This window comes from Varroa jacobsoni, unplaced genomic scaffold (genome assembly GCF_002532875.2).
Source record: "Varroa jacobsoni isolate VJ856 unplaced genomic scaffold, vjacob_1.0 scaffold_1159, whole genome shotgun sequence".
NCBI classification, from domain to species: domain Eukaryota; kingdom Metazoa; phylum Arthropoda; class Arachnida; order Mesostigmata; family Varroidae; genus Varroa; species Varroa jacobsoni.
This window is the reverse complement of record NW_019214061.1, coordinates 1-128,166: the sequence shown is the minus strand read 5'-3', so window position 1 is coordinate 128,166 and position 128,166 is coordinate 1. Positions and strand designations below refer to the sequence as shown.

Below are 128,166 nucleotides of genomic sequence, written 5' to 3'. Positions count from 1 at the left end.
GTTTAACTATAACCTATATGGCTGATAATGCATTTCAGTTGACGGAACGAAGATTGAGGAACATCGATCCTAATCAAAATGAAGTTAGACAGTAGCGAAGCTAATTCACGCCATGTATGTACCGTTCTTCCAAGCTAAAAGCTTAAGTGAGCAGAGGCTGTACCAGACGACGTTTGACTGCACGTCATCACGACTCTGCACGCAACAATCGCTCTACATGTTTCAAAGATGTCATTCTGCAAAAGAAAATTTAGCCAACAAAAAAATTAGTTTGATTGACTTCACCGGAATAGATTCAAAATGGTTCACGGTTGTTTTGTCTCATCAATGTATAAAGCTATAAATGGATGTCTGATGATCTATTTGTTGATATGACAACAATGGCCATCGAGAGTTCAAGGAACGTGCCAGAAAGCCAGCCGTGGACGACAACCTATTGCAGCCACTAAAAAATAAACTTTACTGCGACATTCTTCCCGAAGGGTTTCACGACGATAGCAGAAACGAAAAATTTTACACAAGAAAATCGATGAGCCGACGTTAGTAAAACTTTAGTAGTTGGACGAGATCTAAAAGCAGGGATGGCTTTCTTTATTCATAGAAATTCATAGAAATAGTATTTATGTGTTGCTGGAAAAGAAAACAGCAACCCGATTTTTGTTTAACCACAGGTCTAGTTGTCTAAGCCACCGGGTTAACTTGATCTAGATCTGTTAACTCTTAGTGCTTGGCTTAGACAATAGGTTTTAGCGAAACATCTGATAAACCTATAAACGATGATCATAGGGAGATCACGTCTGCAATTTGTAATTAATAACAAGACAAATTCACAGATCGAAAACGTCAAAAGCTATATAAGTAAATTACCTTGCGTGCACAATCATCCAGTGTGAGAGGAATATCTTCTAATTAAAGTCTCTGGTTTTAGTTGGATATAGAAGTGCCTACTTTTCAATCCTTTGGTCACACAATTGACAATGATGCATTCTTTAATAGGCCCCCATGATTCGTTACGGGTTAAAGATCCTTATAACTCTAAAGTGAAGAAAAAACCGTAGGATATCGTGTGTCAAATGATCTGCAAAAAAGTTTCCAGCTAATATTATGAACGGATTATTATCATCATAGAAGAAGCATTTCCTAAAATGATACTGATTCCGCCGTATAAAGTATCAGTTTCTGTCATAAATCGGGACAACTTCGCTTCGGAAATAAATCGACGGAAAGAAAATAGTACGGGAAGTGCTCGAAACTAAGACCTAAAGTATTTGCTATATTGTGTTTATCAAAATCATATGTACGGTCTAGTAGTCAATAAGCAATCGGCCGAATAGTTAGATTAGGTAGAAGCCAAATTCATCGTATATGAAGATCCTATAAACGTAAAACATCTCTAACGATTTGGCGATGCAATTGTGGTTTCTCGACCTGATTACAGAGTGCCTTCATGAACGTGGATTTCGTGCTTTCAATCATGCCCAGGAATCTCTTGTACGAACTCAAGAACAAGAATCGACTGGATATAACCTCATAGAACAGTTTAGTCATTCCTCATGCACTCAAGCTGTTTTTACGTTCATATGGGTTGAAGTGAGTGATCATTTTGTCACTGGTACTGGGATGTGGGCTCTGCACGGGGAAAGAGGTTGTACTTCGATCAGTCGTCTGAACAAGATTTGCCCCAATGAGAGGCAGAACTTGAAATGTCAGATAGTAGATCGTCTATTGCTACCATGTCTTTACTCATGCCAGAGCATTATCTATGGTTTCGTAAAAGAAGGGCTTGTCGCCCTACCACAGGAGGTATTGAAAAAAATCCTACGCTATCTGCCGGCGTCATCACTGTGTTCTGTGGCTGCCGTACATTGTGTACTTTACTCGGCGTCGAATGACAGTACTCTTTGGAAAAGCCTTTACAGCAGAGACTTTCCAATAAACTCTCTTAGTTATTCTTTGCGCGAAGTTAGCAACGGTCTACATGCCAATTGGAGGGAGCGATATAAAACAGCGTATTTAGCTAGACAACGAGAACATTTTAAAAGAGATCGCATATTGCAAGTAGTCTCAGTCTCTGATCTGTCACAGTTAAAACGTTCTTCACTTATTTAATCATTAGTTGTCAGAGATGCCATTAGTCGGTTTGTTTTCTGGTATCGACTGAAATAAAAAAAACTGATCAATACACTGGCTTTATTAATTATTACTAATTAATGTATTTTAGTTATGTAAAAATTAATTTGTATGTTTAGTAATAAGTATTGAGCAACAACAATGTCGAGAGTGAGAGAGGGACATATATATAGGGAGAGATCACGCGCAAAACTGCGCGCGCAACATATAGCGCATCATGCCCAACTAGTTCTACAACAATGTGCTGTAACAGGTAGCATTTTAAGAAAGAAGACACGATATATATACGTTTAAGCAGGCGCATCGTTGACGGCCCGAGCAGGCGCTTAATTCAGTAATAACTGTGTCTGGTACAGACATACCCTTCTGGAGCGGTAGACTCGAGACAACGGCTGACTCGATATAGTTTAATGACAGAAATTCTGAGAAAACTTCGCAGTTCTTTATAGTTTTCATACTACTGGAGAAAACTAGTTCAGTGAGCTCACTGCGACATTCGTTTTGATAGACAATTTAATTTTGATAGACTTAGCATTTTTTTACCGGTCCCATATTATTGTAGCACCTCCAGGAACCGCTTTTAAATACAGAGTGAACGTGCTCATTTTTGTCTCTTTATCGATAACAGTCATCGCTAAAGCACCGCAGCGCAATGAGTCATTTTTTATATATTCAGTTGTTGCGAGTACCACACCCTGAGTTCAGGGTAAGATCAGGCTTGCATTCTGTTCAAAATATCTGATACATTATTTTGGTTACGGGTCCTTCTGGCGGGCCTGTTTTTGTGTGAACTTCATTTGTTCATTTTTAGACTTTGACACCTCTTAACGGTTAACTTTGTGGCGCTGACGGGGGTGGGCCTGGGGGGGGGGGGTTGCTGTTTAAAATACTGCCAATACCGAATACTGCCAATACCAAATACTGCATGATAGGCGTGACTAAATAAATAAACATTGTATACTATTGTTTTTACTGCTTAACTTTGAATAATTCGCTAGATATGTACTGACAAAACTCCGCACGCACAGCAATGTCAAAAATCGTTTGCGAATTGTGGGAATTATTTAAAAACGAAATATTCTGAATGTACGCCCCGAAGCATTTTTATGATAGTAGTTACGAACGAGTGCATAAGCTTAGTGAATTAGAAAATATTTTCGTGTGGACTGCGGGCTACTTGAATATAAATTGTTCATAAAATGTAAATATACTTTATTTAAGCTTTACTACCATGATAACGACAAACAACTTTCAAGGCCCTGCTAATCTATGAACTATACTTTGGGAACAGACCCAGGACACTCGAGCTCTGTTTTTCGTCCAAACGGTTGCTGGACGCTTTGTGTAACGGCTTCTTTGCCTAAGGTGCCGTCCGTTGCAACTCTGAAATTTGTTAAACCAATGTTACTGTGGCTTAAATGTCTAATCGGTGTATCTTCTCATATTTATTTAGAATTTCATTCGCCAAGCATGATTTGGCGCGTATGCGAACCAATACTTAGTAACGGTTTTAAAAAAATGTACAATAAAATCTGTATCGTTCGATTCATTCATGAACGCTTTTTTTATTCGGGTTAGAACCAAAAACAGGGGGCAAGCGAAACCACAACAGGTTTGCAACAGTTACGTGGGGATCCATTTTTTCGGGTCACGCTTTATTTACTATTGAACGGTGAACGCACGACCACACGGGGTATTCTGCAGGCTATTTTATGCTCCAAAATGACCATAACTAACTCAGTGTGGAACATTGATACTATAACAAATCCTTTCGTTGAAGACGGTAGACTTTCCCACGGTGCTGAGAAAGCCACAAACATCTGCTACTTTTGAATAGAATCTTAACTGCCTAAGAAGCAACAAACAACAGTTGGTACTTCCCTTTCTCAATTTAGCTGTTTTCATCTGCCCGTAGGAGAGTGGCGTCTGCTCGCTTCAAGGTCATTTCATTTTAAGTTCTCGGTGAGTAACGTTGGTGGCTGGATTCGGGCCGTCCACACTTTATAGTCGCTCATTAGATTATGCACTACGCTTTAACACGAGTTAAGCTGGCGTTATACTGCTTAAGTCATTCTAGTGATGAATTACCTTACGATATAGCAATTTAAGATCACCGTGATGACTAATTACGCATGTGCTAAACGTCGTGAGACAAACATAATATTACCCTTCACAGTACTTTTACTTACAAACAGAACATTTTTCCACGGTGTAATGATTTGCTAGCTGTCTCTACGCTTTCATCAGGTACATTTATCCTTTGTTCACCGCTCCGTACGTAGAATTACAACGCAGCGTGTGCGCATACAGAAACATGGCATTGATTCACTGGCTTATCAGCGGCCACTGATATAAGTTTCAACAATGAAACTGTTTCAAACTCGCTATTGTCCTCATTAAGTTTTTTTTTAACATCAACGACCACGCTCAAAAGGTGAGTTAGTGCGATACACTGTTTCTGCATGCAAAGCTGACTACGGTTATTGATCGATACAAAAAAATGTATATGATGAAATATGTTATGACGCAACAATTTATGATTTTTGTGATTACTCACGCATCTGAACTACCTTACACAGTGTGTAGACCATAACATGAAAGTTGGCGTCTTCTAACGCATGGAAAATGATTACGTTTTCAGAACGCACGGGGCCGCCAATGGTATTACTTTGCGAACTAGTTTACGGATGAGCCAACGAGTCGGCTGTAAGCAACAGTAACTTGAAGTAATTCATAAATTTAATTTCGCAGCTTACTTTTATCACTGTAATTCTGACAAAACCGTAAATCTGCTTTAGTGGTGTTTTAAAGCAGTCAAATGTGTAAAATATCTATCGCAGTTCATGTATATGCGATATAAATGTTGATTATGTTAAAGCAATTTGTAGACTATTCATTAACCGTGTACTAGTACAAAGGTTTTAAAACTGAGGCTTCCGTACCTCCCCATTAGGACCGCTGGTTCTAAGAGTACAGTGGTAACTATAAAGCATAGATAATGTTTATTTTCAAATTTGTAAAAATAAACATTCCAGTTGTTTTATATATATATATATATATATATATATGTTTTATTAGCTTTTCTTTGGGCCGATGATCGTGAAATTGATGATACAAAATTAATAAGACATACGAAAATATATTGCTTTACGTGCCCGTAGTATTTTATAGTTTAGTGAAGGAAAATGTTAGAAAATTCACAAGTAGAGGTCAATGTTATAGTGGAGTTTCTATTCGCCGCAACATGTGACAGAGCCACATAAATACTTCACAAGTACGAAAGAAATGTGGATCTAAAGAAAAAATAAATTATGTATGCAGTATCGCTGAATGTGTGAGACGTTGCCGTCGTCAAAGTTTAAGGTAACAGATTAGGCTAGGGTTTAGTAATAGGAATTGGCTCCGAGGCTTAAACATTTGTAACAGAACATAGTGGCTTTCTTTTGGTGGGGATATTTGCGCTGATGCTAACAGTCACAACATAATACGTTTGATTATTAGGTATTTGGTACAAACGAAAAACAATTATTAAATTTAATTATTTATTAAAATAATAATTAAAGAATGCTATGAAACCTCTTGCTGAGTTGAGCTCCTCCGACAGGCCACATGTCCCACATTGGAATTGAATGTAAAGAGATTGTGCCCTTTTGTAAATATTTGTACGGGGACAGAGAGCAAACCTATTAAAGCTCTTAGTAGATTTATACCAGCGTACAGGAACTGACTGCACCTGTATAGCCACTTCTTAAGTTTTTCATACGATGATATGAGTTTTACCAATAAAAATAGGAGCCCCCAGCGGGTATTAGAAATCAACGAAAGCAAACCTATTTGAAGATTCAGATAAATAAAATGTGAAGTAGTTATTTGAGGCAAATGAGGTCGTTCGTGAACTTCACGTTATTGATATCTGTAATAGTAGAAATGGGATCTGCTGCGCGCCATAATTTTTATCTTACTATTACTTGAAGCCTTCTTTCACAGACCGAAAGAAGTAGATTCCAATTACATTTGTCTACCGCTAGAAAAGTAGCCGAACAGGATCAGATCTAGCATATTCCGGAGGTCTTTTTTTTTGTTACAGTGGGTAAGGTTTCGTTTCTTACAACCCAGATTAGTCATATTTTCGGATATATTGCGATGGATCCAGTTTGTATTCGCCTAGCTTAGTTAGTATTCGTAGAAGCAAACGTTTCTGCCTAACAATACTAAAATCGGTTCTTGGTCGTCATGAAGATGGTATATTTTCAGTTAGGTGGAACTTCTTACCATAAAGAAGACGCCACTGTTAATTTCAGTTGCCTGTTTTGGTCTCAGTAGCTGAATGGTGGAAAGAGAAACTATTTAATGGGTCACGGTCGACATTTCGACAACTTTGCCTTCGCACTAACTTAGCTTCGGCTCGGATAGAGCTCAAACACATCTAGTGTACCGGTATCCATTTTCTGTAGCAGAAAGTGTACATATGGGAATTATAAAAGTATTTAATTATTGTCGAGGCAAGTTCTGAATAGTAAATGAAGTACGCTTACGTTTTCTGTAGAACTTGCCTCGAGAATAATTAAACACTTATAATTCCCATATATACATTTAACATCTACTACATACGTTTATATATCGAGGATGAATCGATCATTTACTATTTGTATCCATCATCACCAGACCATCCATGGTGCACTTAGAAGGCGGCTGAATGCAATTTTATACAGAGTTCTACAGAAATACTAGGTTACTTTCGATTAGAGATTATCCAGAACGTTTGTTTACCAATAAGTTGGTTGTAACTGATACCATACCATATTGGAAATTGCAAAATGTAAGTGATCTCAGCTCATAGGTCCTTCCTAGTCATCGTATTTTTCAACAGTGTCTTATATAGAAAATTATGGATAAATATAAGGCAGTGCTAGAGACATAATAAAAGGATAGCGGTTTTTATGATTACTCTGCTAGAAATGTTTGCACCAGGCGCACAACTTCAGCGGCAAGAAGCTCAGCGTTCTCTTTCCCATTGGTTTCTCCTGCAGCCTCAGCATAGACCCTAACGATGTCCTCTGTTCCCGATGGCCTAAAATACGGTAAATATAACCGTTCAGAAAGTTAGCATTAAGCAGAAACTGAAAGAAACGTTTACATATTGTCAATAAAAAAATTAAGATTGTAACGCAGTAAGTTATTGAATAACATTTCATAATTATATGTATATATAAATAAAATATAAAATAAAATAAATAATATAATAAATATTATAAAATATAATATGTACGTTTTTTAATTAAAAAACGATATCAGGTCGTCACAAACGAATCCAGCGGATTGGTTAGGCTAGAATTATATTTTTTAGTACGTATTTGAAAACTCTAACACGTACTAAAAAATCGGTCCCTGCGTTCTGACAACTCCTGGGCGATCGTACACTTGCCATTCGTATTCGCGTACGCAAACCCTCTACTCATGAAAATAAATCAATAGTAGGATATGCTTGCTGATTTTTTGTCCTTTCTGGGGCAGGGAAAGCTCTTTAGAGCATGGATAATTGAAACATGGCGATGAAGTCTGGTATCGTCAGCAAGTAACCAGGTAGCGAGCTTGCGATTGCCATGTTAGAGGTCCGTAAGTCTTTCAAGAGACTCGAGACAGCGGGCGCAGTCATTGTTTGATTCTTGACGAATATTATATTGTAGCAGATGTCCTGATGCTCATTGCAAATACTGTCATCGTCTTGCGTCCGAACCTATTTGACTGCCACCGAACTTCAGTTCCCTGCGATTCTCGCTTGGTCCCTGTCCTAATCATACTTTGTCTATAGCTACCGTATGTTCCAGGCGCGCTTTTCGTTGATTAAACTGCAATACACGTGGAATACACTATACGCATTTTTAACTAGCGTAGAATCAATTCACGAATGGTCCCATTTTCTTACCCGATTTCCGCAGTCTCGATATTTGGGTTATAATTCTGTAACACGTTATATGTAAAATGCCAGTTTTAGCCGACAGAACCCTTCGGCTCTAAGTTCTGGTTTTATGAAAAAGCTCTTTAGTTATGGCGATGGTTTCCGACTCTTAATAATTTCATATTTCGTCGCCAATACTCCAATCTCCGTTCTTGAAGCGTTTGCATTATTCACACGCTATCCTTCGCCTTCTTGCCTAATGTCTTCGTGAATCTTCGATGAATTTTCGAGGCACTGTGGTCTTCAAGGAACAAACATTTTTTCGAAACCTACTCCGGTTAGCTCGTCACAACCTAATGCTATATTTCTAAGGAAAGTACAACTGAACTTTTTTCTTTCTCTATTATTTAACTCGTTGATACTATATCAAGGGTCATTTCAGATGAAAAACTATATACAAACCTTACAAAGGATCGTCCCTTCGGGTACCTGGCCACGGCTGTATCAATAGCAGCTTGGAGTCCCTCTGGAGCCGTGCATTTCGTTTCCGCATTTGTTGTTTTAATCGCTGTACGATCTGGAACCTTGGCGCAAATTCAATATATCGCAGAAATTTAGACTTTCTAATGTTAACTAAAAACTCAAATGACCTAAAGAGCTTATTGAACTATAAATACACGGGAGGTCAATTCTTATTATCTAACAATTTCAAAGTTTTTCATTATTAATGCTACTTGGGTTATTCAACGTAGAAATATCGCTTGTCTCCCCCTACTGCATCCATTCCGTCGAGAATCAGATACAGATATTCTGGACCATGGCCCTTCTTGGGAAAATAATTACTTTATAATTGAAACTGTCCCTGAAACAGATAGCTCAGTTTGTACGCATCGAAAGGTAAGCAAAGCTTAGTTTAATAGAAAAGTCAACAACAGTTACTTACTGTAACTTTGATCTGTCGGCTGGGGAGATCTTCGTACTCACTGAGCCAGTCAGCGACATCCAAGTCCAAATCCCTATGTAAGAATCCAATTACAAGAGTAAGTGCTTCAGTCTAACAAATGTCATTTGTACTATTAAAATCGAAAACTTCTAAAACGTTACCATATAGTTTGCCAAGCAATCTTGCACAGGTTACAGCAGTTCCATTTAACTTTAAACGGCTGGCCACAACTTAGGTCTGCCTATTGCTATATTCAATCTGTCATTCTTCGCTCACGTTCTATTTTATGCATATGATGACGCTAGCAGGTAAAGCCGATGTATGTCCAACCGGTTCATTGACTTATATTGTAGATATTTATATTGTAGATCAGCTATAATAGAGTTATTATGCTGGAGTCTCCGTATAATATAAAATACAGGGCTGGGTATATCTATTCAGTCCATATAGTTTGCTGATATAATAAATTACTTGTTGGTGATCTTTTAGGTAACTCATTTTTACCTCAGAACAGCCTCAACGAGGAGCAAATCAGAGAGTGCGTCGCCTACAGTCTCGTTTGTCATATCGATGAAATCCAAAAGTTTGCGGGAAGCGACTGCATTAGAAGAAGCTATTAGCTGTTTGGCACGAGCGCTGAAGCAAATCTGAAATGATTTCCAAATAAATGAATGTATCAGATGCTGTAGTGGCTTTTTGCCCTTGTAATTTACTTCGATTCGTTACTACATAACACGCCTCCATTTTAGCATAGTCAGTATGCTATTCCAAGTCCAAATTTCTATCTTCTAAATTAAATAGAGTATAAAAACGTACTTTTGCATTAGAGCTATCTGAAAATCTGAATGCTCGAATAAGAGCAGCGGTTGTAGAATGATTGCTTTATCCACGTTTGCTTATGTGTTCCCATTAACTTAAAATCTAACACTAGTGCATTCTATTATATATTATACGCTTTATATCCTTATACATTTCTCTCTCTACCACAATATTTTGATTTTATTAGCCATATACACACCGTTCCGTGTCCGTTGGCTTCAAAGTAAATACCGACACCGGCCTTAAGGGCCTCATGATGAAGATGCTTTACTCCAGTAGGTACACATGTCACTGAAACGTTCTGAAAATACAAAACGGAAAATTGTTTATAGAAAGTAGCCATCACAAACAACATCTATTAATCTAAATAATTATAGTATACGATAATGAGTATATAGCTGTTGTAGATATTGTAAGGTATTATGTTTAGTGATTTGAATTTTTTACTATCAAAGTAGTGACGCTAGAACATTTTAATTAGCTGCGTCCCTCGCGCTCCTTTGTTTTCTTTGAAATTTTGCGCTGCAGATTCATTTAAGATGTTCAAGAATACTAAAGCAGGCCACTAATTTGCCCTGTTCGAGATATTCAAACCTTGCATTAGCTATATGACCCTTTCGATTTAATTAGTCTTTAACTTATCCATCCCTACCCCACTGCAGTTTTCTTTAGTTTAGGTTTGTTCACCAACTTCGATCAAAGCCAAGCGGTTAACAATGATCTTAACTTTTACCGTCTATTTGCAACTTGAACCTTTTCTTCTACTGGCTTAACTACGATATACATATTGATGTTTTTTATTATGTGAAAGCCACTAGAGCATAATTTCTATGGTTCTGACGCTGTTCGGTTAACTTTGTGTTAATTAGTTTTAAATCTGTTATCAACCGATGGAAAATACAATGATTTAATTGTTAAAGTTTGCCTTTGTTTTAACACTTCTTTCTGTATACAATTTCTTCCAGTACACGGGCAGTGGAAGGTCTGGATGCAAGATTTAAATATTATGAGAGATATGAACTTCCTGTTTAGCCTTTTAGTTCTACAATAAATAGTATAATCCCCAATTATAGGTTTTGCAAGGAATGTAGCTTCGATTGTAAACGGTTGTTTGTTTGGAACAGTGTGCCTAAACCTTCTAAAGAGATTATTTGTAACCGACTGCATCTGTGTCTCGAGTTCTATGTCCGGTACCGTCACTAGGCATTCCATCAGACGGCTGGCTCCGAAACGAAGTCTGTCTATGCCCGGGTTCTAAAACCACAACGTGCCCCTAAGATTAGCACGCAAACCCCTAAGATTAGTTACCCCGGGAACTACTTACCCACCTACCTACCTTCTAAAAATAGAGTCATTAAAAAAAGGTCATTAACAATTACCAATTTCTGATTAATGGTTTATACTTCTGTATTGTTATTTGTCTGCTCTGCTTGACACCTTGTCAAAATAATCACCTTATTCTATATCAATACATATTAAGCGTAACACACCGAGTTTAGATCCGAAACTAAAGAACCTACATTTTATTAATAAAAATAAATGAACAAATAAAAAAGGGTCAATTCTAATAATCCTGATTGGTGAATAGAACCAAACTCGAAGATTCAATTGCAGACAGTTGCAGTTCTTGTTTAATATTCTCCAGAATAAACATTTCAACCCAATTTTCGTTAGGAGTTTGATACTCATTCAAAAGTAAATGTACCAGCTTATTTCTGATGTATTCGGTAGAACTTCCATTTGCATAGGCCGTCTGAATGATAGCCAGATCTAGGTCTTTCACTTGAGCTTCATCTAGAAGTTTCTTGAGGTAACGGGTGAGAAGTGTAGCTATGCGATCCCCATCAAGCAACCTGTTACCAACAAAGTATAAGGATTAATATAAACATACGTAAAGCATAGCGCATTACTATAAGCATCTATAAAGTGAATATCTAAAAGAACGTCGCGTTTTATAATCTACCCTGTAGATTATCTCGGTATATCAGTAGCGCTAAATTAACTGTAAAACTATATCATAGAAATGCTTCTCAACCAACCTGAACTTCCCTTCAGAATCGGCAAAGTAGTAAACAAGTCTGTCCGCGTCACCGTCGAGTGAAGCATACCGCGCCAATGGACTCAACGTTAAGCCTGAAACAGGTTAATGTGACTACTAAGTACCAACATACACTCGAATATGCTGTGTCCTCATTGGATAGACGTAAAATTTAGTACAGAAGAAACGGTAAATAACTACTACTTCGTCGGCTGTATGCATTATTATATATTGCAGGTGTCCCTCGTAATATATATATATATATATATATACACGTAAAGGACATACAGAACATAAGCTAGGCGGAAAGAGCCTCGAATTTTTGCTTCAAGCCTCACTATGCGACGAAAACGCTGCATAATTTGTAAAAAATAAGGAACAAGAATAAGTGGATCATTTTAACGTTACAAAAACAAACGCCAGCACGGATTTGTAGTATGATACGATGTCCGTAACCTCTATATTTAGAGTGCGATGTCCGGTATCGCCGTTAGGCATTCCATGAAACAACAGAGTCACTATTTGAAACGCGGAAGTATTTCTATTTGATCTGTTAGGTTTTAGAGGGTATAGTTGATTTAAAATAGAACCAAATTAAAAATAAAATTCACTGTACCGGCGGGTGCTTTCTGGCCGGTTTTGACGTAGTCGGCCCCGCATTCGTGGTTCAATATCCCGTCCCCATCATTGACAATTGTCACCTAAAACTCAGGTTAAAATGTTTATTTTAATAATATCATAACAACTAAATGAAGCAATAGTATCAAACAAGATTAATAATGTAACAGCTAAATAAATAACTTTGTTAAAAAACTACGAGTTCAGACAAATTTGTTTGGTGCCAAATCAAAGAACCATACACTCAAAGGAAACTCCGTGTCGTTGTTGTGGCGGCATGTTCTAGATTACTATTTAATTCGTCCTTCATTTAACTATGGCCATAAAAATGTAAGTGGTTCTCAAACTTATCAAACTTTACCTAGAACTAATTCGATCTGATTCATTCTCGCAGCGTGGCATACTCGAGTGAGATAAAATCTATGTACTAATCAGGACACTTCATCAGTGTGATGTATCTAAGACTTGTTGTAAAAAGATTTACCTGGACGGATCCTCCAAGGTGTCCAGCGAGCACTCGTAACTTTTCAGACCCCACTCCATTGGCAGCGTCCACCGTCAGCTTTGGATTGTAGTGCGTCGGGTTGCTAGCCGTCTTGGGTTATATTAAAAGATATTAAGCCTTTATAATTAGTTAATAAATTAGGCGTGAAACAGGACTACCAGGATAGGAAACTTTTCGACTGAGACATAAAATTTGACGCGAAGCTGCCTCGTAATTAGGCTAACCTACAATGGGATTCTGAATTTCGCTGTGTTTTATAACTTAGAAATTGACAAAATTGAAACAGACAATAAAGTTTTATTGAGGAGTGAGGGAAAGCAGATTTGCTATGCTAAAAACATACTTGTAATTCATGTATAAATAAACTGTACACTAAAGAATTCAACGAATCGTACTGAAAATACCCGTACACATCTGTTATAATTAATATACTCTATTCACTTCACGATATTTCAGATGTAGCAACAATTGTACCTACCGTTGAGACAACCCGATTAAAGGCAGCGCTTAATTTCCCGTAGTATCCGTCAAGCGAGGCCGTTCCGTACTTTGGGTCATTACGGCACCTGTAATCAAGTTTTTACCGTTCATTATTTGCTAGGAACATTCGATCCCCTATGAGATTTTTGAGGCTATTTTTTTATGTTAGAAACAACTCCTGAATTCATCCGCTCGATACTGAGTAGATTACAGCTGCCACAATTACGCTTTAGGCCGTCCTGAGCATTTTACGTGTACACAACTAATCTGTATATAAGGACGCGTTGCACTTCAAATAACTTTCAAACTTGTAAAAATGTTCCAATTTCGTCTATTTTTAGGGCTGCACAAAAAGTCACTGTTGTTTATCCTCCATTGACGTAATTCAAGTAATAAACATTCTTGGACTGTTCTTGATTTTCGTTATGTTACGGAGCAGTCATTCATTGAAATTACTTTCAAAAACTACCTCGAGTTCTTCTCAGTTAAGAAGTAAAATCGAAAGCTTACCGTCAATTTCCGCACAAGTGAGTCTATCCTGAACTTTTATTACCTAACAATGAAGTGCAGCTGAGGTGTGGTCACCGTTCCAACGTCCTGAACCATGCATGAGGCAACGCTCCCAGCGCCATCAATTACAGCCTGCAATAAGCCGGGAGAGCTCTTTCGGGTATCGCAGCCTACAACCTAAACACAAAAAAGCGTACTGCTACAGACAAAGGAACGTAATTGCTCAAATCAGTAGACAGCGTTAGATACTGTACTTCCGATTAAGTAAAAGCATGCATGAATTAACCTATATCTCAGTGCCCCAAAATCTGCACAAAGGACCACTTGGAGAAAACAACATCTATTTTGGAATCTATTTTGTTAGATGAAAATATTATTGACTGTAATGCTATTACTCACCACATTGGAGTATCCCTCAGGAATTGCAAGTTCAGTAACAATTTTCTCCAGTTTCTCAAGGAGTTCGTTATCAGCCGCATTGACAACCTCTTAAACAAGAACATCAAAGACATTTCGTTGAAATCTACTTATTACAAACCCGCCACCAAACTCAAGCTTGATAGCCACATCGACCCCACGTATCATTGTACAATCAACACTGCAGTGTATACGTACTAAGCCAGCTTTAGAGATTTAAACTACGATATATATAATACATGAGTATAATCATTACCGCCAGCGGAAGTAGGCCCGCTGCATCTGCGCTGCAGGTAATAACTTCATTATATAGAAACTACGAATAGTTTAAAAACACGTCATTTCCATTTGTCCTATCGATGCAGAACAGATGCTACCACACAGATAAACCGGCAAACTCAAATCATTGCTACCAGTTGTACGAGCTTCCCAGCTGATTTCCATCATCTCCCCTAATGGGTCAATCAGTTTGGCTCCATTGTCACATTCGGGATTATGCGATGCTGTAACCTGAAAGTGAGCATTGCATTAGAATGTCCCATACAGTTGCTCGTCAGACATTTCTCCATGCAGTAATGTGTTCCTTTTTTTTTTCGAAACAGTATTGTACTGCGCATGGGCTAGATATATTGTTTTTAGGTAATTTTTAATGAACTTCAAACAAATAGTGGAAAGATGTTCGACCAAAAATCGATCAGACAGGAAATAAAGTTATCGTGACAAAAGAACAGCAAAATCACTATGTCGCTATTTTGCTTTGTTGCATTGTTAATGTAAATGTGATTTATGCTATTAGAGACAAAGTGACCAGCTTTATTGAAGTCGTACCATGCATCCGATAGTGGCACCACCCACGGAACGCGAACGAAGTGCTGCGATTACTCCAAGCCGAAACATCGCCCCAGAAAGCGTGTCTGCCCTAAACGAGCCAAAAAAAATATTTAAATACGAGTTGTACTTTGTGCAGTCTCGTTCAAAAGTTTACTTGATACTTTCCCCACCTTTGCAGCATCTTTCAAACTGACTGTGGCAATTAAAACTGAATCGTGTAACACAAATGTCTCACTCAGGTCCATGAACTCAATTCTCCAGCAAGATAACTTGTAACCAATCGAACTGTCATTAGTTAATTAGAATCTTGCAAGTTATTTTGCTTTTTGTTAATTATGGTTATGGTAAATGAATATTTCTCAACTACGTTTTTCAGAACGTTCAAGAACTTGCTTTTCTACAAAGGGGTCTCATATAAGGCCTATAACATTATTTGTCGATTGACTAGCAGTGTTCGTATGTTGTACTTCAGCACGGTTGTACATGCTTCTAAAAAAAAAAGATACTGTATTCAGTAAAAGACTTACATGTCTTTTGAGTAATTGCAAGTAATTCTGTTCTAAATATAAATCATCCTTTAAGAAGAATAACGGAGGTTCGTCTCAAAGCAGAAATTAGAAGTCAGGGTTAGCTTGGATAGATAGCACAACTAACACTTCCCACCCAAACAGTGGATGATTTACCATTGTTCTAAATATTGCCGGATTATTTTTAGATGTAAAGGTTGCAAATTATTGATATATGATTTAGATAATTCACTTGTTTCTTTTGTTTCCATTACAGAGGTATTTGGCTAACTCTAGTTTAACTATATTCCATCATACAATATTTTTTCGAAGCCTAGGTGCTATTGAAACGAGAAGCAAGGCGCCACTCTGGTTTTCACATACGCAGCGATAATTGCAGCTGATATTGTACCACCGATAGAAATAGATTGAATTCTAATCAATTCTTATCAAGTTCCAATACGCTTTCATTGATACCATTGCTTAGTAATTCACGTTTCTTTTAGCACACGTTTGTATTTGTTGCCCTGAAATAGCGAGCAAACACATCGCATCAATAATTTCCTTTCAGATTAGGATTAGAAGAGCTGCTTGCTAGCAGATAATTCGCAATAGGCCAAAGGTAACATAGACGCACAAACACACATTATTTTATTAGCGTTTAAAACCGGATTAAAAACAACGTTGTCACCTTAAAACTGTCTGATCAAAATTGAGGCGAAATGTACACTTTTAGCATGGCACCGTGTTCAGGAAATGTAAGAATTAAAAAATGGCTTAAAAGGTCATACGCAGGAATGAGGATGGTGGTGGCCATTATCATGTAGAGGTTACCGTCTTATACAGAGTCTAATATCACAACTTCATAGTACGACACAGCATATAATAACTATTAATTGAAATGCAGAACGTTCGCTTGATAGGTCGATTTTACCTTCTATGTGCTTTGTTGAAATATGTCAAGGACAAGAGTATCTCAATCTTACGGCACTTACATCGCGGAAGGCGGGTCGCTCAAAATACTTAGCAGAATGCCGTTATTATATCCAACAGGGATAAAGTAATCAGCTTACTTTATCTTACCCCTGATAGGAGCATCGTTTAATCTATAGCTGAATTATTTATTTTGTAACATTGGCTATTTATTCTCCACTTTTATTTATACTTTCCTAAAGTAGATTTAGGCTCATATAATGCTACATATACTTTCTAGAGGCAAACGACGAAAAATAGGAACTAATTTGCAATTATGTTACCCGATTTGTCAATACAGGTTACTAGTTAACTAATTAATTTCAATAGGTCACCTGAAAGCGCGTAATTTGTAAAATAACTTAGGTATAGAATCGATACTCTAAAACTAATAGATCACAATGGCCTTATTTTTTGTATTATTCTGCAGAACGAACGAAACAAGGGACGTATTTGTGTAACATCACTAAAGCTTCATCGAAAATGGTGTGGCTGATTTTTCCTGTTTCCCAGTTGTTTAATATCGGGTCGGGATGAACGGCCTGGCGAACGGTAACAACAAAACGGGGCACCGACGCTGTTCTATTGAAAGTCCACACAAACTGCGCATTCAGTGAACAATACATCTGCGAATACACTGACAGATGTTTCTATCATTGAGAGAAAGTATAAGTGAAATATTTGAAATAACAGTGCGATCATTTCCGAAGAAACTATTGATACGCTCATGAATCCTTATGTCTGCTATAGAAGAAACAAAACCTTATGGCACAAGCCTTACGACCTGTGTCAAAATCAAGCAATTTGCACATGTCCATCGATATTATCCTTCCTCGAATGTATGCAACGATCAAATTCAAACGTCTGTTACTTTTGACACACAGATACTCAAAATCACATTGGTAACCTATTCGAAAGGTTTTGTTCACTAAAAAATGAGAGAAAAATGATACCTGACAAATGGCCTTATCTGAATTGTCTTTCCTCGGAAAATACAAAAACTAACAATAGTTCGCCCTCCTTCATGTCCAAATGTTACAAAGTTTTCATCTATTTGCGTAAAAGTCAAATGGCATTCGTTACATTTAAGGTGATGAGTGACCACTAAAGTTCGTGTCTATTGCTCATTAACATTAAATATAAACGTAATTTATTTTCAGCAAGCTAATTAATAGTTCCTTAATAAATAGCAAGATAATACTAGTAGAAGTAGCTATAATTGGCTTGTAGCAAAATTAGTTTAAAAAGTTTGAACTGCGGTGCCCTCTCAGTCACCGAATCATGGAAAACTAAAAATATGCTATATTTCTGAAAACCAGAGATATATCACAAAGGCTGTAAAAATAAATATATTGCTTTTGCGGATACACTATTACTAGATAACTTTAATTTTACTAGTAATAATAATTTAATGTTTAGTCAATTAAAGAACATGTATCGATTAGCAATTGTTGTTATCACACATTAGAATCAGCCAAGTGAATGCCCTTATACATTTTAGCATATACATACGAAGCGTTGCAATATTCCACTGTACTCCATACATTGCCCCTTCAAGTACCGGCAACAACTACGACCTCTCTATCAGTCTCATTCGTTGATCGGTTTGAGTAAGCAGCGCGTAACGTCCATTGTTGCAAACATTTATTTAGAAATTTTATTTAGGAAACTTATCCGAACGCATGATTCGTATGGTGATAACAATAGTGCCATTATGCTTACTTAATTCCTAGAATCTCGCGGGCTTTATAACTAACATGATATTTTTTCAGAGCATAAGTAGATTGGCCCTTAAACAATTCGGGTGCCTAAAATAGATCCTTCACGCACGACGACCCACATTAGTTGTAGAGACTTATCAGCTCTGACGGCATGAAATTCATGAATTTTCAAAAAGCCCGCCCTCGATATACGATTTTTGTGTGAATGGTTCGCAACGTGTAACAATAGTCGGGCCACAAAAACATTTTTCGGCGAACTAAATGTACAAAGATGATGTAGCAGAACTCTCTAGTCGAAGACTTTGAACCACTAAGAAACTTTGAAGAAGTTATTTGTGTTGCCGTAGAACGATCACATCAAGACAAATTCAGTTTGTTTACATAACCGGCGCATTTATTGAGTTTGTTTGAATGCTCTATGCAGAAAACATGTGAGAGTTCTACATGAATTGAGCTGACGCCATTTTGACAATCGGTCATGCTTACTTGGTTCGAATGCCTGAGGTCCCGTAGGCGAATTGTATGCCGGTCAATCGCGGGTATTTTGCACTATTAAGTTTAAGTGTTGTAGCAAAAGACGACATTGTTTCGCGTTTTAGTGGCTGATTCACAGTAAAACAAAGTCCTATATAATTTCACAAATCAGCTGTTTCGCACTTTCAATGTTTTATTGGTAACGACGAATCGACCACTGTATCCTCGAGTAATGTCGGCTGAGTGCAGGTCGCCTTCGGTAATCGACGCGATCCAACAACTTGCACTAGAGGGATTACAGAAGATCAATCTAGTAACTTTGCGATAAGAAGTAATAACGTTGCACAAAAGGCCGTTGGGGAGAGAGCACGTTCTGTTGGCTGAGAGAGGCTGGTGCGGGGGACGTGTCAAATTTTGAATTTGGGCGCCAAGAGCAACCCGTAGGACTGAAATTGAAAAAAATCGCATGGAAATATGTGCATTTCACCCTGATGAAAATTATTTTGGAGAGCTCTAGTTGCTCATAGAAAAAAGAGGATCATGAAAAAACTAGTCAAAACGATACCTAAAAGAAGAATTATTTGAGCAACACAAGCTTACAGGCGCCACACAGACGTAACAAAGAACGAGCCATCGGCCCGATAGAATTTATAAAAGACTAAATGAACAAATATGGACTAAAAGGGTCCGTTATTTATGTTCGTATAAAATCAATTAGGAATAACTTATTACGAATATTCTTCTGTTCAGAAAGAGCTGAAGTTTAACAACAGGTTGTCCAACTCCAAAAATGGTTGCAAAGGGTCTCGGGGATTCAAGTCGGTCAGTAAATACAGAGTCACGTAAGAATCAAGATGAACGACCTTGTTGAGCTGGATTACATGTTGAGTCAGCTCTGTGGCCTGCAATAAAACAGATTTTTCATGTTAAATACAGTCAGAGCAGGGAATTCTTTTTACGTTTCTGTTACAGGTTGGTGTAGACGACACGTGAAAGCGCTCATCTGTATGGGAAACCTAACAGGCGTTTTCTGTAAACGGTGAGCCAACATCTTGGCTACTTCTTGTCATATTATTTTACACCCAAATGTATTCAAACTAAAAGCCCAATTAGAAGAGGACAAAATCTTTAGATTTAATAATATAAACTCTATTGTTAAATTATACTGTTAGAAAAGGTCATAACAAGCCTGTTTCAGTTCGGCCGTGCCCCTATGGACTCAGACCTATACGAGCACAGCGTGAAGACCCTCTTTGAAAATGATAATGTATGACGAGGCAGCACCTGCCCTTAGGCCTAATTCCAGCTACGGTGTACATATCTATGGCAATTTAACAAATTTTCATTTGACAATCGACTTGACTAAGTGTGGTAAATTTGCAATTCGTGGACAGTGTTGCAAGGTGAACCTCAAATTTAACTAAATAAAATTTTAAATCTTTAAAATGCATAAAGAAGCTTACCCACTATTCTTGGCTAGTAGTGGCCTTCGAAACGTTACATGTAAAATCATTCGTCTCTGTCAGAGGCAAAGACTCGTGCTTGAACTTTCTATCGCCCTCGTGGAAGTCTGATACAATGTCACCGCTCCCTGTCAGTAGAAGGCAAGAGAAAAGATCTAGGTTTAACTATTTGTCTGACTCAATTTTTGCTATCTGAATGGCTTGATTCTTTAACAAATTACCCACAATAAAGTCGTTTGTGTTACTAATCCTCATATTCAAGGGCATCGTAAGGTAAAAGGTATGGTCAGAGATTTCTATGTTTGATGCTAAGCTAGTATAACGGGTTAGCTTATAAACGGCATATATAAGCAGTACCTCTGAGTTGCCATTTTGTTGTAAGGAGACCATCTAGGCCAACCGGACCACGCGCGTGAATACGTCCAGTCGAGATACCCACCTAAGAAGCAGTTATTATCTTTGATGACTTCTCTACAAGTTTAATTTCGTGCATTTTAATTGTAATGTGTTTTACTACTTAAATCTACCCTAATAGCTCATTTTATTTTTAAGAGATATTGTTTTTACTAAAGTTACTGGGTTTCCGTGTTCGCTCTAGATGATTTGGATAGAACTTTACGTTTGAGCAGCGTTCGAATATACATATATATTTCTTATGTGCACTGCTAGCAACAACGAATTTTCTCATGAATCCCAGCCACCATTATATAACATATTTGCCTGCTAATTTTAGGAAAACGCTGTGGTCTAGGTTCGAACCTGGGCATAGAACGACAGACTTCGTTTCGCGCTGGCAGGAGCCAGCCATCTGACGGAGTGCTTAACGGCGATACCGGACGTGAAACTCGAAACACATCTACCCTTACGAAAATAACTGAACTAATAAGCTCTTCTAGTAGCTGGCAAAAGTCCTAGTGCCATTAAAAGTTGTATGTACGGAAAACAAATGTACCTCGGCTCCAAGACCGAATCGGTATCCATCGGCGAAACGAGTGGATGCATTGCGGAAGACGCAAGCTGAATCTACAGAACTCAAGAATTTTTCGGCTGTTTCGTCTACAAGGAAAAAAAGATAGATTATATATTACAAATGACATTCAGCTTTTAGATTCAGGCATTAAAACAAAGTTCTCTTTTAATTATACTTTATACTGAATCAGTCCTAGTCTGAACCGTGTGGTAGGTCGTCCAAAGCGAGGGGCACCAAAACCCACAAAGGGTTTTATAAACTGTGAAGTACTATAGGCCACGTTTCGTTCCATCGGTTATTAGTTAGCCACTTTATTGCACTAGTGAAACAGGGACTCGAAATCTTAACGCCCCTACCAACGAACAAATGTGCAAGATGGACTGGTGGAAGCTGCAGTGATCACAGTTACAGCCACTACCATCCAAGATACTCTTGGATTGCCCCAACTAATGCGGATCGGGCGGAGCACTCAGGTAATCGCTCTATACAGGATATGTATTAATTAGATAAGCCACTGAATTTTCCAGTTTCTCAGTAGACCTTATAGTAACTTTTCGAACGATTTTCACCGCAGTGAACGAAATCAGACTTGATTGACGTTGAGGGGAAGTACTCGAATGTAGTCTGTTTCTTATCCGTACCATTGTGAAAGTCTTGAAGAAACCAAACGAACATTGTTACTTACGATTTTCGGTGACGATGGCGTCTGTGTGTCCACTGCCAAATGCATTAATATGATCAATGGCCGCTTCCACACTGTCGACTACTTCGAGCGCGCATTCGAGTCTCGAATATTCGACTTTTAGTGAACGAACCTCAGGGGGACCGAATGTCAGTGTGTGGGATAAACGAGGTCCAGCATTTAGTAAAACCTATAATTACCGAACGAAAAATGCGTAATAAAATCATTTGAGGTCTATATTTCTTTTTCTTTTTATCGCAATTTCTCTAAACGTAATTTTTGACATGGCTTTCAGTAGCCCTGTGAGGTTCAAATGTTACTTTAAAAACATCTGTACTCAAACTACAATACAATCCATTCAGAGGCATTTAATATACGTAGTTAAACGATGACTGAAGTTATGAACAGTTTCCTTTCCGGCACTAAAAATACAATTGAATATTCGGGATTCGGTCGAATGACCTATGCAGTGAAACTCTAACCTTTAACAGCTAGAATATCTTTATTGAAATAGGCAAAATACAAGCGTGAAGTGCATGCGTGACAACGTTAAACAAACCTCTGATTATCATTTTGTATATGGACCGAATCCATAATATGTCCCCTACCGGTTGTATTTAGCTATCCATAGCATGATTTGCTATAATAAGATATAGCAGTGGGTATTTGCAAACAAGGGAGACATTTGTAGAACATTGGAGTGTTTAATGTCATTGTGACTTTTAATGGTTTGTGGGCAGAGATCCTGGATTACGATTTTTTAATGCGCGCATTATGATGCTATACATTTATTATTTAGCACAGCGCGCAAAAGAATACGTACAACTAACATATACTTTCATCTGGACAAAAATTCTTGAACTGAACAGTTTACTAGTTGTGGGTCATCATCACTATCGGTCACTGGCTGACCCAGAAATTTTATCGAATGAGTCATCAAATAGTCAATACGCATGTCGGTTGAGCTGGCCAGAACAGCGCACTCACGTTATCTTTTTTGAGAATTGTGCACATGTTGCTGAAAAATTCAGAGTTGATGAGATCTCGATGTATAAGAAGCGTTTCCATCGAATTGCAGGCTGCAGGATAGTCACATTTAGAATCTCGGACTGCAATCAAAGGCGAATTTAAGAAGCTTTAGAATACAGCAGGCCTCCTTTTCAACGATTAGCTAGGCACTGAGGATGCGGATCCCCTGTGCTCAAGAGAACTCTTGCAGGGTCCTACTCTTGTTTTATTGTTAGCATACTCCTGTGATGCACGCACGACTAAAATATTAGTAACTTAGTCATAATAACATAACAAACTGACCGATTTGATATGCTTGGCGAAGATCTGCATCCTTATCAACATAAACGTGACACACGCCTTCAGAGTGGCCAAGCACTGGTATGCCTTTGGCTCGTGCCTGTATTGAACGGACCAGATCAGAGGAACCTCGAGGAATGATCAGATCAATATATTGTTCCATCTGAAGATTCCACATTTTGCGACCGTTAATGTCGTGCAAAACAAACTATTATGGCTCATTTTAGCGCAAACTAGCGTTTCAGCGTTGTTCTACCGTGTAGTTCTTTGAGGCAGACTATGATCATTTGTGCAGTTTACTACTTTCGTCACCGTGGTGAGCTTCACTGTATTTATAGCTGAGATCAATCAGTAATATGTAGACGATTCTATTAATGGATATTCGTACTTACGTGAAGTAATTCATCAACATCCTCTCGCTCGGATACAAGTGCAACGGCGCCCTGAGCAGATATCGAAGCTAAAGCCTCTTGAACTAAGACGAAAAGGGCACGATTGGAATTAAGTGCTTCCTTGCCACCTTTCAATAACAGGCCATTTCCTGTGGCTATGGCTAACGAGGCAATCTGGAATGAGTTACGCGATTTTGAGTCAAAACCGGAAGCCAACTTTGAGAACGCAGAGGAAATTATGGTGATGTTAGTTACGGCTGAGTATGCGAATGGCTTCTCTCTTGATATAAAGTGTGGCTAGTTTCAAAGCGGAAATTGACTAATAGCATAATAATATTTGGTTGCTGAAAATGTATAGACCCCTTTGAGTAAAAATTAAAGCAAATATATTTTATAAATTGTAATGCGACTGAACTAAATGCTTTTTGCCATTTTGATGGATTGATTTCTGTTGTCCATCTTCTGCTAAGGCCATAGTTCCACAGTTGCAAAGCCTCACAACTATGGTTCCTGGGCGAAAAATTGTGACCAGTGATTTTTGCATTCTTCTTTGTCACCATTGAGTTAACAGCATTAAGTATCTTCTGTAGAAACCGAATTAGATGATGGCCTAAGGGTAATGGTATGTAATTGGGCAGCGTCTTGGTAAAACACCTTTTCTGTTCACAAATCCTGGTCTATTTTTTCAGGTGGCTTGCTGTAATATTGCTAGCTTTTGACGCTAAAGGTTCGAGTCAATCGCCATGTGGCAGCAACTTATAAGCCATAATTGCTATCCAATCCCAACAAACATATGCCGGCATCAGTCTGAACTTTGCCACGGATTGTGAAGCACATCTTTTTTATTCGCACATTATTATCATTTTTAATCACACGTGACCGACCGCTCTAGAATAGTTCGATCCTATTACGTTTTTTAGAATTTCACAGATAAAAATACGGTCGAGTCAATCGGTCGATTGCGTCAATTCGGGTAGCACCTTTCTTTCGTAATCGGCTTTAGTTCCTCGACGGTTTCACGACCACTCATGCCGTGTTGGTCTTGCTCATGGCGTCCATTTGTTTATAAGCCTGGACAGCGTTTGCGCCTTTTGCGTAACAAAAATAGTAAAAACATTACGAATTTTTCGAAAATGTGTCACTTTTCTTCGATCCGCTCTACTGTCAAAGTAATTTCCGCGATTTTAGCACTATCGCCAAGTTTCAGCTTTTAAATCCTACGAAGGCGATACATGACTTTAAAGTCATCTAGCTAGAAAAATGGTCAGTTTTTTTTTCTACACCCCTATATAAAAGTTCCAAACAAAATATTGCTAAGCTTACCTGGGGAAGACAGTCAGGTCGGGACTCAAAAATAACTAGAAGAACCCCGATAGGGACAGTGATTTGTTGAAGCTCAAGTCCATCAGCTAACAGGGTACGTCGAAGAGTCTGGTATAACAATGTAAAAATAGGAACCGTTACACGTACGCTAGGGCGTCTCTTCACCCATTTCGCAAAACATAACCGCAAGAAGTAGCAATCAAAAATCTTGCGGAAGAATACGCAAGGCACTTAACGGCCTTTAAAGGTCTCACGAGAAAGTTGCATGCCTACAAAGATTAAGTATAACTGGATTCAATTAGTATTCAGGATTGAATCGACGAATTCGGCAATTTCTTATTTGCGCCGCAGTTTTTTTTTTGCGATGAGAGTGTCGTTTACATCGTCTAGAAGAATGATAGTTCCACCTGAATACGATTGAATCACGTTGAAAGTACGCATTGATTTCAAGCGGTTTTGGCAAAGTCAAGTGGCACTAACCTTTCCTAGAATACCTTTTTCTTCGCATTGAATCGCGATCGACCGCAGGCCGTCAGCAAGGTTTTCTAACTTCGAGAGGGTCAGAACTGAAGACAACGCTTTGTTAGGCATATTAGCCATATTCCAGTTACATGATTATATTTGCCTCACGATCATTTTGACGTCACAAGGCCACGAGCGAAACTTTTTACTTAATGAGGCAGTTGAAGAACTACCTCATTAGGCAAAAAGTTTGTTAAAAATTAAAAGTTTGCCTGGTATACACAGATACGTACGTGTATCACTTGATATAGCGCACCTAACAATAACCGGTGGTTCCATTGATTGGGTTTGCCTCAATTTGATTACATTTTTGAGCTTAGATTTTGCAGATCAAACGCTAAATCGTTACTACAAATGTTTATCACTATTTTGTATTTCTATTCTGTTTAGCTAAATTTCACATTATTCATTCGTCATCCCCCATAAAAATCCCATTCAGTCTATCATCGTATACCGAGTCTGCTGAGAAGCGACTTTTCCAGCCCCGACGATTCGGCCTCCCGGATGTCCTTTACGTTAGCACAAATCACCTCATCCGCTCGCTCCACAAGAAGGTCAGCAAGTCGACGAATCACAGCTCCGCGTTGGCGGCCCGACAGAGCCTCGAGCGTCCCAGAATCTGTAACGGGTTAACTAGCTCGCATCCTTAATTTCATATATTCCCAGATCTGAATGGGGTGGACTGCCGCGCCGATCGCGAGCGATAAGTTACATATCCGCTTCATGGACGAGACTACATAAATAAAACTGTTTACCTCAATTTTGCTAGCACGTGCCCACATTGCGTTTGATTCATATTACACACGTAAAGGCAAGCATTATACATAATTTATTCTGTTTTTAAGGGGAGTGGTAAGATTTGTTTTTGTAAAGACATCGGGTATATTTTCGTAAATTGGTTAGTTAATGATTATATATTCATCAGTAGAATTGATTGTATCCGAGTAAATGTTTCAACCCTAACAAGAGCATCTTTGAAAAAAGCTTTTTTTTCGTGACGATATTTTACAAAACTTATAGCAGAGCGGTAGACCGTATTAGGTCTAAATGTACGGTGTTGTTCGTTCTTTCTGTAACCCATATCGTCCCCTCAATAGTACATCATGTCCATGTGTTTTTGGATTGCCAATCTCACGTAATTGTCTCTGACCTTTTTTGGCGTTTGCGGCCAGCGACTCAACGGAGAACACTTTAGTTTGATGGTTAGTGAAGAAAGTGCCGACCTTCTTCCCACCTACAATACGAGAGATTGCATCTTCTTGGAAGCCATTACATATTACCACCGAGACGCCTGCAGACAATTAGTAGAAAATCACTGGCTTAAGTCATTCGTTCTGAGCAAGGCCAGTCGCAGATTCAAAGCTCAGTCCGAGATTATTCATTAATTTTAACAAATCGTAGAAACTGAAAGTAGTTTTAATTGCATTGAACAACCTGTACACGTAGTATTCCAGATTATTTATAGAAATTAGCAGATGACGAACCTAATAATAATGCATTGCGTCTCACCTCTTTCGAGCGCCCACAAAGCAGCAGAAATCTTACTTTCCATACCACCCATGCCAACCTTTGATTTTTCGCCGTAAACAACACTTTCACTGTAGAGTGGCGAGTAAGTATAGAGAAGCTTAGAACCATCCTGACCTGCAAAAACAGTACAAAATTAGTAGTGCCATGCATTAAGTTGTTCTTATTTGAGCTAAAGTAAACTTTTTAAGTTCCCTTATGGACTTGGCCTATAGTTGACTAAATATCAAACTAATTTGGCGTCATCGTTTCGACCTTAGTTAATCGTGATTAGCAGTTGTTTCATCGTGTTGACAATCCTATGTAACCCTCAAAAAAAAAACTCCTGCTTTACTAGTTCATATTTATTATCGTAATTTTGGACCATCTCGGCCCATAAGGCGAATACGCTCTGGTCTACCTAAGGTGTCCACCTAAACACTAGCATTGAATTTTCTATCAAATAGAATGAGTGATCGATAACTTGAGGAAACAAACCTGAGCGAAGTTGATGAGGCCGTCGGATTGTCTAAATCTCTTGATGTTTATGTCGAACTGAATATTATTGAAACGCCGTCTCGGCGACAAAGATCTAAAAACGTACCTACCTAATTTTAGTAAAGTCTAGGAGTAAATTCAATTACATTTTCCACGACTCGGAGTATTTTTTCAAAAGCAGGTAGAAGTTGAAGAAGGCCGGAGAGGATTAAAGTACCGTTACATATATCTCACCTGGCGGTTGCGTATAAAGGCCATCAACGTTACTCATTATAACCATGAGATCAGCGTCGGCTTCCACTGCCAAATGGGCCGCTAAGGAGTCATTATCGGTGATCGGCTGGACATGCGGACTATACAACGAATACGCAAAACACATGTAAATCTCGTACCTGCTCTTTGTGCAAACATGGGGGGCTCTTTAAAGGAAAAACTATAGTCTTCGAATAACTAGTCTGATTTTACTGCCTTATAGTCGATACTGCAGAAGACGCACACAATAAGTGAAAAGTGGAAAATAGACTAAGGCTAGTGGTAACAGGATATGGAATCATCTTAAAGTTCTCACTTGAGCTCCCCTTCGTCATAAAGCGCTGTTGCTGAAGATACGGCATCGTTCGTGTTAATAATCGGCAAAATGTTCAGCGACAGGAGCTCAAGAAGAATTTGACGGAGCCAGTGACGCGACTCGGGATTGTAGAAATCTGGTTTCGTTACCAGAACCTGGATTAAAACAACCGGGTAAGTATCATCAGTTAATCGAAGGGATTTATGTCCTATTGGGTTCTGAGGATCTAACGCTGTTAGACTGTCTGATACAAAAAGAAGTTTCACAAAAATACATTCATTTGAACACCCGAAATTACCTGGGCAATGTTGACGCCATATTGATTAAACATGGCGTCGTATAAAGCCATTAGGCCGCTTTGGCCAACAGCTGCGCTGCAGTCATCCCACGCCGATGATCGCCGCCAGTTGTCAAGAAACGCATTCCACATGAGTGCAATGAGAAACAATGGATCATGTTATTGGATTTTAGCACATTGTAAAACAGGCAATATTATTATTCAGGTCGATATGCACTGTAAAAAGTGGTTTATTTCGGTATATTTTACAAAAAATAATTACATTTCTGATATCTACCTGGTTCCGTAGGAGCTTTTCTTTGTTTTCGCGGGAATAGCTGAATCTCTAGCAGATAGAGTCTCCCTCATTGACATTGAGAGACGCAGCTCTTTGGATAACTTTAATTTGCCGAAAGCCACAGCTCCTGAGGTGACAACCAACAACTCCTATTTCATACGAAAGACGGAAAGAAATCTCAAGGTACTACTTTAAGCATAGCATTATGATTTTACTTGCTGCCCACTGTACAGTCACTCCAATCATCAAGCACTCCATTTAACATCCGAAGTAAGTTTAAAAGTGTTATATACTGTAACTTAATAATGACTTTGCTAATTTCGATATCAAAATAAAACCACTTTAAATGATAACTTGTGAGTTGATCTTCGATCATTTTATACATTTGTGCACCTTTCCATTATTGTGTAGCTGAGAAATCTGCTCGACGATCGAAGCGACCCTTCCAAGAGCCAAACCACAGCCATCCTCGCGAGTTAACACCGCACTTCCCAATTTGACCACCACTCGTTTCGAGTTTACCAAGTCACTCCTGTATTGTATGTCTATTTTCTGTTAGTATTACTAACTAATACATTGAAGAGAAGGTATTGCCAAAAAAATATCAAGGATAAACCAAAATATAGCAATATAAAGTATTATATTTCCGCTTATGTTCTCTGTTATCCCAACTAGAGTCTGTGGAATAAGCTATTCTTCGTTAACAGAGGTCAAGAAAGTTCCATTTACAAGACCTGTACAAGTAGGGCTGTCTAGCAGATGTGTTGATTAGTTGTAGCTCTCTGTTGAGCTTTCCTCGTTTGCTCGCAAGACCTTTGCCAGACTGGATCTTTCGAATGGCCCATCGACATAATTCTACTCCTTTGAATCGTCCAGCAATTGCAATCCCGCTTTGTACTCGGGCTCGCGTTTCGCCGACGTAACGCAGCATTTTAATTCACGTCGCCGCGATTGACTCAGTAGAACCAGCGAAGTGTCCTGATTGGAAAAGAGCATGTTCCTCTAATAAAGGGAAGAAGGTGTAATCTAGGCTCCCTGATAACTGACATATAGATAATTTTCCATTCACTTGTTAATTCAAAGTAGATATAAATATACTATGCTCAGCATTAATCTGGGTGTACTACCGAAGTTCTCCTACAATGCATCACTGTACTATATATGAGTATATAGAAATGACTGTGGACGCTACACTTATGCTACAAAATATAGCCCAAGAATTATCGTTTCGAATTTTACGCCCGGTGCAACCATCACGTATTGAGTCAGCCAGCTGGGTTCCAAGCATGGAAGAACGTGTACCATACCTCGTTTCCAACCTAGATTACCACGTATTTCTAAGCTTAGCAGATAATCACCCTACCACCGCATCATCACATAGGTACATAATCAGGTTTTCCCCATATGAATCGTCCTGTATTTAAATGCAAGTATGAGTAAATGCAGGCACAATTAGGTCGATGATGTTTTTTGTTGGCCACGCATTGACCCAATGAAGCGCTCTGAGTAATTTCTAACTGCATAATGATCCTCTAGTTGCGATCTGGATGTTTAGCCCATTGACCTCTCTTGAAATATTTCCACAAATACTGAGCTTACGTAACATTTTGACACTACTTGAACGGCATTCTATTTTTGAAGAGGTATCTTCGCGGCGTAGGGTAAGATTACTTCTGGCTCAATCTTCCTCAAACAAAGATAGAATGTATGAAATGAACGTAGGCGTTTTATCTTTTCGTCGGCTCACCCGGTGACTGACCCACTTGCAACTTTCCGAACGGACGACGCACTGCCAGTAGCCTGCCGCTTTCCGGTCGATTGGCTTTATGATGTGTCGCACACCTGAGAATGATAAAAGCGGACTTTTCCCCGCTTTTCCCTCGTTCCACTAATGCAAGAACAACAGGGCAGCAGGGACGCATACGCACACTGCAAATACAGACGAGTGTAGAAACGAGCGCTTGATGTATTAAGAAAATAGAACATTTTAACGTAGTCAGACAAATCAGTTATTCCATTGTGTCGTACGATCGACATAATCTCGTCAGTGCAGGGTGCACGAGCCGCAGTATCAACCGTTTCTATATGCACTTCATGTTAAATTGATCAAATATCGTGTCTCGAAAAAAAGAAGCGGTTGAATTTGCAAGATGCACCCGCCTTTACTGGACACCGCCCGAAGATAAAGGCTACTCAAAGACAGAACCTTGAATAGATTTTATGGGTTTTCTATGCGTATTGATATACCAGCAATTCACCTATCATCCCTTGGGGACAACATTGCATACGAATACATACTCGCATGGTCGAACGAAATCCGGCCTACAGTGTTTCTATTGTTTACTGCACTATAAGAAGTTTGTAGGGTGATTATGCTTTATTTTGCCTCTCTCTGTAGTTATACTAGCTATGCTTTTAAATTTCTTAGTACTTTAGCAGTGTGACAAACCAATGCATGTTTCAGTAGCAGAAATAACATACACGATTTGTAATGTCATAAGTCCGTACTGGACTACGACTTTGATTTCATATAATCTAATAATAAAGTAGCGTAAAATAATTATATACAGGCTCCTATCAATTTATTTTGGATCGCTTTTAATGGCCGTTCATGCTAGCATAGTATATAAAGGCCGGTACGATATCGGCCTAACCGGTCCCGGGTGCAACACTCGAAACTCTTGGTTTTTAAGCATAATAAGGGTATAACAACCCTTATGAGCTATGCTGCTGGCTATATTACTGCTGTTTCTGCAATAAATTATTTATTTAATGTCTCGATGTATCTATACAAATTAGAAAAATGTTTTCGTGCACCATTCTCTGGTGCTGGAGCTGCCCAAGTAGAAATTGGTCTAGAAAGGCCTAAAGTAAAGCAAACAATAACCGTTTATCCACGGATAGATATTGCTACGCGCATAATACGCAGAGTCGTATCTACGTAGTGTACACGGTGTAGACAAAGTCATCGCCGAAAAGTGGGCCTCCAGTAAGTGGATTCAAAAGAATATGCCGGTTGCTAGACTGGAAGTATGGAGACTTGGCCATGGCAGGATAGCCTCAAGACATTTTCTCGATGCGAATTTTGGAAGCCATGAAAGCTATGTTATAAAACTATATATGATTTGTCCTCTATTACCTAGCTTGACTTGACGCAATTAATTGTTGCTATGCACGCAGATATTTCCGTGACACAGAATGCACACGCAGAGGGCAATCAACTTCTTCTCCAAGTATCTTAGACTTTTAGGCACTCGATCACAAACATCATCCAAACTAAACTGACACAGTCTTTCACATGAGGTGGAAACTAGATTTACCTATGATAGATTACAGCTTCTATTAATAAAGTCCATTTCTCTCGTGTTTATTGAAACTTCTTCAAAAGGGCAATGTAAAAAGCAACTTACGTCTGAGGTGCAACAACTCCTTTTTGAACTTACCACTTCCCAGTGTAAACTTAGCAATCAACCTTCAATCCAGCACGAAGTGGTGTTCTGTTCTTTATAGAGCTTAACTCGCAGGAAGTCCTCGCAGGTCTCCCTATTAAAAAGTTTTGCGTCATCCCATACCCCTCGTCTTATTTAACGCCTTCTATTCTAATATAGGCAACATACCCGCCTCTAGAGACTGTTGAAAAAGTGCCTCTTTCTTTACGACGGGTTGCCTCTTTCACCTACTCTCGCGCGGGTCGTCCATATCAATGGGGGAAATTGCTTGTGTTTCCTTTAGTCCGAGGATGCCGTCGGGTTGAACTTGGTAGAACAACGAAAACTTTGCCGCAAATCCGTAGACATCTTTCCATTCTATAAGCGCTTTCTGACCTCATCGCTATTATCGACTATGTTCGCCAGAGGAAGCAGTGTGGTAACAATGACAATTGTCACATTCAAGTGTTGCTCAAAGGTTTCAAGTTGCACATAATATGAAGTTCATAGACTTGTGGCCTAACGAAAGGACCATTATGTTTGTATTTGATGTATGCCTTATGAGATGCAGTTTATAATGCCTGTTACGGAACCATTCTGTGAGTCAAATAGACTTACTCTCAGAACAGAAGTTTTCGGAGGTCCAAGACCTTGTCGGCGAATTTAGAGTTTTTAGAACTCAAACCGCAGGAATGGTCACTTGACAATTTTTGCACTTTTTTACGTGAATTTTATAATGCGTCCCACACGTAAAGACGCGTGCACCTAGATCAAATCTCAGTCAGTTATATTCCTTTCCAATAATTAATTATTTTTCATAAGAACATGTTAGAGGAATTTCGTTATGCACTGAGATGTTCTCTGCTGCGACAGTCAACGGGCAAATCACCGGATGATTTCGCGCCTTCTGCGCAATTATGTTCGCTCATTCGCAAACCTACCCGTCAGAAATACGAACCTCACCAAAACGACGTCCATACTTTAAACAAGTATATGTGTGAGGGACAGTCGAACAGCATCTGTAAACACTCAGATATAGATACAGATAAGGAGGTTATCACCTCAGCACTTTTAATCCATTTCTTGAAAATGGATTTATGTAAATTTTATGTCGATATATTAAAGGAAATAAACTGCTGCTGAAAGCAAGTTATTAATCTAGATTTGTGTGGGATATATTACATTTGGCAGTTTGGAAGTTTTTTAAGCATGGTCATCCCGGCAAACTAACATAATGCAAACATGTAGTTAGTTCTTCTTTTGTATGATTCGGTGTGTCAAATTTAGAAAAAAGCTGCAGAACAAAATTGTCCATAATTTCATATATAAAACTGCTCTCAGTTAAGTTCTAAGTTGTTTTTCTGAAGTTAATTTCAGTCTTTACTAGGCATTACCATTCTGCTCGGACAAACCTAACTTGAATAACTTGACGCAAAAGTTCATGTAATCTTCCTTTTTGAGGGAAAACCATGTCGACGCCGCCTTAAAAGATGCGTTTTAGTTGTCTTGGGTGATGTTAGACACTTTGAAAGGTAAATTATTTATTAAATTAAAGCCCAAGGTCAGCGGGGCTTGTCATAGTATTTAATATTCCCAGTTAGTTCTTTGTCTTCCTTTTGGGCAACGGTTGGTCGGGGGTCACAAGTGCTTTTATCCTCAAATGAGCCTAAACTATGACAATCGCTTTTATCCTCCTCAGACATTACTCTATCACTAAGCACTAACCGGTGATTATTTCTCTAGTTCGCACAATTCGTAAAGGTACACGAGTACGACCCTGCGTTTTTTAGAAACCCAAGTTCCTTGTCTCGAAGTGAAATTCTTTTATCGACCAGCTGGTTGAGGATATCAGTTACCTTTTTTGTTCAATCATTGCTAGTTATTACCTTGCTAGCGGCAGGGAAACCCACTACCGAAGCTTCTGTCTTATGTTTTGTGACAATTATTATATACGTTCATTTCTCTGCGCGTACCTTCTTTGCAGCTTTCCGAATTAGTCTTCAAATCCAACACTGTTGCAGTGTGCATTGTATAATTGAACCGTCTTCATGTTCATTGCGATTGTGAGACATGAAAGGACAGATTCAAACAAATGGAAGCTAATTTAAAGGACAAGGTAGCAAAGCTGTGTCCGGCACGGATCAGTATCGCAAAGCTAGTGTTTCGTTCCGATCGCTTTGTCTAAGAATAGGATTCGTTTGTGCGCGCATCGGCCCGGCCCATAGTCGCATATAGACAAAGTCTTCTTTAGCGTACCAGCGCCATCATAAGCATGAGCATTACGTTCGTCCATCTTCCCGTTCCCTTCCCATTTTGACCGCAATGCCAACAACAGCGAGATACAGTGCGTACGAAGGCAGCTGCTGGCAAGTCTGGCAGACGGTGAAGCCTGCCAGGACGGCTCCAGCACAGCAATACGAGGAGAGAAGGTGGAAAAAGCAGACACGCTGTCAGTCGGTAGGCTGCTGGTTATTATTCTGGTGACAGCAGCGGCGCCTGTCCCGCTGTTCTTACCAGCGCCACCATCAATATCTCGACTGTGTATATACGTTTATATGGTAGTGGTCGCTACTTCTGCACCGCGCTCTTTCCGCCAACAGTAACGTTACGCTAAAATGCCATGCAGTGGTCTGTTGACGGCGGCGCTGGCACTAACAGTTTGCCTGCCGGAGCGATGGCGCTGTAGGGAGTTGTCAGGCTGGATCCGTCTGCCACTGACTATGCCAGCCAGTTCGTCGGTGTGCGTTCGGACGAACGAACGGACGGACGGCGACGGTGCCTGCATACGCACATTGTACGACGCAAACCACAACAGTGATAGTAGCAGGCGACGACGACGACGACGGCGCCAGGATCAGCACGGAGTGAGTGAGTAGCCGGCTGGCTGGCTGGCTGGCTGGCTGGCTAGCTTGGTGGCTGGGAGAGCGGGCTGCCACCGACGGAGCGCAACAGCATCACGGAAGGGTCTATTGCCGTTCCGTACCGTTGTGCTGGCCGCTAGTTGAGCTGACAGCCAGCTAATATCAATACTGCTTGCAGGCAGACGGACGGCAGACACAGAAACGGAGATACACACGCACACCTGCTGCAGCTGACGGCTGGCATTTTGCTTAGCTGAAATTTTGTTGTTGATCAATTTGACTCTGTTCGTTGGCAAACCAAATAGGGTAAATCACGTAATGCGGTAACGAGCCGCGGCCCTCCTGTCCGCCTCATGTGTGCTTCACCAACCGTTCGAGTCTGCATGTGCGAGTACGATTTCGAGTAGTAGCTGCAGTGATAGAGGCGGTACTTGGCGGCCTGCATGTGCGTGTATCATGTGTAAGATGTTGTTGCAAAGTCAAGTGGTAACGGCGGCGGCAGCGGCGACGACGGCGGCAGCGGCGGCGGCGGCTTGAGCGACATGTGCTGTTAGTTTTCGGCTGCGAGCTGTCGTTGCTTGACACAGGCACTCGTACAAGCGATCGTGCTTTCTTCAGTGCACGGCGCTGCTGATGCTGATTCGACCCTGATCTGGTAGTAGCGACAGCGGTGGCCAAAAGGGACGACCACGACGGTACGATGCCGTCGTCGAAGTGGGGGCAAGTGGCAGAAACAACAACGACGACGACGATAACAACAACAACAGATGGACCACGGCCACGAGCAGCGCTCCGTGGGGCCGTAGTGGAAGAACGGGTTCATGTGAACGACGATAACAGCTGGATGTAGAGGAAAACAGTCATTTCGGCAGGTCATGTCATGATGCCGAATATACTAGGACGGGGGGAGGGAAGCACACAAATTACAACAAAACCAGCATCAGCTTCTGTCTCGGTATTCAACAGGTGGTCTGACTGATTAGCAGTGATACAGATGTGTTCGTTGTGCACAATGAAGAACACAGCGTTACGGGTTAACTAAGACATCAACAATGAAAACGATGACAACTATAACTATGGCAACAATAGCGGCAATGTGACGACATTCATATAAATATTAATCACTGCTATTATTATTTTTATTGAAAAATATTGGCTGGACCGGTAACGGCTACGACGGGGGTGTGACTGATCATGTTTCTGACTCGAGCGTCAGATGTGTTTGCCAGTGAATGGTAGGCCAGATCCAAAAAGTAGATACAATTAACACAGAACGAACGACTGCAGGATCAGTGCATTGGATACGATGGTGAGTACAATCAGTGCCTGTTATGAGTGAGTGTCTTCGATGAAGTGTGGATGATTGTTGGTGTACCACAGTGTCTAAGTGCTTAAGGTAAACACTACTCAGTTTCCAAAGTACATCTTTGTGAAAATAATCGATGCATTTCAGTTTCGAGAAAGTGTTACGTAAAAGAAAGGCTGACTACCAGCATTATTTGTAGCTATACTCGTGATATTGATACGGTGCAACTTGTATGCTTGCATCGTTGAAACTGTATGTCTTTATTTTTCCTTGCTGGAAGTAGTCGTCGTAACCGATGAGTAGACAGATCTACAGCTATATCTGGGGAGATTCGCGTTTGTAACACAAACTTATCGGGGATTATTAATTAGGTACGGGCTCTTCCAAAACGGGTGCTTTGTTGCATGACCATATTAAGTATCAACTGTTTGCCTCCCAGGGCTTTCACAATTGTCGATGATTATATAGATAGATAGCATATCGCATTGGTAGCGACGCGGTGCCCAGCTATATTATAAGGGCTCAAATCTAAGGCAGTTGCTGAGCGAACCTATCATCTAGCAAATTAAGAGATTATCTGCCAGACTGCCTTTTTCAACAAATGGCTTGCCTAAGAGATGTACTATGGGTTCAAATGACTCCTGACAAAATGTTGCTACGGCAGCGAAAATGCTTAACAGTACCGAAGTCTGATTCTGTTGTACTCGGACTTTATGGCACGATGATGGAATTTTCCTAGCCAGATTAGGGTTATCTTCTATTGATTAAATAGCTGATACTGGCTTGGTTTCTCAATAGGTTCACACATTAAACTCCTTGAGAAAACATTGGACCTGTAGCGCGACCTACGGCTAGCAGTGAAGCTCTTGGACAACGACATAATAACAAATGACCCCAAAATGCACGTTATTTTTATGCACACCGAAACCCATTTTCAATCTCACTAAAATAAAAAATATTTATTTACTTTACGTGATATTCTCCTCTGAAGACGTTCTATAATATTCTTGGGCTGCGTGCTAACTTATTGCTTTTGTGAAGGCCAACTCTATCTGTGGACACAATTTGGACACATTAACGTTATCATAATCGTGTAATGCATTGTAGTAGTTCAGTCGAGGCTTCAGTTCACTAGAGCATCGTTTGCTATGCGTGAGGTGCTTCCATTAATTCAAAAGAAGCGAATTTTAATGCGTTCGAAGCTTATTTAGACTTACGATATTTTTGGGACAAAAGTACATATTATAAAGGAAGAGATCTATGTAAAGATTCATGTATAGCGTCTGTAATAATTTCTCAAGATGTTCTCTCTAACCATGCAGACGAGCGAGTGTCTACATATAGAGGTGCGGACGCCTCGGAACACTAGGTATTCTTATACTTCGAAAGGCGTACAAGAAAGAGTCAACATATCTGTTAAATGCTAAGACTTTTTTCCTTCTAAATAGAAAGCCTTTGTTGCTTTGAAACTTATATTGATTGCTAATTATTTACCTATACTATATATTTTTAACCAATTAGGGATAAAATGCAACCGCGATCAGATTCATATGAAACCTAATTGAAGAGTAATATTGCTAAGTTGCTTGCTGTTGTTATTGTTGTTGCTATCAGTTAATAGAAAAGGAATGGGGTAGAACATATATATATATATAGTGTAGATTAAAATTTAATAATTTTGATAAAACTGTTTAGTGCCCGCAGACAACAAAATTATGAACTTTGAATTTCTAGGAAGGCACCGTTTTCCCTCTAAGTACGATTAAGGACAGTGCATACGTCCTCAACGAAGATTTTAATCCTACAGTTCAATTTACGACATCTTTATATATTTATATTAAAGTTTTCCACGCAGTATTATCAGGGCTGTATGTCTTAAATGAGTGGTCATGGTGTTTTTCATAGCTGAACAAATGTTAGGATTTTATTGAGGAGACCCACCTATGGTTTATGTCGGTTGGAGCTTCCAGCGCCATTTTCTCTTATATAAGCTAAAACTAAAGTCAGATTGTCGGAGGCTCATAGAGAATCGCTAAGTTTTCTGCAACCAATGGTTTTATAAGACAAACAGAGTAAAATTATGTTTGATATGGCCTTTTTTCATGTAGCCCATCATTATCGAAACCTAACAATCCGGTATAAATAGGCCTGACTCGATATGAGGCCGACTGCCTACGTTATTTTTTCTTCATCAATTCAACTACAGCAGTATCTATTCGCTTTTCCTCTTTGCGGTTTTTTTCTCATTTACGCACCCTACAATCAGAGTAGGATAATTCACTAATTACTAATACTCTATGTGCGCCCATATAGTACAAGGATTAACACATTTATCAAATTCCAAATGAACCATGTCTTCTGCTAGCTCGGACGCAGACGCAAAACGGATTGGTTAGGGTTTGACCTATCGCCTAGCGCAAAGGCAAATTATCGCCAATAAGAGACTAGCTTAGCGTCTCAGTAGAGCAGATAGTAATAAATAGTATCTAGGCATTTATTAATACTATATCTTTATAGCAACAATTGATTCCATAGCGCATATAGGCTAGATCGATAAACTTGAACGAGGAACATCGTTAGAGAATAGAACCATAACCGAAACACGGTTCAGCGTGCGGAAAAACTCTCTACCGTGATCATGCAGCTTCATAAGGAAAATTTTATGTCTTTCTTAATTATTGAAAAAATCATCTCATCAAAAATAATTGGAAATCCCTCAAAAAACGTTAGCATTGCTCGAGAGCCGACGTAGGATTTCGAGTCGTATTCGTTTCTACGTGGACATAGATTAGCAAGATTAATGGACACAAAGCGGCTATGCATTATCAGTAGAGCGTATAAATGTACCGTATAAATGCCTAATAGGTCTCGAATCGCATAGTGCTGGATAACCATTTTAGATACAAACGTCATTTCAGTACATGTTGTTAGGACACATCTATAAATGATGTAGCGAGAGCCTCGTTCGATCAATATCTATTAGTTGTCGAATAGTGGACCTAGTAAGGCGCAGGAAACTGTTTTCGCCATAATATGTGACTTCGTAAGATATTAAAGGTATGCATCGAACTAAAAATATATATTCATACATATTAGTGAAATTAAACGAACTTTTGTCAAATTCGAGCTGTTACCGTATTGTATTTTAGGACAGATACAGCGATGTTGAAACGTAAAAAATATTGAGCCTTACTAAGTGAGTCCGTTCGATTGCTCCCGCCAGTGGAAAAGAAGTTGAAGGAAGATCGTTATGATTCGCCTACCTAACATGATTTGCGATAGATGCCAATACTAACATTGGCTAAAAGATCTAAGTTAATAACACATATTCTGAAATGTTTGGAAGTTACTGCGTACACTTGGATAAAAGCTATTATTTCTATCTTTTTTTTTTTCGAGTTGAAACTCCAATACACGCGGTGCAGAGGCATGGTTCGCGAGTCGATGGAGGATAATTTGAGTATAGTCATAATAATGATGGGCGATGATAATCACAGTGGCAAAACGTAACTGTGCACGATACTAATTAAGGTAATTTCTAGGCTTTTGCAAAACAAAACTTCTCGTTAACTGTAACTCGTTTTCGTTAACGGCACCATTAAATTTTTGCGGTCCACCGAACGCTATCGCTTGAATGTGGCCTCATGGTCGTATTGACACGCCTACGAGACAATTAATGATCGAGTCACTCGCATAAATTAACGAGCAGTTTCTCATTCGATATCTGAGAGACTTAACAATCCGAGTATATCCAACAATGTGAGTGAGGAAAAAATTATCTCAGGGGAACATTTTTTGTGTGAGTTTGTGTACCGGGTACCGGAAAACATAGAGAACGTGAATTCAGTAGGTATTATTCGTTTCAATGACCGTTTCGTTGTCCTTCGTCTTACTTAAAGGCGCGCCCGTCTCTATGGGAACCTTTACAGCTTCCGCCAAAACTTTTGTCCGCGGTCTTGACTGTTTTTATCGTTATCGTTGTTGTTGAGTAGTTCACGTCCGCCGAACTCCTCCTGCATGTAAATGTTGCAGGTATTTGCCCCGACCTCCGTTACGATTATCGCTGTCATCACTGGGGCTGTTTCTGTCGCGGCATGCGTGCTATTCGTAAAAGTGACTCAGTCATCGTAGAGGTCGCCGAAAACGCTCACTTGAGCTCCAATAAATCTCTGACTCAGATGTAAACTGTTACAAGCAGACTAGCCAGTGTGGAGGTTGGTTAGCCTATTTTTAGTCAACATAGCGGCCGGATAGACGGCGAGGATGACCACGACAGCGAACCTGTAAACGGACGCGTACCTGAGCTATTCACACAAGGCTGTGATTGTAAATCAAAAGAGCAGTAGTAACGAGACGCCTCAGCTAGCTTTCTCTTAATCGATGCAACGAGCCACAGCCGATGCGACCTGCGATATTTGATCGCTTATGCAGAGCGCAAACCTATTCAATCGAGAATCAAATGATTAACAAAGTCAATTTGCTACAGGTAAATTAAATACGCAACTCTTATAATTGACATTGCTGTTTAAAGTTACACTTGGTTACACCAAGTAGGAGCTCTCTTCTTAGTAGTTAACTGCCAGGCATCAATCACCCTGCGAGACCAGTAACTTATTAAGTTTTGATTTTGAACTCAGAATTGACGGTTTTTAGTTATGAACCAATTTCATAACGTAATTGCGACAAATTGCATATCTCTAGAAATTATTTGTCCCTGAAAGTAGGACAATGGCCTTGGTAGCCTTATGAGGTTAACGATTAATAACTAAATACGTTTTAAAATATCTTAATGTGGTTCGAGGGATGCGTATAAGTAAATAGAAAGAGAGAGCTTTAACTGATGTACTGACTTCTCATAAAAATGATTGGCTCAAAAGTTCCAAGATGTCCGTTCGTAAGCTTCTTCACTTTCAATCGATTACTGAGTAAACAAATCACACACATTGCCGTATTGCTAGATTCAATTGGTATGGGTCGATTGCATTGATGTAATTACGCCCTAACTAATAAGGGCCATATATTTTCGACTTGCTGTTATGCCTCTCTTTAGGCCGGTGACTACCAGACAAAACTAATCATGTTTGTGATATAGCACGATGCCAAAAAAATCTTTAACTAGTGTCATTTGAAAGACCTTAGCGACTTATCGGTATGTCTCGAAGAAGCGATTGCACGCTAATATGCGCTAGACACAGACCCGCTACGGTTGTTTTTTTCGCTTGTGATTACGCGCGCCATCTGTGATTCGCCGGTTGCAACGGTCATGGGAGTCGGGTTGGGGGGTAAACTGTTTTGTTGCAACGCGCGTAAGAACGCGAAACTTAAACGTCGTCGTTACTGCCGCTGCGAAATGCTGAATGATTGGTGCCGATGGTGAAAATGATGCCACCACTCGCGTCCGCATGACTCCTGGCTGGTAGGAAAGAAATGGGAACAAGCGCGAAACGTATTGTTCAGATCAGCTCTCATTAATGATTAGACACCGGCCCCCTACTTAGCCCGTGGCTGCCCGTGATAGAGGTGGGAGAAACCGAGACACAGTCACGAAAAAGGAGCAAGTGTCGCTATTCGTCAAGGAGTAAATATGGCTAATGTTTTTCGGTACGGCAACTGGTGGGCTAGATTCCATTACAACTTTGCTAACAGTGAGATTGGCACACTTCTCGTATTTAGGGTATATAATGAAAAAAATTATACCATAACAATATTTTACTAATTTCGAATTTAGTTTATAGTTACAGTATGTTTATTTTGTTCTGTTAACGAATTTCAATGCTTTCCGCGTTACTACGGATCCCCTCTGTTTATTTCTCCGTGCTCAAGCGAGCCTGTTATCTGTCTTCTTCGGTCAAGGTTGGCAAAAGGTGAAGGTCGAAGTAGTGCATTCACCATCAAGTCATCCTTCTTCCCCCTGAGGGGAACGGGTAGGACAACCATTTTATTAATTATATTTTATTTATAATTATGAACAGAACATCTTGTCCAGTGCGTATTGATCCTTTACGTCTGTTTAACTCAGTATAATTGAATAGTCTCCCAACACTGGCCTACCAGAACAATTTATGAATAACACAGCGGGTCACACTAACGTGGTTTGTTGAGATTATGCTTGATGGGTGGAGCTCAATAGGTTTGACATATCAACACAATGCGACGACTAGCGAAGAAGGACTCGCTCCCCTTTGATAGGAGGAGTCGCACCAACTTTTCTTTCTTCTCTCCTGATCACCGCGCCCCTTTGTCCGAAACGATGCTGGTGATGAGAGCTAGCACTTACTTACGTACATATTGACGTTTTATGTAGCTTGCGCACGTGTTCGCTTCTTCGCAAGGAGCTCTCTCAGTATTTTGCCCTACTCGAGCCACTGAGTGTTGTCCTAAGCGCAGCCGACCGCTTGACCAGGCCAAAGCAATTCAGAAATGCACAGTTAGAGATATTTTTGGTAACTGTCGTCTCGCATGAGTTGGCGTTCATGGTGATAGACATTTATCATCTACGTAGGAAAGATAAAGTTGAACATAACAAAGCTGTGTGAATAAGCACTGCCACTGTTAATTCAATACCAGCCTCCGTGTGCATGGTTATCAAGTTGTTTTAGATAGAAGTGATCTCGTGCAGAAACAACACGTCCAGAACTAGAGACAAACAGGCACTTTCAGCATAAGAAAATTTCGTTCACTCGAAATTATAATAGAACCGTGCTTTGCTTCTATTCTTCATTGAAAGCGGTGTAGTGCGGGATATATCTACACTATATACGGGATGACGTCCTCAGTATGTGTAATACTTGCCACCGTGGATTCACGAAGACGATCTGTCAGGAGTATTCGGTTTATCAATATTAATGACTGTGTAAGTTCTGGGTTTTGTAATTGTTGATTTATCGATACATTTTTTTTCAAAGACACCATTTGGGGGAACATAAGGTCGTCATCATCGGGTTCAGACAGACAAAGGTTATTAGCGTATAATGTCGCACACCGATAGCAGTCGATTATTCGAGGGCTGAACCCTTCTTTTAAATTCTGTAAAAAATATCTATTTTTTTAGGGGAGAGCGAGTCAAGTCGAGAGAGAGAGAGAGAGAGAGAGAGAGAGAGAGCTAAATCAGCGTTAGTTAATATGACTCGTTTGCAAATTTTTACCTACCGTTAAATACAGCAGATTGTCTTCAACAGTTAAATAATTTCGAAGAGCGGAAAGCACCAGTAGTCTCTTGAATAGATGTTGTACTGATTTTTTCTGTTTAGATTCACTAGAAAAGTAAAAGCTAGAATACTCAAACTTTTACGTACCGATTTATTTTTTTATATCTCCTCATAATATTTGCAGCGATTGGAGAGACAAGCCTTTTGTTCACTGAACTGAAATCACGATAAGGCTTTCGCAGAGGAGGGTTTACTCATACGTGTATCAGGTGCATCATTTGAAGCCATTGTCATTGCGATCTCGCCACTTACGATAAATATTTTCTCCATTGAGACATCCATACAAAGATAATTTGTGAAGCGAGCGTATACGTCGAAAAAAAACTATATGTGAAGATGGTTAGCGATGATAGCTTTGCAGATATTGCGAGACTCTTTAATTGTTTGTTTATGCCTGAAATTTCCTATCGTCCGCAGCTTCGTGAACCAAATTTCTTGATCCAGTTTTTGAGCGTAAAATCTATTTTTTTGGTTCGAGCAATTTGACCTAACAGGCCACTAATAACTGGTAACGTCTTTTTCATAGAATCATTGAGATAGATGACGTCCGACAAGAGTGAATTTCGTGAGGTTTTATGAGCCATGAATAAAGCAACCATTCAATAAAGCCGTAGAAAATGTCTGTGTAGTGTTTTTAAAAAGCTATCATCTTGCTTAAAGGGATAATGTATAATATGAATTTAGCACTAAGTTAACTAAGATTAAAATTATAATTTGCCTGTCGTAGGTTTTCATGAAACTTTGCTGTAAGGTACGCAGCTGAACTTTAAATAGCTCAGATGTTGTGTATGTAAAAATGAGTTCCATTTTGTTGAAGAAATGAGCGCATCGCTTCCCGTATCCAACTTGGCCCTACCGAAGTCTATATACCTGCCGTGAATATATGTCTAGATTCAGTTATAAAAGATCTATGATTAGTAATGAATCTATAATCGTAATTATTTAAGATATGAGAAATCTGTCAGCTATACCGTTTAATCTAATTCGTGCGCTGCAGTTAAATGTGGCAACAGGTAAATAACAGCGACAAGGAAGCTCAAAATACAGTAATCCGTATAAACCCTTAACTCCAAAATCCAATGTGATTCAACATAATGGTTTTAGTAGAAATTGAATATAACGATTTTCTTTGAATTGGCTTTGGAAAATGTCACTCGATAACAGGCAAAACCGCAGTGGAAAAAAATTACCTTATTACTAATTTATAGCCCACAAGCGTTCGAATAGGCGAAGAAATACTTGGCTGGGCTAGATGCCTAGCCTTTTTTCTATATTAGGTTGAACAAGAATTAAGTGCGCATCAAACTTTACCACATCTATGGTATTTTTTTCATTTATGGTATTTATGTATGCGTCTAAAAGACGCTGAAAAATCAACAAAAGCGAAGCGGTCTGTTCTTTAAGTTCCTTGAGGATGCAACCGAATCTACTGCAGCTTAAAAATAATAAGTATCAGGAGAAGCTATTTAAATTTTTTACTATTATTAATACATTAAGTAAAATTGACCTATTGCCTCTCAATACATAGTACTTAGTCGATCAAATCCACTTATTTTTCTTTATTAATTGGCACTCAAAGGCATAGGTACAGTCACAGCAACTTTGTATAATAAACTTATTATACAATACGTATAAAGGGCATGTTAGGTATCACAAAAATGGCTGTATCTAGCTCGGACAAAACACTCACCAGGTTCATGGGACTCCTGTACTTTGCATGAGTGATAATGGAAACCGTGCATTGCATAATGGGCTATTACATATCTGCTAAGCCAATCAAACTTTACCAAATCTCGCCCGAATTCGAAATCGAAGTTTGGTCGCATTTTCCCAGGCTCTTTGCTATGTAGAAGTTAATGATAGATTAAAACGACGGCGGAGGTCCTTGGGAAACAGTGGCGTCGCTGACGATAAATAGAAAGGTCTGTTGCAGGTTGTTCGGCGCAATTCTAAGAGGAACGAGGTTGAGTTGATCGAAAATTTGCACAGTGAGGTTGTAAAAGATTATATTCACCCCCGGATGCGGCGACCAGCGCAGCTTTGAGGACTGAAAGATGCAGAGCAGTCAAGTGGAACAGCCGTTGGGGATTAAGATGAAACTAGCAAAGCTTTTTTTGTGTCTTTTTGTAAGCGAGAACATCGGCCCTAGGTAGGTAGCATATATTGGCGATCGCCCATCTATAGCCGCAATTTTGTCCGCTCTTTTGAATTTAATTGCTTCCGTTTTGGGTGGGCTGATAGGTACACAAATTCGTACACGACAGAATGCAACCTAACTAGAATATGAAAACGACTTCTCATGTAAATAACTAAGTTGTCTTCGTAGAGAAAAGCCGACAGTATATTTCTGGGCTCATGTCTCTTGTTCGGTAAACCTTTCAATAGGGCTGAGAAAGCTTAAGTTATCACTCTGAGCTACTCTGGGCTATACACATGTGTAATCTGGGTGAAAGCCGGCAACCGGTGGAACCCATCGCCGATTTTCACGCTGTTAAGCACGTTCGCGAGAGCGCCGACATCGGTTGGAGTGCTTAAGGCTACATTTCTTGAGGCGGACTCGAAAAGTATTTCGAAATCCATAAACACGGCGTAGGTATTCAGCTGAGGACTACCTTAAGTTTGCTTGATATCGGCAAGTAACATCTTGCGTGCCGGATTGGTCGACTTATCTCTTCTGAGTCCGTGTTGCTTCTAAAATATTGCATTTTATATCTCAAAAACACGTCTAGCCTTCTTGCCCTGAGAGGAGTTTAGACAGGAGAGAAGTTTACTGGCGGCTGGTTTGGGTCCTTTTGGAAATAACGAGAAGCATTGTATCCTGCCGTTAAGGAAGAAACTGTCCGGAACGAAGACATTTGTTAAACAAAGTTACCCATCATGACATCAGCCCTAAAACGGACTTGAGGCGTTTATTTCAAATTATGTCCGATTTAAATGTCATTTTCGAGCTTCCGAGTGCCTGAGTTACTTACAGGACAGAGAATTTCGGATCCAGCAATTCGCATTTGCCTGTGGTCTGTTCATCTCATGCTGCTCTGAGAAGTGAGAATGCGGTGTTTTTAGACAAACACGTTCTGGCAATGAGTTCGACGAGTACTGACCAACCAATGGGATACGATGTAGATCTGCAGGAATTAAGCCGTTTGTATGACTGACATTCGGTCTCTTCTTGCTGTTCCAGGTCTTTCTTGCTTTTGGTGGTATACAGGCAGTGGAGTAAACAAATCATAAATTGCAGGATGTGGATGAAGTGACGCCTATAGACCTCAACACCCATTCAGTTTAACACTAACGAAACCGAACGAGTGCGTCCCAAGAGCATTCCTCGGTAGAGATTTGCTTCCTCTGGTGAACAATACTCGGAAACGGATTTGAGAAGTCTAATTCGACAGAAATGTGTTTTGAACTTATTTACTAAAAGAGATTTACTAAGAGAGAAAGACTACCTTTCTCCAACGAATTTGATTATATCCCTGCTTGCGATCATTGCAAAAATATCTATGACGAAGCTTCCTGCAAGATTGACAAAAGTTGGTACCACGCTATGGCTGACTACCTCGCAATGGTGCTGCATAAATGTGTATTGAAGCTCTGACGTACGATTCAGGGTAGGCTGGTCCAGGCGCGCATTTAAAATTCTTGCCACGATAATAGGAGCGCCAGAAAAATGGTTAGCCACGGTCTGCAAACCGCCGACAAGCTTTTCTGTGGCAGTCAGTATGCACTCTTTGTCACTTGAACACACGTAGCAAGCCGTATACTTGGGCCACAGAGGAAAATGAAGTTAACACAAGGCGTGAGGTTAGCTTCCCAACTCTATCTAAAATTTTTAATTTAAAACACTGAGACTCCACCTGTGGGGAGACCAAGGCCGTTTCCCTTCTGAGCCAGGCAGTGGACGGACTAAAATCTCGGTAAATCGAATTTCAAGGAAAAGAGCTTTGGTAATTTCATCGTAGGTGATAAGTACATCGTAAAATCGATTCGGATAATGAGGGTGTTAATTTAAATTCTAGAGCAGCGACGATCCCCTGGTAAATTCCTTATGAAACTCACAGACATTTCGAGTTTTTGCACTCAGGCCGGCAGCCTGTACTGTCGAGCCTCATCGTGGTCGGTCACCGACACCATGATTCGATTGCACTCTTCCTTTCTGAGTCTTCTCGACCGTCAGCCCAAAAAATATTCGATACGCCTAGAGATGTTATACGCTATTTTCATTAACTGTCTCAGTCATTCTCACAACTGGATGCTGTGTGATCAAGAGACGCACAGTAGTGAAAAGCGTATTCTCCTGAACTGCCTCCTTGGCAGTTACCACATTAGCGGCCTCATAAATTAATTCGGACGAAAGGATAGGTAGGACATGCAGCGGATTCAAGATGCAAAGCGATCAATTTCGTAACAAGCGACTCAACTGTTGCTGGGAATCCCTTTTCTCGGTCCTTATGCATTCATGATAACCTCTCTGTACGAAGACAGCTAGCAATTCAATTAAAATCTTGAGGTACTTCGTCCATCACACTATTTGCGTCCACTTCTGTGGCTGCACGATGGTGCCGTCGCCCGTAACCAACATCGCCCTTGTCGACGGAGTCATTACACGGGTGATTTCCTGCTGGGTGGATATATTTATCGCTTCATCCTTTAGGGTCGCTGTTCAAAGGCACATTTGTATTTCCAATTCACTTTCTTATGCTTTATGACGGAGCATTAGGAAGGTGATTGAATGCTATGATTTGGCTTTCCAGCGGCGTGCTCTGTATACATTTTACAAATTACTTGGTTGGTGAGGACGCTGCAGGCCAACTTTTTGGCCTGCAGCGTCCTCACCAACCACGAACAAGTTGGCAGTTCCTCACTGGCTCCGCCCGTGCGTCTATATCTTTAGCTGTGCAGCATAATGCAGCACGGAACACTCTGTTGCCTCTGTCACATCACAGGTTTAAGACTTTGCGATCTAAACACTCAACACTTAATAATAGTTTTGTTGCAGTATATATTCAAATTAAAATATAATGATGCTTCTTTCAATAAACAAAATTAAAAACGGGGTATTGTGTAGAGTGCAGTTCTCTGAACGCCTTTTCTCTAATATCTGTTTCTAGGATCCTCGAGATGGCTCTCGTCGACCTCGAGCATCCAGAATGTCTAAACCCAGATATGTGCTTCAGGTAGGTTTTCGGCGGTCATAGTTATGCATTTGTTTGAGGTTATTGTCGGCTAAAGCCCTTTTAATTTATACTGAAATTGATCTTGGGACAGTCCTTTTTGAAGAAACATTAAGCAGACATAATAATTCTATTGCACCTTGCTTACTTTTCTACTGACTCTAATACGTTATCTTTCCACAATGCAGGAGCAATTCAGGTAGAAAGAGATTTCTCTTGCTTTATACTGCGGTTTCGCTACATTTCAGAAGCACGAAAGACCAAGGGAACGGCCACTGACTCATTTTGCCACTTGGTGGTCTGTGTGTACGTTAGTGAGTCATAATCAAACAAAACGTGCCTTGTTTGTTGATTCGTTGCGAATGGAAGCCTTTCTCTTTGACCGTTGCGCGACCCAGTGGGGAAGGATACGATCTCTTTATACCATTGCAAAAAGATAGCGTGATTTTCCATGTCACATATCGCTCTTTGCAGACTCCGTAGAGGCAATTTTAAAATACCTATGGCAAGTAAAAGGCCGTTTTTCGCCTTTCTTTCCACCTTATTTGAAACTGGCTCCTTCGCGATAAGGCCTTCCTTGAGCTTGGTTACTTTTTGTCGCTAAATTCTGGCCATAAATCAATGTGTGCAGAAGAATAGGCCTTAGCAAACTGGAACGATTTACAATATCCTCTGGTCGAAGCACGTCGAGTAAGAAACTCACCCCAAATAACGCAGAAATCGCCCAATTAATAGTAGACACAGGATGCTGCCAGGGAAAACAGCTTTCGAGGTATCGATAATGCGAGTACTCAGCTAATTTATAAATCGTTGAATAATCCCATGACTAGTGCATTCTTATTTTCTAATTGTCTCTATCTTTTTTACTAGGTGCATGTAGGTGGGTTCAGCCCGCTGTACGAAGCACTGTCTATCGAAGCATCAAAACAGACAACCTCGGCAGACATACTTCAGTGTATCTCCAATAAACTGGGGCTCACTGCCCAGCAGTGGAATGATCTTGAGCTTGCGGAGGTAAGCCCAACGGTGTAGTTGTACAACACAAAAAATCAACATTTACTGTACCACGAACTTAAATTGCTTTAAATGCATCCTGCCCTTTGGGCCTGTTTTAAGCTGTTGTCAACGCTATAAAGTGTTTTTTTTTTATAATGCCAAATTAAATCAAACTGTGTCAGTACAATGGTTGCCTGTTGCTAATTTGTTATTAATTATTTTATTGACAGGTGGTTACTAACGCTTCGGGTCAGGAGTGCAAAGAACGCCGTTTGTCGCCTGCAGAATGCCCCGTAGCTCTTCAGCTTCTATGGCCACAAGGGCCACATTCATTTGATGGACCGCGGTATCGATTTGTACTCAAAGAAAAAATTGGTAAAAAAAAATGCTCCACTTTATTGACGTCATTTTTTAATTCATTGTGTTAGAAATAATACTTCTATAGAATTTGAAACAAGCTCTTTTTCCAATCCAGTTGGAAGTTTAGCACCTGATAGATATTTAGTACGCCGCTCGTACAGAGAAGTTCTAACAGAGGAACACACATAAGTATTCAATGTTTATGTGTTAATTGTGACTCAAACAAAGCTCACCATATGTATATATATATATCTATCTGAATTGAACTCAGCTTCACAAAACTGCCATAGTTCTCGGACGCGGCCTCTCCCTAGTAATTTTCACATACATATTTCTATAACCATTATAGGTAGAGTTAAAACACCATTTATCGATTGATACTAAGTTTTATTTCAACATGTTGGTATTATTTGTATCGTCTACTGGCGCATAATACAGGATCGAACCGTTTGGTGAGTCTTTCTTGGAAACCGACTGAACCGACAGATACGCAGCTGATCCGGGACTATTTTCTCCGATTTCTATGTCAACCGTCCGATAAGGTATTCTATTAAGTGGCTAGCAGCCTGTTGCTTTTTATTTCTCTTTTCTTCCTTTAGGCTTGCAACGTAGGGGAAAAAATACTTACACAGAGGATACAAGACTATCTGTTACTTTGAGTTTTTTGAAGATTGATCCCTTAGATACGAAAAGTATGTAATAAAGCATGAGCGTCCTGGGTTTTTCATCATTTTTTTGATGTATTTAACAACCCTGTGCTGATAATCTGTAAGAACATTACAAGTCGGTGACGAATTTGTATTGTTACCATGTTTGGTACCATATAGACCTACGCTAATACGATTATTGTCTGCGTTTCCGGTGTTTTAGGAGTATGCCGATCTGTGCCAGCTTCCAGATCTGACAGAACAAACACTGCTCGATAATCTTAAAGCAAGATTCCTAAAAGGTTGGTTATGAGAACGTTATATATTTATATATTATTGAAACTTTAATACATTACTATAACGAAAGTACGTGTCCCACTATGGAAAGCTTTAGCAAAATCAGTAAGTGCTTAGTTGTCGACTAATAATGATTTATAATTCTGTGATACTGTGTCGTTGCAATTATACAAGGACATATATACACTTACGTGGGCTCGATCCTGATTGCGGTGAATCCGTTCAAATATTATCCTGTCTACAATCCTAAATATGTCGGTTTATATCAGAATCGGCGGCTGGGAGACCTACCCCCGCACATATTTGCAATCGCGGACGCAGCGTATCATACCATGCTCCATGAACGAAGGTACGTTGTCCTGATTTCGGCCGAGTGCATCAGAAAGGTTTCACTAATTGCAGAGAATGGTGTGTCTTTTTTTAATTTTTTTTTTTTTCATTTATCTATATCATGTATATAAAAACTAACAGCGATAATTTAAAAGTAACTGATGATATTTTGTTGCAGAAATCAGTGCATTGTCATATCGGGTGAGAGCGGTAGCGGAAAAACAGAGTCAACTAATTTTTTACTACATCATCTGACCTCGCTTTCACAAAAGGTACGACAACCATACATCACAGAAATCTTATACGATAGGACTATCTTTAGCAAATAGCTAGACATCTATTGCGATGCCATGTAGTCTACCGTATGTACATAATTTATGAAGGCAAGATGTAAGCACCTGTGACAACAACGAGGTTGGGTTCATTTAAGAACAATCTAAAAGATGCGTTTTAATGACTGTATACTGCAGCTGAGGGTATGTAAACCATAGTGCGTTCAGAGGGCGCCCGAAAAAGCTATGTCTTAACAGCATAACTTAAAAGTTATAACAATAACTTTTGGATTATTGTAGCATTACTTGCTATTCACATATGAGGAATACCTACTGCCAAAAAATCTAGATTTTTTTGCAAAAATCTAGAAAATATCGCACCTACCGCAGGTTTTCAAAATTACTACCGTTCTGGTCAATACGTTGCTGGCCACGGAAACCTAATGAAGCAGAAACTTTAGCAAATATTGGGTTTCTGTTGTGGCGCATTATTGCGTAATTAAAGGCTTTATAATGCTTCAGTGTCGTCAACTTTCTGGCGAAGACCATATTTTTGAGGTAAAAAAAGTTCATTAGCTTCAGGTTTAGGAAAGGGAAACCTCCATACGGTTCGTTTCGTAATGGCTGGGAACCAGGCAATTGCTTATATGATGGAATGCCTAAGGAGGACACCGGACGTAGAACTCGTAACACAGAGGTCTTTGTGCGGGCTTCTCTAATTTCTTCTTTGCCCTTTAGCCCTGTTTATCATTACGAGGTGCTTCTGCATTACGATGACAGTATGCGGATATTCCCTTTTACTGGAGATTGAACTCGTCAACTTGACTCAAGTAAAATGGTTCAATCGTTCTTTGGCTTGAAACTTACATGATGTTCCTACGTAACATATGAATCTGTCGAGTAGGTGTGTTGTTGTGCAATAAATACTTGTACTATTTAACTTAGACATAGTTTCGTCGCTTCCAACAATCTTCTCCAAATGCTGTACAACTCGTTCAAATTATCTCAGATATCTTCCCCAAATTTTTCTTTTCGATCCCTTTTATTCCCATAGGTAGCATGTAGCATGGCCGGAATGTAATTACTAGCGATTTATAAAATCTTAAAATTCGGTGCTTCGAAATTTGGTGCCAGGCTCGATGACTTAATTATGTTATAAATTTTTAATACGTTTCGCAAGTTCCCAGCACTCTTTCTCGGCTTTTGGAACGTTTACTACGATCAACTTGTGTTCAACTTATTTTCTATCCGATTCAGTGTAAGTTATGGCGACCGAACCTGCCTGAAATTTCGTGAGACACAATACTGTTGTCGAGTAAATTTTCTACAATTCTGCTCCACTTATAATTGCAATTGAACTATTGCACTATGTGATATTATACATACATTCAGGAGGTTTCAAAAGGAACGATCAGCAAGTCATGATCCGTAAAACAATGGGCACATTTATTTAGTTACACTGCATAGCCTACGCCGCCTGCAAACATAACTTTCGCATTCTATTCTATCCTCTTTTCTGTGTCAGGGCTCATATGGACGTGGGGTAGAGCAGACGATCCTGTCTGCAGGACCAGTGCTTGAAGCGTTCGGCAACGCTAAAACGAAGCATAATGATAATTCGTCTCGATTCGGGAAGTTTATTCAAGTAAACTATCGAGAAAATGGAATGGTGCACGGAGCAGTCGTGCAAAAATATCTCCTGGAAAAGTCTCGTATCATTTCACAGGGCGACAAGGAGCGAAATTACCACATCTTCTACTATCTGCTCCTTGGTAAGCGCTTGAACCGTATGTGGTCAAGTTTTTTTTTTGTTATGTAAACCTCGATAAAAAGCACATATACATTACATTTAGCTTTAGGTTCGCACCTATCGATACTTTGCAGCACAAAAAGGTGCTTTATTCGTAAAGATGAATGCTTCGTAGTAACTATCTTCGATGATTTTAGGTGCTTCGGCGGAAGAAAAAGCGGAACTGCGTCTTTCGGATCCTTCCCGATATCGATACCTCGGTGGCAGTGCTGCAGGTTCTCCTGGAAGCGTATCCGGTGCAAGCGGAGATAACGAACAGTTTGAGTATGCGCGTCTCATGCAATCCATGGAAATGGTCGGCTTTAGCCGAGACAAAATGAGCAAGTCAACTCGAGTGCTAAGCGCTGTGCTGCACCTTGGAAACCTGGACTTTAGTCGAAGGTGGGCAATGACATTTCAAATAGGGCATTTTTTGCTGATAACAGAAGACAAGTTTGCCTGCATCACGTATATTGTGAAATGGTATTGATCGCTGCCGCATGTTGACAGCTCTATAAAACTGACGTTACATTTTTCACCATTTTGTGTTTATCACTAATGGATAGTCGTAGTGAAATTTCCAGTTCGCGGTTTGGTGATAGCATACATTGTATACAACATAAGAGGCTCACTAACGGCATACTCGTTACCGAATCGCAGGTCCGGATACCACAGTGATGAATCAGTGTGCGTCCTAAACCGGGACACTCTGGTAATAATTTCGAATCTACTAGGAGTCCGAGTGGAAACCCTTCATGACGCTCTTGTTACGAAACGAGCGAAGGTATCTGTATCAGACGAACACAATGCTGTTTTTTCGTTAACATAAACATAATACTGCAGTAGGCTGTTCCTAGTCATCGAAGGTCGACAGGAAGAACCGAACCTATGATTAAGTTTTTCCAAGTTCCCAGCTTGTCTATTCAAGGAAAATGGCTTTTATTTTTGCAACTGTTATTTATACCTAGACTACTTTGTGTTACGATAAAAATCTATTGACATTTAGGCTCCGGGCGAAACAGTAGTGATGAATCATCGCTTATCGGAAGCGGTCGCTGCGCGCGATGCTATTGCCAAGTGCCTCTATGGAGCGTTATTCGACTGGATTGTTATGCAGGTATAACAATATTAACGGATTATTGCGTCCTGCCTTTGCAACTAGACCACGTAGCGCCGAGTTTTCCTCAGTAGATATGGCCATAGACAAGCGAAAGGAAACATCAGGACCGACAGCGATAGTAACAAAAGAAAAATATTCACAATTTAGAAATTTATGCAACAGAAAAAACATAAATGTAAACTAAATCTAGGAAAATATTGCAAAAAAAATAACAATATGTTGCGTATTAAATGCCGAACGAGCAAATCTAGCGTTTTTCATGTTACTTTGGGTAAATGATGCCTGTAACCGCCGATATTTTCAATAGAAAATACATTGAATTATAGAAACAGCGATGTGAGGCGATCAACTTTGTCATTTGCTTGTTTAGGTGAACTACGCTCTGCTGTCTAAAAAGGATCTAGCTGGACAACATCGCGGTTATTCAATAGGAGTCCTTGATATCTTTGGCTTTGAGGATTTCGGTAAGCCAGTTGTGCAGTACGTAACAAACAAAAAGCCATATCAAATGGTCTATGTGTCTTGTTCGTGTCTGTTAACACTTTGTCTGACCTCTATACGCTTTTGTCTTTAGGCAACCATAACACCTTCGAGCAGTTTTGCATCAATTGGGCTAACGAACATCTCCAGCATTACTTTAACCAACATGTCTTCAACTATGAACAAGAAGAGTATCTAAAAGAAGGCATACACTGGAAAAATATTGAATTCGAGGACAACAAGGTAAGTTAATGGTCATCGAATCGTTGTCTAGCCCCTAAGAATCAGCAACGGATAACCTCTAAATTTCTGATCACCGTGAGCAGGTCGCTTACGTTTCTATAACCACTCTAATTCGCCGGTAAAATCTCGATGATGCATCACATCAGTCTAAGCCGGCGTGAACTAAAACACTTAGCAGATTGAAGCTCTTGTCCGTACAGCATTTGCTATTTAGGTAGCATATCGTCGAAAACCTGTCGCATAAAAGCATAGCATACTGAAGGTACGATTCTTTTTTTTTGCTGTGTTTGTTGACGTTAATCCAGGAGTGCTTGGCACTGATAGAGGGTCGTCCACACGGACTGGTTTGCCTTCTTAATGATCAGTGTAACTTCGGCGGATCAACGGACCAGCAGTTGCTGCAAAAATTCAAAGATTTTCATGGTCAAGGCAGAGGACAATCAAATGGTTTTTATGACGAACCTCAGAAAAAAGAGAGCGCTTTCTTTGTCAAACACTATGCCGGGAAGGTGCGAACGCCAACTTTGAAGTGGCTTCTTAAAAACAACAGTAATCAAGAAACGTTTGAAGCATGAGTTACACTCGCGTTGAGAGTATTGATCTGCTTTTGAATTACCTATTTCACAATGTTTTATGACCAACTTAATCGAAAATATTATGTTTTTTCTTTTTACTAAAATCAGCCCATAATTACGTGTATTATTGGCGGTTACGGTGTCTACATTCCTGAACGAATGCTGTCGGAAACGCGTTACGTATAACTGCGTAATTCTGCATTACAGGTTAAGTACCAGATTCACGATTTCAAGGAGAAAAATCTCGATCAAATGAAACCCGATGTTGTCGCAGTTCTTAAAAGTTCACAGATCAGTTTCGTCCGTGAGCTCGTTGGGGGTGACCCAGTGGCCCTATATCGGTAAGCCATAAACAACACTTCAGTATCAAACTAGTTCTAAAGGTATGACGATGACGACAAATGGCACTATGTTCAAGGGCAGCCTTGCGAAGACACCGCTCGCTCGAGGTGACGTGTGCACATAGTGAGCTGGAAGGGTACGTGAAGACGTGCCGCTTCGCGTCCATCTACTTTGAACGATTCGTTCAACTGGACGACGCCAAAAATAACCCCAACAAATAGAATATTTGAATCACAAATTAGCTACGTCATTTTTTACAGTCAAATATTTTTCTAGAAAATTTGATTTGCGCCATGATCCACGTCGATAGTGAAATTGAAGTGAAGATATATGGTATCATGACAGGTGGCGGGTGATCCGTGCGTTCTTCAAGTGCTTTGCCGTATTTGTGCGTCTACGCAAAAAATACGCCCACAAAAACCCGACTGCGAGTACCGGAGCCACAGGTCAGCTAGGAAGATTCGGCCGGCCACGTGAAGGCAGTATTCCCGCCGATAGCCTCTACTACGATAACTGGACGTATAACAGTGCTAACGTAAATAACAATAATAATAAGGTAATTCACAAACTGAAGAAATTATGATTTCTTCCAGTCATAATAGAATAGCGTAGTGTTCGTCCAACTTGTTGCTTCTTGTTGTTCCAAAGTGCGGTGTATGTAAAGAGGCGGTTTTCGAAACTCCCGTAGAATAGGGCTCGAAAAATCTATAAAATTACGGGCACTATTCGATTCTAATCGGGCGTAATAGTACTTTCTTGTGTTGATAATGTAGTTTTATTTTTCACACATGTAGCTAGGTTTCTTTGATTAATAAAAAGTAATACCGATTTAATAGTCATAATTAATGTTAACACAATAACTAGAAACGAGTAAAAGACTTCGAGGGGCTTTTCATGAACCCAGAAGCGGTTTGACGTGACCTAGAAGATATTGTCTTGGATACATTTTTAGGGTCTTGGTGGCCTTGAGTATATCCTTGGCGCGTCAGAAGCAAAAGTTCTCCAAAAGGCCAACCAGATCATTCAGAAGAACAAATCATCTCGTACGCGGATTCGCCATGCCCGAGGCGTATACACTCTACAGAATATCAAAATGGCTCATTCCAATACACAGGTATTGTACGCTTTGGTAAATTTAACGGTAGAATTACTTAGGTAAACCACTCGAAAATTATTTAATCATTAAGTGAAATAAACAAATATTAAAAGTATGTTGACATAATATTGAACTTCTCCGAGGCGAGACCCATATATAAACGCTCGTATTATCATAAAGCATAATTTTTTTGGTATACCAACAGAAAATGAGATTCTACGAAAAAAGAAGCAGAATACGTCTCTTGTTTGATAGATTTGGCGCAAATATGCCATATCTGCCTTAAGTACTTCGAGAGAAAGAATACAGTTTCTAGGTGCCTCATCCTTGTAAATGATTCGTTTGTTAAAGAACTTCATTATGAATGATATAACACGTCTAATAGGGTGAATTAACGCCGTCCAAGTCATCTGGAGCAAAGCAAAATTTCCGTAAAAGCAATTCAACGGTAACTTCGCAGTTCGGGGCTAGTCTTGCGAAACTTATGGACACACTCAACCAGGCGAACCCGTTCTTCGTGAGGTGCATTAAAAGCAATGTCGGCAAGGTAAGGCACTCTTCAGATGAAGTAAAAAAAAAAAAGAACACATCTAGGTTTATCCAGTAACTTTAATTACGTAAACGAAAACGACTCTTTTCTCATTGTCGCATACATGGATAAACGTGTGTAAATTGGCAAAAACAAACTAGTATAAAAAAAAAAAGCACAAAGTATACAAATAAAAATCACGGTGAACAAAATGAACGAAAATTTAAAAAAAAATAAAATATGCAATTCGTATGGACGATATATCGTAGCGGTCTATCATAAGAACTTTTCTGCACGTCGTCCGTTAACTAGGTGCCATGCATGTTCGACGAAGCGGTCATCTTGCAACAGCTTCGCTACACAGGAATGCTTGAAACCGTCCGTATCCGTCAGTCGGGCTACTCAGTTCGCCTCACGTTCGAGGAGTTTATTCAGAGGTATCGGATATTGCTACCGAATGGATTACTTAGCTCCCAGAGTGATATTCAAATCTTTCTGGAACGAATGAAGCTCGACACAACCAAGTATCAGATGGGCAGAAGCAAGGTATTCTTGCGCGAGTCTGAAAAGCTTAAGCTCGATGAACAATTGCATCAACATATCTTGAGGAGGATTGTCACCTTGCAGAGGCTGATCAGAGCGTGGCTGCTTCGAAGGCATTTTCAACATCTGCGAACCTCGATCGTCCCCCTACAGGTTAGTCAATGAGCATCGTGAGAGCATCCATTGTGATGATTGTGTCTAGTACCAGTGGCATTGGCATTTCTATTTGCTGCCAGGTTAGAGCTAATAAAGGATGACAACCTTAATTAAGGCTTCAGGCCACCCTGTAAAAACTAAGAATGAACAACCTATATACGTGCATTCGTGGCGCCTATTTAACGTGCTGCATGCATGTATAATTAATGCTGCAGGCCTATTGCCGGGGTTATCTGGTTAGGCAACGAGTTGCCCGTATGAGGACGGAACAGCGGGCGGCGATCATTATTCAGCACGCGTGGTTACGCTATCAGCGCAATAAAGCATACCTTCAGATCGAACGAGTGATTGTCAATTTTCAGGTGAGTCTAATAGTTAGAAGATTCCTATTTATGTGTATGTTTGGCTCCAACTAGTATAATAATCTGTTCCGGAAATTCGTTTGGACTTCTACATGACCCAAGCCAAGCTTGCAGTTTTGTGACAGTTCGCCATTGATTTATAAAGATATCCGCTTAAATTTCGATAAGATTAAGGAAATAAATCCGGTTAACGTGATGTCACGAGTAGACGAATTTTAACATACCGAAGTGTCCTCCGCAAGAACCTATTGGCTTTTGTATTCAAGCGAACTAACGGATAAGTTCCGATCTTGGTGTCCTCGATATCCGAACATCGCTGATTGGATTGTTTGTGCGTTTTCTCTTCTAGGCTGCTTGTAGGGGTTATCTGGCCCGACTACGATATCAAGAGTACATGGCAGCACATAAATTTCACGCGATTGTTGCTTATGGCACCCTGCCGTTAGAGCCTTCAAAAACAGCTGTCGTTCTACCCCAAAGAAGGCATCATCCTCCTCTCAGGCTAGTTCAAAATTCAACAATTTTCCTTATCTTATTCTAGCTACCAATTCTAAAGCAGCTGTTGACTATGCAATGTTATCGCATCAAGATTCTGATGTCTTCTAGACTGGTACGACACATGCAAATATTTATACTATTGGAAGATTATTAAAAAAAAACAACATTTCCAGGAGGACTTCAAGGTCAATGGAACGAGCACCCCAGCAGGGATCTCTTGGGGGAATAACACCAGACACGGTTCCGTCGCGAGACAGTCTGACCCGAAACCAGAGCCACCACGCACTTCCGACCAGTCCATACCGCACCGTTGATACGACTGCTCTTCATGCTCAAACGAGTCCACTTCACTCTTCAATATCGCAACTAACCGAGCGGATTGTCGATAATAGCAGCGCTAATCAGCAACCCTCCACGCATCTTCAACAACAGCCTCAAGAACCGCATCTGGAAGACCACGGCAGGGATGTGCTTCAATTACGGTCAGTCAATAAAACACAGACACATATTTGTTCTGATGTCTGTATTCTAGTGATTGTGCTTGTGATCACTTTGTTCTTGTAAAGCAAAAACAGACAAAGAAAAACGAAATTCCTTAATATTTTCGATATTAGAAGTAAGTTTTTACGTTAATCTTTAACAGACTTGAATGACGGGTAATAATTCCTATCTTAATATTGTTCGCAGGAATCATCAACACCATGAGCGGCACGAAAGCTCGGAGGGCCATCCAGGTTTCCCATCTTCATCATCCCCAGAGAGGAGGCCACCAAGATCCGTTAAAAAAAAGGTAATTCGAGAAAACTTCATCTATACAGGCAATGAAAGGTATATCAAGAACAGATGCATAATTTCTAACGATATCTTTTGCATCATTTATTCAAACTACTTCTGAGAACTGGTCAAAGTTTGTGATATATTCATCACTGTGATGAATGTCGACGCCTTATTTGCTTCTACGGATTTTCGAAAAGAGTTTTTTCATTCCTATAAAAGGCACCTCTTCGTCCGTGTGTAAGCGAAACTGCTATTGGAGTAGGCAGTGTTCGCGGCCACGGAGGCTTTCGACGAGCCAACGTTCATCTACTGCAAAGGGTGAAGGTGCATCCGGGCCAGGTGTGCGCATCTTGTAAAGGACTTGGATACGCCCACATGGGGCAGTGTACAAGTATGTATCATACTCTAAGATTGTTATTATATGGAACAAAACAAGGAGTGGACTTTCTATCATAATAAAAATAGTCGTTTCATGCAGAAAACCCCGATTCACAGTGTGTTTTCTATAATATTGTCGTACGGTGTCAAAACTAAACGTGCAATTGTTTTTTAGGTTGCAAGCGCCTGTTTCATTCAGATTGTTCTGCTGGTTCTGTGCCATGCTCCCCCGTGAAAGATTCAATCTCATCGTTCCATCCTACAAGCCACTCTATAAATTCGTTGACTGATCGACCCGCCTCGCAGCGACACTCATCCCCCTTACATACTAGCACCGGAGAGTCAGGTCCAGGAGCGTTACTTCGCGATCATCGCGGAACCTCGCGTGACCGGTCACTTTTTGCCGTTCATAATAGGTACCATCTATAATTTAAAAATTATGCTCAGAGGAATTCCTAATAAATTAGAACTTCACACCTGACCATGTGCCATTTATGACTTGAAGAAGTTGAGGTTAAAGGTAAAAATGTAGTTTTTGGTATTTTATCTTTGAGGAATTACAAGTGCTTTTGTTGTGCTATTACAGACACCTTCCGGTATCTCAGCAAAACTCAACTGGCGTGTCCGGAAGTCCCGTCAAGAGCTGGAATCTTACGAGGACGACTCAATTTAAAGATCCCGGGGACGTAATTATCTCAGACCCCGCCGTGCTCAAAGTACGACTCGCCAACTGGTTCCCGGGAAAAAAAGTTTAAAACTCCTTATTTTGTAGACAGATGTAACACGAAAGTTGCCAGCGATCATTTTTAGCAGAACAGCCGACCACCGTATAAACCCGCGACGCATAAAAAATATTCCGAATATTATTTTAAAGCGTATGGGAAACCTTTTGCAACAGTTTTTTCTATTGTACTAACGTGAATATTACACGAGTCAGATTAAAACATAATACTTAACCAGAGTTTGTTACATTGTACATAATACACACACTTATATATACTTGAATTCAATATGATGAATGTTTATTTATTTTTTCGTTTTGACTGTAGAATCTAGAGGCGTTCCTTCTGAGGAAGTTGTGTACCCTTTCCGAAGGAAAATACACGGCCAAAGATTGTGAAGTCGATCGAGTTTTCGCCTTGGCGCTGCGCGAATTCAAATGCAATCTCATTTCCACCTATTCCACTGCCCCACAGGATACGCAACAGTTATGCCTTCGGTAAGCTCGATAATTACTATTCGAGTTCAACTAATTACTAGATAGTTCTATTTTTAAGATGCACACCAATCGTGTCTTTCATGACGTTTGTTGCTTGCAAACCTACTCACAATACAGTAAACGAGCTAGTTACGAACACGTTCCATTTTGGAATATGTGCTGTCTCTGATATGGTAGTGCTATAAGAGAATAGGCGAGCTAGTAAACTTTACGGATGTTTATTTAACTCAGGGTCACTCCTGCAGAATTATGAGCGACACTTCTAGTATATACTTTTCGTCATTTCAATGTTCAGTACGCGCCACTTTCATTAAAACGGGTGCTAAGTCATGAAAACTTGTACTTGTAAATTTAGGTACAAGGATCTGACGGACCATTACGCACAGGTGGTGCGATCCGTACTCAAAACACAAACAGCCGACGTGAAACGAAACTTTCCCACAACGATGGCCGTAAATGCATTCCGAGGCTTTATTGATGAATTCCGAAACAATAACTGTCGAGCGCCACCACAGGAGCCAAACAAGGAGGTTCGTTACTCAGGATTACTCAGGCACGAACTCGATGTCTTGTGAAATCAAAATCCACTAACACTTCTCCCAACATGGATATGCAGACACGCGTGCAACTGCTCACGTTCATTCAACACGCTTCTTTACCCTTTTTTTGGAGCAAATAGTGCAGTTTTTTTTATGTCTTCAGGTAAAGGACAAGTCTGGTGACAAGAAGGCAAAGAAGAAGGCCGCGAAAAAGCGCAAAGATATCATTGAGCATCGTGAGCATCTGTTTCACACCCAACTGGTTCATATCACCACCGCTTGTGAAGTGTGCAATCATCCAATCAGGTATTTGTGGCTAAAAATAATTCGTTCCGTACGCTCGAGATCGACGTTATGAGGTATTACGTCAGGTGGCTGCTGGTGATGAGGGAATCATTTGGCGTGGGTCACAAATGTGACTAGATCGAGGAAAAACGCTTGTGGCGGGTCTTCTCACCGTACTGCATATGTTTGAACCATGCTTTTAATAATGCCACATACGCAGCACTTTCCAGGCCGCACATACGGCCTAGCGCTAGTCAAGATACCTGCAGCTTGGCGTAATGCAAGGGTGCTAACTAATATCTGTTGTTTTCTATTTTTACCTATTAGGCTAATGCTCGAAAAAGGTCTGATTTGTTCAGGTTGTAAACTGATGTGCCACAAAAAGTGCTACACGCAAATAAGCGCTTCATGTCGAAATATGATCTACCCGCATCGTCATCATTTTGGCGTTCCTCTGGAGATCCTTGTAGAAGAGGGCGAAGGACAGGTAATTGGCCTTAAGTCATTCATCTTTAAAACTGATTGTAAAATTGTAATTTAGCACTGTTAAAAACGTACGCACTCATATGTAGTCTTGCAGTTTCCTTGTAGGTAGGTTAATAAAGAAAATCAGTCCGATAAAGATACGGCAGTCAGCGGCCGGGCGTTGTCTCGCGTCGACTTGTATTCCCCGTTGCGCTCTTTCACTTGACCTCATCAGGTGCTCATCCTTCAAGATTTCTTCGTAACAGCTAACTGAGTTCTGTTGTTCTTTTGTTATTACTTCAGGGTGCCTTTCTGCTTAGCACCTTTATCTCTGCAGAAACATTTAACAAGCATAAACAGCACGTTCTAACAAGCGACCTTGACTGTGCACTCTGCGGCTTTTCTGCCATTGCATATTTATATTGTATTATACACTCTACTTAAGCCCGTTTGTTCGTTCAAATCTTCGCTTGACATCATCCACATCATGCAGACAAACTAGTATCATCGTCATAGGCATCAACTAGTTAGGACATGTTCTATGTGTTTCAAGTATACATACCTATATCATAGTGATTCTTCAGGCGAAGTATAATTATAAAAAGATCATGAAAATCACTAAAGCCGTTCTTACGTTGCCGGCACATCGAAGAATACAAGCAAATACATTTAGCTCACTTTAGATCATAAAATAGAATGGTAAGTAAAAATAGAATTGTGAAGTAGTTGTGTACCGGGCCAAAGTGAGTGTCGTCATTCGATCAGTTTTCACGAAGCGCATCCGCCCGAACCTAGATTTACATAGCGAATAACCCATTTGAGCGTGCGGATTGGTTACTGTGGGACAGTAAATCTCGGCACACGAGTACGATAAATTCACAGGGCAGTCTTTTTTTTTGTTGTTTTTTTATTATGAATACGAATCTGCTTTTATTCTTGTGTTTTATCTTTGAGCTCAGGTCAAGTGGCACAGGGTCAATAGAATTGTCTCACACTAAATGCTACGCTACCAGACAACTTACGTTTTAGTTTGCTTTAATTCAAACAGATTTGTACTTTATTAAAGAAAAACAAATATAAGAGTATCCGTGCTAACAAAGAGTTTTGCCATGTCTTTTTAGCTATCGTTTAGATGAATACGTACTAACAGATGGTAATTTATGATGTACACTTCCGTTTCTGTTATAGGTTCCAGTTGTGGTTGATATGCTGATCAATCAGATTGAGCTGCGGGGCCTCTATAGTGAGGGTCTTTATCGTAAGGGAGGGCGTAAAGCAGAGATAGATCAATTAAGGCTCATTATGGACGAAGATCCGCACAGGTAAATTGTGCCTAGTAATGTTTAGGCCACTGCATACGGTGTTTGTATTTGATCGCTGGCGTTTATTTGACTGAGTTAAATTCAACGGTATAATAGTGTGAATTCGAGTATCTGTCGTTTACCTTCAGCATAAATATTACGCAAGCTAATCAAGAAGATCATATAATAACCAACGTTGATTGACTACTAAATTGCTTCGTTTGGCCTCATAAAAACAGACGTATTCTTTCTATCGTTTTACACGTAATCAACTTTGTGACCGGTTTTGTCTGTCGTCCGTAATAGTGTAACGTTGGACAACTATGGAATCCACGTGCTGAGCTCCGTATTGAAGGCATTTTTCAGAGATCTGCCTGAGCCGTTGATGACGGCTGATCTTTATTCGAACTTTGTTTGGGCGGCATCGATAGTCGACAGACAAGAACGCTTACAGGTATGTAGATGTAGTCACATCCACCCAGACAGTGCCGCCAAATATGCCCACTAATTTAAGATAGAAGGCTATATAAACGGGATATTCACAAAATGCGTTTACTATTAAGTGATTAGATCAAAAAGCGATCGATGTTTCTACGCATACGCATTGCCAAAAAGTAAAATAACCTCATTCAGTTTATCGAAGAACAAAGTGAAATATATATATATATATATATATATATATATATATATCCAGAAAACCTTCAAAGATGATGGTTTTAATGGCATATTTTAATTATCTTCCTAGTTTTAACGTTTTTACCTTACCAACGATAATTTTTTTAATCATTTGAACGGCTCGTACAACGAACAGTTGTCTTTCGCTCATTAATACGCTATTTGTGTAGGCGATCTTCCATCAATTGGCCCGTCTTCCTCGGCGAAACTATGAGTTGTTCGGGCGACTAATGTTCCATCTAGCCCGCGTAGCTCAACACGAAGACTCAAATCGGATGAAATCGGAAAATCTCGCTATTATATTTACACCGTGCATCTTCCGTTCGAACAATAAAAAAGAAAAGGCTCAAGATTCATTGGCTTCGGTGGCAAAGCAGACCGAATGTATTACCTTACTCATCGAAGACCAATTGCAGAGGTTAACTACAACACTGGCAGAGATTGATACACTGGACACAGCATGTCATACAGCTTCTACAAGACTATCGTCTTTAAGGTAAAATTGTTTGATGTTGTGTCAGGACAAGCAGGTCTAATAAATCACTATATTTTTTTTTCCTGTAATATGTTTAACTGCTCCATCGGGCAGCGAGTCATATTTACAACGAGAAAGTAACCAGAAATCGTCATTTTATGTTGTTTGTCACTACTAATCTGTAATTCATACTTCTATTCCAGATCATCACGCATGTTTTTGGCAGAGGAAAAGAATCGCGCTGGTCCCGAAGATCAGTTCGAAGAAACCATCCTTACAAATCACATCGAAAATCTACAGAAAGAGAAGTAAGTAACAGTGATAGCAGTATTTCGAATGGCTTGTTTGCTCGAATTAAATCACCTTATGCACTATGTGTACTTTTAGTACGAAACTTCTAGTAAAGTTTCGAACTCTTCTCCGCGTTGTAGCGCCGCATCAGTACTATGTGGATCTTTACTATTAAAAACGCTCAATGAAAATTGTGGCTGGTGACCTGGTATAGCTCAAGCTTATAACACGTGATTGTAGAGCGAAGATAGTTCACAAATGGGTAATGAAGCACTCCTGTTCGCTGGTAGGTATAAGGCTGTGACCTACTCGAAGAGCTGATACAATCGCATAAACATGTACCTGCGAGCTTTTTTTTTGGTTTTTCTTTTTCACTAGGGCATTGCTGACCTCGGATCTACCGACACTACAACCGTCGCAGTCTGGTCAAGGCTCCGATGACGATCAGCTTTCAACAACAGATGTTGACGAGTCGGCCGCCGGAAGCCTTGACGATCTTCACGAAAGAGAAGCTGCTGCTGCTACTACAGTATCACTGGGAACAGTCAGTGCTACAGGTGGACTAACCACTGAAGGTAATAACACCCCGATGATCTTCTCTAGATTTTCATTTAGAGAATTACACATATTACATGTACTGACAATCGAGAACAACGTAGCTGGCTAGCCTGTAGCAATAGGTTCTATCGCACCTTCATCGGTTTATTTATACGCTAGATAAAAAGTATCAGTCTATAAATCACATAGCAGCAGCTTATTTCTCCTAAATTATTACTGATATATTTACGAGTTTGATTGCCTCAATAGGATCTCTCACAACAAAAACATCGAGCGTCACATCACCGCCGTCCTTGGCTGCAACATGCTCTTCAATGGATAACACAGGCCACAAGCTTAGCAGTAAGAGCCGTGTATCGACTCCAATCAGGCGATTACCGCACTCGTCGTCCGGAAGTCCATCCATATCAGTGCAGGTATAGATGTAGAATACAACTCATAGTTTGATTAACTAGTACTGAAACTATTTATTTTTGCTAGTCCCGCCTGCAACATCTTGGATCGTAAAAAAGAGAGTACGTTTAAGACGACTTCGGAGCAGAATGGTCTTTGTCAACATACTGCGCTCAGACATGGGCGTATGAGCCTTCAATGGTCCGACACAGTCGGAGCAATCGCCTCACCAGAGCACGCGAAGATGATAGCTTTTAGCACTTTTACGAAAAAAAAAAAAGTTACAGCTGTTCTTTACAATTACAGAAAAGCTCCTTTGAGACAGTGACAGACAACGAACGTTAAAGGCATTTTTACGTACACGTTACAGGGGAGCAGTGAAAACCTAGACGCGTCAGATGACTCAACGATTTTGGTTTAGAGCCGTTCTAAGGAAGAAGGATATATTCCAAAAGGCAATGTCGATACGAATCATAACCAGTAGTAATGTCCATCTGGATAGAAGAGGCGGAAGGCGGCACCAGCAATTTAAGTGACACCTGCCACCAGTGAAGTAATTGCCATATAAACAATGCAGATGTATACTGTTTTTGACTTTATCATCATTATCAAATCTTAAGAGACGCAGTTTTGTCATCACGAAGACTGATAAGCTGTTGTTAGTTGACAAAGGAACCCATGTTACGCGGTCAGAAAACGGGACATAAATATACTAACGGTTAGCTGCTGCTGGGACAAATACTTTGGTTAAATGAAATCCATAACTTAATACTATATTATGATATTTTTGTAATCTTCTTGCGCAAGACTTGGTGGACAAAAGATGAAGAAGAGTCTGAATGGCAGTTTCTATCATTGTTTACGACGACTTATCCATATAATACAACCATTACAGCTCTAGACATTCAATAGCCAGTTTGATGCGGCGGCGGTCAGGGGGCGCAGCGATCGCATCATTTCTATTTAGGTTAGGTGACCGCACAGGTATTTTTCAACAGCTGAAGTCGCACGTCAAGTACAAAACGACACGAGCGCTCTATAATTTTATTATAGATAAAGACCTTACTTGCGCTCCATTTCAAGCCTTAATAGGTATAGGTAAAAAATTAATGCACATAATAATAGAGTTGAGTGATAAAATGCGCCATACTTGATGAAGTATAGTGGCTTTGAAAGACTTTAAAACCCGCCGTAGAAGAACCCGTCATCGTCAACCTGCAAACACCATATCAGCGCATCTAACATGGCGCGAAGTGCACAGATTCTTTAACGTCACGAGAGTAGACTTCAGATATTCTAGACCACCTTTGTAGTCAAAAGGTTCACATCGTATAACAGTATTAGTGGCCTAGTATATAAATTGCTCTTGCTACTGCAAAGGTTGCAATTAGAAAGCTCTCTACCTTCCTGCCAGAGTCTACCTAAGATTCTGGAGAAAGGATATAGAGGATGTAGGATTGATCGTCGCGGAACCCGGAGCCCAACTCAAGTTTCCAGCCATATTCTGTTAGACAAGCTAGAATAGTTCAGTTCCTGCTGGCTAAAATTATGTCCCATCGTGACACGTCATTGAGACTTTCAGGTGGGTCAAGTTCATGCATGATCCCGAGGATGGGTGAGCTTACTAAGTATGTCACTGAACAGGGTTCCCAGAAAGTAATATCCTGTGCGCAGCGAAGCACTTCGGAGACGAAGACTTCGGAATAATAATACTAATAATCAAATATCGAAGTTAATTTTTGCTTTTTACAAGCAAAGTTACCAGGCTCAATTGTTCTTCACCGCGGTAGAAACGCATCAGAAACCGCCAATGAGGTCGGGTTTCCCGGAGTATGGCGTCACGTCGCTCGAAACGTGACTGTGACGACTGCTCGCGGGTTAACAAAACACAGTTAGACGAATACGTACATGATTGATGACAACTGCATACATCTACTTCACTAAAGACGCCGAAAGTGATTGGAGATTATACGATTCAGTAATATAAACTGTCTGTTGAACGACAAAGATGTATAAATCCTTGTAAATGTATAGATTTCTAATGTAACGTCCATTCTATTCGAGTAGGTTGAAACATCTGTGGTTCAGGTACGCAGCAAAAAAAAGGTTTATGTTTTGGACAAGACGTGGAACGTTTTCCTTGCAACAGTTGTCTTGTGAAAGCCGATGTTATGTAAGGACATAACTGCAGTAATAACTTTCCAGGTAAATCTATATTTTTCAACAGAAGAATCGATTAATCACCCAACTATAAACCCTGATTATGGCTAAAAAAAAAAAAAAAAAAAAAAAAAAAAAGTTGATCTTATTCCACTAAAACTTACGCAGCAATTAAATCCTTGTCATACACACATATCTCTGGCCAATTCAATCAAATCAATACACTCTAATTGAAAATGTACGAGCAGTGCGAGCTATCGTTATAATTACTGTGCACAATTTTTACATCTGATTGTTCTTTGTCTTCTCTGGGGGATGCGCTTTCCCCGATGAAATTAATATAGATGTAGTCCTTGGAAAAACACTAGACGACTGCCGTTGTTGTTTGTCAGAAACAGATTGTTTGAAAAGATACAGAGTGATTTGTTGTTAACTTTTTTTTGTTCAAGTATATAATTCCACCTGTGGTGCACATGATGCTCAAGCGACGCCAAGCGTGTTTCACTGAAGATCAAACTTAAGGTCTTCCCCCCACACACACACTATTGATTACGTCCACTCGTGGCTGATTCATAGTATTTGACAGCTTTCTCTAATCTAATTTCAGCTAACCAATTGTCTCCGTATATCAATATAGAGATTATGAAACGGTAATCGTTAGATTTATTTGGTTCGATGCTCAAGTGTAAATAGAAGTCCTTAGTCGTTAACACAGCAGAGTCCATACGTGCGTTTATGTCCCTGACGAACGGCCAATGACATCGAAGTAATAAATAACACAATATCATATTCAGCGGCAATACCCCTGTGGAAAAGATTTTCTGTTTCGTTTACCCGTCAATAAAAACGATCCCTTTTCACTCTAAGGAGGAAAAGCAAATTTAAGTATATGTCATGTTGAATTTTAATGACATTATATGGCGTACCCTGTGAACGGATGTATAGGCCTATGTTTGAAGTGTTACCGACAAAGTCCATAGCTTTTGGGGACGGGTATTCCTAAGCCATCCATTGTACATACGCGGACCCTCATATAAACTCGTATAAGTGTAGCGCTCAAGATGGCGTAAGGTTATTTTGAACTAAAATAAAGCTAAAAATATGCGTCCAAATCAATGTGATTTTGTATTTGCTGTCATTAAGGATATAGGCAAATGGAAACGAGCGACATCCCGCTAAGTAAACGTACGGAATATGCTGCCGGTAGATCTGGACTGGATTGTAACAGGACGTACTTGTTATTGCCTTCTCGACTATAACGCAATATAAATAGTAATTATTTACGTTTTGACTCCAGCAGGGTCCCGCTCTACTGCAGAGGGTCCTGTCAAAATGAAAAAGAGACCATTGTATAAGCTAGCTGGTACTTTATTTCAGGCGAACTCTGAGAGTTAATTTTTTTCATTCATTAAAGATGTATAGATGCAAATTGAAAATCTTGTTTTTTTTTTTTTTTTTTTTTAACAATATAGCATTACTACGATCAAAATTTGAAGAGATATAGCGCGATTAAAGTTGTTCAAGTTTCTAGACCTCAAGTTATGATTCCGCACTTTGTAACTCTATTTGAGCTTTAATCTTAACAGTTGATCAAATCAATTAATGCTGGTCGCGTGCTAAGATTATAACATCCGTACGTGTATATGTTTATAATTCCCATAACACGATGTTACTGGTTGTCCTACACGATACCGTGTGTTGCCCAGTGACAGCGTGTGTTGAGACGATATTTTTTTTTGCCAAGATGTCTACCATTCCGTGACTCGATATATAATATCATCTTTTTTTTTCCTTTCTAGTATGTAAATGAAAATGTAACGTTAGCATGATCGCAGACACAACACGTCCAAATACAATAGCTTTCAATTTAAAAACTCCCTGAAACGATGTTCTCTAGAAAACTGGATAGCCGAACAGTATTTAATAGTATTCACGTTACATATTACCGAACTGTAATTTATATGAGCTGAGTAAATGTACAGATACGCCAAATTGGAAACTCGTACTAAAGAAGATGAATAATATTCCATTGGCGTCAGTAGCCATCTGTTTCATAAATCTACCTTACGCTGTTTTGCTGAATTTGTCGAAATACCCACTTTTATGTGCTGAATCAGTAGCGTATCCGACTACGTAACTGCCTACAAAATCAGCGTCGTGCCGACGCTGCCGTTGTACTTTAAAAGCCATGTTTATTATGGGCCCCAGTAGACGGCCCCCGAAATCCGTCATATAATGCGTGAAAATGTCTTAATTAGATACATACAATTGTGTCGATCGGTTGCTACGGGTCGTATTGAATTCACGCTTGCGTTACGGGGTGTGTCACATTCGAAATGCATAGTATGTGCCAACCATCGATTCAATTGAGTATATAAAGAAATTCGTCATTTGTTTGCAGTACGGGTGCCGGAATCTTATCTACCTTTTAGCGGTATCAATACGAAATAGTCCGTTTTAACAAAATCAAGGCCGATATAAGTCTAGACAGCTTCAAGGGTTTCTTCTATTCTAATAGACAACTGCTACGTCGATAATTTCAGGCCATTAAACGAATAAATTGTTTTTACGTATATGACGTAAAATAAGCTTCCGTGTTCTAGAGATGGACACCCACAATTTATAACAGAATCCTGGGTAGAGAGGCACTTAAGGGTGTACGCACGCGGCGTTGTCATCTGTTGTCCAGAATCCATAACCAGTACGCGGTAGTCCTCTCCATTTTACATGCCTTCCGTTGTATCGCAAACGTTGGGTATTCCTGTTCCTGTATTTTTCTGCCTTCGTGCACCTTAATAAGTAAGTAGATCCTATTTGGTTTCAGCGCACGGGCTGTGGCGAATACCAAAACTGAAACGTGGTGCAGACAATTTGTTCACGAACACCTACAATTGAATTTAAATATATAAAGTTCAATTAAAAAATGGTACAGGAACATAGAATAATCAGTAAACAGGCTTACTCCAGACAAACACATTAGTTAGATATCCAACATGTCACGATTTTTATCTAGACTGTTATGCAGAAGACCACATATATAGAAGGAAATACGGACTATGACATTATTTAAACTATCATAATGTGTGTATATATATATATACATTATAATAGTTTATTATTATTATTATTATTAGCCACTTTTAGACAAAATTAAGGTAATAAATTGCTAATTTTTCAAATATTGTCCGCTCAAAAGATTAGAATCATTTCGTACGTACCCTTTCAGGAGTGTATTGTCCTGGTCCAGGTTTAGCTGTATGATCTGTCGGAATCGTCGTCCTATAACTAAGGCTGTACGAAGGACTCTTTTTCTTGTAGGCGTCTGCCGGTGGAGGGTTATATTTACCTGGCGCTGTAATGTATTGCAAGAAAAAATATTAATATTAAAACGCTACTGAAGAGGAGGAAAACAAACGTGACTGTGGTACATGAATCTACTATTTTCGTTGTGTATAGCTGCCACCATTTGGTAAGACACATCACTCTAGGAGGGACGAACCTAGTGTCTTCCGTAGTTTTACACAAATTGGATTTTAAACTCGAGACAATATAGTTATCCAGAACGAGTGTTTGTGACCTTCGGCCTGTTATACCGAAGTGTGTTCCTAGGCGGAGGACCTGCCAGCTACGATGTACGTACACGCGAAACTCTGAATCGTTTATGCCGAAGGGTGCAAGTGAAGCAAAAAGTCGTCAGTAATATGTGGACTCAAAAAGAGGACTATTGTCCTGTTACAACTTAAACGGACATCTGGTGCCATTTACATTGTTGTCTGTCAAAGAACGCGATTTCAAATGGGGACTATATCTATCAGTCCAGACGATAGTTGTGAAGTGTCTGATAACGACACACGCCAGGCGTCGGACGAACAAAAAACGATTAGAAATAACGAGCAAATTGAAGGAAAATATAGATGAGCGTCAAAACATCGAATTGAATCTAAGATACATCGGCCGAACTCCACGGTTTTTATTTTTAACTTTACTAAACGAACGAATATAGCCTATTAAAATTAGTAATTTACATATGTGTTTTTCTCGGCGCTGGAACCGCATCTATTGATTCTTTAGAATGAAGAAATAAAAAGAGATTATCGTGTGTGTGTGTGTATGTATACACGTACAACTGCAGAGCTTAATGTTTTCAGTGATAGCCATTGATAATAAGTGTTTTTGCATAAAAAGCCGTTGAGTGGGTAAAATATAGGCTCCTTCTGAACCGTAACGTAAGAAATAGTATGCACATTACGCCTTGAGGCATGTCGTAACGAGATGCGAAAGCCAGCATTGTAGAATGAGTAAGGTCCTTTCAACTCTCAACTTAAAGCAAAGGTAAATCACAATCGTTAATCGGGTAGGAATTGTTATTAATAATAATTGGAAGCAAAAAAATATATCAACAGTACAGTAATGTAGTTTCTAGTCCAAAGTAAATACTATTTTTAGTAAGTATTTACTTTGGACTAAAAACTGTTCCGTAAAATGTAATCCGTCTACTAAAAAAAGACGGATGTTACAACACAGCGTCGTCATCTCCGCCGCCGCCACCACCACGTTGGTATTACAGAGTAAAATCATCAGAGAAATCACAAGATAGCAAAAAAATAGGTCCGTATCTCTCGTCCAGAAATAACACCACGAAGAAAATAAGTTACTCGAAAAAGTCCAAAAGCGAGTGTGAATAGATGAAGAGACTCTATGTTGGATAGTCCATAGTAAATATGGAGGTTATTGTAAACCTACTTACGATCGTCGGCATAGGTTTTCTCGGGTTCTTCAAAACCACGCCGATAATAATGCAATAACTCAAGGATATTTTCAGTATCCAGGTCTTGTGAGTGATTACAAAAGGAAGCCCTTCTGAAGAAAAGCCAAATTCAGAAAGAATTACCTATTCTTTCTGAATTTAGTTAAAGTTACGTTAAATTGTCTTGTGAGCCCGGACAGAACCTTCGTTAAGATCCAACACGGCATGATTTTGCCAAAGCCTTTACATTTGGCGCGTGAATATGAAACTTAAAGCATAACATTTTGTGTATGCCAAAAACTTATTAATGTAAGCCAATTTGTCACAGTTCTGATTATCGCTGGATACTTTGTAACGGCAATAACCGATCGGATAAGCAACCTCCTCAATCTTATTTGATTTACAGTTAAAAATGTTGCCGAAGTTGAGCGAAGAGCAAGATATAACGCCATTTTTCCCCTGATTTTGGGATGGGTAAACCTTTGTCGGTGTGGCATCACAAGATAATTCATGATCTTCAAGCTTATTGTTGTTTTTGATTATATGGCGCTTTTTGCCCGGCACGCCGTTGTACTTGGAACAGTCACTTTTTATTTGAACACAGGGCTGCGCCGTCGCAGGCAGTAGAGTTTTCCGGCGCCTGACGACCAGGCGCTGTCAGCAATTGCCCCATAAGGGACCAAACGCTTTTCCCATGCACGCAAAGGTTTTCCCATGACGATGATACGTACATAATGATCTAGTTAGAGAAACGTACACTTCTACATGCTGGTCACCAACAAGCTCAGTGCAGACACTTCTATTCCGCTTTTGTCTTGTTCCAATACAGCCCTGCGATATAAACTAGATCACTTTAGGAGAAATATTCCTAGGGTAACGTAACCTTCTAATAGCCACTTTTACAAAAGGTCTCAAGTTCGAGTGCAAATTATTTACTCAAAGCAGCAGAAAAAATGATTGTCGGTCCATCCGTTAAAGGGTTGTAGCGCTTTCTAGCTTATAGTGATTTTCCATAAAGGATCACAGTGATGAGACAGTGAAGTTGTGTCCTCTATACTACCATTATACATGAGTATGGGACTCTGCAAGATTGCTCCATTTTTTTTTGTTCGAAACATCGAATCCCTTAATGCTCATGTTGGCATATTGAAATGGGCAGTGGATATTCGAAAACAGTCAATGCTATAATGTGTATTTTGCGAGGAGAGAAATGATGCGATTTTTTGGAAAGGGTCATCTCGTTACTACACGCGTTTACAGAAACGCACCTTGACCGCTTGCTGATATGTACATTAGTATAACCGATTCCGGGTAAACGTACGCACATTATTTTGCCTGAACGAAACTTATGTAGCACTCATTCAAGCATATTATTATTCTAAAGATATAAAGTGGGAAAGGAGGACCCGGTGGCCGCCTGCTAAGTAAGATGATGATAAAATCGGTACTAAAGATGACGCCCTCTGTAACGTAAAACCGCGTTAATATACTGCCTTTGTCAAATAGTCTTCACACCGCGGACAATATATAAAGCAAACGAACACCGATAGTTTTGTTGACCTTTATTCTCGATATATTTTAAGATTCGAATAGATATTTGGGTGGTGTGCGAACCACAAGATCGCATACAAAACTGTTATGGATAATTTACTGTTTTCTAAAATCTGATAAAACGACTCGCAGCAAGTAGAGTGGTACTGTCGTATAACAGATTATTACTGCCACGGTATCGTCGGTTCTATATTTTTCGGTATCCAAAAGTATCCTAATGGATGGCGAGGTCATCCAGATGAAGCCAGTTTTAACGTGCATTCCCATAGCGGTTCACCGCGGCGTCGACGTTGTTGCGACGATATAAATGGTCCTGGGGCGCCGCATCTTGTGCAACAAATCTGGAGCAAAAGGGGCATTGCCATTCATATTTATGGAACGCTAGCTTATTAAGACGTCAGGAAAATATGATTATGTTTTGTTACTTACAAAAACTTAACCATTATCTAATTACGCTCTTACAATAAGCTAGTTCAGAGGGTGACTAAGATTAAGAAAAAAAATCACTGTGCAGTAATTATAGTGGTTCATGATATTAGAAAATAGAACAAGTAGGCGCGTGGTAACGCGGGAAATCCTGTTTCATATTAGTATCGAGTGATTGGGCGTAAGGCCTGGCGGGTACGTACGTCCTGTTGCCGGATTCGAACCAGCAGACTACGGCTTCGCAGACGGGGACCTATTATCAGAGGCGCATCTCTCTTTCCACATCTAACGTTAGCCTCTAGCGTCTATAAAAATACAATTTAGAAGTAAGTATACATAAAAATACTAAATACTTACTTAGAAAAGGCCATTTTACACGCATTGCCGTAACGCTGGTGCATAGTAGAGTGGTGTCAAATAAATTAAGAAAAAGTCATGTCTTAGAGGGCCGTGGGCGGATAACAGCTGAGTCAAAGCGTAGGGTTAATGTCGTTCATGTGAAGTTCCTTTACTTAAGATAAGATGGCTACGGAGAAAATGGCGCGTTGAAAAAGCGCTCATTGAAGATCACTTCCGGATCAGCTGTCTTTGAGCGGAAGGAAAATGATGGAGCACTCGTGAAAACCTGCGGGCAAAATATCCATCAAATTACAATTGCAATGGTTAAGACACATGCATATATGTCATGTATACTTTCTAAGATGAATTAGGGAAAATCAGTCGAATCTATGAAATACTAGAGTGAGCTGACTTCGGGTTATGTAATAAATCGTACGCTAACTATTTTGGTTTTGTGTCACATCTAAAATTTCGACATGTATATTGCGTGGGGGGACGAAAATAGGTCTACTACGTACATCGGACTGGCGAGTTGCGCTACGCAGGGCTCTTTCGTCAAATCTAGGCAGTAAAATACAAAAAAGCAGATATCGTGAAGACCCTATGGTCAAGCACGCGTGCTTACACTTGTCACATAAAATGGAGCTTGAAGATGGACCAAACGTGAATAAAACGATTCATTCTATTCAACTCCACGCAGATATTATATCGTGTTATCTATGAATCAACGCTATACTTGTTTCATGTCGCTGCCCTGTTGCATCTTTCGGGCTCGAAATCTTCGACGCTAATTGGGATCAACTAGCTAAAAGCACGCATCGGCGTATCACGTCTGTCTGTGCCTAGGGCATGGCATAAAGATATTAGTATTCAGCACGTCATATATATATAATTCCTAATCTACTTACCTCTCTCATCCCTACTTTAACCTAAGCCTGTTTTTTTTTTTCACTATTGTTAAAGCTAGGTTCCAGCTTGCCCCCCGCCCGCTTCCTCGCCTTTTCTCAGTAAGTGTTCCGGCCTCCCAATTTCCCCCGGTCGCTTTCGGCGTCATTTTTTAACAGACTGTTTTAGCCATAGCACCTGACCCTGACTGATCCCAGATAAGGTGTAAATTTGTTATTTCAGTTAGTCAAGTGCTTAATTTCGTTAGAGGATACCATGTGATCAGCCCGATCTGGTAGATAGTCACACGGAGCTGGATGAATCGTTCGAGGACGTCGCTCTGCTGGTCTCCCACCAAACGAATAAGCAGGCGATACAGGTCGTACGAGAGGGTCTGCACGTTCAATATAATATTCACCTGGTGCTGGGGTAGTGTCTCGCATTCGGCGAAGACTTGGCCATCGTTCAAAATCACCGCCTACGCAGTGTCCGGCGTATCAAAATGCAAATATTACATAGTTGCTTGAACTATTTAGCTACTACTTATTATCTAATCTGTTCAGTCATTAGGTAAATTTCGATATTTATTATTCACGATTCACTATTATCCTGGGTCGAATAACCTAACTCGAGGATAACCGTCAGAGCGATCTACCAGTAGTTTGTAAATAAGGAGTGGTTATTGTCACTTGTTATTTTTCAAAGGTTGTGGCTCGCCGACCATGAGGCTCGTTTTTTAGGGAGACAAGTTCGGTACACTTCTAGGCGAATATACTAACCAACGCTGCAAGCATAAACCGTCTTCTGGGCGAACGATTTCGTCGGAAAGCAATAAGACTCAAAACAAGGTGGCATCATTCTCAGGGATTCCACCGAATGACCTCGCCGAGGGCCAAACGTTGCAGTTCGACCCCCACTTACTGCTGTTGCGTCTTCACGACGATCCGTTCTATCCCTAGCCCCGAAGCTGAGACTTCGCTTAAGTAAACTTTTTGTCTTTCCGCCCTTCGCCGATACGCATTTGTTATTATAACTACTGCTGCTGATTGTCTTCTTGCCCTTCGAGTCCCTATCTCGCTCAAGCGGCCGCGACTCTCTTCGACCTTCTACTAGCGACCGCTCCGCCCACGAAAGCGGCCTAGAGGCTGCAGGTGGTGGAAACGAAATCAACAAAGTACAATAGGTGACAAACTATTCGGCATGTAGAATTAATCGTCTCCTGATTATTACCCATGACTGAGAACAGTTAATTAAGCCCTTTCGAAGCTAACAATAGATTATTCAATAATGGTTTAATTTTTCCAGAAAGAAACACATCTCTCGAACTCTTTTAGCCAAGCGTTTCAGGTACACTCTAGGGCTTCGTAAATAAATTATGAAATTCTATACTTGAGGGGTGCGGATCTTATTTCTTCAATAATCATAGTTATAGATAATAAAATATAACAACATATATATATATATTACACAACAGATAATAGAAATTTGTAAGGACAGAGCACCTTCTATATGCATGCTAATCATCGTAAATACTGCGTACGTTGAAGTTTGATGAAAGGCCCTTTCATGCCGTGGCTATGTATAACCTCAACAGAGACAACTTGGTACGCAAGAGGTTGTATAAAGCGACTTCGTGGTCGTGAATTTCAGTTTCAATGCAAATGTATTCGGAGGTAGGTGTAAACATAGCTTCAAAATCAAGTTTTTACCTAAACTGTAGGACATGTTGAGGTGTTTCGAAAACAAACCTACTCAGGGTCGACGGCTGTGCAGCGGTAGATGACTGACTTGGAAGGGGTTCGAAAAAGTTCTGGGTCTTGCCCTGGGAAGGGAAGTTGGTTCCGCTCTTCGAGTGTCGCTGTTTGAGTGGAGACGTCCACGAGGATCGAGTTCCCACACGACCCTGTAATCGTGTCAAACCGAATATTTCACGATAAGGCACACTGTACAACTCGAATATGATTTTCTGTATGGAAACTTTCGCCCCACACAGCGGACGTGAGACACACCGCCCCTGTGCTCAAGGTCGCTTGGTTCTTTGGACGTCTTTTAATATGAGAGGTTCATTCGATGAAGATCATGCCGAACCTCACAGTAGAGACGCTCCACTGGAAAGCTCTCAGCTACTTTCAGTGTTCCGACTGGCGTCTTCGGTGGACCCATCAAATCTGAGTGAATATATCCAGTAATGACAACTTCGCAACGATGTTACTAGGCTCTATGTGCTATAAGAATGCGCCTAGTGACGTTCTTCATAGGAAAACTTGTATAAAAATGCTCCCTCTGGTGTTCGGAGCTCTCACTTCACTTTTCTTGCATTCTTGCGAACCAAAAATATTTTTCTAAAAACCTGTAACACCCATATTGTTATTCTTGTTTAACAAGAATCGAATTATAGTCACCTTTAGGCTTTGAGGATTCTGGTCGTTGTCCTGTTCTTCCCTTATTTCTTTGTTGTTGTTGGTGCTGCTGCTGATACTTTTTTCGTTTTTGTCGGCCGTCTTTTCGGGCGAATGATGCTGTCCCGTTGTCTTCTTCAACTTCGTTTGCCTTAGCTGGACGGAAGCAAACGAGGGAAACCAGGACCTTTTTTGTTCTGAAAAGCACAAATTCTGCAGGCTGACTTGTTGTAGAGCTGTCCGCGATGATGTTCTGGAGGATGATACGACACGACACAGGTTATACGATTCTCGCTTCCTCCAAATCAAACAGCAGAACAGTGCCCGACTACGTGTAATTACCGTTTTTAAGCGTCTCCATAATATGATCAAACAGCGTCTGCACAGACCCCAAGATAATGATAACTTACAAAAGTTGATGATATTGATGAAGCCATTTAGTTATGTTAAGAAGCTAGTATCACTCAACTGAGAGTGAAGCTTTGTTGTCTGTAAAACTGTCGAAACTGAGATAAATTCAGTTCTAGTAACTTTATTTAACCACCATCATACAGACTAATTGCACCAGTCCAGTTTTCAATCTAGAACAGTTGGATGCGGTTTAAAAATCTGCACTATGTAGAGGTACTTTCAATCAACATGGCACTCCAGCCAATCCACTTACACCTAAGCTCATTCATGATTTACTGTCGCCGGTGTTGTATCTTTTAAACATCATATAACCACCAAATATAACCTTATATATTTAGTGTTCTACATATATTTCAGCTTCGTGCCACATGTAACGGTGCGGCAGGTAACGATTTTTCGTAAAACCTAAGTTTTACTATGCCACTCGTTTTTATTAAGTTAATAAAAGATTTACTTAGAAGATTCAAATATTCTTAGTATCAAGCCCTACCGTAAGCATTGGTTTCAGTTGTAGCAGTTGCACCGCCGAATTACTGAGCAAAAGCTGTGATTCTATGAGTAAATACGATTTATCATTGGTAGAGAATGAAGATCGATGTCTTACCGCTTCGTTTTCTTTTAACCGGTTCGTCAATGGGGTCGTCTATGAACTTGAATTTAGGTGGTAAATCTGCATCGGCCCGTTTCAGGTACCTTGATATAGAGATGAAAAATGAGAGTGACCATCATTAACCGCCAAAGTTATAAGCTCGTGTATGAATTATTTGTTGACCTCGCTAGCTAAGAGACATCGAAAGTGGTAATTCAAAATACAATGATAAAGAGCGGGTGATATTAAGGCTAATTCTGCTAAAAAAAATTTGCAAATATGTTGAAAGATCCTTCATAGAAAGCCTCACCTGCCGTGTTGGAGCATACATACAAGCCTTTGATTAGATATTTACAGATATTCGTCAAACAAAAATAGTGGAAATGAATGCAGCTTCTATAATCTCTTTTATTATAGACATGCACTACCGAAGGTGTTGTTGTTGACGGCCGATGTTTGGTGGTTCCAGCTTGTTGGCGAGGTTCACTGCCCTAGGAATCGTCCCGTAAAAACTTGGCTCGTAATGCCCCGGACCAGGAACGTCTTCTCGCTCCTTATCGAATGACTGGCGGAAAATACGAACACTTTTTCAGTATGCACACATGCCCAAGACACACAACAGTTGAGCAGAAATCAGTGTATCTTATTTTAGATAGATCTTTAGGCGCTGCTATTGAACGCGCTACTTAAACAATGCTACTCGACAAATACGCTATAGTGATCATCTGTCTGTCACCACCAGGCTAACATCTACTTGTTCTCGATGCACCAAACCCGTAAAGGTTCAACGGAGTCCGTATTCTATAGCAACCCAGACAGTAAACAAACATTGAAATGTAGCATTCGAACATCTGTTTTATCTGTTAGAAGAACCATAATACTCGTACGAATATAATTCGTTGCTATGCGTCCGACGCAGCGGTGACACGAGAGCCTGGGCATAAGCATAGTTCGTTATATGCCGAGAGCTGATCGCGTGAAGCAGTGCTTAACGAAGGCAGTGAGTACTACCCGGGCTAGTTTTACTCACCGGAAAGGAATTTCGATTACCCCTAATCGAGTGCTTCGGCGGACTTGGGTATCTCTGTTTGTCGCAACTCTCTACCCTATACGAATTTGGTGGAGGCGTATCTGGCAATTGTTGAATGGGTCGCGAGCAACGAAATGACCAACGAGGTGGACTTCGAAAACGGAGATTGTCTGCACGCTCGATTCGGTACGAATTAGGTGCTGAAACATTTTTTTCATCCTTTGATGTTACTTTATTATTAGATATAATGTCGTATATCGCTCAAGATAATTATAAACTAAGAAGGTAGCTTCTACTTGGTGCCTGATTAGGCCATTAAAGTGATGGGGACCTAAACAGAATTGAAAACGTCTGTGAAAGGTGGGAATCGAGCACAAGGTTGCGCTTCGAAACAAATATAGTAAATGCTCGCAAACAGGTTCATAAAAATGCTCAGAAAACGAACCTGTTATAAGAATGCGCATATATTTATAAATAGAGACATATGACTTCATTAGAAAAGTGGTTTTCAGGCCTCACCTGGATCTGGTTCGCTTCCCTCGTGGTCTCGAAGCCTTGATCCAAATGAATATCTAGGAGGACTCGCGTATCGCAGTGGGTCTGCTCTTTCTGGTGTGTACTCAGCTGGGCCTGCAAATCGTTAATATATTATAGAACATAACTTTATGAATGCAACCAATGATTGACTTTAGCAATGCATAATTTCTAAGGTTGCATGTTACCTTCAAAACATTTGGACTAGTGTAGCATAAAATTTTTGTTGGTTGGTGCAGGCTTCCTAAAAGCACAGGTTGCTGGGTACGTGGACACTTACTTGGGTAATCGTTCGGAGGGGGGCTATGCGACCGACCTCGGATGGAGAAACCTGGCGTTCTCGAGTAGCGAGCTGCGTCCGCACGTTCTGGCTCGTAGTATCCTGGCCCTGCGAAGAATACGCGTTAGCTTGACCCACTAAAGCTATTACGACTCTGACAAAAAGCCCAATCGCCAAAATGCCTCGTTTTTCTGTGATGACGTGAAAAGCATATGTTATGCGTTTATTATGCGTGTTTAGGGCGCGACACGTTATGTTAGTGCATTGACATTCCTGCTATAAGCCATAAACCCAGCCTTAAAACCCAGACAAGTCCACTGACGTTAGTTGACTTTTATTTGTAAGGTAGAGACTGCATGCATAGCGTATATATTAGGCGAATATGCAGCTAGACGTACCCAAGCTCAATATGTTAGATTTTTTCATTCAAATCCATTCGAAACTAAAATACCATATTAATATAAAAGATGTGCATAGCTTCCGGAGTCGTGAATAGACAGTGTTAACACATACAGGAGAAAAGATCGCATAATCAGAGAACCCTATTAGTACGTATAACATATTTTTACACATACTATACACGTACGGTCAGAACTAGTTAATACGATCTTAATAAGCTTCCGGACACTAGTCTCACTACGAACGCCCTACATATACTTTTACTCAAGTTTGAACTTCCACACCGTCGGTCGACCATTTTATACAGTAAGCTATCATACGCGGTTCGCTGCAACAAGGGGCGAGCGATTTCACAATAACGCACTCGTCACTTCTGAAGCCTAGATCCCAGTTGCGATTGAGAGTCAGTGCCAAAAACGGCCTTAGCCTATGCGACCGTGTGTTGAAGGAACGATTGATTGATTGATTGATCGAAAGACGATTATTCCTTTAGAATTTCGTCGTTCGGTATTACGTGATTGCTAAGGACACTAGAGAAAACAGTGATGATAAGAAGAACCAACAATTTCAGCTAGCTTAAATGGCGAATGAAGTAGCTGCATTGCCCACATAAATCACATTACACATAAATCAGGCTCGAAACACCGGCGAAGTCGCATGACCATTAGTAATAACACACGAATAGATATACAGATAAGTCACATAACCCTCTACAGAAAACAGAAGTATCAGAAATACGAGTTTGCAGTATGGCTGGCTGGCTGGCTGGCTTCAACACGAACTTGTGATGATAATCAACATAACGCTAATGCGATGATAAGATGAAAAAGCGGCGCGCTAAATAATACTATGTATAATTGGCAAAATAACGATCATTAGTCTATCATTCGGCATGCATTTACGCGAACGTTATAGAAGCTGAAGACACTAAGAAGAACAAGCGAATGATGAAGATAGGGAAATGTTTGCCGTGCCATTTACCTGGGTGCATGATTCACGTTGGTGTACTTGGTGACGCTGAGCTGTTCAGAAGTAAAAGCTCTACACCGTTTGGCGTTCTTCGTATGAGCAACTACTGCTCTCTGTGGTGATAGCATTGGTGCTAATGACGATAAACAAAACAAAAAAGAAGGGTGCAGGTGCGCGCAAAGAATGGTTGTGTATATGCGTGTGGCTTTGCCCGTTGATGGTAACAACGGTGTCAGCTGAAACGCCGAGACAAAAGGCCCCGGACGTCAAAGGCAAAAGGGAGACCTTCAATGACGCATTGTATGCGACGATACAGTACAGCAGTTGCTGAGCGTCGGTCAATCCAACCAGGTAGACTGGTGTTTTCCGTAGCTTCAAATTAGACATGTCGTGATCTGCCGCTGCTACTTGCTCTACGCTGACGGCTGCCGTAGGAGCAATCGTAATACTATCGTAATACTACAGCAGCGGCAATCCTCACAGGACAAAAAGGCCGAGCTTGTTTCGGCCTCGCGCCGAAGGCCGTCCAAGCTCGGTCCAAGCGGCGACCGGAAGTGCCGGCCAGCGGCGCAACTTTGCAAATATCGTCATTTCAACACTAAATAGGAAAAGCAAACGTCTACAATGTGCCATCGTCTTTGAATAACAGACTGACGATAGGTACATATAGTTATATATATATATATATATATATATATACATAGTATCCACCGACAGCTATTGGCAGCATCGCTTAGCTGTAGTTCGATGGCGTACAAGCCAACGCCGAAGACGATTTAAATAAACGAGTAGTACCACAAAGGCCTAGAAAAAGGCTGCCAATGCAATAAAGTGAAAACCAAGGGACAACGCTACAAAGACGTGACGTGATGAGGAGATAACATAAAACAAAAAAAAAAAAAACAACTTATTATACAAAAGAATTGATCGCAGCTTGTACAGGACAATGGTCTTGTCACTAACGCTAATTGAACGTCTAAGCTGAAAAAAATAAGATATAAACAGCTGACGTCGCCAAGCAACGCTAACATTGTTTGACAGGTTTGCTTATCAGTTCGTATAGTGGAATAACCAGGTATTTAGGCTAATTTTAAAAGTAATATTGTAATCAGTTATGTTCTTTGTGAGGCGAAGATACCGCAAGACAGGTAAAGTATAGGAGGTGTAACCACATGTATGCTCGGAGGTTCTGTTACCGAACAATGGTCCCCTGAACTAATGCCACTACATTAAATCGAACTCTTCTTCAGTAAGCCAATAAACTGCTCCGCTTTGAAAACTGTAGATTTACAGGGGTCAGTAGGAAAATGCTTCAATCAAAATCATAGAAAGACTCCCATGCCCAATTTAAATCATCTTCAAAAAAGTCAGCAGCAAAAAGCGGCCGTATCAGATGAGAAAGGTGCTAGAGTCAGTGAAGGTGTTTTAGCTTTACTTAGTATTTTTTTGTTTAGTAGTACCAGGATCACAATCGTAGATGACGCGAGCGCTTTGAGGACTCTTCGCACTTCGTTCGCGGCTTCGTTCTCGCGTTAAGCTGCGGCGTCCGGGGTTGAGCGGGCAACTTGGCGGCATTTCTATTTGCGATTCTCCTGTAGATATTTTCGTATAAAATTCGTCTTTCTTTCCTCTTTTTCGTTTTAAACCCTCAAACGTCCTTGATTTAAATTGGAAGCCGACAGTTTGTCTTAGTCTTGCGAAGCAAACAAGCCGAAAACACACCTTAGATGGGACGTACGAATCATGATTCAGTTATGTTTAAATACTTTGAAAGTGGCAGTGATAGCTTACCTTATGTTCTTCTTAATTCCTAGAACATGAAGTTTGTTCTCGCAAACACGACCTGTCGTGCGCATAAAGTCCATACGAGTGAATCATTCTAATGTATCCCTGTAATTTGTTTCTTGTGCTTACTAGCTACGGAAAAAGCTCTCTGAAACCTACCGGGTATATCGTCAGGGGCGTGCTCTTTAAGCTTTGAACCGAACGTGTAGCGAGGGGCCGCGATATGAATCACGCAGTCGGACTTATCAGGGTTGTAGGCACCAGGTGCTGGCGTCTTGAACGGCTCTGGTTCCTATTTATATATGATAGAGGAGTCGGCCAATATCACAAAGATCGGCTTATTACAAAAGAATTGTTCGACGGTGATTATAAATGGTAAACCAATCTGTGCCGTTTTTGTTTCCAGGCCAAAAACGCATTCAAGCGGACGACGAGCGGTAGAAAAGGCCAGTGTAACTCACGTGCTAGTTTAGTCTTGATACCTCAAGGCTAGCGTTTACTGACTGAACTTGATACAATATTTAGTTCGCCTGCTTTTATTCCTTGTTTATTTGCGCACAAAATTACTAAGTACCTTGAGTTTGGCTGCTATAGTTGGTGCCGCACAGGTATCCTTGCCCTTCTCTGAGAGACCTGCGATGTTGTAACTTCCGGGTCCTGGAACCACCTTGCTCGTTTTCTCTTCGATCCTGTATTGCGTAGATAGAAATCACGTAAATCATGCGTCTATGTGTAATGTCCAAGATTTAAATTCGATGAAATTTAAGCATATGAAACTAGAGTTAGCCAAATTGCATATGCACACTAAATTTTGTCCTTGCTGTAGTGTCGCGCATGTATAATAAATATGTGCGTGCGTATCGAAAGCGAAGTCGTGCTACTGAAATATCGAACCATTATATTTAGATGATATGTAAGCTAGGCTTAGTAGGAAAACGCTAGGTCGCGCCCCCTGGTGGTGATTATTTCACAACGATGGTCCCCAACAGAGGTTATTGACAATCTCGTTTGAAAAACACGCAGAGGTTTACGCTCTAACTAGTCGGTGGGCATGGTGGCATCACTAACAAATGAACGCGGTCGAATGACTTTTTTGAATTTAGGCGCCATTCATTTGGAGCGTTATATGAGACAGTAATATATTAAGTCAATTTAAATTTTGACATTAAACTGCCGCCATGTCATAGATGATATATATTCCTTTAGTACGATTTGCGGAGGGATCGTCGAGCATGAGCATCTCATCGTCTTAAGAACTCCACGGCTAAAAATTATATAATACCTTAGGCTAGAAATTTACTATACTATTTTGCCGTAACAAATGAGATTATAATAACGAACATAATTAAGTATGCGTGCATTTTTTGTTTAGGACAAAAATCACTTCAATTTATACAGATATTACTCGTTCAATAAACTGTTATGTACGTTGGAGTTTAATAGGATTATATAGGATAATGGGATTTAACTTTGCAGTTTTCAGAGAAGTTTTTGCATATACCCATTACACCTAAAGCATCTAGAGTGACATTTTCCCCTCAGTGTCTAAGGTTGTACTTGAGCAGAAGCAACCTGCTAACAATATCGTACTTACTTTACATATACTTAATATAACTGCCATTGATTGCAACTACAGCCTAGATTCAGGATCTGCAGCTAAATTTTCAAAATATTCTTTCTTTACTCCGCTGATAGCTCACTAAATAGTAAGTGTATTTCAAGCTTGATTGGCAGATATATATTCGTGTCGTTCAAGTACTTTACAAAAGTCTTAGGCTTGAAACAGGTCGAATAGCCCAAAATATGAGTGCTTGAAACGACCGAAAAAATTCAAACAAAATTGTATAAATATTGCAAAGACGCGTTGAAGTTTGTTTGAACGACCCAGTAGGAAATTAATATATATATATATATATATATATACAAAATTGCGAAAACCACACTCTGTTTTCCGCCATAATAAGTTTGTGGGTCTTCTTTTAGAAATGACGGACTGTTGGTGGGGTAGGGGGGGGGGGGGGGCGTGTCCCGCGTGAAGGCATTGCATAATAGCCGACTTTCGCTAAAATTGCAAAAACAATGCACTTTTTAAATTGACGGTAGATTTGCTACTTTGTTTTAGAAAGAATTAGCTCTCTTCTAATGCCAAAAATAAATAGTAGATGAACGGATAATGCCCACTATGAAAATGTAGCCCGACGACGCCTGTCAGCATTTAAATACTTCATGCTGTGCACAACGTTACCTAGAGGCCATCTCTGATCAGTTACGCCAGTGTGAATGTTTGACGTTGTGATGCCATCAGTGTATACGAATGAGTGCTTTCCAATAAATTTCATTTCTATGTATCTATACACTTCGTCTTTATACGTGAATAACTATTCTTCAACCTAACCCCTACCTCTACTTTACCTGTAAGCTTAACGAGTTTTTAAAACATATGCCTACATCCATCCACTGCTCCCCCTTAATTCTCGAAAATTACGATATTGCTCCGGGTCTAAATACAAAGGGACAAATAAAAGAAGCACTTACTTCGCTCCGAAGGTGTACGAGGGGCTTTTTCCTTTCACTACTTGATTGGCGTTTTTTCCAATGGTAGAAGGAATATTAAACGAGCCAGGTCCCGGCGTTTGGAAATCTGCCGAAATTGGTGCACGTGGCTGTGGAACATAAAAGCGAAGTTAAAACAAGAAAGGTTAAAGCTTAAACAACCAATAAGAAAACCGACTATTTAAATTTTTGTTAGTTTTTTTCTGGTAAGTTTTTGTCCAGTCAACATTCGGTTGGTTTTCTGATGACGCATTCTCACTTAGCTTTAACTACCTATTCGACCTGTTAAACTGGGATACAACTCTACAATCGTCAAGTGACATAAGAGGGCACCCATAGGGAAGATTAACAATGTTTGACGCAAATTTTCAATTTATTTCATGTCGAAAATGATATATTGGGGAGCTAGCTAGCTAGCATGGGTGCGTCTCGCCATTTGAACCTTATCACTGCAGAAAATTCAATTCATTTAGAACTCTTCTGGTTCAAATCTTGCGAGCTGCTACAGGGTAGAGTTAAAAGCATCGTTTCAACTTGATACCTTGGTGGGCGTCCACTGCCTCTGAGTCACATAATATCCGCCGCAATCGGGATTCTGCAAAATCATACGAAAAAAAGGTACAGCATTATGCTATCCGGAATCGTACCTTCGATCGATTAGTACCATTGACGAAATTTTCTATCACAGTTTACTGATACACGGTAAGATAATAACTTGAAAACAACGAGCGTAGTTTTTTGTATTACATGAATTAGTACGCTGCTATTATTATGTTTGCTGTTCTTCGAATGTATTGAGATTGTTAAGAAGATATCTAGCACATTACTGGGCGAAAATGTTCACCATGGTCAAGTTACTAATCACGGTTCAGCGAGAATGATCAGGACCAAGTTAAGGTGTAACATAATCTTTCATTTTCCTTCGCACCGGTCAAGGACGCTTCGCGTTTTACACTGATAGTAATACACTGACGCTGTTCAACTGCTTTCAGCCGTTCCCGATGACTGAGCGTAGAATAGTTTATCAACATTTACCACATAAATCCTAATCTAATTTTCGTTTTGTTTGCCGATCAGTAGGCTCCTTTGTTGTCGTCACTAGCGTTTAGTACAGATGGTCCCGGTGGTGACACGAGCCTCAACATGCTTGAACGTGATTAGTTCCTAAGCGCAAACATTCTAAGGGAGCCGCATCAATATTTGACCTAGGTATTACATGCCCATAAACTAAAGTGTAGGTATCCTATTAAATATATGAATCCGGCTATGTCGTGAGGTATATATTATTGGATCACCTATTCGCGTCTCAAGCGGTAACTTCTAGCTGTTTTTTTTTACCTAGCACCCTCCATTTTTTCAGCAAAATGACTGCCACTGCGAATATCGTCTCTTGACGATCAGATAGAAGTTTCGACCATTCTATACAACACGTTGGCTCGTTTGGGCAGCTCACCCAATTCATACAGGTTATATAATCACAAGGAAAGACTAGTTACCGTTAAAGCCGTGTCTATTTGTTCATTTAGTTACAAATGTCGGCGGAACCAGTGACCCCAAGGTCTAAGCCAAGGGTGGACCTAAAGCTGCTATTTCAAAATAATTGACAGGGTATAACCACTTGACGGTTAAGTCGTGGTTTTTTCTCTAATCCAATTCAACGTTCAATAAATTACATGCTAACTCGGCTGGGCAGCGGTTTCGGTGTTTTACGATTGAACGTTTTTCGCTCGCAGAACGGTTCCAGAAGCACCTCTAAATCAGGCCATTTTGCATGAGCAAGAACTATTCAAATCGGTGCGTCCCACAAAGTTGACTTTATCGGTAAGACACATAACAATTATACTACACGTAAATGAGCTGAATATAATCTATTGAGTGTTTTTGCGTAGAAATACATCATCTTCTAGGAGTGGTTTACCCTCTCATCGTTACTAATCGTTTTGGAGAGAATTAATTCGTGCCTGATGCGTGGGAACTTCGTCGCTTGGCGTGCGTACCAATCGATGCATAAATAGACAACAAAAAGTTGAGGTCAGCTGTATCGTGATTTTGGATCCGTCACACGCCCATTTGTAGGCTGGCCAATTTCGTTATTGTGGGCACCAGTCCAGGGAAGGCAAACAGAAAACACCAGCAGAAGCGGCAAACAGATAGTCATGGAGGGTAGCGGATATCCCACCAGAAAACAGGAAAATTTCATGTAAACCACATTCGTGCTATTGTTATATTAACATAATTGCTCCTTTTTTTCGAAAATTAAATACAGATATGAGCATCGACTGCATGAATATATGCGTTGGAGGGATTTCATGCAATCAGACGTGGCCTTCACGTACAAAACAATCAACATTGTCTACTTTTTATGATTAATTATCTCAGACGGAGCACACGATGGTTATGATAAGCAGAAAACACCGATGTCTGAACATCGTTATAATTGCTTAGGGGCGCTGCCAAAGTTATGAGAAAAAGCTCGAGGAATTTAGCGAAGCATTAAGGATCCGTAAGAGGTCCGTTAGCTATCGTTTCGTTCTATTTTGTCTGTAAACTGTACATGTCTTATCATCTATCGTGTATTCTTCTTAGCTTTGTTGCGCTTTTCCCATACGGCACTTCAGATGTACCCAGCCTCAAATGAACTGAACAGTCGCCTAGTCTTTTCTGCAGATAACAAAAATGATGGCGTTTAAATCATAGCGGAAAATAGTTCTGTTCTGTGAATATTACTGTGAAGCTTTCCAGGAAAGCTAATTATCCCATGATTATTGTTGGCCTGTCTCGATAGGTTGAGGATGCTATCTAGCTTAGAGGCGACTGCGCCTTCGTCAGATGAGGCATAGCAGAAAGTAAACAGACAGAAGCCAACAGGTCATTTGCCGAAAATCGACATCGAAAAAAACACCGCTTCAACTTTTTTTTTTAACTGTTGCTGAAGATGTGGAAAAACTGCAATAAGTCAGTTTACGTGTTAGTTTGAGGGTAGTCCCTTATTCAGCTCACTCACCTGAGATACGTTAGCCCCCGAATGAGCGCGCCAAACATGTGCTCTAGGTTAGATACCGCAACGGTAACGTTTTCTGCTTTGCGCAGATTAAGGTTCTATGATAAGCCAAACGTTTCGAACTTCGATTTTCCTTTCGTTACTGAACGGCTCCAGCTGACTCACACACAGAGAGAGAGGGCCCAACAGCTCCGTAGATCATTCACGAAAGGCGAACACAAATACAAATTAAGGATATCACCTAAATTGTCAGTGATTACTTAGATTTAGCCATGACGCGAGTACGTTGTTCCGAAAATTTCTAGCGAATAGGTGCGAACTGGGATTTGGTTTAAGCTAATCTAGTTTGATCATATATGAGGCGGGACCTGAATGCAGTTGTGATTTTCTGCATTTACTGATCAGCTAAGAACAAACGTTCGAAGAAAATATTTGCCTCAAAAAAAAATACACCGAAAATGCAGGTAAAAAAGATCATAACCTGGTTCATATTCATACTAGAAATACGGATATCTTTGCTAGATTCTACAAGCTTTGTTTTGAGCTACACATCTGCCGCATCATTCGACGCTTTTACTAGAATTGTTGTAGCCGAAACTGATATAGCGAAAGCTAACACGCCTGTTCCGTGGCCAAATAGCAACACACACGTGAACGTACGGACACTAGAGTCGGATTTGGTAGGGGTCAACTAGCCAAAGACAGCGATGGGGCCGCTTCTACACTAATCAATGGCGGACGCCGTCGCAAGACTGTATAGCCATAACCTGCTCACTTAACTAAAAAAACTCTATTCGAGACGCTTCCGTGGACGGACATCCGGAACGTGCAATAAGTGGCCCTGCAATTTTCTGATGGCTCACCGTTTATCCAGTGCAAAAGAGATCAGGCGCAAGCAGTGATCCCCGTGCTGTTGCTGTTAAAGAAAAACAGTGACCGTTCAGGAGCGGGTGTTCTGTTCTTACGGCTGATACCCACTTCGGTTTGATGGGTTGGGCACGAGCCCTCGCCGCCATTATGCTGCAGTGATATGATACCGCCTACGGACTAACTAGTGAAGGATAGCAATTGGCAAGCCCGGCCTTTCCGGAAGACGCTGCACCGGCTGGCTCAGTTGGTGCAAATTAATGGACCGTACTACTCTACTATAAACTATAAACTACTACTCTACGTATAATGGCTCGGAAATCTTCCCAAAGATCGAAAAAAGGCCGAGACCTAAAAGATCCAAGGGTCTTTCAAATAGCGCATTATCCCGTTTAGACGCGTACGTTCTTGTACAATCATCAAGCGCTGCATATATATATATATATATATATATATATATATATATATATATATATATAAAGGAAAAGTATATAGGTATATATACTATAAAGGAAAATCTGCAGTTCTATTGCATGTTACATATTAGTTTACATATTTGAAAGTATAAACTTTCTGTGATAAGCGAGCTCCTTTAACACCGTTACATTTAAAATGTACGTTTTGCCTTTGACGTGGTGGCACGCAGCGCATTAGTTGTAGAAAAGTATAAATAGAAATAGTACGTTGGGACCTTTACAGGCGGTCCATAAATCAGGATCAAAAATGGGTTATATGCTTTTGAAGGTCAAAATGTTTCTTGTCACGTTCGTAAACATATCTGCAAAATTGACTCACCACTTCAGGTCCGTCTATACATAGAACCTATTATTCAAGTCTAGTAATTAGGAATTATCCATAAAGAAATCAAATCAAATTAGACCTAGTACCTTTAGAACGTTTTCGCCACAAAAGCAGATATTCGACCATAGCTGACAGTCGAATTTTGCGGGCAAGGGCAACAGCCTTGTCCTAACATTCCTATTCTGGCGTTTAGCCTATTCGCGACCAGTCAGCTAATGTTATTTGAGGTAAAAAGCCGTGTTATTATAGACAGTGAATTCCGCTTCTTATGGGCTCGCTTTAGCATTACTTAAATGGTCATTTAAAAATGTAAATAGAACAGCGATGCTCAGCCATAAAAGTGCATAAATTATTAACACCGTAGGTGTTGGAGATTGAGAGCTTTTCTATGCTACACAGTCTGTTATTAAAGGGCAATAGGCATAACCAAACTTTTATAACCGGGTGGAAATTTCAGTTATTTAAGGTGTGAAAGTGTTCCATTGTCGTGGACTATGATAACATTAAAATAGCAGCATTTGCCTTGTTAGCTTTACAATGATTTATTGCTGCAGGGATCCAATGAATGTTTATTTCGAACAACGTGAAGAATCAGATAAAATCCTACGTTTGAAGGTTATATCAATCTTCAAACGGGTCGACTTAATGGTTAAGTACCATAAATGTATACTAGAAAAGTTCCTAGGATGTTCCTATATTTCGATCATCATGACCATGTGTAGGTAAATGCAAGCAAAGACAAGGCGGTTATATTTAATATTTGAATAAAGTACCACTCTAGACTAGTTAGCATCTGTTTATCTTATAATTATTATAATATACATTGTGACGCATGTATTGTAACAAAAAATATGACATGATAAAAATACCCGATCCATGCGATCCGGTATACTAAAGACAGTTCAGATTTTCGCTGAGGTACCTTAAAGTTCTATCCGTTGGCTAATCAGATGCGTCGACGCGATCGAGTAGAAGGGGTTTGGTGTAAAACGCACCACTGGGGAATTTTTTATTTCTTTCAAACACGTTTCTTATCGTCAGGTGCTAGCTAGTTTCCTTAAATATATTTATTTGAAAGATTTGATTTATAAAAGTCAATAATTGTACCATGTTTTCAAACAAGCTTTGTGCGCTTATGACCGAGGTTTCAGCTGGAATCGCCCAGATGAAACAACCACGTCTCCTATAGGACGGAATGCTATGCATTGTCAAAGATGCACTGCATGCGGCAGGGATCTTCTTCGTTCACATGTGCACCTGTCTATACATCAGGCCACATATTCCGTGAGATAAGCTACGCGGTCTGGCTGTCGCCAAGGCCGTCCGCCAAACAGCAGGCCACTCACGATTTGCGCCACACGACGTCGATAGCGAACTTTCGGCGCATACCGTCGAACAAGCAGCATAATCAAACCGCGCAATGGATCCGTCCACGTCTTATGGGTGGACCTTGCCCCTCTCCAGGATCAACAAATGATATGTAACAAATAGTAGCGTTGAGGTCCTACCCCGAAAAGGCAACTTCAATTGAAATTAGAATAAAGAAGGTGTATGAAAATACCTCTGAAAGTTCAAACAGTTCTAATATCGTTGCTCCTCTTGTACAGGACAAAAATGATATGGCTGCACTGCTCATTTCGTCACCATGTAAAAATCTTTTTTTTTTTTATTTCTTTTTTATAAAAAGGGGCAAACCAACGTAAATTGCACGAAAGATTGTCACGCGTAATTAGGTCACTGGTCATCGCTTCTCCATATCTGCAGTGAATTTACTTTATGCTAGATATTTAAGTAATTCAAAAGTGACAATTACCTTGTTGAAGACGTAATTTGAAATAACTTACTCTAGTGGCCAGGGTACCAAGGGTACCAAATGCTGTAAGCATTAACGCAGGTAATTTTACCAAAACATTAAAGAAATTGTTTTTGTCCGTCTTTGTGTAAGACGATTGTCAGTATTTTTTTCATATCAATGTGAATTTGACAATTAAAAAAAACTCGAGTAAGCACTTCTCTTGTTAGTGACCTGGTGTAACAATTAAACACACACATTCGGGCTAAAAGAGTCGTCTTGTGAAGCCCAATCGTCAACGTGTGTCAGTCAACACGTGTGAACGAATTGAGTATTTCTAAATACTTCTAAAATGCGGTATCGTTTCGTTGAAGCAGACAGAATTGAAAGATAACAAGATGTACAAAACGTTAGAACCAGTACGAAAATGACAGGTCTCTGGAACGACTCTTATATGCCATACAAATACGTTGATATTAAGTACTACTACATACAAATAAGTTAACATTAGTACCGACTAGGAGACACACTCCAGAATCAAGCCTAAGATCAACGCACGCATAGGCTTTATGCTTTCTGGGCCACTGCAGTCCCACTGCACTCCATTCCAGTTGATACTTGAAGAAGTTTACCGTTTAACACGCGTATTTGATTTTTAGTGTAATTTAATGACATCGTCGTGTGTGCGACATTCTCATAAACTTCAGAGCGATGGAACGGGTTAACTGTATACCTTGGCTAATGGACTGCCATAATTTTTGCTTCCAATGATACCTATTTCTAGATACCCTAGCTTGATATTTAGTTTCGGTGTACCATTCGAGAGGAGAATGTTGGTTGGCTATAACGGCATTGTGTTATGGGTGGAACGATGAACGTTACAATTAGAAGAAAATTCATTCTCGGCCCTTGCTACGCTATGCATCTGAAACACAACTGAAATAGCTCGGGACATTTACTGGCGGTACACTAATGGCGCTATTGCTAAAAGAATAACACAAGAGTGCTATGTCAAGTTTGAAGACGGTGGCTGGGACCTAGAGGATGTCTTCTGCTCCGGCTCACCGTTTGGCTTTGATAACGAACATGAGATTTTTCAAATAACACGACGAAATAGGTTGTAAGAGTAAGCTCTAGAAACACGACCGTCATTATCCGCCCCCAGTCCCTTGGGTTTGTGCAAAAGCTTTAGTACCTAATAAGCGTCCTGAATCCAACAAGGGATTACAGCTCACGAGTTTCATCTTAACATTTCGTTAGTTATCAAGAGTCAGGCTAACACAATGACATATTATTGTCACAGATAATCAGAGGTGGTGTCTGTACGTCATCATGAAGGTGGCTCTAGCAAAAAATTAGATCTTTATTCAAAAAAGGTTATGCTAGTTCAGGTGGAGCTGCAAGGGCCTGATTCACTAAAAGTCGTTGCCGACGAACCAGACAGTTGATTGGCATGTTTACTTAGCCAAGTAGCATCCAATCGATCCGACTTTTAAAAAAAAAAGGCCTGGCAGGCGAGTTTGCGTCATATTGCACCCTAAGAACGCCAGGCCACTCACGGTGAGCCTTGCCAAAGCTGTTCTCCTGAACTTCTCAGGGGAGATTTTGTTGCACCCGCTATATTTTCAGGACCTTGCGTCTTTTCATCTTCTCCATTCACTTGCGAATTACTCTCATGGCGTTATCTTCGACAAGAATCAGCAACTCAAAACGCGGTTGGAAAATTCCGAAACAAAACTGCTACTTTCTGGTAAAATAGCATACGTCATTTGGTGGAAGGGTGCGACGAAGTTGTAAACAATGGCGGGAGCTACACAACATAATAACTTTTCACAGGAATAAAAAAAAGTTGTGGTTTCAAACCAATGTGGTCCAAACAGAGAATGGTATAAGAACAACTAAATACACTCATAGTAGTAACCATAATTTATGTACTACTAAAATTTTCCGTCTGTTTGTTTGTTTGTCCAACCCAAGTCTATCCTTTTGCTCGGACCAAGCTGATTTCTGGTGGATCGCCGGAGTACCATCCTTAGTGGAGCTAAAACCGAAACAATTTGCTCTTTCATCCATAGAGCGCATCATCAGTTTTGAGCCAATATTTTCAGATGTTTCCCATTTTTGAGGTTTTGCAGAACTTTTTCATACAGCTTTATGATAAAACTGTAGGCTCTTTATTTTAGTGGGTTTTTGCAGAAAACTTGTTTCTACTGACAAAACGGTAGCCATATGTTTACATGATGGTCTATGAAGGAGAAGTTATTCTAAATAATGAGTAGAATTTCTTGTCGAGTTGAATAAAAAAGACAATAATGCATGTCCTTAAACCCAACATATTTTGGGTTCAGGCTGAAAAAGTTTCAGGTGAAAACTTAACGCGGCGTTCCATGTAAGAAGCTTTTCTTGATGCCAACGGATAAATTTAGACGGTCTGATTACAAAACACAGTACACGTACCTATACCTATATATAGAACGTATATTCGGGTGTGAAAATGGTCAATTAAGCCTATTAAGGGCTTCGCCTCGGCTTCATAACAGCAAGCTGAAAACGCATTTTGAGCTTGTCTTGGGTTTCTTTTCGTGTGCTGCCTAATATTACGAATATTTTAGGTAGATACTTTTTGGAAAACATTTTAAAAGAAAATTTTCTCTACACAGGGTGCTATTTTACCGACTTCCATTCTTTACAAAAGTGGACCAACTGGTATACGTCAACGCGCTAAGTAAAGCTGCGATGCAACTTTTTATCCATAAAATCTATGTTTTTTCAAATGGAAGTCTATATAAAGGAGATATTTCCTGGTATTAATCGAGCGCTTTCGAAAAGCTAAATCGAAATGCTCCTGTCCCTAAATTCCAGTCTTTGGGTCGAAAATGTTCTTTGAAAGGTGAAAATAAAGAGGTTTTCTCGACTCCAATAGATAGATCTCGATGAGCTGGATAACAGTGGACGAAATAAGTACACCTCTGTCTAAAATTTATATTCTTCAAGGGTTGATACATAAAATAATCACAAAATAATTCTTGTATCTTCACTTAGCAGAATACGCAATTGCTTATTATAAAAAAAAAAAAAAAAAGGAAATCTAAGAAAAGCTCCAGCTTCGGTGGCGTGTCAGGGAAGGAAACAATAGATTAGCCAAGCCTCGTCAATCAATCGCAACGTCTGTTAAAAGTCGACCTAAAACCGATCTGATTGATGGTCATTCCACAAAAGCTAGTTGTCAGCCGACCTATTTACATGCGGTAAGAAACCCGAAAACACACTGTAGAAATGAATCAAAAGCCAAAATATCCCAGAATTGGTTGAGTACCTTGGCAAACAAAGTAAAGCAGGCTGATAAAATAATTACTCGACAGATATAGCGAATTAACTGCAATAGGATAACTATCGGTGTATATTTATTACGTAATAAGTGTAACACTAACAAGTCCACAGCACGACAGGCGCAAAGCAAAGTTTACGTGTCCGTCTAGTAATAATAATAATAAACTCTGGAAAATTAGCCTAGTTAACCGGTGTTAGTCAGATTTGATAGGATAGCACCCAACGCTCGTTCACAGTTGTTTTTGGTCAAGCTTAATCATTTCCTAACAGTTCATTGAGCCTAACAGTAGAGACTAGATAAAATCGAGCTGGTTCAAACGTCAGAAATTAAAAAGCACTTAATCTAGCGCTTCTGATTTTCGAAACTCCCAACATGCGTATTAGATTCCACTGCGTCATATACTTCCGTGCTTTACCCAAATATGCCCTACGATGTTCAAGTCATACAACGCATAGGTAGAAGTACTCGCATCGACTCTACATACATACATACATACATCGTACATAAATCAAAGGATGGGTAAAAAAGCCTGTCGAGTTTTTGACTACAGGCAGCATTTGCTCAGAACTATTAAAAAGGAATAACTGCTTAATGTATAAATCGGCAGTATTTTCGACGGAGAGCATTTTTAAAGGAATAGAGATAGCTCTTTTAATATCTACCCCCTATAAGCTACGTGCTGCGTTCAGAGCTATGGTAGTTTTTACGATTTTGAAAAATCGAGCGATACCTCTTGGAAAATTTCTTTATGAAATACTAGTGATTATTTGCTTTTGATAGAGAAGCAATGAGAGTATCTTTTTTTAACGTTTAATTCGTACAGAATAATTTTTGGTCACTTTAAGCGTTCTCCATACGAGCACAGCGTTTCCTATCTTTTTGAGGAACATTCTGAGTTCATTTTATCTAAAAAAAAGGTTTCTTTCAACGCCGACCTTGCATTTGGACAACCGTTTGTGCTCCTGGTATAAATTTTGAAAAAGTGTTATAGTATTATACAAATAATCATCGACCACCTGGCGGTTAACGTTAAAAGCACATGGTGGCATCACGGTGCTGGGAAGCTATTATAGAAAAGGGGAACCAATGGAAAGACATGAATAGAATAAAAAGAATATTCGACAGGTTTGTTTAAGGTCTAAACCCACTCAACATCCATAGGTTAAATATATTATATAATCACCCAATACCTTTAAGGAAGCCTGTTCTAAAGCGGTCCAAAATCGAGTCACTCTAGTTTGCTCTACACAAAGTACGACTGAAACAAAGTAGGCTTATTTGTATCCGATTCATTGCAAATGCTAGTTATTTACAATTATAATCATCCTGACAAGAATAAGACAACGCAGCACTGTCTTAAAATAGCAGATACTTTGACGTAGCCGACAAAAAATAAGCAGAACCTAGATTCGGATCTATCCCGAATAATAGATAAATGACTAATTAAAAATAAGTAGTTCAATAGTCTTAAGTAACCAATCATAAATCAAAGGAAACTGACAAATGCGAAGATTCTTGTCGTTTGGGTGGCAACGGTATGTATTCACAAAAACGAACACGAAGATGATTCGGGCCGAGCGATCATGAGCAACGTAAGCAACACATTAAGGACACTCAGCTTCGGACATCCACACTAGGGCATTACTAAGCATTACTAAACCTTTGGCGGGTAAGTTGACGACGTACCATCTGTGTAAAGTTTGAACTTTTGAGCGTGATATAATCATCATATCACTCCATTTGTGTTATTTGGAATAATTTTTTCACTCAGGACACGAGTACTTCATATGTTATAATTTTGCACGTGGAAGCTACGCTAGACAACGCAGCCGGATATTGGATTGTTGCTGTATCAATACCGAATATTGTTCCGGCAAGAGGGCGACGACTCTTGCTCGAAAATAATTTATCTTAGAAACTTCTCTCACAATTCAACTATCAAATAAGTTAATTATAACGAGCGCCTCTATGCAGTTTATTATTAAACGTCTGTTGTCGTGACAATTACCTTATTTTGTTACACCTGAAGCGTATGGGTCTAGCGTAGAGTATGGGTCGGTAGCGGAGCTTGAACCAGCGACCGCAATCCTCTTCGCTGGCTCTTTGAGGCCGGCGCCAGAAGTTTTCATACGTAACAGACTTTAGTTTTTCTATAGAAACTAATGTTATAATAATATCGACCATCTTCTTAGCAAGCTTATTCTACCAGAGGATTCTGATCTGCATGAAGACACATTTTTAAACAGATTTATACAAGCCAACGCTATTGTTGTATAACACAAAAGTAGATGGACAAGTTAAATATTTTAAAACTACAGCCTGCTGTTTAGGACTTCAGAGGCTAGCGCCCAATTATGCTTGACTACAGGCTCGCCAGTTTTCATTCGTAGAACCAATGTTCGTCAATCCCGGACTACCATTATTATATGCTTATGAGTTGCTATTTCTAGACCACTTGAATTACTTTTAGCTTGTCTGACGCTCGCAAGGACTACCACTAAGGTTATCTGTCATTTTTTCCAATGTTTATTTAATGTCCAAGGGGCTTATTTACGCCCTCGGCAGGTATCATACCTACTTCCAAAAAATGCCGTCTCACTGCATGGAGAAGTCATAATGTTCTTTGGTGTTGATGACTGTTCATAGTCAAAATCCAACACAATTTAAGAAACATTCCACGCACGCACACATAGGTAGTGTTACAACTACTGAATTCAACAACATCAAAATGGAACAAGCCAACTATATTAGGCTGCATTAAATTGAATCTATACGCCACCAATTTCCGGTCGAGCACGAGTGCGGCTGACATCGGCACCACGTATTCCTCTGCCGTCTGATCTGTCGTTTTGACGAATCCTCAAATTAAATCAGTGCGACTATACAGACGTTTTAAGTACCTGGCGGGAATAGACTGTGACTGCCTGTCATTTAACGTCCGTCCATGAATCCGTAGCGATCCAGAGTCGGTCTCAGTCAGAGAGGTATCGGCTTCGTAAATACTGCCACAGCATATAGCTATCGTCTAGCAAAGCAGCATTGGTCGTCAGAAAGAACAAAAGAAAAAACAAACTTTTTTCGCGAGGGCAAATTGTTAGTAGCAAGGACGCGTTTAGCAATTATGTAAGATGTGAGTGACGAGATAAGTCAAACAACGACCTCGGTCGTGTTGAGGGATTTACCCTTCGCATCCGGTCTGACACGCATTTGGCAAGCGTGACTTCATTTGAGTTGCTTCGTTCGGCCAGCATAGGAAATGTGATAAAAGTTGTCGCACAGAATCACAAACGAAGCACCAGACTAAGTTAATAATATACACTTCGGCTAAGAAACAATATTTTGACCCAGCAGTCCATCATATCATGTTTGCTTGTGGGGAAATCGTAAGAGCTTTCGTCAGTTCATAGCAGACATTAGCAGTGTAAAACTCGAAACAGTCACAAAGAGTCCAATGCTGTTAAGTAGGTGCTATTCAAGCATCGTTGTCAACCGGTACCCTCTAGAAATTCTGCTAAATATAGCGGGTTGAGACATTTTGCTTATGGTTCACAAACTTCTTACAGAACTGCAGATAGATATTGGTCTATGAAAGGCACACACGACGTTTAATAATTTTGTTTTTCAACAGATATAATTGTTCGTCATACTATTCTATTCGCCAGCCCCATGAACTGTAGCCATTATAACGTATGGTGAAATACCTTCTCATATTCTTTGAGCGAGGTAGTCATGGTTTCACTACATCCGACTTACTAATTGAAACGTGAAAGTTGAATTTATGGCCAAATCGAATTAAAAGGTTACAAAAGATAATGCACCCGTAGCAAATTAATTATGGTTAGATTATTTTTGCCATCAGAAAGTAATATTCCATTACTTTTTTCCGCTCGTTTGACTTCGCAAAGGTAATATATTTAGCAGAAGTCTATGTGATCATATATGCATGATCATTGTTTCCATTTATATGCCAATTCCAACGATCATCGGAATTTTTCTGCATGATGGCTTTTGGTCAAGGTGCCCTTGAATCAACTGATCATCACTATTATCAATATTGTGATCAGTCACTCTATTACCTAGTTCGTAATGCAAAAAACCCCATTACACATGTTGCTTCGAGGACAAGATGTGTGATGAACTTACACTCACTCTACCTTGCCTTAGTAGGCGATGCTGAACTAACTAGATCAATGTCGTCCTAGCATTGAATTGGCTTTTTATCCTTTATTTGTCTCTTCTTCTAGAGCCGTTCTGAGTAACTCAAGAGCGCGGCATTTGTCGCTGAGCGCAGTGTCATGGCCACAATCGTAATACTAAACACGTAATACACATATTTATCAGTGATGATGTCATATAACGATCGTGTATATTTGGCCATCGCTGCGGCTCGCCAGTGTCGCTGCCCATACGCTAGTTGCTGTCAGCCATTTTGCTAAAGTTAATCGTTGGGTTTTATAAGATAGTCGATGTTCTATTGAGTTAAGAACGGTCGTTGATTCGTTCGCAGACTTGGGCTTTCCGTGTTCGGTACTTCGGTTCAGCGTAACGTTGCATTACAATCATATGACCGTCGTCCAAATAAGGTAAGACAGTAAGAGCAACGGCGACAATTGCTAGTCCTGTAACAACGATTTTAGTGGCAGTATTACAGATGGAGTAGAGATAGATTAGAAATAAGAACGAGAGCCAGCTAGACAAACACTTATAGATGACGTCGTCGTTAAGGGGGCCACAATCGGTGTCATCGTTGTTGTGGCCAGTGGTCTCTGATTCCTTTCCTCGTGTCGGTTTGGCCCATGGAGCAACAGCGTCAGCGAAGGGGATGATGGTGATCAACAATAGCGAATCGATTGGAAATGTGCCTTTATCGAGAACCCCATGACTAAGCGAGAATGTGTTGATATTGCATTCAATAAATCTGTTGTTTAGCCATTGATTATAAGCGCAATAAAAACGTAGACAGTACGAAACTAATTTGCAGTGGCTGATAAAAAAAAAATTGATCCAGCTCGTACAGTTGCTGATCTGTTATGTACGTTTCAACGGTTCGCAACTACCAGCCTCTCTTAATTTTATGCGTAAGGCGGACTATATATTGCACTTGAATACTCACATAATTATATTATTTTATTATTTAGTGTAATATTTTACACTAGCATAATTCGTGTCAACGCTGAAAATAGATATATTGGATACAAAAAAAAACAGGCGCTTGACGGATAGGACTTCCAGGAATATAAAGGTATGAAATATAAGTATATATTTTGCTATAACATTGAACTTGAATATTTGTGAATTTATGTGCGTTCTTCATTACAATTAGAAAATGGTCATACGGAAACATTTTTATATTACTGCTTGAACCTTTCGACAGAACCTTAAAAGGTATGTACGCAGCATTCGTACTTCATTAAATTAGATCTGAATAATAACGTGTTTCAGAATAAAAGAAAAAAGAACCACAAACATTTCACAAACTATTATTTCAGGAGTGGTACTCAAGGTAATATTAGTGCTACATACTTCGTGTCATAAGTATCAGCCGCCAATTACAGGGCTAAGCAAGTATATCGTATCCGAATCATAGGACGACTATGCATCTTATGTTTTTTTGCAAGGATATTTTTCAGATTACTGAAGTCGAGATATAACCTAGTTGGTAATAATACAATGTTCCAAATTTCTTCGCATATATTCAACGTGGCGTCCATCCTGTAATGGACAAATGGCCTCTAGCGCAGTACTTGTTAAAGTGTTTGAGCTACTAAAAAAAAAGGAGATCTTCAAATTTCAGAATGTCTAATTTTCCAGCTTTGTTACCGAGGGTTGAATAAACGCAGGTTTATACATATGCCTTGAAAAAGACACACTAATATACTAAAAAAATACTATTTTTACCGTAATATAAGGTGTTAAGTAATGCTGAGCATATATAACTGTCTCTTTTGCTCAAACGTTATTTATGGTTCACCTAGGACGGTACGAAAATATTGCGTCACTATCAAAAATGTGCTAGAAAAATGTATATAAAAACTGTAATCAGGACCCTTTCACCTCGATGATACTTATGCCAAAACTTACCTTAATTACCATTTTGATATTAGCCGTATGTGTAATTGCACAAGGATCGCTGCCGAACAGTGCTGGATAATCGTGGAGCAGCTTTCAATAAACACGCTACGGCCTACAGGCAAGGCTGCACAATCCTACACCACAAAAGTCCTAAGGCGTTCCTCTCGATCTGTCCTGTATTTTTATTACACCTTAGAGATACACCTGCTGAACTGAGTTTCGGCTAAAACTTGTCCCCGCCGGCCTGACGTCGATCGAAAATTTCCTCGACTCCTCCAGCTACACGCACTTCGACGGCGTTCGTAAGTGCACTGGGATTTGCGCGAAATGCGACCGGACGTGCAAATGCATAAGTAGTCGAAATTCGTTCAGTGTCGACGATCGCGGCGCCAGTAGAGTCCAATACGCTTGTGGTAATCACCGTAGTGTATATCAAGGTGATGCTACTGGTAACACTATGACACTAATTCTGGTACGCGATGCTGACACTGACCGCGGCTGTACAGTCTCTCCGAAAGAATACGGTGGCGTTTACGTGCAGCGGCAATGAGCCGATTTTCGGTGAGGCGGTTCTACGCGTGCAATAGCAGCATCATCATCATTATGATCACAAGTGTACCACGAGGAGCAGCAAAACAGCTATAAGACGAAAGCAGCAGCGGCGGCGGCGGCGGCAGCAGCAGCAGCAGCAGCAGCGCGTACGTAACTTAGTTACGCGCGCAAGAAAAGACGCATCATCCACTGCTAACGCCATTACCGGAGCCGTCAGTTCTCCTACGTATGCCATTCCAATTTTGTGAGAGCTCCAGTAACCAACGACACGCTGCCGATTCGCCATCACCACCAACGCCTATGACTGCCGTTAGCGTCGACAATACATGAGGTAGTTTCGTACGTTCGGCAACACATCGGTGGGTGACGAACAGAGCCCCAATGGAGCAAATACGCGGGCGGTAGATTTTCGCTTGCTATTAATATCAAGAAACAATTAACGATACGGTTGTCGATAAACACGATACGTTTCATGACTGTCTCAAATAGCAAAGGTTATGTAGGTTTTTTTAGATGTGCATCCTGCATATTTGCCAGTGTGTCACAGCTCACAAGCTTTCAAGGCTGCAATGTTAAGCAAAATATTACACCGGAGATCGCATGATCGGTTTTAGCGTGGCAGCAAAAAAATGTCCATAATGTTAAGTTTATGAATAGTGAAATTTTATGGCTCCTATGTAAGGACATCTTTTTTTTAGGATCGTCTACTACAACTAGCTAAAGCTTGAGTTAGTTAAGAAACTATTCATTCAGAAATTGCGATTTGTTATACCATTGACATCTTGATATTTTGCCCCTGTAAGATGATGTCTTTTGATATTGGAGAAATACGGCTACCTGGACCTACCGTACCCGCACCCTAAAACAACAGAAGGCTTCATTTCGCAGAAACCCCATCATAGGTCATAATATTGTTCGCTTTTGGATTTCATGTCCCCTTCTGTTATGGTCCATTCTTCATAAACCGTTGTAGATACGGCTCGAAAAATCACACAGCCCCCTGGCGATAAAATTATGAATCACGCTTCTAAAGATAATTTCCTATATACTCAATGGTTAATCCTTACTCAAAAACGCTTTATGCGTATTGAAGAAAAACTTGCTTGGGTTGTTTTGGAAAAGAAAGTAACTTTTTTGATTAATCTACCACAGGGTTGGGTCGTTTTTGGAGCCCATGAAGAGTACAACACAAAGCCCTAGAGCAAGGAACCTTTTAGCCAAACGGAATGAAATTGCTCCAAAAATATTTCTATTTATATTCCTACTTGCAAAATAAACAGGAGGTTTGATAAGAACATTTTATTTATATTCTCTACTGCTAAATTTAATACCATATGTCCAAAATTATTAAGTAGCTCCCTGAAATATAAAACAAAGCGAAAGATAAATTCTAATTAAAATTTATATCTTCTTAGGTGTTTCTAGGAGTTCAATAGGCAAACAGGTTGCCACTGTACCATCATGGGTTAAAACATTGCTTTATCATACGCTAAGTATGTGAAGAACGCTAGGTTTAACTTGCAAATACCAATAGTCGTATTAAAAGTAGCAACTTTAAACGTCGCGCCCTAAGGCCGTAGGACTCGATCTCTTTAAGTTATTCAGCCATATGAAATAAAGTTTGAAATACAACGCAACCTTAACAGAATTCATAGCTGGAAAAGGCTGCGGTGAGATGCTGACGCTCTCTACGCTAGTAATAATCACACTAATAATAGCGTTTAATTTAAGGTTTGTAATGAATGAACAATCGAATGGTGTATACAAATAAGAGATAGTCATTCTGTAAATGTGTAATGCCTAAAGAAATGCGAGAAGTTGAATTATAGTTTGGACTAGAGTACACTCGAACGTGTTTGTCCATGTGTCTGCTGTCCATGTGTTTACACTATGTTGTAACGTTAGATGCTATGTTACATCTAGTTTTAATAGTATGTGCTAGCTGTGTAACAAAAGGCCGCCTCACATTTAAAAACAATCCCATGGTATAACCTCCAACGCTAGCCGGTCAGTCAGCTCACACTCGACTCATCAAGATACTCGCAAAGCAGAAATTTCACACAATATTAAGACAATGCAGCCCAGGACCTGCAGCGGTATTCGGTTATTCCAGGACGTCGAAGCAAAGATTAACTGCAGAAGCTTTGCACCACGCAGTGTGCGGCCCTTACGGATATATTACCGGCGATGAGTTGGACGTCTATTGACCATGCAGAAAGCTACAATACTTCATCTGAGGCAACTACTCAACCGTGCTTAACATTCGGTGTTATTCATATTTATATATGTATCGCTCGCTTGATTTTCATACAGCATCCAGCAATTTCTGTTTATAACTCTGCCGGCAACGCATCCGAATAGCATACCACTCTGACGGTGGCCATATTTTATTCTGCGATACTATTGTGAACAAAAAAAAGGGTACCCTAGTAGTTACCTGGTCCATATTCAGCTTCACGCATATAAATTTTCATCAGTAATCTGTTTAAACTGCATTATGATTGTTAAATTCATAGAGCAGTCGTTGATAGCAGAAGAAGGGACAATTGAAATTTCTCGCAAAAGTACTGCGTGCAATGATTACATGACAAACCAAAACCTGTCTGTTTATACCTAGTCTTGTCCATCCTTTCCCCTACTGCCCCACTCACCCCTGCATTTACTCTTAAGTTTCGTCTCTTCTCATGACTTTTACGACCGTATGCTCCCACACGGTGTATGCAGGGGCCCTTTTGATCCTGTTGTGCCTGTTATTGTCGTCGTCGCTACAGGAGACCGAGTCATTGGCAGTTACCAGTTTGTAGATTTGCCCATTGAACACGCGACGATGGACGCGACTAACCTGGCGGGAGCGACCCACGCAAGAACGAGCCGCTGTTCTATATGTCGACATTGCTTTCGCTGCTGCTGCCGCTATTGCCGATGCTGTAGCAGCAGTACCAGCACGCGCAAAACAGCACACAGCATCTTTAGCGACACTGGCACTGTTATTCCGTTGAGTAGAAGTAACCTTGCGATCGTCGTCGATCCCAAATACATAAACATATCCTGCTATATGCGAACGCATACATCGCTATCAGTAACAGCGACGAAGCGACTCAGCGGAGTAAAGCAGACCACAAGAGTTCAAAGCAAAAAATCCATCTGCCACCATCCACTATCAGCGCGATCAGAATGACCGTAGTCACCATCATCATCATCACCGCCATAAAAACCGGACGAATAAAACAGTGAGAGCAACAACAAGGACAACAGCAGCATCTGTATTGCAGTTTGACTTACTTCGTTAAGTGCGATATTTCGGCCTAACACAATTCAGCGCATCCGACAAACGCCTACGACTGAAAAAGTCCCAGTTCCGGAAGCTAGATGGAGCCACCGGATAGATACGCCCATCACAATATTTCAAGGGTGTATGTACGATAGTAAAGACGGTGTTGTTGCAATCGAGATAGTAGCGCCATGTTGCAGCCAGAATATAGCCGTTGCGTGACTTCTATTATACGCCGCGGTAGACCTTCTTGTCGATATGGGTATGAAACAACATACGTGAGCGCTATTGCGGCCTGGCTCACCAACAAGAGCTGCCATTATTATTGTTGTTGCTGTGGTAATTGTTAATGTTGGTATTATCGTAGGGGGTGGTGGGCGTCTGTCGCTGCAACCGCCAGCGCTGTTCGATCCGTTTGGATGAACTGTTAACATCATTCTTGTGAATAAAGATAAAGTATGAAAAAGCGAACGAAAAAAAGCACGTTTTTACTCGTTTATTCGTTTAGGGGGCATTCGCGTAGGGGACCAGAGCAAGTAAAGCAGGGACATAATGAAAACGCAGCAACAATAGCCGGTTCAATCAAGTTGAACGATAAATAAGGTGAACATGAACAGCAGAGTACCGAGAAAACAGAAGAGATCCATTTAAAAAGCTAATTATCAATAAGATGGTGGTGGTGGTGGTGGTGGTGGTGGTAATGTTAATGACTTCTGAAGTCTGGACGGTACCATATGTACGAGATAACAGTTCCATGCTCATGTATGAGCCAAGTTAAACTGAAGGAATAAATACAAATATTGATTTGATATGGGTGCGTTAATGATACCCAACAGGAATGGGTTCTGAAAAAATAACGTGGATAGGTCTATAGTTTATTATTACATACTCTTATATATTTTTTCGCCGGACGTCAAAATAACTCTGTAGTAGCAGTTAACATTTTGGGGGATACCAAATATCTTCTATATGTGCGAAAGTGAAACACACGATCAGTGCTTCCACTCACAATTACAGGTCCCCTAAGAGAATCTATTCATATTCAGCCTTCTAGAACCTTCGAGTATAATAAAAAAAAGCGTCATAGCTTTTAATCTCTCAAATATGGCAACATGATGAAGCTCCTCAGGAACTGGTCGAGTATTGTAAGCACATTAGAGTTATTTTACTACCTTCTCAAATCGCCTAAGGGCCCTCTCCGAGAAATCTAACTTTTATTCCTTAATACAAACGACGTTTTGATCGTCTTTCATGATTTATTTCTTGTTTCTATTATCGATTTCATCCACCCCAAGACCAATCCAATGACTGCTGGGGCAATTTACTGTTAGATTACAATATCCTTCCTGGCTGCAAGGGCAATTTTAATATCTCTTCGACCCGCTGCTATACAGGAAACTGTATAAGTGGTTAATTTTATCTTCACACAAACTTCTATGCATCGTTGAGAGAGGATACTGTTAATTCCTTGTTTCATACGGCCTAAAAAATAAACGTTTTAGTTTTTTTTCCCTTAGTATAGTAGCTTTCGATAGCGCTTTATGAATTTCATGATCCAACTAACACCTTGCACCTTACTACAGGCTCTATTCTACTTTAGCTTTCTTTATTGGAGTAAGGCTTGACAATATGCAAAAGATCAAAGGATTAAAAAGAAAATCCGAAACTGCTTTGTTAATATTGAGATACCATACTTTATCAAAGGATTTTGTCGAGAGCAATCAATGTTGTTTGGTAGCGTACATGATACTCACGGTTATTTGCAGCCCCCCCCCCCCTAATATTAAAACATAATTTTTTTTCAGCCCGAGCTTTCTAGTTAGGTCATGTTAAAGTTTAGTTCTGAAAAATGCGTAGTTTTAATTCTGTTTACACTATGAAAAGTATTGACCGGAAGACACACAAAGAATTACCCATACTGTAAAAATTGGAGAAAAAAAACTTTAATAATTACCTACACACTGGTCAATCGAAGAAGGGGTTGAGAATCTACTATCTAGAAACTTTGTCGTTCAACTCGGTCTTTAAAGTCTACTTTGAAGCTAATACTGACGTGACAAAACGTTTACCTCAGGATCTTGTAGCGGCATATATATTTTGTACCTACAATGGTTGTAGGTCACTTTTGTGGAATGAAAAAATTGTCTCAAGTTAACTACTGTTATTGAATTATAATCCGGTTTAAACAATTACATCCGTAAAAATTACCCACGAGTAGAAAGCGGCCTTTCTTTCTTAAGAATAAGTGATGATTGATTTGAGGCGCAATACTACGATACAATATTGAGGTTCAAAAATCAAATCGAAGCATAGCAAACAAAAAAATACTAATTCACTCTAGTGAACGAGAAATCTTCTTTGATGGCAGCAAACCGAGAACGCAGGTTGAGACGATCGTCGTCGGATTGTCAAATAGCAATAAGCAGAGGACGTAATTGTAGGGAAGGGAGGGAGCTCCGTGGGGTCAAGTCAGTATGGTAAAAATTTATATGTGACAAGCACTTAAAGATAAACTCGCAGACTGCTTTTTGTCACGATGGGTTAGCCCCCCTTCTCCCTCCTCTCTAGAAGATCTACGCAGAACCATTAGAGAACATAAATTATTAATATTTTCTGAAGCGTATATAACTATCTCAGGAAAATAGTGCGTGACAGCAACTGCCTTGATTGAAGAGCTAAAGATCTTTACATGTAACTGAAATTCAACGTTATCGTTCCATGAGTAAATGATAATAACTGATCGGAGAGTACCGAAATTTTACTCACTGATTATATGAAAATTTTAATAGAAATAGTTGAATTTTCATAACTTTTCATAAAATAAATCAAATTTGGTCACAGGATGTCGAAGGCATTGACAAAGTATTCTATGTAATGCTTAACAAGGAAGAATTAATCCGTAAGGTTACCAGGAAGTTCAGGATTAAGGAGGACTAATTATATTTAATATGTTTGAGACATAACGTCTGTTTTTGGAGCAAAACAGAACCCAGCCGGGCCTTTCCGAGTTTCTACTTCTCAAAATCATTCTTTCATTGACTATAAAATAATAATAATAATATTTATGGGAAATGAATTTCGGATAAATCGATGGAGAGGTTAAACATTATCTAACACAAGGAAAACACAGGTAATAATTAGACATTAATTAGGCTACCGTTGAGCGCAGTTCCTGAAAAAAGTATATCCTGCACAAGCTATCCGATACGTCAATGATTCAAGTTCATGCAAGATATATAGTATCAACACAGCCAAGCCCTGCTTCTTCCAGCTCTTATTTGCGGTAACCCTAAATTAACAAAAACTGTATTTTATGCCCTACAATACCAGTTCATTAGTGGAAGCAGTGCACGGGTTACCCAGGAGCAACGAGCTACACAGAAGTAATACTTAAAGGGATAAGGAAGTATTCAGGATTCAGCAGAGTTCTTTAATGATCGGTTTCTCAGGTATTTGTATATTAGAAGATACAATTATTTAAGCAGTCAATTATCGCGTGCAGCTGAAAAGGCGCAAAAGCACAAATAAGCCGGCGTGCCATGCAAAATATAAGCTACAGTGGTAATTTCAGCCGAAAAGTTAAACTGTGGACCTTCTGAACAGCGAAGCAAAATTGTGATCGCGTCGGACAACATATTTTTAATAAATTGCTGTTGCTATAGATTTTCTGAAATAATCGAAGTTGCGCGAATGTAATTACTAACGGGCTCCATTGTTTGGCATAGCCAACGACATGAATAGTATCATGCTATGATGCGAACGGTATTATTCACTAGAATAATAAATAGCGGATACCTACTTCGTCCTACCAAACTTCTGATAATACACTGGTAATTTATTTTAATATTTTACAAAATACTAAGACGAAATCGCTGCCACTTATAGCCGTAAACCAGGCGAATCTGGTTCGTCTTTGGATTAATAGGTGTGATTATTGCATTACGTAGTTTTGTGCTTAAGGCAATCTATCATGCATATTTAATCGCCGACTTCGATGTTTCTAATCATACATTATCTATAAATATATTCGATATTGAAAGAAGCACTAAACAAGTAGGCTCTTCAGAGCACTTGCTTAGAGTACAAGCTGCGTGGCCATCTCACACTTATGTAGTATCATGGCTTTTTGTCATTCGTCGCAGTTGGAATTTAAGTTCATCAGTTGAACAGTTGAGGCTCCGTTTAAAATTGAATAATATTGTAGGTCCATGAGATGCTTTTGCTAAGGCATAATCTGGACACCGAAAACCTGCATTTGAATAATCTTTTTTTTTCATTTGGCAGTTACGAGTTGCCGATTTGCAAAAGAGGTCCTTCGAGATGCAAAGTTAATGCGTGGGCCTTAGCTCGAATCATACCAGCGTCGACATCCTTCGAAGCGCACAGACATAACAATAAACCAGCAACAGGAGTGATCAACACACATCCTTCCTGGAAATAGCAAATTAGCAAAGTTTCAAATTATGGACCTGCTTTCACTTTAAAAATGCTGAACAACGTGCTCAAACGCACCACGATAAACATCGCGTGTCTGAAAGAAAAAAGTGACTAGTAGATAGTGACTTAATGAGAAAGATCAGATTGAAATGATTGTTGCGTGTCATGAAAAGCACTCTTAAAATACTATATAAAAAAGGGTGGAAAATCAGTCAAGCAAAGAGAGTACTTTCACATTTAAACACCGTAACTACTGCAGCTAGACTGTTTGAAATCAGGCGTATACTTATAACTGCTCTAAATGTTGAACAATCGCATCCTGCTTCGAAACCATTGCTGAAATCTTCTTCACCGGCGTCACTACTGAATTAATTCACCATTATTATATGGGGTCCCGAAAAACGACTGGTTATAAGTGTTACGTTGGCTTTTTAGTGGCTTTGTCATTATAGTTAGTACTATCATGTGCTCGTGTGTTTCAGAAAATTCCATTTTCCTAATAATTGCCCAATACATTTATTCCACACAGGGTCAATCCTATGAATGTAATGAACGCTTAATCAGCACAAGCCCTGGCGTATAAACTATCGGAACTGTTGCTTTCTGTAGGACAAAGAAGTAGCCCCACCTATTAGCACTACAGGTTTGAAGAGAACTTCTATATATTTACTTGAATGGCTAACATGTAAAAATGTCACTAACCTCTAGTTCAATGATCACTTGTCGTAAACGATCGTCATTGAGTCCCCCCTTGCCTTCCTGCTCGTTAAGCCCCCATACTGAACTTAGCTGCAATAACATACATACAGAGTACAAGGTCGTATTTGTAAAACTATAGCTTATGGAAGGAAAATTATAAAGAATCTCATCGAACAGCCCTGCTGAATAAGATAACGGTAGAAAAATTGCGTCCTGAAAAAAACCCTTCTTAAAGCTGATATACAGATTTAAAAACGTCAAGCCATACTTCTTTAATACTCCGGACTACCAGTTCAGCACCTAGGTACTAAGAAAAATGCACTCAATATTGGGCGAAAGTGACTAGTATACGCATTACCCTAACACTGATGTGTCTGTGTGACAACGACGACATACCAGAGCTGCTGTTGTTTTCGCTTCTCTTTCGGCATATCCAGCGTATGCCATAAGAACACCTTCAGAGTTGAGTAACCTTGAAAGGGTGTGCGCAAAAACGTATAACTTAATCAAAGTTGTCCAAGCAATTAACATTACCTTACTCAATACGTCTCAAGTTGTTTTCCTTCGACACTTGGATCCCAATCACGCGCGCGTCGAGAACAAAGACTGTAGATTTCTTAAAACGATATATGTAGGTGAGCCTTGAAACTAGGCCATCTAAGCAAGTGAAATGCATGTGAAATAGGCATTTAGTAGACGTTAAGCTATAGGCGCACACTTGCTTCTAGAAGAGACAACCTAGAAGCTATCACGTGAAATCTCAATAAAACGTACATTAACATAGTTAGAATTCAGCTCAATAGGTTGATGGGTAAATACAGATGTGGTAAAAAGAAGGTTTGCCTTGATTTCACATTTATCACCATGTGAAAACAGTACCTTAGGGAAATGTTGTCGGCTATTTTTTTAGCATACGTACATTTCGCATGAGTATGTGTTTCTACTAAATATACGCACGACCATCTACATAGTACTCACATAATTAAACGATAACTTAAAGTAAACTCACAGTGTGCTGATAACTCCACCAGTATTTGCCTGCGACAAAACCTTGACGAGTGCCTGTGTTCGCAACATTGCCATATCCTTTCGACTCGCGCCGATTATTGAACTACTATTCCTACTATAAGGACCGGCTCGGACACCACTGTGTCATCAACCTCTAACAAAAGCTGCAGCGACAGCCTGCATACACAAAAACAACTAAAAGGTGCTCTAATGTCACAGTATTCAACTGCGAGTATTGGCCTTTCGCTCTCGACTGACGACCAGTTTGTTACTATTTATTACAAGATTTGAAGTCAATCAGCTGGTCTATGTATCTTTAACTCGCTATCTGTAGTCTGTCTCTTTGTTTGTATCGAACGGTCACTGATGACAGTGATCTTACAGACTTTGCTCCGGGCGGTTTGGGCTAATCTAATATCGCCGTCATCGCAAAAACCCGTTAGCAACAAATCCCTGTAAGTAGTTAGACGGGCAAAAATACTGATAAGAAACTAGAGGAAATAGAAAGTATAAAAGAAAATAAATATATCTGTAGCAGTTGTTATATTGTTACTGACCTTTATTTAGCTTGAACGATGTATTTTTTCATAAGAGAAATAACAAAGTTACAAAGGCTTACTAGAATTCATGGAAACATACCTATTACTCAAAACTACCTGCGCTACTTGCCTGAGTTTATTTAGGAACAAGGACTGCATTAATTACGGGCAAACAATATGGTGAGCCATAAGTGTACGAGATAACCAGCATTATGAAAAATACGTATAATCCAATATTTGAACAGAGGATTCCACTGTGATATTCTAGAGTATGCTTTACCTTTGTTACATGCCACATCCTTAAGCAATTTGCATTCTCTGTTCAGTCATTGGCATTTATATGTAATCATTGGGAGTGTTTCACGTAAAACGTCGATACTCGATAGTTAATGTTGGCTTCGACTAAAAGAAACATTGGTTCTTGCATTGCGTTTTCTTTTTTATAAACGAGCTCAGCGCTATCCCTGTTCATTTAGCATCTAAATTGCACAACTACGAACCACGTTACTAGTATCTTGTTTTTAACTATAAAAAAAAGGTACTATTTGAAATAGCAACTTACTAACGTGAAGCAGATCAGAACACGAAAAGAAAAATGGGAACGATGCATTATACATATTCCAGCTCGCAGTTCGAAATTGCTGGGTTGCTGTTAATAGTCTTGGACAGTTTCTGCTGATCGATAACTTGCTACAACTAGCAAACTTCCTCTAGCTCATCAGATTGGCTCAAAAACGGATCTTTTCTAGTTCAAAACTTCGAATCCATTCATCCATCCATCTAACCTTAAAACTCGGTGTCTGTTTGTTTGTTTATCCGACCCGAGTCGACCCCTCAAGAAGGCTATATTGGGATTTTTAGGGGGTCGATAAAGTACCGTTCGAAATGCGCATAATATAGTGACGATTAGACGAAATCTTTTTTTTTTCCCGGAAGCAGTTTGTTTTTCATCCTATAGAGCGCGCTGTTAATGTGAAAAACAAAATTGCGGTAATTTTTTTTTTGAGATTATCCTATGAAAAGATCTCTATGAAAAAACTGTAGGGGTAGAGGTGAACTATATTTTAGTAGAATTTCTATCGAAGTTTTTTCTATTGAGAAAATAGCAACGAAATGTTTACATGCAAATCTATGTAGGGCGGTAATAGTTGAAGCTATCGAAAGCAATCTCACCGAACTGGCTCAAAATGCAATCTATGTTTTTACATCCACTCTCAGTTTTTAACTTTTTTCCCGGAGGGCGGAAATTTGACATGACATTCCATGGGAAACGGGTTATTCTCCACACCAGCCGATTGATCCTCCTTAGTTTAGAGAACATGCGATATATGTTTTTATATTTAAAGTGGGTGTTTCGGTGAGCAAGTTGTCTTCGCCTACACAATATTACAATAAAAGTGTGTTTCGACCTAGCTTTAAGCGTTTTTTGAGCGAATTTGTGGTAATATAAAATCGGAAATATGTAGTGGCTAATACGACGAACATCCTTGTTGAGTATTGTTTTGAAGATAACGTCTAAAAATTTTTTTGGAGAAACATTAAAATATCAAAAATATTCTGTTCTACGCAAAGGACCGCGTTGGTAGCACCAATTCTTTGAAACGATCGAAACATTTTCACGAGCTATGTCAAAATGCAATACATTTATCTATAGTTAAAATTAATGCTTCGGTATAAAGAACCGAATTACATTTTTTTATAATTATATATATATATAATTTAGACATATATATATATATATATTATAATTATATATATATATATGTCTAAATTGGTATTTTTGAGAGGGAACTACGAAAACCCAATTGGTCGTTAGTTTTACCTACGTAAAGATGGAATGAACATACGCTTTGAGTGGTTTTTTAAGCCAATTTCTAACAACAGGAAATTTTAAAGCACACATTTTTGTAAAAACAGACTTGAATTTATTAAAAAAAATGTAAAGAAGGAATTTAGATATTTATTATTAAAAGTTAGATATGTATTAAAAAAATGCTTACATTTCAGTGGCATTGCGTAAAGTGGATCAGTATGCCGATCGAAACATATTAAACATTTGTTTCTTCGTTCAATATATGCTACTGCCTATTATGTTTACTATTACTATGTTTAGTAGATCTTTACTTAGTAGAATATGTAATGAGTTACAAAAAGGAACAAAAATAAAAGACCGTTAGACCTTGGTGACGAGCCGGAAAGGGAATCAACATACCAAACGAAGCATATATATAAGTATATATATGTATATATATGCTTAGTATGTTGTATTTTTTACTACTTCAAATACCTACGGAATAGTTTCTCTACCAGTTGCCAGTAAAGCTCAGTAAGAAAATAAATATATAATTTGAAACGTGTGCCAGTAAGTATTTGACTTTTCGAACAGAGCTCTGTACTTTATTACGTTTACAAAGCTATCTATCTGTCTATCTATCAATCAATCAATATCTATATCTATCTATTTATATAGATATAGATATTGATTAAATATATATATATATATCTATCTATAAACGTGTTTAAGCCGAAAACTTCTCTAAATTAACAAATGACTTTGTTTAAGGTTAATACGACTGTTAACTGTAGGCAATTGTATAAATTTTGTTTTGAAATTTATACAATTGTCTTAAAGCAATATACACAAATTATGCTGTGAAAATTTCATCTATATCTAATAAAAGCTGAGAAAAATCATCCGACATGTATCTAGTAAATTTCGCGTCTATTAAACCAGTCCTTGAAACGTTTTACAGTGGCACAAGGCTAGCTGCATCGAAAAGTTGAAAATTGTGTGAGATATAACTAGATGATAATAAAAGTGTTTAGCAAACCTAACAACTACGCTAGCTATAACAAGTGATGAAATGCTCAGTTTTCCTTGAGATTCCAGTACTATGGCGGGTAACAACCGCAACAAAGCAAATGCTGTACAGATAATGTATGATAATAAGTGGTATCCTCTTATCTTTACAAATCGTTTTACTGTACCCTTGGACCGATTTCGTGCCCTAGTTTGCAAATCTTTAATCCATGCATATAGTTAGGCTAAAGCCATCAAACCGCCCGTCGAAACTCCCACAACCACCGCTAATATGCTCGGTGTCTTCGAACATGTTTACCTATTTTCAGGTCAAAAGAGTACACGAATTAAAGTTTGGTTAAGAGAACTTTGTATTGCATTTAAGTATTGAATTAATTGAAACATTACGAGCAGACGGAGTTTTAGACATGCTGACACCATCCAGTCTTTTAAAAAACCCTAAACGGTTAAAATAATGAGAATATCGATCTTTTGATACAAATTAATACATTTAACTATTTAACCTCGCATTCGTTAGTGCAAAAGGCGTTCGATTAACTGCTCAGGATATGCTATGTGCTCCACATAGTACATACAGCACAGTAAAATATTCTAGGCCTAGGTCAAAGGCCAACAGAACGATATTACTAATCTAGTAGACATAAAGTGGGCGTCAGGTCTGACAAATTAGTCTTAAAAAAAAGAAGGCCAAGAGTGCTATTAATGGAACAATGCATGACGATATTTTAACACTGATCCGACACGCAGACGTTGTCTTTTGCCACAAGTTCTTGAATCAAGTCGTTTCCTATGTATAAATTAACATCTTCGAATTTTTCGAATTACCTACTACGTGATTAATGTTGCCACTTCTTTAATAGTTGTGCTTGATAAAGTGTCGCAGATCTGTGTAATTTTTTCATTCAGAAATTACTACAGATAAATATAATGACACAGTAACAATTGACTCTGTTTACTATAATCTTTTTACAATAAATATTCGTTTGCTAACCTCTTAATTATTAATTTCGCCACAGTTAATTGCTAAAGGCAGAACGAATTTTCGATCAAGAAGCGCCATCGGCCTATCCCTTCAAGGTACAATAGAAGTTACTTTAAATCTATATTAGTCAGTCGATATCCGTAAATCTATCTCAGTTTAGCTCTCTGGTGATATTAATTAAACTGGCCAGCTAGTCAAGAAAAACCAAGGAGATACAATTTATCTATCTGCAGCCCCATACCTATAAATATTTCTACTAGCGTCTAAAAAATTCGAGTAATTATAGACGGTATTGGATCAAGTGAGATATGCTTAGATTTCCCCGACAGACAAACGAGATTGTTCGGCTCCCGCCATCTTAGACAAAAGCGAATTTCAGCTTAGTAGACCTATAAGCGTCCTTCATTGTCGATGCTCCTCACAGATTTCGCCTCGCCCCATTGGCCACGTCAATGAGACAAGTTTCTGCCACACCACCTCCGTGTCGATGATCAAAACATTTTGACACTGATTACCGGCTCCGCAGAGCACACGGGTTTAACGAACATGGTCGTTGATTGAATAAAGCTATACTTTGTAGCCATTTCTACTCCACAAGTGGACCAAAAATAGACAGGAAAAATAATAGTATCAAGTTTACACAAATGTCATTATGGCGTAGTATATATATATATATATCGGAACAATGTGACCTTCTGGCAACGTCAACGACGAATGTCTTTGCTGCAACTGAATAGATGTTCCTGGAATTTTACGTCCGGTACTGTCGTTAAGTATTGATCTAAATAAGACTGTGTATTAGCATGCTTCTGTGAGAAGGTTCCTGTTCACGTAGTCACCAATTTGCAGAAGTGTTGCCAGTTAAGGGCAACTTGCTCTCTTATTGGGTTGAAGCTTTCCCTGCAGGTATGATTAGAATTGCCAGACCCCCTGGCACGGTTCTAGGGAAATCATTGTTTACATATTTCTACATTCTAATGGCCACAGTATCCCATCTATTTCCAAACATGTCATGTCTCGTTCCACTAGTGTAAATCTTTTTCCCAGAACGCTAGCTTCAATTTAACTTTGCACTTCTTGCAATATTCTTCTAGTTTTTTTTTTTGCCAACTGTCGTAGTTCTTGCTAGGCTATTCGTGCATTTCAGTTACTGAAGCAGGCATTTGTATCAATAAAATAAGTCGGTAGGCATGTACACAAGGCTATGATACTGACCCTTGTTGGGTAAGCCAAGCCAAAATATGGCGATGCACATCTGTAAGCGTATGTCATGAAGGTTGATGACTTGCGTTAAGCGATAACTTATAGCGAAAGTTGCCGTGCTGGTTCTAAGATCAGATTTGTGATACTGGCGTAGTTCGTGATCGTATTCACCGACCGCTGAAGTCCAGTAAAAATCGTTGCTCGGTCAAGGCAGCTAGACTCAACGGGTACTGCTGCGGACGTCGCCAGATATGACTGGCATGGAAATACATATCTAAAAATACCTGATCGCCTGATAAAAACGTACGCCCATTTAGTAACCGTATTATATATATATATATATATATTATAAGCCATAATGTTTTCCACTGTTAGGCACCTGATTTATGCCACTGACAATCACTTTAATGATAAAAAGTTGAATAGACTTAGACGAAACAATGTTGTATCGGATGGGTGTAGCCCACCCCCGAGCTAGAAGTACGAAGATTTACCATAGCAGAAATACGCCGACGAACCGATTCTCGGTAGAAAATAATGTTGGGACGTTATTGATGTTTTCGTTTTAACTGCCGCACAATATCGTAGACATGTGGCATTCCCTAACGATTACCAAATCTTTCATAGAATGGTACCTCCATTACGTTGACATTTTGCTGATATATACATTAGTTAAATATCTTAAGTTTGTATCAAAGGAAGTGTTCTAACTAGATTAAACGGCGTTTCAGTAACATTTGAATGTAAATAGAGTTACTATTGCTAGTTGTCAGCCGTGTAGCCAAAGACGACTATCTCTTACCAGATTTACATATTACATACATACAGACAACTTCACACGAATTTCGCGCAGTGCTAAACATACTAGGTTAGCTACAGCGGCAAGATTTGAAATCGACTGAAAATGGTGCCTTTTTATGCCGTCTCACAGCGGTTACGTGTTCGTCCTTGAACTGTGGTTCTCACGTGGCTTGCCGTCCGTAGACTTTGAACTAAAGACCGTATGACCTAAGGCAAATCTCGGAGTTATTAGCTTTTCAATGTTGATCCTTTTTTAAATTTGAATAAAGCAAGCAACAAATTACACATTTACTGATTTCGATCAGTTTTGTTTACTCTGCATAAACATTATTTGTCTCGAAAGGAAAATGAGCCTTAGCTTAGGTACATGTTATCCATGGGAGAGATATTATTATGGCCCTGTATGGAAACTGTAAACAAGTATAATGCAACAAATGAATCAGCTAAAGTCTCTTTTTAAGCCTGCGCTGATATCAAAAAAACGTAATTCTAGCAGTGTCATCAACGCTAGCCACGTTACGCATGGAAACAGACATGAAGATAATGCTCGCGCAAGTGGGAACAGCATTATCTTCATTCGTTATTAGAGTTATTATTGAGTACGCATAGAAATGATTAGTTTCTCCATTTAATTTTATAAGCGCTTATTTTTTGGGTTGGCTCGTCTGACTGGTTGGTGTTTACTACTATCGTTATCGCTAGTGCCGTTGAAGAAACTCGTTTACAAACAGTCGATGAACTAGCGCGTGCATTGACGGGGCCCGAGTGACTCGTCCTCATGCCATAGAGCAGATTTATGCCGTCACGCCGCAATAGCAATGCTTACCACAGTTCGTATGGGTAATTCATCGCGAATCTGTTGCGTATCCGTTTGTATCGACCCGTGTGAATGAAAGAAGTTTTTATCTTGTTTTATCTACACGCGCTGTCCGACCAGGCACCTCGCGTACGCCGCGCAAATCACACCAACGATATCTTGTTTTGTGATCCAGTTGTACTTGAAACTCATATCAGAATGGATCAAATGGTATTGGGCGACAATTAACGATGATGAGACAAAGCAAGAGGCCGGACGACGCTCGCATCATAGTGCCCCCTATAGGATATCCTTATCGCGGCGTTCGGCTACGCGTAGCCGATACGTCGAGATGTGAAAGGTCATTACATGCTTTGAAGAGGCATTAAACACACGCCAATGGACCCGTCTACATGCTAACACTGATATATAGCTAGTACACACATTCATACAACCACATAGACGCAAAAACACGTTCAGCATTGACACTGCAATCGAATAGTCTCGGGTAGACATAGGATTATTCGCTATATGCTGGGATTGTTGTAACGAGGATCTCCTATGTTTTTTCGTCTTTCGCAGCGCAGGTCGGCAGTGCGTAAACGCGAAAGCTGTCGCCACCCGGCAAAGACTGCGGTTGGCGACTGGCGGACTTAGACGGCCGTGATCCGTTTCTAAGATGTATCTGCTTTTCGTACTCCCGCCACTGATGTGTGTATTACTTGCAGGGGCTTACAGTACACCCATGCCAGGAGCGTTAAGCCATACGTACACGCAGTAGTTCGATAACACTATCCGACGGGCATACACACGCACGTTATATACTAACCATCGTACGTGAGGCCATCTACATTAAGCGGATCGCGACCAGCTGTAGTTTCTGCAGGCTTGTCAAGCACATCAGGCGTTCACCGGCCTGTCGACAATCTTCGTCCTATTTATGACCGTGATGATGGCAACGCTTAGTGTATTAGCAGATGACGTTGACGGTATTGTATTGATTTTCTAGCCACAGTCCATATCACCAAAGCAGCGTTTGGGACAACAGCGAGGGGCAGGGGCGAGTCGAATTCTGCAGACTTTTTACTCTCGCTATTCTTTCCTTATTCAATGAATTCTCCTCCATCTTCTCATTATTTTTCGAAGAGGTCCAGATTCAATTTCGGTAGTAAATGAAATGTACAAAACGATACGAACAGGAATGCTACGCGTATATAAGTGTTGTACCAAGGCGCATACGGTCAGTGTAGTGTGCTGTGGTGTCTTGTCCAGTGTTCTGTGTTCAGTGTGTTGTCCGCTGGATGTTGTTCGTGTCGCAGGCAAGCACTAAAGAATTATTTGTGCATATCGGCCACAATATGCGTGCTTTCAGTGTCGTCTGTCTTACGCTGTCGGCACTTGCGGTTCACGCTGGCCATCTCAGCGGTGGCGCCGGATTTAGCTCAGGCTACGTTCCAACCAGCAGCTATAGTAGTAATGGCGGTGGTCACGCACCGGCGGTGGCTGCGGCTCCTGTCGCAGTGGCAGCCCCCATCGCAGTGGCACCCCCCATCGCAGCAGCAGCCCCCATCGCAGTGGCACCCCCCATCGCAGTGGCACCCCCCATCGCAGCGGCAGCCCCTGTCGTGGCGGCAGCCCCCATCGCAGCTGCTCCAGCCGTTTACCCATTAGCACCTCCCATCGTCCGCAGTACCCCACAGATCTCGTCCCCTCTGGCTCTGGTTCCCGCCCCTCCTGCTCCTGCGTCGGTCGGAGCCCCTCAGGTTATTGCTGCGGGACCGTCTGCTCCACGTGTTCATGAGATCCATTCTCACTCGGCTGGTCGCCAGATTCGTATTGAGGAGTACCGTGGACCCCGTCAGCTGATCCGCGTATTTGAGGGAGGGCACGCTGCGCCTGAAGTGTTTCGTGTTCAGGCGCCTGCCCAGCAGAGCTCTGTCATTAGGCTGGTGACCCGTGGAGAACAGAATCGTGTTCAGCACCTCGTCCACCAAAACCCAAACGTCCAAGTAATTAATGTCCAGAAGCAGCCCGCTCCTGGCCCGCGCGTTATTCACATTGTTCGCGGTCCTGCACTCCCTCCCCGTGTCGAAGTTGCGCATGCTGCCCCTGAAGCCCCAGCACAGATTGTTCTTCAACCCTCTGCCGAGGCACAAACCCACGTCGTAGGACCATCGCGGCCTGCTGATGCTGCTGCAGTCGGAGCTTCAATTTTTGCTAGCAGCCCGGTCACGATTCCTGCAGCTCCAATTGCTGCCCCGGCCTTACCAGTTGCTGTTGACACTCCGGTCGTTTCTGCGCCGGTCGCCGTCGCTGCCCCTATTTCAAGCGGTCTTGCTCCTGTCCAGCAAGTCCACACCAATGTTGTTCACCACGACGGCGGCTATTCACAGGGGGGCCACGTGAAGATCATCAAAAAGCTTCACTAAGTCCCTAGCGACCGTTTCACTTCTTAATTATGTTCTCTCTGAGGGAACTCTGATATTGCCAGATTTCAACGTAGTTAGCTTACTGCATAGAAAATCGCAAAGATCGTGCTTGTTTGTCGCGAAAGTTTGCCATTAGATACCTATTAAAGTGATGAAGTTTAGACCTTACCAGGCCGACAACAACGAGCCCAACAACAGCAGGAGCAGCAGGCGTTAAACGGAGCTAGGACGTTCCTTCTGGATGATAATCTCCATCTCCGCTGGCAAATTCTTTCAAAAATGGCCCATAATAGGTCTAACCTCAAAGCACAAAAAAGATAAAATGAAGATCATAGCATTACCGTCTATACCGTGCACTTTTTCATGTAGTTGCTCGGCCGCTTTGTGTACAGTTTTGTAAAAATATATTAATTATATCAAATAACTAAGCTCACTGTCATACTGTCGATTCTCACACCGTATGTTTAATAAATAAAATGTTTGTCATTCAGCCCTTGATTGCTATTTCCAGGATTTTTTTAAAATCATTTTTTATGTTATGGATTTTTTTCTATCGACTTATTTTATACATTAGATACAGGGCATTGATATGCATACGCTATGTATACAAAGTTGTGCGTTCAAATTGGGTAACACTTTGTCGAACTGTGTTTTGTGACGAGCATGCGTTCATCGTTATTTCTGGTAACAGAGTAAAGCTAGTTGTCTTAGAATAGAACAATAAACTCGTCAAGGTGAAGAAAAGTGTATCACTTTCAGAAACTGAGCGAAAATTAGTAATGATCCTTGAAATAGATAAGAGAACACTAGACGAACTCCACCAAGAGCAATTCTTTTTCCTGAAGTTAACTTATTGTTAGTTCCCATGTGTCTCCTATCAAATTCGAGGAAGTCTTCTGCGAGACAAATCAGAAAGTCCCGAATTAGGTACTCGGGCTCAGAAATTTACCGAAAAGGCTCACAAAGCCATTCCTGATACACCTCGGTTTTTTATACTGAAATCATGGAGTCAGAAATATCAACTGCACGTTAAATGATCTCTATAAGCTATAACGATCGATCTTCTTAAGACTTTTGGCCTGCTATTAGTCCAAATTTAATTCTGCTTGATTTTTTTCCATACGTGACGTATTTGAGAGGCACTTTAATGAATTTACACCTGTCAATACCGCTTGATACACGGTTACTCATAGCAAACGTTTGTAGGTTAAAAAGAAATAGCTTGAAAATGGCTAGTGAGCACTTTAGGTTTCGAACTGAAGCTCCGATCACGATACGTGATGGTTATATTGAAGACATGACTGTTAAGAATGACGCTCCTAGCACATTCAAATACATACATCCAAACATCTGCTTTTGTAGATATGCTTAGAAACAAAATATAAGAAAAAGTTTCGATTTCGACAAACCTCTCTCTCTTTCTATATATATATATATATATATATATACATATAGATGTTATGGTCTATAAGCTGTATTTGCTTATGTCTAACCAATTATGAAACTAGTTGGCCATTGTCTACGCATTAGTCATACTGCCGGAAATGGTGTCCAAAAGATATTTGGGGGATGCAATTAAAATCCTAGTGACAAAAACTATGCATGATCAAAGCAAAAGAGGATGCTTTGTACATTTTAGACTGGCCTCAACTAGCGTTTCGTATACGAAGATATTGGGGGTTGGGAAAGCTTTTACAAAAAAGAAATGCTACTCATATGGGGGAGACACAGTATTAGCATTAAGGAAATACTTCCCCTGAATAGTGTGAAAGCAAGCACACCTTTTACAATGGAGTGGTCCCAGTGAGCAATACGTTTCAATGATAGTATAAATCTTGTTCCTGTGATGCACCGTTCTAAAATTTGGAACTTGCTACTCGGGAGGCTGATCACGAGTTCGAAACTGTTCAAGTATAATGCCTTTGTTGATGCTAATTTAGAATAAAGTTTTTAATGTTTATATATATATATATATGTTTAATGTTATATAATTTTTTAATAAAAGGTTTTTGTTAATCTCAGACGGAAAATACAGCATAAAAAATAGCCAGTTCTCATAAGTGAGATATGAAGCGAATAGTTGGTAATCCTATTAGTTATTTTCGGATGTATATATATTTATAAATGATAGTTCGTAGCATTCACTGAAAAAGTTCTCGTAATGAAAAGGACGTCTCATGTTCGACATTTTGAGCCCTTGTATATCTTTTCTATTTACTGTACTTGTTTAACATAGAGAAGAAATAAGCAGTACATGTAATGGGAACACGTCGAAACAGGACGGAAATCGTGACGATACTTTTGAATAGTGCTCGTAGAGAATCTTTTGCCGGAAAAGTCACAACATGATAACTGGTCGTTCCCAAAGTATTTTATCACATTGAAACAAAGGTATACTTATCAACGGGATCCTGTGACTGCTACTAATGCCTTGAGCTAATAATAGTCAACCCACCGCGGAACACCCGTTTCTTTCATTCTATGCCATTTCAGTTCTATTCGTAGAGGCAGCATCCTGTTTTGGAAGAACACGCCGTTCGAGACAATGTAAACAAATGTAACCCACGTTACGAGACAGGTTTGAAGTTCTAAATTGATCGGTATTTGGCAAATATTCGAAGTCAGATTCATTCGCAATAGTAGATTCTCTGTTGTGAAGTTTCTCAGTACTTTGAGAATATTTGTTATTGGTAAATGTTATTGTGTCACCAAAAAATGAAAAAGTTCACAAATCTGGTGAAACACAATTGAACTTGAATGTAGCAAGGGGACGGCGGCGGAATAACGAAAAATTCGAACTTCTAAGAAGATTCTACCGCTGAAGGTTGCCGTGATCATTTTAGGCATGGAAGAACACTAGGGAAGCTCATTAGCGTAAGTTTCTATATTGCGCCGTGTTCCTACTTTGCATTCGGTTGCCATTGGGAGCGAACATTTCATTTTCTAATTTACCCTTTTGCATTGTAACTATATTCTTACTTTGTAACTTGACCTGTTTGTTCTAGGTCGCCTCATATAAGAGCTGATTTGAGTTAATACTATTTTATATTTAATACTGTGTTGATAAAGGGGTGTTTTAGCCATAATTATTTTATTATATTATATTATTATAATAACCCAATGAGCCTGTAATGGATGCTTTAGGCAGTAGTCAGGGTCGTTACGAATGTATGAGTCTAACCGCTACGACTTCACGTGGGTTGACGATGTCCGGGTAGTATTAAAGGGTTATCTATGTATGAACTAAACTTTGGAATTTTGAAAAATACAATGAAATCAAAAGTTATTATGTCGTCATTTTCACAGAGTAAATTTGTGTAGGACCTCGTGTGCTGCTGTTATTATTTGAGTCTTTATAAAAACGTGTATTGATGTTAACATTCGACTACGAACAACACAGTCCAGGCTTCCCGTAGAGAATGCAGAAAGGTGAACCAAATATGCGTTTACTCTAGATCTGATTTGTTTAGTTACTATATTAAATTTTAAAAAACTAAATAGATAAGTAAGAGCAGAAAGAAGTTTGGAGATGGCTAGCAGCAATCTCTAAGATTCTTTTTGCCTCTGTAAATGTTACGAAAGATTGATATGAAAACAAATTTAAACAAGAAAGCCACAAGGGAACTAATAACTTCTATAAGACATTACATAAAAAAAATGTTCTCTTCTTTCGCTCTCAATAGTATAGTAATTCGATTACCTGGTTAGCAATAGGCTTATCCCTACTAAACTGATTTTGAAGTAGAATAGAACTCTAAAATGAAGCGAAAGGACAAATCAAGGTCTCTGGCAAATTGTGTGTCATATAGAAAATTTTTTCGTCGAGGCAAGAACAGTTAAACCATCCGATTGAAATATAGCTGTTTTTTTGTTATAATGAATCTCAAGGATATCCTAAAAATAGTCACGTCAAAGCGTCACATAAATTTTACAAAACAGTTTACCTTGACGGATCTTGTGAATCTCCTTGACAAAATAATTCGCTCAGTCTGCTATATAGCATCCATTGCACAACTGACGCCTACACGTTCTTCGCATTCATAAATCTTCCACAAAAGCTTTGAAGAAAAGCTGAAAAATTTGAGCGTTCCGTTCAGCTCGCAGGAAGTTATTGATATGTTACGCCAAATTTACTCAGCTCGACGCATGGCTAACCTTTAAGTTGGTACTGTCGAACAATTCGATTGGCTTATACATGTGTTAGATCATTGAGATCATTCTTGTGGCGCCTCAGATTGTTTAAACGAGGCAGGTGTCGTTTGTTGAAAGTCGACTAGATAGAGTCTCTGAACAATGCTACGGCGCCGCTTCCTTCATCCATCGTTAGGCACAGTATGGCTTGAAAAACATCGACCAGCTATGCAGTTGTTAAACCTTGGCAGTTCGTTATGGAAATGGCAACTCCTTTTTTGGCCTGTCCGAGCCTCAGAGATAGGTTTTGTGGAGTCTGTGATCGACCAGCCTATGTCCACGGCCAGCCTCACCAGGCAGACATGATGATACCTCCTTTCAAGCATCCTTGGAAAACTAGTTGGAATCGGTATGGCGCAACAGCGAAACAGAGAACATGTATTTCTAGAGTTTGGACACACTTAGTGAGTCCTATTTTTACTAGTAGGGCAACTGAAAGCTCGATCCCTATCATTAGAACTCTTAGCAAAATGCTACGCATTGTCATCAGTCGTGCACTGGCGTGCACAGCGTTAGGCTATCTGATGTACATGCTGTGATAGATTGGTGGGTAGCGTTTTCGCGTGTGCATATTAGGGGCATGTGGTGGAGTATGTTCGAATCCGCGCATAGAAAACTTTTGTTTTTTTCCGTGTAATAGCATGCTGGAAGTAAAACTTGAAACATTTAAGTACGGTTTACGTGCTGGTCAGCGAAAATGCATTAAATTTACTTATTCACTGTGCCACTCGCTTGATACGGATAATTGACTTGATCTGATGATGATAATATAGTAAACAAATTAATCATGAAATCACGAGCGCGATCGCAAATAGAAACGTAGACTATAGCTGATGAGACTCTGTACGGATTTAAGTAAACCTTGAAATATATATATATAT

At 39.9% G+C, this 128,166-nt stretch overlaps 7 protein-coding genes and 4 long non-coding RNA genes across 21 annotated transcripts; 6 read left to right on the top strand and 5 right to left on the bottom strand.

Annotated features, from left to right (window-relative positions):
- Positions 1-4,009: 4,009 nt before the first annotated feature.
- Positions 4,010-5,011, top strand: LOC111267226 (uncharacterized). Of its 2 annotated transcripts, XR_002684488.2 has the most exons (3): positions 4,010-4,092; positions 4,378-4,564; positions 4,772-5,011. It is a non-coding gene; the product is annotated as an uncharacterized LOC111267226 (long non-coding RNA). The 2 variants fall into 2 exon arrangements; XR_002684483.1 differs by lacking the exon at positions 4,010-4,092 and having other exon boundaries at positions 4,099-4,564.
- A 2,029-nt stretch (positions 5,012-7,040) lies between these two features.
- Positions 7,041-16,564, bottom strand: nst (phosphoglucomutase 3-like protein nst). Its single transcript, XM_022845321.2, has 15 exons — positions 16,488-16,564; positions 15,188-15,278; positions 14,773-14,869; positions 14,342-14,430; positions 13,986-14,119; positions 13,431-13,518; positions 12,932-13,042; positions 12,446-12,530; positions 11,831-11,924; positions 11,497-11,644; positions 9,991-10,092; positions 9,477-9,619; positions 8,973-9,045; positions 8,492-8,613; positions 7,041-7,201 (listed from the first exon to the last, which is right to left on the bottom strand). The coding sequence occupies exons 1-15, from the start codon at positions 16,517-16,519 to the stop codon at positions 7,075-7,077; spliced, it is 1,536 nt and encodes a 511-aa protein (XP_022701056.1). The 5' UTR covers positions 16,520-16,564; the 3' UTR covers positions 7,041-7,074.
- A 2,197-nt stretch (positions 16,565-18,761) lies between these two features.
- On the bottom strand, positions 18,762-34,358 carry P5CS (Delta[1]-pyrroline-5-carboxylate synthase). Of its 6 annotated transcripts, none has more exons than XR_002684482.2 (23): positions 34,072-34,358; positions 32,114-33,117; positions 30,418-30,599; positions 29,405-29,648; positions 29,064-29,202; positions 28,671-28,819; positions 28,394-28,469; positions 28,096-28,250; positions 27,762-27,880; positions 27,033-27,167; positions 26,674-26,814; positions 25,978-26,142; positions 25,482-25,567; positions 25,002-25,109; positions 23,679-23,852; positions 23,290-23,386; positions 22,966-23,087; positions 21,982-22,168; positions 21,279-21,382; positions 20,684-20,765; positions 20,327-20,454; positions 19,596-19,765; positions 18,762-19,309 (listed from the first exon to the last, which is right to left on the bottom strand). XR_002684482.2 is itself a non-coding variant. In XM_022845319.2 (23 exons), the coding sequence occupies exons 4-21, from the start codon at positions 29,599-29,601 to the stop codon at positions 20,330-20,332; spliced, it is 2,424 nt and encodes an 807-aa protein (XP_022701054.1). In that variant the 5' UTR covers positions 29,602-29,648; positions 30,418-30,599; positions 32,114-33,117; positions 34,072-34,357; the 3' UTR covers positions 18,762-19,309; positions 19,727-19,765; positions 20,327-20,329. The 6 variants fall into 6 exon arrangements, 1 of the variants encoding a protein (XP_022701054.1); XR_002684480.2 differs by having other exon boundaries at positions 19,589-19,765; positions 23,290-23,449; positions 34,072-34,355; XR_002684478.2 differs by having other exon boundaries at positions 23,290-23,449; positions 34,072-34,355.
- Positions 34,359-34,864: 506 nt separating this feature from the next.
- Positions 34,865-70,255, top strand: LOC111267228 (unconventional myosin-IXb). 3 transcript variants are annotated; one of them, XR_002684491.2, is made up of 39 exons: positions 34,871-36,268; positions 48,582-48,647; positions 49,515-49,658; positions 49,871-50,015; positions 50,439-50,542; positions 50,871-50,949; positions 51,119-51,293; positions 51,453-51,546; positions 53,072-53,318; positions 53,494-53,737; positions 53,996-54,119; positions 54,342-54,452; positions 54,826-54,919; positions 55,030-55,178; positions 55,484-55,687; positions 55,961-56,094; positions 56,441-56,651; positions 57,048-57,209; positions 57,577-57,738; positions 58,033-58,416; positions 58,635-58,781; positions 59,131-59,282; positions 59,453-59,761; positions 59,967-60,069; positions 60,276-60,447; positions 60,610-60,850; positions 61,021-61,150; positions 61,484-61,653; positions 62,009-62,183; positions 62,356-62,498; positions 62,805-62,964; positions 64,131-64,264; positions 64,550-64,697; positions 65,089-65,414; positions 65,597-65,701; positions 66,063-66,259; positions 66,492-66,658; positions 67,006-67,188; positions 69,939-70,255. XR_002684491.2 is itself a non-coding variant. In XM_022845326.2 (38 exons), the coding sequence occupies exons 1-38, from the start codon at positions 36,266-36,268 to the stop codon at positions 69,972-69,974; spliced, it is 6,051 nt and encodes a 2,016-aa protein (XP_022701061.1). In that variant the 5' UTR covers positions 34,865-36,265; the 3' UTR covers positions 69,975-70,255. The 3 variants fall into 3 exon arrangements, 2 of the variants coding, with proteins under 2 accessions (XP_022701061.1, XP_022701060.1); XM_022845326.2 differs by lacking the exon at positions 67,006-67,188 and having other exon boundaries at positions 34,865-36,268; XM_022845325.2 differs by having other exon boundaries at positions 67,006-70,255.
- Positions 70,143-104,011, bottom strand: LOC147752571 (uncharacterized). Its single transcript, XM_086971234.1, has 7 exons — positions 103,566-104,011; positions 88,234-88,287; positions 87,675-87,802; positions 85,714-85,828; positions 85,299-85,431; positions 72,014-72,147; positions 70,143-71,680 (listed from the first exon to the last, which is right to left on the bottom strand). The coding sequence occupies exons 1-7, from the start codon at positions 103,575-103,577 to the stop codon at positions 71,606-71,608; spliced, it is 651 nt and encodes a 216-aa protein (XP_086827360.1). The 5' UTR covers positions 103,578-104,011; the 3' UTR covers positions 70,143-71,605.
- Positions 75,090-85,061, bottom strand: LOC111267232 (uncharacterized). 3 transcript variants are annotated; one of them, XM_086971231.1, is made up of 12 exons: positions 84,815-85,061; positions 81,987-82,094; positions 81,692-81,802; positions 81,173-81,372; positions 80,571-80,707; positions 80,158-80,246; positions 79,146-79,339; positions 78,496-78,646; positions 77,523-77,888; positions 77,019-77,221; positions 75,877-76,144; positions 75,090-75,434 (listed from the first exon to the last, which is right to left on the bottom strand). In XM_086971231.1, exons 1-11 carry the CDS (start codon positions 84,927-84,929, stop codon positions 76,046-76,048), a joined length of 1,773 nt encoding a protein of 590 aa, XP_086827357.1. In that variant the 5' UTR covers positions 84,930-85,061; the 3' UTR covers positions 75,090-75,434; positions 75,877-76,045. The 3 variants fall into 3 exon arrangements, with proteins under 3 accessions (XP_086827357.1, XP_086827359.1, XP_086827358.1); XM_086971233.1 differs by having other exon boundaries at positions 77,162-77,221; XM_086971232.1 differs by lacking the exon at positions 84,815-85,061 and adding an exon at positions 83,367-84,038.
- LOC147752572 (uncharacterized) lies at positions 81,227-82,307 on the top strand. The gene is made up of 3 exons (XR_015313705.1): positions 81,227-81,358; positions 81,685-81,784; positions 81,946-82,307. It is a non-coding gene; the product is annotated as an uncharacterized LOC147752572 (long non-coding RNA).
- A 253-nt stretch (positions 104,012-104,264) lies between the features above and the next one.
- Positions 104,265-107,859, top strand: LOC147752570 (uncharacterized). The gene is made up of 2 exons (XR_015313706.1): positions 104,265-104,439; positions 106,880-107,859. It is a non-coding gene; the product is annotated as an uncharacterized LOC147752570 (long non-coding RNA).
- A 2,929-nt stretch (positions 107,860-110,788) lies between these two features.
- Positions 110,789-113,868, bottom strand: Lamtor2 (Late endosomal/lysosomal adaptor, MAPK and MTOR activator 2). The gene is made up of 4 exons (XM_022845328.2): positions 113,525-113,868; positions 112,912-112,987; positions 112,519-112,605; positions 110,789-111,810 (listed from the first exon to the last, which is right to left on the bottom strand). The coding sequence occupies exons 1-4, from the start codon at positions 113,596-113,598 to the stop codon at positions 111,664-111,666; spliced, it is 384 nt and encodes a 127-aa protein (XP_022701063.1). The 5' UTR covers positions 113,599-113,868; the 3' UTR covers positions 110,789-111,663.
- A 322-nt stretch (positions 113,869-114,190) lies between these two features.
- LOC147752569 (uncharacterized) lies at positions 114,191-119,204 on the top strand. Its single transcript, XR_015313707.1, has 3 exons — positions 114,191-114,242; positions 117,900-117,960; positions 118,290-119,204. It is a non-coding gene; the product is annotated as an uncharacterized LOC147752569 (long non-coding RNA).
- A 992-nt stretch (positions 119,205-120,196) lies between these two features.
- On the top strand, positions 120,197-123,584 carry LOC111267231 (uncharacterized). Its single transcript, XM_022845329.2, has one exon. The coding sequence runs from the start codon at positions 121,967-121,969 to the stop codon at positions 123,092-123,094; it is 1,128 nt and encodes a 375-aa protein (XP_022701064.1). The 5' UTR covers positions 120,197-121,966; the 3' UTR covers positions 123,095-123,584.
- Positions 123,585-128,166: the final 4,582 nt, after the last annotated feature.

Excerpts from the sequence above, each read along its gene's own strand:
- nst (XM_022845321.2), bottom strand. The coding sequence starts at position 16,519 with ATGATAATGGCCACCACCATCCTCATTCCTGC. Across the intron at positions 14,870-15,187 it reads GTGCCACTATCGGATGCATG|GTTACAGCATCGCATAATCC; the intron begins GTACGACTTCAA and ends GCTCACTTTCAG. Across the intron at positions 12,531-12,931 it reads ACCTTGGAGGATCCGTCCAG|GTGACAATTGTCAATGATGG; the intron begins GTAAATCTTTTT and ends CCTGAGTTTTAG.
- P5CS (XM_022845319.2), bottom strand. The coding sequence starts at position 29,601 with ATGCTGCGTTACGTCGGCGAAACGCGAGCCCGAGTACAAAGCGGGATT. Across the intron at positions 25,110-25,481 it reads AAAAAGGTATTCTAGGAAAG|ACTCTTCGACGTACCCTGTT; the intron begins GTTAGTGCCACT and ends TTGTTATACCAG. Across the intron at positions 20,455-20,683 it reads AACAAAATGGCAACTCAGAG|GGAGCGGTGACATTGTATCA; the intron begins GTACTGCTTATA and ends TTCTACTGACAG.
- LOC111267228 (XM_022845325.2), top strand. Across the intron at positions 51,547-53,071 it reads TGACCTCGCTTTCACAAAAG|GGCTCATATGGACGTGGGGT; the intron begins GTACGACAACCA and ends TTTCTGTGTCAG. Across the intron at positions 60,448-60,609 it reads CCACATGGGGCAGTGTACAA|GTTGCAAGCGCCTGTTTCAT; the intron begins GTATGTATCATA and ends ATTGTTTTTTAG.
- LOC111267232 (XM_086971231.1), bottom strand. The coding sequence starts at position 84,929 with ATGCCGCCAAGTTGCCCGCTCAACCCCGGACGCCGCAGCTTAACGCGA. Across the intron at positions 80,247-80,570 it reads CGTCAACAACAACACCTTCG|GTACCTGAAACGGGCCGATG; the intron begins GTAGTGCATGTC and ends CTCTATATCAAG. Across the intron at positions 79,340-80,157 it reads GGTTAAAAGAAAACGAAGCG|AACAAAAAAGGTCCTGGTTT; the intron begins GTAAGACATCGA and ends TGTGCTTTTCAG.
- LOC147752571 (XM_086971234.1), bottom strand. Across the intron at positions 72,148-85,298 it reads CGCCCCTGACGATATACCCG|CGCCAGGTAAATATAACCCT; the intron begins GTAGGTTTCAGA and ends AATACATTACAG. Across the intron at positions 71,681-72,013 it reads GACAATACACTCCTGAAAGG|GTGTTCGTGAACAAATTGTC; the intron begins GTACGTACGAAA and ends ATTCAATTGTAG.
- Lamtor2 (XM_022845328.2), bottom strand. The coding sequence starts at position 113,598 with ATGGCAATGTTGCGAACACAGGCACTCGTCAAGGTTTTGTCGCAGGCA. Across the intron at positions 112,988-113,524 it reads GGTGGAGTTATCAGCACACT|GTTACTCAACTCTGAAGGTG; the intron begins GTGAGTTTACTT and ends CACCCTTTCAAG. Across the intron at positions 111,811-112,518 it reads AAGTGATCATTGAACTAGAG|GAAGGATGTGTGTTGATCAC; the intron begins GTTAGTGACATT and ends TGCTATTTCCAG.
- LOC111267231 (XM_022845329.2), top strand. The coding sequence starts at position 121,967 with ATGTTGTTCGTGTCGCAGGCAAGCACTAAAGAATTATTTGTGCATATC.